General features: G+C 43.3%; 2 protein-coding genes across 3 annotated transcripts in view; both read left to right on the top strand.

Moving 5' to 3' along the window:
• The window catches only part of SYN2 (synapsin II), a 215,388-nt gene extending 200,967 nt beyond the window's left edge, over positions 1-14,421 (top strand). The window contains exons 12-13 of the mRNA XM_069967083.1: positions 5,803-6,028; positions 12,209-14,421. Coding sequence (XP_069823184.1) covers positions 5,803-6,028; positions 12,209-12,347 — 365 coding nt within the window. The 3' untranslated portion in view covers positions 12,348-14,421. The remainder of the gene's footprint in view (positions 1-5,802; positions 6,029-12,208) is intronic.
• A 43,602-nt stretch (positions 14,422-58,023) lies between these two features.
• Positions 58,024-117,666, top strand: PPARG (peroxisome proliferator activated receptor gamma). Of its 2 annotated transcripts, XM_069967085.1 has the most exons (7): positions 58,024-58,309; positions 91,902-92,151; positions 98,178-98,347; positions 100,707-100,845; positions 112,760-112,959; positions 113,919-114,372; positions 116,920-117,666. In XM_069967085.1, the coding sequence occupies exons 2-7, from the start codon at positions 91,917-91,919 to the stop codon at positions 117,165-117,167; spliced, it is 1,446 nt and encodes a 481-aa protein (XP_069823186.1). In that variant the 5' UTR covers positions 58,024-58,309; positions 91,902-91,916; the 3' UTR covers positions 117,168-117,666. The 2 variants fall into 2 exon arrangements, with proteins under 2 accessions (XP_069823186.1, XP_069823187.1); XM_069967086.1 differs by lacking the exon at positions 58,024-58,309 and having other exon boundaries at positions 92,008-92,122.
• Positions 117,667-144,179: the final 26,513 nt, after the last annotated feature.

Here is a 144,179-nt window from a genome sequence, read left to right on the forward strand (position 1 = left end):
TGCAAGGACATCGTTACCGATGTCCTTGCAGCCCTTGCATAACTATATACATTACCCATCCACGTTCCAGGGCTGCTGCTGCGGTCTTCTTCTCCCCGGGTCCCGTGCGCTCTTACGTCAGAGTGGCCTGTCAGCTGACGGGCCACTCAGTCAATCACAGGCCAGGACCGCCGCGGCCTGTGATTGGCCGGACGGCCTGTCAGCTGACAGGCCACTCTGACGTTACAGCGCGCGGGACCCGGGAAGAAGAAGACCGCAGCAGCAGCCCTGGAACGTGGATGGGTAATGTATATCATTAGTCGCCGCCTGCGCACCGCTATTACACGTAGCGGTACGCGGTCGGCGCCCGACAAAGATAGGTCATAACCTATATCAACGATCAACCGATGATCGTTGTCATCGGCTGATCATTGTATTTATTACATGGAACAATAATCGCGCGAATTGGGCCGATTAGCGTTCCGTGTAATAGTACCCTAAATTGCCACATAACAAACAGCATTGTCTCTGGGTAAGCTGCAGAGCGGATAATACAATTAGCAAAAGTTAATAATATAATTATGGTCCTTTTACACAGATGAATTATCATTCAAATTTTCGCAATAACGATCGCATTTGAGCGATAATCAGCTCGTGTAAACACAGCTAATGATCAAGCTATGAGCGAGAGAGTGTTCTCAAATCATTGCTGGTCGTTCGCTGATAATTCGCAGATTGCTTTGTCTAAACAGTCTTTGAAAGAGTCATCCTAGTGTGTGAGATGGCCTTAAACGATCTTAAAGCGATCATAATAACGATTTTTAGAACGATTTATCTCTACATCTAAATGTTGATCGGCATAAAAAAAAAATAATTACTTTGAAATCGTTAAATGATCGATTGAGCGAATTATTGCTCCTTGTAAAAGGACCGTAAGTCTAAGTTATCTGCTCTCAGTTGATATATAACCTACATGATGAACAGGTGACTGGGACTTCCTGTGCTTGGTCTCTTTTTTTTTTTTTAGCAGAGAAAAGACGAGCATTGGCCACAGTTTTCCTTATGTATAACGTTGATCTAAACAGAAAACTTGGGCAATTCGGCACCACCACCACATAGAATGTACTGATGTGCTGCTTAGTAAAACCTAAGGTTCGATTCCTGAGCTATTGGCAATACTGCTAATATGCTTTTGAGCTTCTCTGGTACACTGGAGGTGCTCAACAGCCCCAGGCACCACTTTTCCTGTTCTCTCATGAATATTCTAGATACGTCTCCAAATTCCATGCAGCCTCAGTGATTTAGTGAACACTCTATCTCAGTGTTTCTCAACCTTTTCAAGCCAAGTACCCCCATGTGACGAGATGCTCCAGCCAAGTACCCCCAAGGATGCAATCCATTAATAACATTGCTTCAGGGTAGATTCACACGTACGCTTCACAGCTAAATACACTGTGATACTCTGTACTGTTATGGCCTATGGCTCTGCATGCTCACAGAGGATTTTCATTCTGCTGCAAGAATGTGGCCACAGCCTATTTACCTAATTAGCCGCCGGCCCTTAACAGATCATACTTACCTGCCTGCACTCCCACCTGCTTCTCTGGCATCCGGCTCACTGACAGCCGCTCATCCAATCAGTGGCTGCGGTGAGACAGTGCACTGATTGGCCAGAGAAACAGGTGGGAGCGCAGGCAGGTAAGCATGGTATGTCCCTTTCAGTTAGGTATGCCCCTGGAGCCAGATACACCCTTTCCAAACACATATACCTCTTTTGGCTAGGTATGCCTCTTGCAGCCAGGTATGTCCCATGGAGCCATAAGTGCCCCCTGGAATCAGATATGCCCCTTACTGCCAGATATGCTGTCTGTAAATAAGAATGTCCTTTGCAGCCAGATACCTCCCCCTCATGTAGTCAGGATGCCTCCTTCTATGTAGCCAGATACCTCCTCCCCATATGTAGCCAGATATCTCCTCCCCATACGTAGCCAGATACCTCCCCCCCCATACGTAGCCAGATACCTCATCCCCAGGTGATGGGGGGACAGAGGAGCTGCTGTGCTCCCATAGTAATGCACCCTGCCCTGCCCCCATAGTAATTCATTCTGCCCTGCTGTGCTCTCATAGTAATGCTCCCTACCCTTCCCCCATAGTAATACTCCCTGCCCTGCTGTGCCCTCATAATACTGCCCCCTGCCCCCATAGTAATGCCCACCATTCTACTTCCCCCTCCTGCCCCAACACAACAAAAAAAACTTTATACTTACCCAATCTGGGCATGGAGCGGGTCTTCCTCTATTCTCCAGCCTCTGAGCCACGAGCAGATTATGGGGAGAGTAAGGTATGAGGGGGAAAAGAAGGAAAGAGGAAGATAGAGGAGGTAAGGGGGGAGAGAGGAGGTGATGGGGGGAGAGAGGAGGTGAAGGGGGAGAGGAAGAGAGAGGAGGTGATGGTGGGAGAGAGATGCTGATGGGGGACAGAGGAGGTGATGGTGGGAGAGAGATGCTGATGGGGGACAGAGATGCTGATGGGGGACAGAGGAGGTGATGGGGGACAGAGGAGGTGATGGGGGACAGAGGAGGTGATGGGGGACAGAGAAGGTGATGGGGGACAGAGGAGGTGATGGGGGACAGAGGAGGTGATGGGGGACAGAGGAGGTGATGGGGGACAGAGATGCTGATGGGGGACAGAGGGGGTGATGGGGGACAGAGGGGGTGATGGGGGACAGAGATGCTGATGGGGGACAGAGGAGGTGATGGGGGACAGAGGAGGTGATGGGGGACAGAGGAGGTGATGGGGGACAGAGATGCTGATGGGGGACAGAGGGGGTGATGGGGGACAGAGATGCTGATGGGGGACAGAGATGCTGATGGGGGACAGAGATGCTGATGGGGACAGAGGAGGTGATGGGGGACAGAGATGCTGATGGGGGACAGAGATGCTGATGGGAGACAGAGATGCTAATGGGGGACAGAGATGCTGATGGGGGTGGGAGAAGATGATGGGGGTGGGAGAAGATGATGGGGGTGAGAGGAGATGATGGGGTGAGAGGAGGAGATGATGGGGGTGAGAGAGGAGATGATGGAGGTGAGAGGAGATGATGGGGATGAGGGGAGGAGATGATTGGGGTGAGAGGAAGAGATGATGGGGGGTGAGAGGAGATGATGGGGGGTGAGAGGAAGAGATGATGGGGGTGAGAGGAGATGATGGGGGGTGAGAGGAAGAGATGATGGGGGTGAGAGAGGAGATGATGGGGGTGAGAGGAAGAGATGATGGGGTAAGAGAGGAGATGATGGGGGTGAGAGAGGAGATGATGGAGGTGAGAGGAGATGATGGGGATGAGGGGAGGAGATGATTGGGGTGAGAGGAAGAGATGATGGGGGTAAGAGGAGAAGATGATTGGGGTGAGAGGAGATGATGGGGGGTGAGAGGAAGAGATGATGGGGGTGAGAGGAGATGATGGGGGGTGAGAGGAGGAGATGATGGGGGTGAGAGAGGAGATGATGGGGGTGAGAGGAAGAGATGATGGGGTAAGAGAGGAGATGATGGGGGTGAGAGGAAGAGATGATGGGGGTGAGAGGAAGAGATGATGGGGGTAAGAGAGGAGATGATGGGGGTGAGAGGAGATGATTGGGGTGAGAGGAAGAGATGTTGGGGGTGAGAGGAGATGATGGGGGTAAGAGAGGAGATGATGGGGGTGAGAGGAAGAGATGATGGGGGTAAGATAGGAGATGATTGGGGTGAGAGGAAGACATGATGGGGGTAAGAGAGGAGATGATGGGGGTGAGAGGAAGAGATGATGGGGGTAAGATAGGAGATGATTGGGGTGAGAGGAAGACATGATGGGGGTGAGAGGAGATGATTGGGGTGAGAGGAAGAGATGATGGGGTAAGAGAGGAGATGACGGGGGTGAGAGGAGATGATTGGGGTGAGAGGAAGAGATGATGAGGGGGGGTTAGGAGGAGATGATTGGGGTGAGAGGAAGAGATGATGGGGGTGAGAGGAGATGATGGGGGGTGAGAGGAGATGATGATGATGGGGGTGAGAGAGGAGATGATGGGGGTGAGAGGAGATGATGATGGGGGTGAGAGGAGATGATTGGGGTGAGAGGAGATGATGGGGGGTGAGAGGAAGAGATGATGGGGATGAGAGAGGAGATGATGGGGGTGAGAGGAGATGATGATGGGGGTGAGAGAGGAGATGATGGGGGTGAGAGGAGATGATGATGGGGGTGAGAGGAGATGATTGGGGTAAGAGAGGAGATGATGGGGGTGAGAGTAAGTGATGGGGGGACAGAGGGGGTGATAGATGCTGATGGGGTGGATTTTGTGTTGTGGGCACAATCGGGGTGGGAAGGTGCTATTAGGAGCTGAGAGGGGTCCGGGGAGCTCCAGGTCAGAGAACCGGGGGGAAAGGGGGTTGTGGTGCGCGCAACTATCCCACCTGGGGCTCTGGCAGGAGTTGTATGTGGATCGGGAGATGGGGCCTCCCCCACATTTACCAGGGTCCAGGACCACCTCCAGGGCAGGCCGGAGGAGGCGAGCCCTCGGCCAGGGACAAGCGGCAGCGGCGGGCCATCGACGTGGGGGCTGCCCCATCTTCTGGTCCACATACACCTCCTGCCAGAGCCCCGGGAGGTATAGCCCCGCCCACCACGATCAGTCGCCGGCCCTGTTCTCTGACCTGGAGCTGGCCGGAGTCCTCTCAACTGCTAATAGCTCCCTCCCGCCCCGATGCCAAATCCATCCCCCTTACCTCTTCTCTTTCCCCATCACCTTCACGCCGCTCCCGGATCCAGGAGCCGCAGGGGGACAGCGTGCACCAGACGCTGCATCCCTGACTGTCTCCATGCTTCCTCCAGCAACATCTCCCGTCCCCCACAGAACGCTGCTGAGATGCTGCTGGGGGAATGAAGGAGAGAGCTGCTGCTGCGCTTGGCGCCGGGACATTGCTCAGTGATAGCAATGTCCCGGCACCCAGAGCCAAAGTTTGTTTGTTTCCCCCCACCTCCCGCGTACCCCCTCAACCTGCGGCGCGTACCCCCTGGGGTACGCGGCGTACCGCAGGTTGAGAAACACTGCTCTATCTGAAAGAGATAATTACCCCTATAGTAACCTCCTCAGCTCCTCCTAGTGGTGGCACATGCAGATAGAGTTTTACCATGTAAGTTCATGCAGATTTGGAGCTCGGTATCAGATAATAGAGCTCCCAGCAACAATATGATCATTATTTTTTACCCATTGGGTGTGATTGTTTGATAAATCTTCCCATGTCACTTTCTTTACTTGGACTCTGACCTCTTTCATCAGTGGACAATTTCATCTTTGTTTTTTTACTGCCCTTTACAACATAGAGAACTATATTTATTATACTTGGGCAATAACCATTGCCGAGAGCCATATGAATCGATCCTTTATAGGGCTGACATTACATATTCTGTGCTTGCAGGAGGTTACATGTTATGTCTTCTGTAGGCATACCAGAGATTATAGCACGGTTTTCATATCTTTTCTATTGTATTACCTTTGTGCAGTTGCTGGTTAGTGACAGCAGGAAGACCAGTAAATTATTGTGTGACGCTGTGCCAGGAAATTGCACCATCGGGACAGTACCAATAGCTCTATTGTATTCTTATCACAGACTAATATTGGGCACAATCTGAAATAAAAGGACTATTTTGGCTGTATGTCCATAGGGATTGCATTATGTTAGCATACTTATCATTTACCATTGCCAGAATATAAACCTACAGGAAGAGATAACATTGATTGTGATTCCCATTAATGCTTTAACAATGTGAAGTTTTTCTTGTACTAAACTTAGGGGGCCCAGGGCAACCCCAAGGATTAGAATCTGATAATCCTCCTTATCAGCAAAAGCTTCCTGGTCAAGATCTGCTTCTACAGAATGAACCACCGGGACCATCAGCCACTATGGGTCAGCGGCCATCATCTGTAGGACAGACAACGTCTTCTGTCAGCAATGAGGAGTCCCTACCCAGCCAACAGAAGGAAAAGCCTAAAAAAACTCAACCCCATCCACAGTTGAAGTAAGACCATAGAGAATTTATAAACCATAAGATAAAAATAAACAATATAAAGCTCTGTTCACATCTGTATAAGCCGCAGTGTTGCAGATTTTGTTATATTTAAAGGAGAAGTCTGTCAATTTATAAAATCCGGGAGGGAAATTGATTACAAGTACAGACTTGCCGCTCCCCATGCCCGCAGTGAGCGGCAGGACCTGCCTCGGGACCGGGATCTCTGTTTGGTTTTGCCACCAAACTCAATTGGCAATGACCTCCAGCAGATAGGCAAAAATATTATTCAATCCAACAATGGGCACTTTTGTTTTAAAAAAAAGCTTTTGATATCTTGTTGATTTTTATCACCTGGGGTGTTAAGGTCCTAATATACTTTATACTTTTACAGACGGCAAGTTTGGCCACCAGTATATAGTATATGAGGCCTCCTGAGCCTCCACTGACAGAATTTTAATGCCTGACATTTTTGTTCTAGGAGAGATATGCCACTGCCAGAGCTCTGGTTGAAGTAAACCCTTTCCTATAGAGAGCACAGGAAAATGTGACCATTGTTTGTGTGTATGGGGAGGATAGGAGAAACAGTTATTGAAGGTGTATGACCATGCATGTGTTCAGACCCTGACCATGAGACTGACTGCTGAGAGCTACTGACAGCTGAGCATATTCTTTCTTAGCCAGAAGAAACTCATAATGTAAAACTATAGGACTGTCCTGGCCTCATCAACATAGAACAGGGAGAGGAAGGCATGGCTGGATCGAGCATTTGAAAGCTAAGTGATCCTTCTCTACCCCAACATGTATGAGGGGAAAGTCAGGAGGCCTGCGTACAATCCACAGGTTCGGATGATCTTTTCTAATATCTGTGAGGACCTTTACTGTTAGTTGTGTATTGAAAGCAACCCATTGCTTGTGACTGTAGATGACCTTCCTTTATAAGGGTTGTCCGTAAAGCAATTGGGGCAACAACCATTTTTGGTGGACCTCTTGTACCGTTAGTACTTATCGGACATTACCAGCATATGACCAATTGCTAAATTACTATGGTGGCACCCAGCTATCAATGTATACATGCATTTCCAGGAGGAATAACAGAGGATCGGCACAACTCTGAGTTCTAAGAAAAGATAATTTTATGAATTTGGAGATTCTCGTTAGGAGACCTTCTTAGGACAGCAAAGAGTTGTCTGGACCCCACAATCCAATTGAACCTTTGCAAGATTTATTCCAATAATATCCCTGATATTACTTCTGCATCAGTTTGCAGATTCAGCATTAGCCGTCTCCAGATAGATTGCAGCACTTCATGGCGTTCCTTATTTAGCAGTCATCTTTGTCTCTTATACCTGATGGCCCATTATGTAACAGTACAGAAAGATCTTTCCTCATTTCACAATCGGCATTTAGCCCTTGTATTATTAGAAACACATCTTATCACGTGAGGTCAGTATGGTGATAAGTGGGAGGTGTCACCCAGAGAGAAGGAAATCCTTGTGCGATTAGTCACGTTCCTCCCACATTCATACTGTACGCTGCTGTCTCTCCCGGCTTGTAATAACTGAGATAATAATCTCTTACTCTCATCACCGATCTGATATAAGGGACGTGCCTTAACTCTCTTCACCTTCCCTATAAAAAAAAAAAATATTTCTATTTTTATAATTTCAAGTGATTCTTATAAAATAGCTTTTATTATTAAATATACTCTTTTATTATTATTACCTTTTATTTTCCCTGTTAGAATATAAGATCTGTTAGGGCCAATGCACGCTGCAAAGTCAACTTCACAAATGTCAGAAGTCCAATGCTGAGACTCCACCAATCACGAAAACCAAGGGGCAGTGCAGTCTTTAAGAGCACCATGATTAGTAGGGGGGGAAAAAAGAAAAGAAAAGAATTTTTTTACCTTAGATGTCCTGATCACAATGGTGTTTTTACTGTTTTGCTGCTCTTCCTGTTCCCAAGATATAGGGGTTTTACTATAGGGCCCTTGGAGGCCCAAAATCGTCTTTAACCCCAAGAATAATAAAGATATAATAATTACATTTGGCCAAACAGTTCCATATTTAGTGAGAATCAGGAACCCCTTATAACACGGCACTCCTTAAAGGGATTATTCAGCATTTTTTATATTGTACAACAGCTATAGGAAAAATAGCAAAGAGCACATGCTTACCTCTCCGCACTCTCCCAATGTCATTCCACGTTGCCTCTGGTGTGCCCCACTGGTTGCAACCACCACCACCAAGTGAGAGCCTGCTTAGCCAATTGTTGACTGAGCCATGGCCAATAATTGGCTGTGCAGATTGTCACTCCCAAGATGAGTTAGTCTTTGAATTGGCAGCAGCTGCAACCAGTGGAGGACACCAGAGACACTGTAGAAGGACATCGGGGGATCACAGAGAAGTAAGCATCAGTTCTTTGTTATTTTCACTATATCTGCAGCACATTATCAAAAATTTTTACACCCGAGAAATACTTCAAAGCAAAACTATCAGCAGGTTAGACGACTCTAACCTGCTGACAGTCCCCTAATGCGCATGGGGCGCCGAGGAGAAAGGTATCTCTCTTACCTTCCTCCTCTGCGCTATTCTTGTGCAGTTAGTAGTTGAATCCGCAGCCTGGAGCACCTGTTAGGAGTACTGCCCCGCCCCCTTTGTGCTAACCGACCCACCCTTTCCATTGGTATCATTAATCATTAGAAAGAGAGGGCCAGTTAGGCGAGATGGGGGCGGGTCAGTGCGCCTAACGGTGCTCCGGGTCGTCGATTCAACTACTATCTGCACACAGGAACAGTGCCAAGGAGGAAGGTAAGAGACATACCATCCTCTACGGAGCCTATGCGCATTAGGGGGCTATTGGTGGGTTAAATTAATCTAACCCGCTGATAGTTCCCCTTTAAGCTAGCATGGCCATCTTGACAGCCATGTTTGCTTCAGTCATGTAATCAGAAGGTGCTTCCCATGTCTCACTATACTGTGCAAGAACTTGTCTTCACTGTGTGCACCTGTTGGAGAACAGGATGCTTTAAGCCTTGTTGAATTTGTAAAGCAACTTAAAGTCAGAAAGCCACCACTAAAGCCGTCTATACAAAACTAGTAAAGAAACTGGAAACTACAGGAATATTGTTGGAGATACATAGTAAAGGCTAAAAATGCTGCAACAAATGACGCCAAACGTTGGAGGCATTGTTGTCTTCTCCAAGATATTCTTTACACAAATTGTCTCAGCAGATTTGGACATCGAAAGAGCTGAAAAGAAATCTCATCATGCCTAGCGAATAACTGCAATACATTTAACTGTAAAAGTCCAACTTCTGTAGGTTATCGAGAACTGCTGGCATCTATTAAAAGCAATGACCACCCATTGACTGTCATAGGACCCATTATTATTCTTTCTTTTTCTGCAGGCCAAATGGGAGAGGGAATTGTGATACCCAGCAGCATTTATCCGTAGACATGCACAGATAGCACACTTAAATTTCTTGGTCAAAACAATGACTCTTCAATTCTTATCAGACACAAATGATATATCTGACTTGTGTAATTGTTACCAAATGTATGGCAACGTCTAGTTCTCCTGCCTTGTGCATCCCTCTTGGAAATGGTAAACCATTCCTATAATTATTAATAGAGTTGGAAATCACTACACGGCTACATTGCATGCTGTTTTGGATATTGACCCCATACTTTTTTTTTTCTTATTTTTCACATTCCTCATTTACTGACGTTAATTCAGACCATTACTATACATGGGATCTAAGTCAGCGACATTGTAGAATATTGATTTTTTTTACCTGTCAAACATTTTCATGTAGCTTCTGAGCTGCTTTGTAAGGTCATTGTCCTACATTGTCGCAAACTTTCTGCCAGCATGTCCTAAAGCATTACCGCCAGATTTAGCCTTATATTGGGTGGTCCTCTGCATGGTACTTTCTGTTGGTCCCCCATATGGTCTACTGTTATACAATGATCCATTATCTGTCACATACAGGCCCACGTTTACTAAGACTGAAGTTCGTTGTTACATTTAGAACTGACTTACAGTCAGAAACCCAATTCCATGCCCGCTATGAGCATTTGTGCCAGATTTGTTTTTGGAGAATATAGTCGAACCAGCTATCACATTTGCAAACAATTGCCAATTCAGATTCATACAGGAGCAGAACGCACAGACTGACAAATGTTTATGCGACAATACATTCAGTGCTGAACTCACTCAATATGAGTGGCAAGGAATACAGTGTATGGCTTGCCACTCAGTGTACAAGAGCAGGGACTCCTATCATTGATAGGAGTCCCTGTTGCTATATTCTAATTTTCTGAAAAGAATTCCCAAAAATGTATTTTGACAAATCTAAACATTGGAAGAAAATTCAGAGAGAAATCAATTTAAAAGAATTAGTAAAATGTAACCAAAGTCTCGTGGATCATTCTTATGTAAAAAAAAAAAAAACATGCCAGACTGAACTAAACCTACAGTGAGCCTGTGCACAGTGGCAGATGGTTGATTGACCTTGGCTGATTGTGCCAAATCCTGTTTTGTTTCAGACATAATTAGCCAAAAAAATGGCAGATCAGGCTATTGGCACACACAAGTCTGTCAGCCATCACATGCAATTAGAGATGAGCGAACCTCGAGCATGCTCGAGTCCATCCGAACCCGAACTTTTGCATTTGATTAGCGGTGGCTGCTGAACTTGGATAAAGCCCTAAGGCTATGTGGAAAACATGGATATAGTCATTGGCTGTATCCATGTTTTCCAGACAACCTTAGAGCTTTATCCAACTTCAGCAGCCCCACCTAATCAAATACCGAACGTTCAGGTTCAGATGGACTCAAACCCGAACCCTGTTCGCTCATCTCTACATGCAATTCTTCGTGGGTAATTTATAGATGTCGGTTGCCAAAACTGCTAAAATCGGCAATTGCAGCTCTTATCTTTTGTGCATGGCTAGCCCTAAGGCACTCATACACCTTCAATAACTGACAGGTATGTCGCCCGCCCACAGGGACGTGTGACGGAGCCTGCGATGTTCTCTATGGGTAGGAGTAAGCTTTCACTGCAGCTAATCTCTTTCATAACAAAGGGGTCGGCCATGATGGAAAATCACCACCAACATCATCCATTGGTAGTCTATTTGCCCCATACAGCCAAATACGCTGCGAGTGGCGGGTTCAGCCTGCATAGGTCTAAGATGTATGGCCATCTTTAGACTAATCCCATAACCACATGAGGGGCAGTAAGTAAAAGATTGCGGGGACCCCCTGGCATTGCTAGATGATGTGTCCATTGCTGCTACTTTTATTGTCTATGGGGGCTTTTGTAGATATTTAAGCACTCTTGTGAATAGAAGAAATAGGAGAAACTTTCTTCTATTCACAAGTGTACTGCGGCATTCTAACGTGCTTAAGAAAGGAGCACCCCCAACGTGTATCGGCTACAGTCCCCAGCACGCCCGACTGTTCCCCTACGCCACACTAAGGAGTAGTGCCGGTGAACTCTCCTACACATTCCTATTTAAGCACTCTATTACCCATAGAGAATAAATGGGGCAGCAGTACTCAGACATGATTACCATTCCTTGAGATCATTCTTGAGTTCATTCACTAGTGATAAATCTTAATGGCTAGACCATCCCTTCAAAAGACTTTTCTAGGATTTTACAAACATGCCTGCTCTCTTCCCAAAATAGCACCACACTTTCCATGCCTTGTGTTTAGTATCGTAGTTCCACTAAAGTGAATGGGTAAACATTGTAATACCACCCACAAACAAGTGGGGGCATTGTCACAAAAAAGCAGTCATGTTTGTTTAACACAATCAAGCCTTTAAGCTGTTGGAGGCTTGGGTTATCAATCTTCCTGTCCTGAACAGCTGTATGATGTGACCCTATAATTGTGTCTATGCTTATAGCCAGAGATAGACTCGTATTACAATAATCAGATTTAAAACAAGGAGTCAGAGATAAGTTTTTTCCGATAGTTGTTTAATGTTCATTGGAATAAATTGTTAGCGGTGTCATAGAAGGCACCCAAATAGTAACCAATAACTCACAATCACATACTTCTTCAGGTCTCTCCAGCACCAAAATGGCCGCCTTGTATTTGTTTGTCTTCATGCTCTTTGAGTCTATGAATAGCAAATTGCTTCCTAAACTAAATGTATTTTTATTTTACTTTAACCAGCAAGTCCCAGTCTCTGACCAATGCTTTCAACTTCAGCCAGTCATCATTTTTCCGCTCATCAACTACCGACGATGAAGCTAAAGCGGACACCATCCGGAACCTGAGGAAGTCCTTCGCCAGTCTCTTCTCTGACTCTTAAAACCGATTGTAAAGGATAATCCTTAAAACTATGAGGTGTAAAAAATAACCTAAACAGAATAGTCAAGAGATGAACTGTAGCTTCTTACTTCTGTGCAAGTTTATTAGCCATAGGCGTCTTAGCCATAATACTTGGAGCATATGTGTCTGTCGCTGGTGTATACCGTTTGTAAGAGCAATATTGCTTTATTGTATGGAGACTGAGCCATAACCACCAACGTTATCAGCGATTGCTATAGCTATGGTTAGTTGTTTATATTGTTTTTATGTTATGTATATTTGATTAGTTATTTTATCCCCAGTGACTATGTTTGTAGTGTTTTCTGGAAAAATGGTATTCTTAGTGAGATTTGAGATGTTTTTATCATTTTTGTGCCTGTGTCTACTCATTCTTTTCTCATTTTCCTCGGAACTCTTACAGTTCTAGCTAGATGGGATTATTGTGCCAATATATTACTCAGTCCATGTTCTAATTTCTATGTCAAAGCAGAGCTCAAGTAAGAGATGGCCCTCTAAGATGTTAAAAGCATCAATGCAAAGCCCCATACTGACTGCTGGGGACATATCTCAGAATAGGGAACTAGAGAAACTGTTTTGGAATCTTTACTAGTTTGTGGTCTATAAAAGGACCATATAGGGACCAATTTGCCTAAAGCTGGCCATACACAATAGAATATTCTTGGCCAACCCTGCCGATTGGGGTGGCACCATGTTATGTGTATGGTTGGCTCCTGACTCTCCCCTAACGGATAATATTGGGGCAAGAATCTGGATTTTTCAGTAGAATAAAGCTATCACCAGAGGGCCCTGACAATGACTCATCCACTCTCTCCATTAAAAATGTATGCACAATTGGAGAGCACATGCGTATGGGAGGATAGGGTTGGGAGTTCAGCTAACTAACATGCATAGCCAGCTTGAAGGAATTCTCTAATTCCTTACATTGACAACCTATCATTAGGATAGGCCATCAATATCTGATGGAGTTCCAACACCAGGCTCTCTGCTTGTCAGTTGTTCAGCACAGCCCCCTTGGCCAGACGTGAGCTGTAAAAGAAACCAAAAGAAGACAGCACTTCATACTGGCTATTCTGGTGTTGCTGCATTGCATTAGGTAGGCCCGGAGACTGACTCAATTGCCTGTGAGAACCAAATTAGAGTCTTAATGAATTTTCCCTTGGATGCGGGCCAGCTTGGGAGAGAGAAACACAGACACTGACGATGGGCCATCAATATGTGGAATTGGCAAAGCTTTGTAATGCCTTATGCAGAAGAGCATATTAGAATATTAAATTATGAATGTATCCTTTATATAACATATACAGAGTAATACAGCACTCCATTATGTGGTTGGGTGTTCCTTTATAGAGCATCTGTATTCAAGATGCAGGTGCATCCATCCTCTCTAGCCACCAGGATTTAAATGACGGTTTCGGGGAACCAAACTGCAATTTCACTCATCTCTAATTTTAAGAGGAGAAGTTTGGATTGACAGGGTCGTGTAGGAGTGCCTTCCTTTTGTGTACAGATTTGACATGCTTAGTGTGACATTGAGAGTAAAATACAGAAGACTTACATACATATAAAAGTGAGAAGGGCGTAGACCAGGAAAGTGATTGTGTACATTAGGATTATGTGAGTGATCACAGAGAGATCTTCACACCTCCAGGATGACAGACTATAGTTTTGTATCGTAGGAAGAACAGCTCTGGAGCACAAACAGGTAAAATACTGTATAGCTTAAGATGAAAGCAACATTCAGAGTTTTTATTATTTGGGCAGAGGAAGGGGATTAAACTATATCTGGAGAAACCTTCTTGATAGTAGTTGTACATTTTATGCCGTATAATAAAACAATCCTCTTGGAGACCAAGAGCTGTGGTACTAGTGAAATAAGACTATTGTAAATCGCTTTATAGTGCTGTGTAAATATCATTTTGTTTCATAACTTTGCTATTTCCTTCCTTGTAATTTTTTCGCTTTTACCCTCCCAGTCTTCATACAGCTCAATGCAAAATGCTGTTGCCAATGTAGCAGCCCTTGGCGTCATAGAGTATATTGAAGTTCATTTAAGCAGGAGAAATACTATGTATATAATATATACCATGCAAATAAAGAGACCGGTCCACGATTTATGGGTTATTTGTTTCTTTATCATTTATTTGATTCTGGCAATTCTTTTCTGGTAACCCTGACCATAGGCTATTTGCAATGAAAAAATTAAGATGGTTCCTTCTTTGTTCCACCCAGAGATAAACACGTCCATTGGTGTCTACAAGCTTCTTCTATTCTTCCTATGGCAGTAAACCTGCACACTTAACCACTACATTTATTCCCGTCTGACCACCAGATTTCTTCCCGTCTGACCACAGATTTCTTCCCGTCTGACCACCAGATTTCTTTACGTCAACCGTGTTTCTTATAGGGTCCCATAGACTAAGCGATTTTTAATGATAAACAATCTCATTTGCGATCCTGAAATTGTTCACCATATTACACAGAATGATAGTCGTTAGTAACGATTGTAACTCCATCCGATCCCAACAAAAGAATCAACGATGGGCAATTACACTGAACAATTAGTGAACGATTAACAATGATTTTAAGGTCAGGTCTTAATGAACGATCAACGACACACAAGCCATTTTTTTTATCATTGCCTGCAATTACACGGAATGATTATTGTTTGAATTTGAACAATATAACGATAATCGTCCTGTGTAATAGGGCCTATAGTGTTTGTGTAGGGCTAGATGGAACTGGGTAATAGAGACCCCTTGCACTCCCTATGTTTTAGTACTGAATGTACCAAGGTCTCTCTCCATTTACAGAAATAAGGTGTGTATGTATAGACATGGATTGGGCTGTTGGAGGGCAACAACCCATGAAATTCATTAATTAAGATCTAGGATGTGGTCTTTTGGTGTTGCTTTTATTTATTATTTTAATATATATATATATATATATATATATATACACTAACTCACAAAAAGCATACAAAACAAAATACAAATTAAAACAAATATATTTCCTATTGACGGAGCTATAGGTATCACCTCGCTTGGGATCTCCCAACAGGAGGAGCAGCCAGCATAATGCACACACAAAAAAGTATACGGACTATGATACCATTCTTGTACCTGTTTGCAGTTTAATCTACCACACCGTCATTGAGATAATTCCAGTGTATTGTACATATCTCTATACTGTTGTTGGGTGTGTGTGGGCATGTTGGAGCATAAACACAGAAAAATAGTATGATCACTTTCTACTAATACATGCTTATATATTTCCAGTAATGGCTCGTTCACATATCTCCACCATGCGGCATGCAGGAAACACATAAAAAGAAATGCTGCATGCAAATCCGACAAATGTTGCGTCCGTTGGTACTATGGACGATCCTGGATCGACAGGCAAATGTAAACCAAGCCTTAGGGACAACAGCTGAGCTACTCATACTACTCATAAATTAATCATCTATACAGTCTACTTCTTCCACCATAGAAGTTGGCCTGAAGCCCACTGGAAAATGTGGTTGCTCTTTTGTATTGTCCATTCTTTCAGCAGAGTGCCGCAGAGAGCGAAGGCGCCCTGTACTTAAAATTGAGACACTGAGGCAGACGGAATTCCTCAATTGCTGTCTATTTTCCTTAGTGTGCATTCACCCTTGGTTAGAAATATTTTTTTCATATTGCTTCTGATCTTTCCTCCAACTAACCTTTTTTTTTTTTTTTTTAATAGTTATGCCCAACTACCACTATACTGTATGTATATATATATATATATATATATATATATATATATATATATATATCTCCAAACTCGCTACATTTCTGGCACTTACACATCACTGTGGAGCTGGCATCGCGGCATCTATACAATAGAAGCCAGTCTCTAACTTTTCACAGCCACATTAGTGGTGACCCCGCCCAGCTCCGCCCACTTTTAACCACGCGGCTGCTGTATGAGGCTCTGGGAGCCTGCTTGTACATCCACAGCTGTAAGCACGGCTCTCACCCCGATAACAGCCATTTGGTGTCAATATACTGGCTCCCTGAGCCCTGCCGTCCATTCTACCACCCGCATGAACTGCATGTACCAATTTCTGAATGGTTTTTATCTAATAGTTTTATCTTTATATGAATTTTACTCATCAATTGAATGTTTAGTGTTTTTTAACTTTGTTTCATCTTTTCATTGATTATGTTACTGACACTCTGTCATTTGACTCCCCCTCCCTCCCCCTGGTGGGCGGGATTAGCGGGCTTTTCCGGTTTTAAACTCTGGCTGTTCCATCCACATGCATGCACGCTGTTCTGAGGAAGGGAGAGTGTCTCCCGAAACATGTTAACCTCGTGCTTTTCTGAATAAAGTGCAATCTGTTCTCCTACACGTTGGTGCAATTGTCTGCAAACAGTGGCAGCGCTGGATCTTCGTACCCGATTTTTCTCTCCTCTCTCCAAGCAACACTGTCACTACGGGCCCCCAATCCGGGAGTATCCCGTCCGTGGGTTCATCTAGCTTTGGCAGCCACTGTTTGCTTTCACCACTTTCTCCAGCCGTAAGGTGCAACGTATCCAGTACCCCTAAGTAGGGTGATACGCTTCAAGCCCAAGTGGCTACTAGGTGAGCGCATTACCTCTCTCACTCTCTCATCCACCCTCTGGTATCACACCAGGCGCCGGTGCCTTGTCCTTTTTTTTCTTTTTCAGCTCCAACTAACCTAACATGGTGCTCTCTGCTGCCACCCCTGTCCATGTCAGGAACTGTCCAGAGTAGTAGCAAATCTCCATCGAAAACCTCTCCTGCTCTGGACAGTTCCTGTAATGGACAGAGGTGGCAGCAGAGAGCACTGCGGCAGATTGGCAGACTTCCTGTAGGACATACAACAGCTGATAAGTACTGGAATACTTGAGTTTTTCAAATACACTAATTTACAAATCTGTATAACTTTCTACCACCAGAAAATAACCATTGTGTCTCATTCTATCCGGTAGAGTTACGTAACTAAGGTGCAGCTGCATCTGTTTCACACACTCGTCCATTCCACATCACTTATGTCATAATCTAGGGAGGGGTAAGGAATTCTGGGAGTGTAGAGTATAGTATCCACTATACAAAGCTAATAGATCACACTATATATACAAAGTGTAGGTTGAGTTGTACAAGTCCTGGCAGAGATCATGTATGTAATAAATGACTTGTGTGTAGAAGATCCCATTCAAAAGGAAACAACATAACAGACAATGTAAAGCCACTTAAAGGAAACAGTCAGTGATAGCGTTACGGTTAAATGTAAGGAAACTGGGGGATATCTTCCAGTGAAAACAATTCATTTCCTTTTTTCGTCAAATATTGACAACCTAGTTTGCATCAGAGATAAAATTAGGTTTGGGATGGGATAAGCCTTGGTCTATAGGGAACTTGGTAAGATAAAAATAGACTAAGGAATGGGATCAGAGCCAACAAAAAAGGACAAAATGGCTAAAATTGAAACCATGTGGTTAATATTTCATCCTGATTTGCACTTAAAGGAATCCAATGCTATGAGAAGTGACGAAAGAAGAAGAAGAACGGCATATGGGTGACACACTATATAGTGGCTAATGCAAGAATAATGCACACAGAAAGGTGACAATAACTCCAGATACAATTGCACCCTTTGCTCACGGTATAGTAACACCTGTGTGATGCTTGGCCTATCTTAAAGGCTATGGACACATTTGAATTTTTTTTTTATTGTTTATTTGTTTCCTGAATGAAAAATTAATTAACTTTTCCAAATAGTTGAATAATTAATTTGTATATTTTTGACCAATGGGGAACTCAGAGCCTTTAGGTTGGTGACCATGTCAAGTAGTATTGAACTCTCTAAATAGTCTTTATCAGAGACTTGCCTACCACTCAGAGAAAGATAAGATAACTTTTTTCCTTTGTTAGGGCCCTATTACACGGAGGGATAAACTGGCGAAACAGGCCAATTGAACACATTAATAAAGACGAATCAGCCAAAGAAACAATCATCAGCTGATCATTGTCATTTAAACTTTCTTAAAAATCATTGCCCGCCGCCAGCGCATCGCTGTGTGTACTTATGTACAGCTGACAACACTGTAAAAATAATACCCACCTGTTCTCCCGTGGTGTCCTGCAGCCTTTTGCCTGTGTTCCCTGTTCACCTTGACACTTCTGACCCCATCTCTGCAATTACAGGTCGCTCAACCAATCAGTGGCCGGAGGCTGTTTTTCTCGTTCAGTGATTGGCTGAGAAGCATGTCACTGAAGAGACAGCACCAGAAGCGTCAGCAGTAAGCAAGGAACACAGCCAGAATGCTGCAGGACATGGGTGGAGAAAGCATAGGTAAGTATAACCTGGAAAACTGGTAATTGGTTCTAAATCCCCCAAAATGAGAAAAGAAAAGGAAAATTTAAAGGAAAAGAGCAGATAATTAATATGGATATAGCAAGTACTTACATACAACATTCAGAAAGAGTTACAAGAAAATCTAAATTTCTTTCTATGTAGAGGACTGGAGCGTTTTTTAGGTACTGTACAGGTCACGCAGGGTCCCAGAAAAATGAAATGAAGTTGCCCTCACCTGGTGCCCAAAGGAGCAACTCATCCTGGCACAGATAAAAAAGCAGTACAGGACATGTAGTATCACACTGTACTGTAGAGAGGAGATACTAGACACACACAGCAGCAGTACAGGACATGTAGTATCACACTGTACTGTAGAGAGGAGATACTAGACACTTACAGCAGTACAGGACATGTAGTATCACACTGTACTGTAGGTAGGAGATACCAGACACACACAGCAGTACAGGACATGTAGTATCACACTGTACTGTAGGTAGGAGATACCAGACACACACAGCAGTACAGGACATGTAGTATCACACTGTACTGTAGAGAGGAGATACTAGACACACACAGCAGTACAGGACATGTAGTATCACACTGTATTGTAGAGAGGAGATACTAGACACACAGCGGTACAGGACATGTAGTATCACACTATACTGTAGAGAGGAGATACCAGACACACACAGAAGTACAGGACATGTAGTATCACACTGTACTATATAGAGGAGATACTAGACACACAGCAGTACAGGACATGTAGTATCACACTATACTGTAGGGAGGAGATACTAGACACACACAGCAGTACAGGACATGTAGTATCACACTGTACTTTAGGGAGGAGATACCAGACACACACAGCAGTACAGGACATGTAGTATCACACTGTACTGTAGAGAGGAGATACTAGGCACACAGCAGCACAGGACATGTAGTATCACACTATACTGTAGAAAGGAGATACTAGACACTTACAGCAGTACAGGACATGTAGTATCACACTGTACTGTAGAGAGGAGATACTAGACACTTACAGCAGTACAGGACATGTAGTATCACACTGTACTGTAGGTAGGAGATACCAGACACACACAGCAGTACAGGACATGTAGTATCACACTGTACTGTAGGTAGGAGATACCAGACACACACAGCAGTACAGGACATGTAGTATCACACTATACTGTAGAGAGGAGATACCAGACAGGCCAACCAGTGCATGCAATTCATTAATACTGAGATTTTACCAGTAAAATGGCCACTTTCCTTGGTTGATCAGCTAGTTTCTCTACATGTTCCACAGATCTGGACTGTCTAGAGCACTAGATGTTGAGTCTGGTCTCAAGTTACGATAGTCCAGAAAGGAACTTTGTATGTTAAAAATATTGTATCTTGCGGCCATTGTAAGTTAAGGGATTACTGTATATATATATATATATATATATATATATATATATATATATATACATCCCTTGCTGCTCAATAATCGATAAACCGCATTTGGGATCGGTAAGCGAGTGCCGATTAAGCAGCATCGTGGGGGCATTTTGTACGCCTGGCGCTAAAGTGGCGGACTTAAATGTCCCCCTAAGTGTCCATATCATTAGGTGGCCCAGAGCTAAATTCTGCATCTCACTAAGGCAATGTTCCCTACTACTCCCGTCTTTGCAGTTTTACAACTGGAGAGCCACAGGTGGGGGAATTGTATTGTCTACATTTCTATGTTGAAGTAACTTTTATTGATAAGCCGCATCCTCCCCTGATAATATGGAAGCTGCTGCTTGCACTCAGTTCACCTTAAGTGTTAACTATTTGTCAGTCATTTTTTTCTTGACGTGAAATGAGGCTGAATGATTGCAGTTTAACAGTGAGGTCTGGAACGGTGCTCTCCAGTGATCAGCATGATTCAGCACTTCTCTGCAGAACATTCTTCCTTTCTCTTTAACGTTGAGTAATGAGTAACCAAACTAGCCTATCAAGGTGTTCAGCCACTCTCTCTTCACGTGCTACTGCTTACTGAGCCTTTAACCTCTTCAGCTCTGTGTGGTTCCCCTCGACGTGACATGTAGCGGGGCTGGATGCAGTAACAGGGTTATTAAACTGCTGGGTCCTGAAAGTCATTGGAACTGTACAAAGAGCTGATAAGAGGAACCTGGTTCAGATGTTCCCAAATGTTTATCTCTGTTTGATGTTTTCTTTGCTCCATCCAATTGCTCAACAATTTGTAAACGGTTTATTAGACTGTCCGGGTATTAAAGAGCAATGGCTCTGCGATCCTACAACCCAGTCTCATGGCCCCAGTCATTTCACACCATCAGGCTATGTTCCACAATGAGAACATGATGGACGTCTTTCTAGGCAGCTGTCAATTTAAAGCCAAAAGACGGCTGGCAAATGTTCATGATCATTATTTGTGGACATCATTATCAATAGATAACCATCTTTTGGCACCAAAATGACAGCCATCATTTGCCCGTTGTGAGAACATAGCCTAAAAATTGACTTAAGAGGAGGAGGACTTTCTGCACATGGGTTATGGGTCTATACAAGCCCCATGTTACACAGCTCCATGCCAGGCTTACACAGCAATTTTTGCTGCCACAAGGGTCAGGTGACCAAAAAGGCGGCTGTGACTATGACCTGAGAGTTGCAGATGGTCCATCTAGTATTTAGAATTTCGTGTGCCTTTTGGTTGCAGTCATGGACACAATGTGGCCCCATTCACCGACCTTAGTTTTGATCCCAAAAAGGCATGCTGCAGCGATACCAAGAGAAAAAAAATGCTGAAAGAAAAAGGGTGCACACATTTTGCATGACATTTTTTGGCCTAATAAAAAGGGGCAAAATGGAAAGTTTTTTTAGTGGTTTCTTTTTCTTCCCCAATTTAATGTGCATTAGTATAGGTATTTTTTTCATTATTTCATCAGGTGAATTATCGCGTGATTTATACTGAAGAATTGAGGGGGAAAAGCTCCAACAGGTGTACACACATTTTTCCCACCTGTAGAAGCCATAGCATGCTGCAATTTTGGAAAACTGCCACTGAGCCAAAATAAAAGAATAAAAAAAACACCAAAAAGTGCTAAAAAAAAATGTCATGAACAAAAATATAATTTTTTCAAGAACAAAAATATCATCATCGTTTTGATTTTACTTTCTTCTAGACAGAGGCTACAGAAGTTGGATGCAGCCCTAGGCAGTCCTGGAAAACATGGATACAGCCTATGCCCTATTTTCCAGGAAGTCTTAGGGCCGCATCCAACTTCTTCAACCACCAGTAATCAAATGCTATACGCTCGGTTTGGACAAAACTGAGCATGCTCAAGGCTCACTCATCTCTAATTATAGGGCAAGAATAAGGCTATATTATGTTGCTGTACAAAGACCCCAAACACAGGTACATGGAGGTCCTACAGCTCAGAGCCATGTGCATGAGGCGTAAGGGTTTATTTAAAGGGGTAGTGCGGCGCTAAAAAATTATTCACAGAATAACAGACATTACAAAGTTATACAACTTTGTAATGTATGTTATGTCTGTGAATCGCCCCCTTCCCTGTGTCCCCCCACCCCCGCACGTGTACCCGGAAGTGTGGTGCATTATACATTACCTGATCCGTGTCGAGGGCCGTCCGCCATTTTGTGCCAAACGTCATCTTCGGACGGACGGCCAAATCCTTGCCGCCGCCCCCCCTCCGCCGCATCACAACTGTGCTCAGCTGCGATTGGCTGAGCACAGTTATGCTCAGCCAATCGCGGCTGTGCGGCTGATGACATAACTGTTGTATAACTTTGTAATGTCTGTTATTCTGTGAATAATATTTTAGCGCCGCACGACCCCTTTTAGTGTTGGGTTGGTTGTGTTTTTAGTTTGTCTTAGTCATTTTTTTTTTAGTTTTGTTTTTTTATGCTTGGAATCCAGGACAGGACAAAAAGCCATTTTTTAAGACTCCCTAGGGATGCATCCAACTTCTTCAGCCACCATCAAATTCCGAACAATCAGAATTGCGTTGTGGAGTTGCGCTCATCTGTTCTCCATGCTGAATCTTATTTACTACAAAGATTTTCCAATTATCAATGTGTTCAGGTTCAGCCAGTAAACTATAAACTTCGTACATTGCATAGTTTGGTGTAATTGCAGAAACGCCATTGTTTATAGTGATGAATGATGTAGAGGAGTTTTGCGCATACATTTGTATTCTGTTGTTCTATCTTTTATGTTTTTTTACGAGTACAAAGTGTCATTTCTTGACAAGTTCTACCTGCTTTTTCAAAATATTTTATCCCAAGGCTATAGCAGGTTGAGAATATTTGCACTGTGATCTAAGCAAAGTGTCTGGTTGGTCCTGTTATTACATACCCTCAGGTCACCAAGGTTATCGTATAGCTATTTCATCCTATACTATCATAGAGTGCTTCTCTCCACTAGGGGGAAGTCACAATATACGATCTGTTATGTTCCCGCAGCTAATAATAATATTCTGCACCACTGATGTAAGAGACTGAGGACTTTGGATTTTAAAAGTAACTTAGTGGAAGCAACCAGAGACTTTGGCTACCAATCAGGAGACTGAGGGACATTGCTGAAGAAACTGATATTCAGAAATGTCTAGTCATGCCCAGTGATAAAATAATAAAAACACATAACAAGGTGAGATATAAAGAGGAGCAATGTACAGTAAGGTAGGTCTTCCCCTTTACATACAGAATATGGAAATTATAGAGGTGGTCCAACACTTGGACTGCCTTTCAATGGCTTGAACAAAAAAACGCAAACAAGTAGGCCTGAGGCCTCACGGTATAGGTTGATCCTTCTATAGAAGAGGCCGAGGGATTGGAGGCTGAGGAGGCATTTATGGATTTTAGAAAGGAGAGGAGCAAAGGATTGTGGTGGAGCAGATAGTGGGAAGTGATGTTATTGCTACCACCTCCGATCTTTGAAGGTCTGGCCATGGAGGATGGTGGCTTATAGTGGTCTATGTGGGCCATCACCAAGTGTACTGACAGCCTGGAGTGGTTGGGGCTGTGGAGGTGAAATCTGTCGAGAATGGGAAAACAGCAGAAGACGAGCAGAGGTGTCCTCAAACCCAGGGGAAACTCTACTTAGGTCCTGATCGGGGTTGAGGAGAAGTAACAGATTCAAGGTGTACATCTTTGCTCTTATGTCAAAATGGAAGAATGCGCCATGTTATTAGACAAGACTCCCGAGCAAGAAGAGATCCCTGAGAAAGACGCCTTATAGGAAGACTATCCATTTGTAAATGGTTGATTGTCTCTTTAAATGGGCACTAGGCATCTGAGAGACTGCTCACATATACTTTTGGTTTTTTTTTCTGCCTTTGCATTGTATACAGTATATGAACCTGTGACAGTGTCCAAGGAGCCTGAGTACATTTTGTACATGGGCCACATTATATGATGGTGGTGCTTCTGGATAGATATCACAGAACATACATATTTTGCCTGTGTCTGCATTTTTATTTTCATAAAATAGTGTCATGGAGGAGGGACCTATCACCCCCAGGGTCCTAGGACCGCTAAGCCTCACTGTACTGTATGCACTGCAAAGGGGGAGGCATAAAATACAGTGGGCCATAGTGGTGCTACAGCCTAGGGAATGATAGGTTCCACTGACTTGACATTATTCATAATTAGAGATGAGCAAACCGGGTTCGGGTTTGAGTCGATCCGAACCCGAAAGTTCTGCATTTAATTAGCTGGGGCTGCTGAACTTGGATAAAGCTCTAAGGTTGTCTGGAAAACATGGATACAGCCAATGACTATATCCATGATTTCCACATAGCCTTAGGGCTTTATCCAACTTCAGCAGCCACCACTAATCAAATGCCGAAAGTTCGGGTTCGGATCGACTTGAGCATGCTCGAGGTTCGCTCATCTCTGTTCATAATCCAAACAAAGGCGTTTTGTATGAAAATAAAAATGCTGCCACAGGCAACAAACATATGTACTGAAATTATATGTAATGAACTGAATCTATCCAGCTTGGTAGGTGGTCGGGGGATTTGCAGCTATCCTATATATCTATCTGGGGGCCATATTCTTTTAGTCAGTGATGTATAGCATGTATCCCACCCTTTACTAATATTACGATACTGTAAACTGTTTCAGGTCACAGCTAGTTGAACGCCAGGAAGTTTTCACTGTGTTTTTCTTTTAAAGTTACTCTGTATCCACCAACTTACCCCACCAAACATCTAGTATCATCCTTTGATTTGAGTAAATCCTTACTGGCCAACTTTGATACCTTGGTTTATCTGCAGCACTGTGTTAAACTGGTGTGGTCTAGAGCAGGGGTACTCAACAACTTTTAGTGAAGGTCCACTTACCGGGGTCTATTGTCAGGTGAAGGTCCGAGCTGAACATCAGTAGGAAACGTGTTTTGTTACTTTTCACAAACGTTCAACTATTTACATACAGAATTGCTGCTTATTAGCGGGAAAACTGGCATATTTTCTCTCTCACCAGCCCTTTGATGTTAGGTACAAAGGGGGTGAGTGCCCTGGTAGTATATAGCCCCCCTGTTGCTCCCCCAGTGGTGTATAGCCCCCCTTTGCGCTCTCCCCCAGTAGTATATAGCCCCCTGTTGCTCCCCCAGTAGTATATAGCCCCACTGTGCGCTCACCCCCTGTAGTATATAGCCCCCTGTGTGCTGTCCCCCAGTAGTATATAGCCCCCTGTGAGATCCCCCCAGTAGTATATAGCCCCCATGTTCTCTTCCCCTGTAGTATATAGCCCCCCTGTGAGCTCCCCCCAGTAGTATATAGCCCCCCTGTGAGCTCCCACCAGTAATATATAGCTCCCTGTGCTCTCCCTCTGTAGTTTATAGCCCCCCTGTGAGCTTCCCCCAGTAGTATATAGCCCCCCTGTGCTCTCCCCCTGTAGTATATAGCCCCCTGTGCTCTCCCCCTGTAGTATATAGCCCCCTGTAAGCTCCCCCCAGTAGTATATAGCCCCCCCAGTAGTATATAGCCCCCTATGAGTTCCCCCCAGTAGTATATAGTCCCCCTGTGTGCTCTCCCCTTATAGATGGCCCCCAGACGAAAAAACAAACAAACAAACAAACCACAACTCACCTAGCACCTCGCTCTCCGCTGCGGCTGTCTTCTTCTCTTCTCCTGTCGGGAGGCATTGCGGTGGGAAGTGGGACCTCTTAACCGCCCTGGATCCGTCCAGGGGCGGTTAGGAGGTTTGACCAGGGGTCCGGACAGCTGGCCAGTTGAGGACCCCTGGTCTAGAGTGTCTGTGCCCTAGGCCTACAATGCCTCTCTTTTCTTCCTCCCCACCCTCCTCATCCTTAGGGACATAGCCAGGTATGATTTCTATTCATCGTATATCTAAACAGTGCTCCTGTGTCACTAAGGCACATATGCAATTTGTAGACAAGTGATGAATAGGAGAAATCCTACTGGGGAGTGTTCCTAATGATGAGGAGGGAGGGGAGGAAGAAAGTAGAGGCGTTGCAGGCCTAGGGCACAGATACTCTAGACCACACCAGTTTAACACAGTGCTGCAGATTAAAAGTTCTTTTTTTTTCTAACCAAGGCACCAGGCGCATTTTAAAAAAACACGTCAAAAGTTTTTTTTTTATGTAATAGACACACTTTGATTTTGGTAGTCACAAGATCTAGTACAAGGGAGGCTGTGTATTGTATAGATAGTGAACAGACAGAACAGGTTTTATTATATGTATATTGGTGTGGATGTGGTTGTGGCCAATTAAAAAGATACAGGAGCATGTGAGACTGCAATTTGTGGTGTGCCCACCATCTCAGACATGAGAGATGGCGATCCAAGAGGGTAAGTAACCCCCAGTTTGTCACTATACATATATAAATATATAGACTCTTGTAAACTAACCCCAGATTTCCACAGATAGACACATAACAATAAAGACTTTGCCACCGTGATAAGAAAAGTGACTTTTGACCGGAGCTAAATCGAGCGCTCTAGTATTCAGTTTTTATCTCTAGCAGTGAAATATTTATCTTTGATGAGAAATATACAGCGTAGATTACAGTCCCGTATCTAACCTGTTCTATCTTGATATGGAGACACCTTACAAACCTCAGAAGTCAGTGAGAAAATACGTTTTCCAAGATGGCGGTCCAAAGTTCAGCTGAAATAAATACTTTCTTAGAAAACTTCTACTCTATAACAGTATTACCTAGAATTTAGAGGCAATGGGACATGGTTTGCAGGCACAGCCCTAACAATGTATACTGTCACAGTACAAGCCTATAGGAGCACTGAATCCTGATAAACTAGGAAAACTGTATTGATTCTTGAGATTCTACAAACGTAAGCAAACATAAGGAGAGAGATATATATAAGGAAATACAAACAGTGTAATGTGATATACTAGTGCAATGAAAAGTACACCAACAAAGTTTTCCTTGGGCTTTATAGGTAACTAGCAGAATTACCTGGCTTCACACTATATTGTTTAACCCTTTAAGGACCCTGGAAATTTACATTTTTGCATCTTCATTTTTCCTGTTTTTCATACCTCTTAGTTTTTTTTATCTACAAAGCTATAAACAGGCTTGATTTTCGTGAGGCCAAATACACTTTGTAATAACGCCCTTAATTTTACCATAAATTAGACCCAATAGGTATAGTTTATTTTATGGTTTTTTACTTAATAAAATTCTGTCCCTTATAGCTTTTTAAATTTGTCATCTATGGAGCTATATTCAAATACAGCTCCATAGATGAAAAATATAAAAAGCTATAAGGTAAAAAGATTATTTATTTATTTTTTTATGTCTTTTTGTTGCACCATTGTCTGCAGTTTTTTGTGTACCATGTGCATCGTTTGGACCTTTAGATCACTTTTTATTCCATTTTTGAGAGATGCCATTTTCTGGCATTTAGTATTTTTTCTTATATTTATGCCATTCACCATGCACTTTTGATAACATTATTGGTGATACCAAACATGTTTATGTTCTTTTTTCCCCACTTTTTATTTGTAATATAGGAAAAGAGACGATTTAAACTTTTATTATAGGATACTGTACATTTATTTAACAAAACATTTTTTCCCCATACACTTTCGTTCTCCTAGGGGACTTAGATGAGGAATAACATGACTGCTCATAGGGATCAATGCAGTACTTATATACTGCATTGATCCATCATCTCAGGGTTACATTGTTTCCACGATGGATCAGGTAAAAATCTTTATGTCTCTGTACCTGGCAATAAAACTACCGATGTTGTTTATCAACTATGACTGTCATACAGTCCTATGAATCCATCTCCTACCAGTTTGGCTGTTAGGTATTTATGAGAGTAAAATAAATAAGCAGTGTGTATATAGGGCTTAAAAAAAGAGGAATATAAAAATCATCATACATATATCATCCATAAACACTCAATGCAGACTTTTTTCTTGACATTAACCCCTAGACGACCTAGGGCGTACAGGTATGCCCTGGCTGCCTGTCACGAGATGACCCAGGATGTACCCATATGCCCTGGGTGCCAACTGTGCTATAAAGCACACTCAGGAGTGGAGCACGCTTCATAGCAGGTGAGGGACGGCTGCAATCAACAGCGGGGCCATCACCTTTATTGGCAGGCTACACTGATCACACTGCAGCCTGTCATTACCACTTAAACCCCCCTTAAAGCAACTCTGACCTTCGGATAGCTGCTTTTAATCCAAGATCTTTCCTGGGGTCCGTTCGGCAGGTGATGCAGTTATTGTCCTAAAAAACAACTTTTAAACTTGCAGCCCTGTTTCAAACTGGCATGGCCTAGAGTGTCTGTGCATTAGGCTGGCTCAACTTCTCCATCTCTCCTCCCCATCCTCCCTATCATTAGAAATGCTCCAGCGAGGTATTCTCCTATTCATCAGCTGTGAGAACACGTCACATGGGCTGGATCGTTAAGGCACCTGTGCAGAGTTCACTGCAGAGGAATAGGAAACATCCTGCCAGTGGCATTCCTAATCATAAAGAGGGTAGGGAAGAAGGGATGGAGGGTTGGTGCAAATTTAGGGTACAGATACTCTAGGCCATGCCAGTTTGGCACAGGGCTGCAAGTTTAAAAGTTGTTTTTTAGGACAATAACTGCATCACCTGCCGAACGGACCCTGGGACAGATCTTGGATTAAAAGCAGCTATCCAAAGGTACAAGCGATTTGGGGTGGGAAGATTGTGGGTACAGAGTCACTTAAAAAACGTTTAAGTGTAAGTGACAGGAGCATCTCCTGTCTCTTACCAGTCAGGACTGTGGGGGTCCCGATCACTTTAAGGCTATATTCACACTACGTAATTCTTCAGTAAAGAACGGATGCTGATTGCAATGGAATCAGCGTCTGTTCTTTACTGCAGGGGCAGCATTGCATAGAATGGGCGTTAAAATAATATACCTGCCTATTATTTCCACATGCTGTTCAATGAACAGCGTCCAGAAATAATAGCTGTTCACACAATGAAAAGTGTGGCGGCGGCCGCACATTACATTGAAGTGAAAGGCTAATTGATTTGCGGGCAAACCCGACGGTGCCTGAAAAACAATAGTGAAAAAAAACGTTCCTGAAGCCGATACAGAGGTATGGGCTGCAGGAACTCCTAAATGTAGCGGCCGGTAGTTTAAAAGCGTCTGTTGCTATATAGTGTGAACAAAGCCTCACAGAACACCAGAGGTCTCCTACCTTCCTCCGTGCAGTCCGATCGGCGTTCTGCTTGTAGAGTCTGCCACAGGCTATGGGAAGAACGCTGTTAACATTGTTCAATAGCATTGAACAGTGTATGCAATCTATTGTCCCCCAGTCCCCCAGTGGTAAAAAGTAAAAATGTTTTTCAAAATACCCCAAAGCCATTATATAAATAAAACATATAAAAATAAATAACTAAACATTTTATATACTGTGGTGTGTGTAATTTTCTGATCTAATAAAATATAACTGTTCCTGTATAGTGAAGGGCATAAATGAAAAGATTTTTTTGTTACATTATATTAAAAAATAAAAATAAAAAGTGATCAAAACGTCCGATCCACACAAATATGTTATTAATTTAAACTAGAGATCATGGCGCAAAAAATTACACCCCCATATAGCCCATATTGCTAATAATAATTGCAAAAAAGAAGCCCTGCATATGGTTGTGTTCACACTGACCTGTAGAATAACAGCGTCATGTTGATTTTACCATAAAGTGCATTATGTAGACACAGGAACTTCCCAAAGTTTTAAATATTGCATTTTTTTTTTCTAATTTCAGTAATTTATGTTTTCATAAATTATATTTTGGGGGTTCCAAAGTACACATATTTCTGAAAAAAATAAGCCCCTTCAAAAATGAAAGTGCTAGAGCTCTTAGAAAGGGAGGTGGAAAAAATGCAAAGTTGAAAAGTCGCCTGGTCATATGGGTCATTTTGGGCCGTGTCATGAAGGGGTTAAAAAACTTTTTGATGATGGTACTGGAACCTTCTTTCCAAAAAGTTTCAGTACATTAAATACTAAACTGTTAATATATATGTATTATGATTATTACAAAATTAAATACCTCATATATCTTGGCTGCAATTCATCCTCAAGTGAACATAATGCATCTCTTCATCATTTCTGGTCACAGTGAAAATGTCATCAGTAACAAACCCATAAATCTGCTGTAACATCGCTTACATGGTGGAATGTACTGGAAGAATGCTGGAAATCAGGAAGAGTAAGTAAAGGCTCATAAAGGCCAGGTCAGGTTGTCAACTACTACAGACATGATATAAAATTTAGACTGGTGCAAAATTAGACTGGTGTAAAATTTAGACTGGTGCAAACTGCCCACAGCAACCAATCACAGCTCAGCTTTAGGCAGTGCTGAAAGGAAAGCTGAGCTGTGATTGGTTGCTGTGGGCAGTTTGCACCAGTCTACATTTTACACCCTTTGATAAATCTCCCCATATATGTTCAAAACAGGTGGTAAATAATAACCACATTTTTTATTGTAATTATTTATGTTTATTATTTGGACATTCTTAATAATTTATGGACATTATTCTACGGTGTGCACTGCATCTATTGACTTCAACATGGCCATATTTTTTACCTCATAATTACAGCTGTATCTTGGTATTGTGTATTTATAGCAGGTTCACAGCATACACCATATATTTCTGATGGGGGAATCAGGTTACATGACTCCTGTTTGACAAAGCAATTAGTGACTCCATATAGAACCTATAAACATGATAACAATAAATTTAACAAGAATTTTTTCTTATCACCTAAACTTTTACTAGGTTATAGGAAAGGCAGAATAAGCAATTTTATAAATGCTATTGTCTTATTCAAATTGCTTAGTTTCCCCTTGATGGCCCCTTTCTCTCTCCTTATGGTTGGCAGCTTGATGCCTAGGTTCCCAACCACCGCTCTCTGTTCTGTGAGCGGTGGCCAGGCTGTGATGTCACTCGGGTGTCACTCAGGTGGTCAAGACCTCAGGAGCAGTTTTCTGCCCTTCTGTGTCTCCCTTTGAGGTCACACACATCTCCGGGTCTTGTGGTTTGTCCCTGGAGGCATGTGTAATCTCAGATTCACCTAACCATTGCCGGCTCCCTGTTTCCCTGCACCCCCTTCGTCCGCTAAACCAGGAACTGAGAGGGGACGCAGCGCTGCTGAGCTGAAATGCTTTAATACAAAGCTATACTTACTTGTTTCCAGGTCCAGTCTCCTGTAGGCAGCTTTTTAGCCTCGTGCTGATTGGAAAAAGAGACTCAGATGTTTAGTCTCTTTTTTTTTAACCAGCATAAGGCTAAAAATCTGCCTTCAGGAAACAGGACCTGGATTTCAGGTAAGTATATTTTCCACTTGACCCCTTTTGATATATTTCTACTATTATTTGTCAGGAAAGTCATAGGTGGGGGATTTATAAAAAATTTAGGCACCATTTTTGGAGGGGAAAATTTCCCAACTTTTTTTTACCAGACTGGTTATGAAAATGACGGGGGTCCTGCGGGTTGTTTTTTTTTTTAAGTAAAATAATTTTAAAAGATCCCCCTCTTTTCCATAACCAGCCAGGTTAAAAAGCAAACAGCAGCAGCCTAGTAGTACCAGGGTGGGAATGACCATTTATTTTGGCCTTCCCAAACCTAATAATACCAGCCTGCTACCGCCCAGTCCTGGAGCGCCATTCTTTGACACTACAGGACAACTAGTTCCTGACCCCTCCCAGCACCCTTGTGATGTTGGGTACTGGGGTAATAATGGAAGGGGGGGGTTAGTGTTGGCCATTTACCGACTAACACTAAGCCCAGACTTTGTAAAAGACGCCACCTATTAAACAGCTTCCACTACTAAGCCTGTAAATAATTAAAAAAAACACAATACACCAAGAATTTTTATTTTTATTCAAATAAGAACACCCCCACACCCCTCACCATTTTATTTAACATTAAACAGAAAATAGACCAGACTTATGCCTGAAAGTAAATTGCACTTTCAATAGACCAGTCTCTTCTTGCCATAGCAGAAATAGATCACACACACAGAAAAAAACCCTTGTTGATAAATCTCCCCCTTTGAGTTTTCCTGATGGGACCTTGTGTACAGGTGTAGGTTATACATCGCTACAGGAAATGTTCACAGCCAAGATTATTAAAAGTTCTTTGCTCTGTAACTTTCTGTCCACATTTGTCACTGTGACTTCTGTAAATGTATTCACGTCTAATAACCTATAATATGATCTGTATCAATGACTGATTCTATGACTATTATCAGCCACCTAAAATATATCTATATGTATAGAAATAAGTGACCTTTAACCAGACTAACCCATATCCATCCAGTGCCAAAGGAAGTTCAGGTTCCGCTATTGGCAGTGATAGGGAAGGCTTGTATTCCCAAGGTGCTCGTTCAATGTAAGTGTATTGTTATTGAAGTAAACTGATTCCTATCAGTCAGGAAGAATTAGTGTCCAGCATTGTGCGCTGTTTGTCAAAACTCAGATTTATGGGATTTCTGTTTCTACTGGAACACGCCAGCTGTCATTTTATATAACAATGGTTTGCAATGTCTGAAGCATTATACCGTTTAGCATAGGGATCGTCGATCCCTACTGGAGTTGTTCGGCAAAAGACAATGGTGGAGACAGGTAAAAGTCCAGAAGTGTTATTACCAGATTTTTAGAAAAGAAAAGTAAAAGAAAAGAATTGAGTTGTGTGCCGTGCTTGACAAGGGGTGTGGCTTAGCGGCATGTGGGCATGATTTTGTCAATGGGGCGTGGCCCAAATGTAAAAAAGCCGAGTAGCAAAAATGTACCAAATGTACCCCACATCTTTGCCTTAAAAAGAGAAAATTTAAAAATGTTAGACCGTCTAGTCTAAAGGCTGAATTACAGGGTGCAGGCCGCTGTGTAAATGAGGACCAATCTGAGATCAGTGTTTGTAAACCGAGCTGTAACATGGCTTGGTAATTGTGCAACTTCGATCAGTTGAACATCCCAGATTACACAAGGAGACGTAAGGCCGACGGGCCATGATTTTTTAATGGGTCAAAATGGCTTAATGAATGACCTGAGAGCATTTCAGCTGGGCTTAAAATATAAAATAAAATGCACTTAAAGGGGTACTCCAGAAAAAAAATGTTTTCTTTTAAAACAACTGGTGCCAGAAAGTGCCAGAGATTTGTAATCTACTTCTATCAAACAATCTCACGTCTTCTAGTACTTATCAGCTGCTGTAAGTCCTGCAGGAAGTGGTGTATTCTTTACAGTCTGTAGAGCAGGAGTGGTTTCTATGGGAATTTGCTGCTGCTCTAGACAGTTTCTGACATGGACAGAGGTGGCAGCAGAGAACACTGTGTCAGACTGTAAAGAACACATCACTTCATGCAGGACATACAGCAGCTGATAAGTACAGAAAAAAAATTATAAAAATAATTACAAATCTCTGGAATTTTTTGATTATAATTTTTTTGCTGGAGTACCCCTTTAACTAATTTTCCATCACATTCATCTCACAGTTGCTGATCCCAGGTAGGCAGCACTTCCTGCTTTCCTTTTGACACATAGAAAGTGCCTGCTCAGCCAATCTTTGCCCTTTAGGTATTTAAGTAGTCATCTATTAAGGCTATTAAAAAGTATTATATTCAAATATATAGTCAGTATTGTGTGACTGTTTTAGCCAGGTGCGAAGAATTCTGCACAGTAAAAAAGCTGGCCGTCTTGTAATATAAACAGCCACAAATAATAATCATGATCATTATTAGCAGCCATCTATATTACGAGACGGACATCTTTTCCCAGCTATGTTCCTGGGAAATATTCACAGTCATGGAATTATGGCAAAATATCTGCCCACTGCATGGTAGAATTGAGAGTATTATTTGATAAGTTCTTTATTGTCTAAAGGTTCTGTCCTGTGATGAACAGTAAAGGAGATGAGTGGATCATTGCTGGGCCCCCACACTTACTAGAATATGTGTCCTGGACCCTCAATTCTCTCCAATCACATAGTTTCCTTCCCACCACATACAGTAGTTGCACTAAGGGGGAGCGGACATGGAGTTGTGGTTGAGCAAGGGCTCTGCTATTACATTTATTGTATATGGCGCCAATAGTAACAGATGACCAATGTACTAGTTGCGCTAGTGGTCTTTATGGGGTTATCCAGCGTTAGAAAAACATGGCCACTTTACTCCAGAGCACGACTCTTGTTTCCAGTCCAGGTGTGGTTTGCAATTAAGCTCCATTGACTTCAATGGAACAAAGTTGCAAAACCTGCACCCAAACTGGAGACAAGAGTGGTGCTGTCTCTGAAAGAAAGTGGCCATAATAATAGAATAATAGAAAGTGGCCATGTTTCTCCAATGCGTGATAACCCCCTTTAAAACCAGCAACTTATCCACAGAGCCATGGTCCTGTACCAATGATCCAATGGGCAGTAGAACTTTAGGTGCCAAGACCACAATACACTAAGTCAACAGAGAACACAGACTGGACCATCAAAACTACTACAATTAGTGCATTAACCATTGGATTTGGAAGATAAATACCTACTAGACAAACCACGCCAATAGGCACAGGGAGTGGGGGCAATGTCATTCAACTTTCTCATGGTCATTAAATATGCTTATGCCGCCATTGTTTGGCACTTTAACACCAGGGTGGAAATATCTATAATGGTGAACTTTAGACATTAAACAATGATTAAACAATCAGTAAATTACCCTACAGTAAACCTGTCCATGTATGAGACATTACATTTCTAATACTTTACATTGGCTATGTCACAGTTCCTTGACCTTTTAACTTTTCTAATTCATGGAATTAAAGGGGTACTTTGGTGAAAAAAAAAAAGTTTTCAGGTCAACTTTATTATTTAAAAATCTCAGGCCTTCCATTACTTATCAGTAGCTGTATGCCCTGCAGGAAGTGGTGTATTCTTTCCAATCTGACATAGTGCTCTCTGCTGCCACCTCTGTCTGTGTCAGGAACGGTCCGGAGCAACGTCCCCACTTACAATAATGGTGACCCCATAGCCTCTGGGGCATGGGTGTGTAATTTTGGAAGAATGCAATAAAGTATCAGACATGTAATGCTTCAATATGTAAAATGTATCTGACTTGGTTGTTGTTTCGAGCAGTCTTAATAGAAGATAACTAAATCTGTTAATCACATTGACATTTACATACTGCAGCCTTGGAGGAGACATTTTCGCAGTGTATATTGCCTCTTTTTATACTTTGTTATATATGTCCTTGAAGGCCAAGGTTAGCCCAGATAATGCAATTAAAAACCACGTTACATTCATGTTAGTTATTATTTAACAAATGATGAGATTACAAAGTACATGACAGCGAGGCTGCGGAGCGACAGGAAGACAAGACATTATGTCTGAAATAACCAACAGCCACAATGATTCCGCTCTGCAGATACCAGTATATTCCAAAGACGTAGCCGATGTGGAGGCTGGAGACGTTTGAAGTCCTTGTTACAATAAAATAAATATACAGTACTTAGACCTTATCAAAGGTTATTTCAGGTCCAAGAGGCGAACAAGTCAAGGAAGGAATATCTACATGTGTAATGTATAAGGAGATATGTGTATGATTGGATAACATGCCCTTCACCATGAGGAGGAACGCCAGACACAGGAAGATCCTCCATGATTTGTGTAAAAAATTTAGAGAAAGGTTTGTTGTAAAGGGGAAAAAAATGTTGTCAAATCAACTGGTGTCAGAAAGTTATTTAGATTTGTCAATTCTATTTTTTTTAAATAGAATTTAAAAGTACATATCAGCTGCTGTATGTCATGCAGGAAGTGGCGTATTCTTTCCAGTCTGACACAGTGCTCTCTGTTGCCACCTGTTCAGAGCAGGAGAGGTTTTCTATGGGGATTTACTACTACTCTGGACAGTTCTTGACTGGGATAGAGATGGCAGCAGAGAGTACCATGTCAGACAGGAAAGAATATCCCACTTCCTGCAGGACATACAGCAGCTGATAAGTGTCAGAAGGCTTGATCATTTTAAATCATAACTTGAATATGGGAAAAAAAATTAATCGCACTGAAAGCCTTCAGGCTAAGTCACTCACTATTGGGTCTCCACTGACCCTCCAATACCAATATCAGAAAAAATTAGTGAGAGTATATACATGTAACAAAGGTACCTGAGTGTCCTAGGATAGTAATCCTCTTGTTGAGCGGGATACCCGTGTAGAAAAGAATCCAAACACTGGTGCTGCAATCCAATTTGCTGCTTTATTTTTTAGCAATATACTCGGTACACTTCAGCTCACCGGCTGATCCACACACCCAAGCGTCCACCTGGTGTCCTGCGGACGTTTCGGAGGACACCAGGTGGACGCTTGGGTGTGTGGATCAGCCGGTGAGCTGAAGTGTACCGAGTATATTGCTAAAAAATAAAGCAGCAAATTGGATTGCAGCACCAGTGTTTGGATTCTTTTCTACACGGGTATCCCGCTCAACAAGAGGATTACTATCCTAGGACACTCAGGTACCTTCGTTACATGTATATACTCTCACTAATTTTTTCTGACATTTAAAATCATAGTCATTTACTAACTAATCTGTATAACTTTCTGACACCAGTTGATTTAAAGTTACTCTGTACCCACAATCTGACCCCCCAAACCACTTGTACCTTCGGATAGCTGCTTTTAATCCTAGATCTGTCCTGCGGTCCGTTTAACAGGTGATGCAGTTATTGTCCTAAAAAACAACTTTTAAACTGGCAGCCCCGTGCCCTACGGGATTATCTGTGCCCTAACTTTGCACCACACCTCCGTGCCTTCTCCCCACCCTCTTCATCATTAGGAATGCCACTGGAACATTTTCTCCATACTGAACATTTGCACAGGTGTCTTAACGATCTAGCCCGTGTGCCGTCCTCTCACAGCTGACGAATAGGAGACAATCTGCCTGGAGCACTCCTAATGATGAGAAGGACGGGGAGGAGGGACAGGTTGTGCCAGCCTAACGCATACACAATCTAGGCCACTCCCGTAGGGCTGCCAGTTTAACCCCTAGGCGACCTAGGACGTACCGGTACGTCCTGGAAGTCTGTCCCCAGACGACCCTGGACGTACCGGTACGTCTTGAGCTATGAAGCGCGCTCCGAAGCGGAGCGCGCTTCATAGCAGGTGGGGGCCAGCTGCAATCAGCAGCCGGGACCTCATCAGTAATGACACGCTGCAGCGATCGCGCTGCCGCGTGTCATTAACCCCTTAAACGCGGCCGCGACGTTTACGTGTGAGTGACAGGGGGAGTCCCCTCGGTCCCGATCGGTAAAACGGACCGCCGGAGGTCTCTCACCTTCCTCCCTGCAGTCCGATCGGCGATCTGCTGCACTGCACAGGCAGGCTCAATGAGCAGATCGCCGATAACACTGATCAATGCTGTGCCTATGGCATAGCAATCATCAGTGTCTAAAATAAAAGTAGTGTATGTAGAAGTCCCCCCCCAAAAAAAAGTTAAAAACACCAACACACAACCCCAAAACCCCTCCCCCAATAAAAGTTTAAATCACCCCCCATTTGCCATTATACAAATAAAACATATAAAAATAAATAAATAAATAAACATATAATATACCGTAGCGTGCATAATTGTCCAATCTATTAAACTATAACAAGCGTCATTGCGAACGGCGAACGGCGTACATGGAAGGAGGGAAAAAATTGCGCGGATTACCGATTTTATGTTACATTATATAAAAAAAAAATAATAAAAAGTGATCAAAACGTCCGATCTTCACAAATATGGTATTATTAAAAACTAGAGACACCCCATACAGCCCCATAGGTAAAAAAAATAAAACCATTATAAGCGTCACAATAGGCCCATTTTATTAATATTTAATTGCCAAAAAAAAAGGATTTCATAAAAAAAAAAATATATAACATTAGAAAATCTGTGTAAACCTGCATATGGTTGTGTTCGGACTGACCTATAGAGTAATAGTATCATGTCGCTTTTACCATATAGTGCAGGGGTGGGGAACCTCCGGCCCGCGGGCCGCATCCGGCCCCTGAGACCTCCCGATGCGGCCCGCAGCTCCCCTGTGATGCGCGCCGCTCTGGAGGAGGAAGGAGCCGGCATACACAGCATCCTGTGACAGCTGCCGGAAACAGGATGATGCTGTCTATGCCGGCTTCTTCCCCAGCAGAGCGGCGCGTGTCTTCAGTCTCCTGCGGGCCGCGCGCGATGACGTCATTTCATCGCGCGTCGCCTGCAGGAGAAAGACCGGCACAGAGGACCTGGGACAGAAGAGAACATGGGCAGCGTGGGAGCGGAGGTAAGGTGAGTGGGATGTTTATTTTTTTTATTTGGAGGTTAGCTAGGCCACCAGGGACATGCCTGATGGGGGTTAACTAGGCTACCAGGGATATGCCTGATGGGGGTTAACTAGGCCACCAGGGACATGCCTGATGGAGGATTAAATAGGCCACCAGGGACATGACTGATGGGGGTTAACTAGGCCACCAGGGATATGCCTGATGGAGGGTTAAATAGGCCACCAGGGATATGCCTGATGGAGGGTTAAATAGGCCACCAGGGACATGCCTGATGGAGGATTAAATAGGCCACCAGGGACATGCCTGATGGGGGTTAACTGGGCCACCAGGGACATGCCTGATGGGGGTTAACTAGGCCACCAGGGACATGCCTGATGGGGGTTAACTAGGCCACCAGGGACATGCCTGATGGGGGTTAACTAGGCCACCAGGGACATGACTGATGGGGGTTAACTAGGCCACCAGGGACATGACTGATGGGGGTTAACTAGGCCACCAGGGACATGCCTGATGGGGGTTAACTAGGCCACCTGGGACATGACTGATGGGGGTTAACTAGGCCACCAGGGACATGACTGATGGGGGTTAACTAGGCTACCAGGGACATGACTGATGGGGGTTAACTAGGCCACCAGGGACATGCCTGATGGGGGTTAACTAGGCTACCAGGGACATGACTGATGGGGGTTAACTAGGCCTACCAGAGGCATCACTGGGGGGGTTAACTAGGCTACCAGGGACATGACTTGGGGGTTAACTAGACCAGTGATTTTCAACCAGTGTGCCGTGGCACACTAGTGTGCCGCGACACATGGTCGGGTGTGCCGCGGGGAAAGTTCTCCAAACTATGGTGCCCCTGTGAAACAGGAGAAAACAATGGGGGAGAGAAACCTGGGGATGGGGGAGAAACGGGAGAGAAGCAGGGGGGAGAGAAGTTTGGTGGAGAGAAGCACAGGAGAGAAGCACGGGGGAGAGAAGCACAGGAGAGAAGCATGGGGGAAAAGTATGGTGGAGAGAAGCACAGGAGAGAAGTAGGGGGGGAGAAGTATGGTGGAGAGAAGCACAGGAGAGAAGTAGGGGGGGAGAAGTATGGTGGAGAGAAGCATGGGGGAGAGAAGCACATGAGAGAAGCAGGGGGGAGAAGTATGGTGGAGAGAAGCACAGGAGAGAAGCAGGGGGGAGAAATATGGTGGAGAGAAGCACAGGAGAGAAGCAGGGGGGAGAAGTATGGTGGAGAGAAGCACAGGAGAGAAGTAGGGGGAGAAGTATGGTGGAGAGAAGCACAGGGGGGAGAAGAAAACAGGCCCAGGTTTCACACTGAGTTAGTATAAATACATTTAGAATCTATATTATTAACTATATGTATAATATGTACTGTTTTAGTGTAATTTTGTGCCATTTTGGTTGGTGGTGTGCCCCTGGATTTTTTAAGTATAAAAAGTGTGCCGCGGCTCAAAAAAGGTTGAAAATCACTGAACTAGACTACAAGGGGCATCACTGGGGGGGGTTAACTACAATAGCAGGGCATCACTGGGGGTTAACTACAATAGCAGGGGAACTAGGGGAACAATACTTTGCCTTGCCCCGGGTGCTGCTAACCCCCGCTACTAACTGCCGCACACGGTATGCGGCCCTCGAATGATTTTATTAATGCCTGACCGGCCCTCGACATGGAAAAGGTTCCCCACCCCTGATATAGTGCATTACGTAGACACAGGAACCCCCCAAACGTTACCATATTGCATTCTTTTTTACGATTTCACCTATTTATATCTTCATAAATAATATATTTGGGATTCCGTCATACATGTTATGGTAAAATGAAAGACGCCATTACAAAGTACAACTATTCCTGTAACAAATAAGCCATTATAGGGCCTTGTAGATAGAAAACTGAGAGTGCTAGAGCTCTTAGAAGGGGAGGAGGGAAAAATAAAAGCGCAAAGATCAAAATTTGCGCGGTCCACTGGGTCATTTTGGGCCTGGTCCTCAAAGGGTTAAAAGTTGTTTTTTAAGACAATTACTGCATCACCTGCCGAATGGAAAAGCAGCTATCTGAAGGTACAAGCGGTTTGGGGAGGGGGGGTCAGATTGTGGGTACAGAGTCGTTTTAAATAAAATCCTTGGAGTACCCCTTTAACTCTAATATTTGTATGTATTTTCTGCACTCTAACCTACAGTAGTTATGGTCAGTAGTTTGTTGTATTGGAAAGATTGGGTGCTTCAGATAGGTTAGCAGAGTCTGATTTAGGTTAATGCCTTTGGATTCCACTACTGCAAGGCTTCTCAGTTACAGTCCTTATGGCCCGCCAAAAGGTCATGTTTTGAGGATATCCCATATAATATATTTATATTACCTGTGAAATAGTAAGTAAACCCTCAAAACACGACCTGATGGTGGCTATGGGGACTGGAGTTGAGAAGCGCTGGTCCACTGGCAAGATCAACCTCAACCTATAGAATCCTCGTGATAATTATACTTACTGGATACAAACCCTGTCTGGTTGCATGTTGGCTTAGATGAAGAGACAGTATAGAGTTACCAGAGAAAACTATAAGTAAAAAAAATACCCTTATGGCCTTCCAGGCATACTATAGGCATATTATAGGGAAACCAACTTGAGAAAACTTTCAAGCTTCATCACATTCCTCCATTGTAACCATCAAGAAAGTTTATGTGGAGAAGTATGTGGCATCTACTGTAGGTATCTACTGTATCTATCTCCTATCTATCTATCTATCTATCTATCTATCTATCTATCTATAAATATATCTATCTATATATACATATATCTTCATGGCTGTACATCCTTGATGGACTATTTTAAAGGGCCAAACGTCTCCACTACCATGTTTCCCCCAAAATATATATATTAATTTTTACTCCCAAAGACGCACTATGGGGGAGATTAATCAAACTGGTGTAAAGTAGAAGTGTCTTAGTTGCCCCTAGCAACCAATCAGATTCCACCTTTCATTTTTCAAAGAATCTGTGAGGAATGGAAAGTGGAATCTGATTGGTTGCTAAGGGCAACTAAGGCAATTCTACTTTACACCAGTTTGATAAATCTCCCCCTATGTTTTATATTCAGGGGATTTTTTATTTTTCCAGGAAGAAGAATATTCACAAGTCCTGAGTCCTCGGTAGGTGCTTGCTGAAGCGGTACCTCTGGTGTGCTTTGGGACGTTCAGCGAGACATGACCTCAAGCATGTGGCATGACGTTCGACGGGATGTGCGGCAGGATGTGACCTCGGGCTTGTGGCCGGACATCACCTCAGGCGTGCGCAGGACATGGGGGCCATGGACCACCGATATGCCTGCGGAGGGGCTGATGGTGAAGGGTAGCAGAGGGTAGTATCATGGGGGTGGAGGGTGGCAGCGGTCTTACTTTCGAGGTATGCCTTATTTTTAAGTGATGCCTTATTTTCAGGGGGGATGCCTAATTTTAAGCTATCCTGTAAATGCCTTATTTTTGGAGGATATCCTATTTTCGGGGAAACACACCAATATTTTTAGACATCATTGTTCACGAACTTGTAGTTGGAAATGAAGCAATGACCAGCAATGGCACGATTTTCAATTTCAGAAGGGCGACCCCCCAAAAAAATTTATAACAAACATACACTTTGTTATAAAGCAAGTATCCATTGTTATTTAGGGCCGGCTAAGGCAATCATCACGGACAACAACTGTGGCTGTTCAGTCCCCTATCCAGCAGCCTATCCTGGGAGAATACACAGGGTAAATATATACACATGTACTATATACAGTATGTATAAGACAATCTCATTTATGTTATATTAAATTCTCTAATACTATAAATAGAGGAAATTTCTTACAGGTCGGAAAAATATTGTCACCTATCTCCTCTGTACATTCTGCACATTCCAGCTGTGAATATGTTAAGTATTTTGTTTCATGAGGCAGCAAATTACTGAACACTTGTACGTGCAAAAACCACATGCAATGTTCATGGAAATCATAGAATGCACCTACAGTGAATATACACAGCGTTCTAAGATGGTGTACGTGACAAAAAACAAACTGGCCTGATTAGTTAGTGACATATAGGAAAGGCTAGGACTGTATTAGTCTGAATTACAATGTGAATGGCGAACTCCTACATTGGTTTACTAAACCTATCACAAGGCTCAGAATTGGGCAGCCAGGGCTGTACAAACAATCAGTGGATTGTTTATGCTTCCATTTACTTCTGCACATACCGTATAACAGAGGGCTATGAGAGGCAAATAAATTATGATACATAATCCTGTCAAAACCCTGTGATCAGTTGGTGAATGAAGATTTGCTTGTTTGTTGGCTGATCACTGGGCCTATTATACAGAGCGATTATTATTACACATTGGCTCAAGCAATATCTAAATGTGTTGGGACCAGGGCTTCTGAAGCTCTGCAGTTCCCAACATAGCTACTGGTGGCACCAGAGGGCCGCTTCTGTTGACGGTCAATAAAAACATTTAGAGAAAAATAAAAAAGGCATTCCAAATGTATTCATTTTACTTTGTTTCCCCAAGTTTTTCTCTTCTGCCCGTTATAATAGGCCAAACCTCATGTTGTCCGGGTAGACAAATGTGAGACATATCCGTGACCTGACTATTCTAGTAGGCAGGGGTCATAAGAAATATTTCACCAAACAATAATGGCCGTTTGCCAGACACAAAGCGTACCCAAAGATAACGGTTGATTGTTAGAGCTGTATTTTGCCAGCTGTCACAGAACATAAAGTGTATTTCCTGAAAAACGACATAAAATCTATGTCCAAAAATAAATGTTCTTTTTTGCAGCTTTACAATTTTTATAACATTGTTTATCTAAATTGCCAGATATGACGAGAATAATAGCAATCTGGTCTGTCGTGTTACATAGTAGTCTGTTAGACACCGCGCTCTTCCTGCATCAGTTTAATGGAAGTTTTATAGCTGTATTATATATTGCATGGGGACTACTCATAATGCAAATTCTGAGACTATGGCTTCCTCCTGGCCTTAGCTTACCTTTTCCGATCACGGCCATAACATGGGGCTATGTCCTCAACACAGGTCACTACCTCCTACATTAACTAAGAAACAAAATAATGTAGGGTCCTATCTGATGAAGTATGGGTGGGACCAGTAGCGGATTATAATAGGTCCATTTTGGGCGGTAGCCCGGGGCCCTGAGCTCCTGAGGGGCCCTTGGCCACCCAAGCAGACTTATACTTTCAGTGGTGTATTATCTCCAGACTACAGTTCAGCCATAATTTGCATAAAAATTGCTGCTTTTTACCGCAATTTTGCACAAATCAGGGTGAAACTGCAGCCAGGAGACAATGCAGTAACATTAGGGAATATATTGAAGGACCTTATCATGTGACAATGATGTCACCACAGGTCCTTTACAGGCTGCACTATGGAGGAAAAAGACTTGTTAGTGCCGCTATAGTTACAATGGGTTGTGGGGGCCCAAGCTTGGTGAACAGCCTGGGCCCATAGTGAAGTTAATCCGCCCCTGGGTGGAACCCCCAAATCCTAGTCAACCAACTGCTGGAAATAAAGGAGGGGTTTGCATCCTGCACAATGTTTTTTTGTATGGACTTATTCATATTATAGGTACTGAATTGTTATAGGCATATTATATTGATATTATAGGCACTGAATTATTAGATTACATTGATCTTATAGGCGCTAAATTGTTATATTATAAGCATATTATATTGATATTATAGGCTCTGAATTGTTATATTATAGGCATATTATATTGACATTATAGGCATTAATTATGGTCTTATATAGGTTATTATAAATAGCAGGAATCATCCTGCTATTCTGTTTTATCCTGTCTATTAATGTGTTTGTTCCAGTTGCCAGTTGCAACTTTTGTCTAGAAAAAAAAAATTGTGTTAATAAAAAAAAATTGTGTCTATCAATAAGGAATGTAATTTGTTTGTTTTTTATGGAGGCAAAGCGTCTCCATGAAATATTGGGACATCCAGTCCAAAATATCCAACGACTTTGCCAAAAGTGACATACAATATTGTAACATATGACATAAGATATGAAAACCAGTTTGATAGGAGGTTTACATTACTCTGATGTAATTTAGTATCTATAGCAATTGCACAGGTGTGGCTAATTGCTGTGGCTTTGGTATCTCTAATCCCCAGTTAAAGGGGAAATCCGGATTAGAAAAACTTGTTTTCTATTAACAGTACATTAAAAGTTATATAGATGTGTCTATACAATGTATTACCGTATCTGTATGGTTCTGCCACACTGGAATCTGATAGAAATCCAGGAAGTGAAAAAATATGGCCTTTGTGCTATCCCCCCTTAGGAGACAAATATTCCATGTCTCTGTCTCACATTGTGTCCGTCTGCTAGACACAGGCTGATGATGCAGAGAGGGGGCAGAGCGTGATTCACCATCTCTGACCGGCCAGAAACAGGTGTTTCAGCTCCGCTGATTATGCAAAAGTCTACAGAGAAATTAGGGCTGTGTTCACACATGTTGGAGTGTCATTGCAGTACTGCAGCATCTGCACAAAAATGATGCAGTAACAAAAATAGATAATGCTAAACAGCAGAGAGGACAAGAGCCAGCACTGCCAATCCCACCTGCACAAAAAACAAGGCATAAACAGTATATCTCATGTAAGATAATATTGGATAAAGTCCTTTTTGCGGGAATCAACTTCAAAGATAAAAGATGCTTGATCATAATATGTGTGTGGAAAGGAAAGAAAGCTCAACCAGGAAATACAGAAACACAAAACAGAACAAAGCCCCCCAAACAAATGGATTTTTGGTAGTTTCAAAACTGACATACATAGGTAAGTAATGCGTTATGCTTCTGCAGTAGTTTCATTTTTTTTTTTTTACCTCTTACGGAGTTCCCCTTTAACAATTACTATGGCCAGGAGAACCAAAGTCAGACGCACATTTGCAGTGGCTAAAATACTTGACCCCTGTAGCATTTGGACTGGGTTGTTATGGTTAAAATAACACGTTGAAGACCTGCATTCACCGCCCCCTATTAACCACATGAAACATCAGCTACAGAGAGCAAGTCTTGCCCTGGAGGATCCAGCATGTTCATGCATCACGCTGACAGCTAATTGACTCAAGGTTCACTTCATCCTTTAGGACCAACTAATAAACTACTTTTTACTCCTGAGAAAGTATGAATACATTGTCAAAGGGGTGTGTCCATACAGTCTGGCATTGGCACTGATTGGACATTGTCAGAGTATGCAAGGACACGCCCCCAATTGGTGTCAATTTATGCATGGTATGTGTCTAGGATTCAGGTGAATAAACATCTATGGAAAAGAAACTAAAGATGTGTTATACATCCTGTACACCTTCCAATTGACCTCCATAGACTGCGCTAGTGACATTATAATCACTGTGTGACATCATAAACATGTGCTATATTTGTACGTTTGCAGAGATAACAATACATTCACAACGTGAACTTGCTGTAGTCCCGGCATACTTCTGCAGTGTTATACACGGACGTTCCTATAGGTTCTGTGCTCTGATTCCAGCGGTGCAAAGTCTGAGCCATCTGCTGATACACAGGGCGATAAAAGAACTGGTCCAAGGTGACATAGAGTCAATGAACTGGTTCTAAACTCAGATGCCCTTATAATAAGATCTACGCTCAGCAGAGCTTCCTCCAATGTCAAGTAATTCTTTGCTTTCTTGGCAATTACAAACAATCCTGAGCTCTCTGCCCCTAGGGCTGCGGTGTCACATGAACTTTGTTTTAAAGGGGTAGTTCACGCAAAAAAAATTCTTTCAAATCAACTGGTGTCAGAAAGTGGCAGAGATTTGTAATTTACTTCTATTAAAAAATTTCCAGTATCTCTAAGCTGCTGTACGTCCTACAGTAAGTGGTATTCTTCACAGTCTGAGGCTAGGTTCACACTACGTAAGTTTCCGGCCGTAGCGCGCTCCGTGAATAAGTGGCCGGAGATTTACGTAGTTTGCGTACAATGGAAAGTATACGATCTACGGCTGCACAGTTCACACTACGTAAGAACTTAGGCCCGGATCGTATGCAGCGCCGTAAAAAATTAACCAGACCATTGTTTCGGGACGGAAATGCTGTAACTTACGAACGTAGCGTAACATGCGGTCCCGTACGGAGTGGTGATATCTTCATTTTTACACTTTGATTTGCCGATCCAAAAGGTTCTGTGGGGTGTCCGGGGCTAGCCGAAGATATCCAAGTAAAAGACCGCTGGCAGATCGCTACATACGCCGCTCGGGAAGCGTACATACATTACGGGGGTAAGTTCGCGGACCGTACGTAGCCGGCCGCAACTTACGGAAATCCCGGCCGGAGTTTTACACGTATATGTCCGGTGGCGAAAAATATGTGGCCGGACATATACGTAGTGTGAACATAGCCTGAAGAGTAGGAAAGGTTTTCTAAGGGAATTTGCTTCTGCTCTGGACAGTTCCTGCCATGGACAGAGGTGGCAGCAGAGAGCACTGTGTCAGACTGGAAAGAATACACAACGTTCCTACGAGACATACAGCAGCTGTTAAGTACTGAAAGACTTAAAATTTTTAAATAGAAGTAAATTAAAAATCTCTGTCTGGGACCAGTTGATTTGAAAAAATTTTTTGGATGAACTACCCCTTTTTAAGGAGTTTTATCAAAGGGATTGTAATTGTATATGGAGAAACCAGCACAGATGGAGGGAACCGAGTGGCGTTTTGAAAAGAAAAAAAAATGGATCTACGCGCCGTGGCCAACGAGGTTTTATAACAAATTTATTTTTATTATGCTAGGTAGTACATTTGCTTTAAGATTATCCTTCAAATATAAATAAATATATAATTATATATATATACACAAAGGGGAAAAGTTATCAAACAAAAAAGTTGTATTTTTTGGCGTAAAATGGCCAGATGCAAATTTATTTTTTCGCAAATGGCCGTTTTGCGAATAAAATATGTGCATCTGGCCATTTTACGCCACCCTCGCCAGTGGGGTGGGAAGGGGGTGTGGAGGGGGTGGAAAGGGGGACGCAGACTCTGGGTCCGCTTCATTTATCATTTTTCGTTACGAAAAATGATACTAAAACCTACGTGCTCCGTGCGATCGTGATTTATGTAGAGGGAATGCGCCTCTACATAAATCCCCTGAGCTCCGCATCTGTAGGGACATTTGTAAGCCCGGCGTAAAAAACGCCAGACTTCATAAATGTCCCCCATAGTCCTTATATTGTACTTTTAGCAATTTATGTATGAAAGACTTTGTATTTGTTAGAACACTATTAATTAGTCGGGTCTGTGTCCACTCCTCCTTCTCTGGAAGTGAGGTGTGAGGGAAAGAGGGATGTCACATGTCTACATGTGTGTATATAAGTTTATAACTGTGAGTGAATACCCCTGCTTCAATGTAGATCTTCTGTGATCGAAAAGCATCAGATGTCGGAATTTTTTTTTTTTATGTGGAATTTTAATAAGTTCCTTGGATCTACTCCGATGTGCCGGATCTTCATACTAACTAAACCCTTCCCCACTTTCTATGTTCCTTCTTGGTGTGTCTCATCCCAGACAGAATTTCTCTAACAACAAGCAATGGACAGCAATTTGCAGGGAAGGGAGACACCTAGTGGCCATGACTTTACAGTTGTTTTTCTGGGGTAAGGCATCATTTTTGGGAAAATGGAGTAATTTGCAAATATGTTAGAAATCACACAGTCACAGTCACAGTCACATGGAAGGAAGTTGTTTTAAACAACATTGACCCTTTACAAGATCGTATGACGACTTCATATTTAACTGCATAAATTTAAAAAAATTTCATCTGTATAGTATTACAAAATATAATATCTATACACTAAGCTATAGACTGGGAATTGGATGACAACATTTAATAATACACAGGAGAAAGTGCTCTACAAGTTAATGCTTCCTTTAGTGGAAAGATCCTGAACAGTAGTATAGCTATAGAGGTCACAGAGGTCGCAGTTCCCGCCATAGATAGTAGAAAGTGTTCAATTCTTATAGTTAATCTTTTCTTTCGTGGAAATATCCAGGATATGCATAGAAGTTATTCTCTTGTCTCATGAGACTCAAAAGATCACAAGACAAGTTCAGAGTATACAAGGAAAGTATTGAGTAATGGACAGTAATCCTTAACTACTGTTTTGTTATATAATTTACCAGGTGTAAAAAAATATATGAATGGAATAGCTGTTTTATATGGGAAAGCATCAGTAAAAGTTCTGTGCAGGACAGAATATCATTCGGATACAACTACCACTAATTGAATGTGCATTAGTTCTTATATGAGAGAACATCCATTGGTATAGATGGGATTACTCTACTTCTGGAAACAACTCATTCCCTGGCTAACGTAGTGCGACCATGGAGCAAGGTGTCTATATACACAGAATAAGATCAGATACTGTGATTTTATCTAGAATACAAGAGACGTTGTATTGTGCAGAGTCCAGTTATAGAATAAGGGCAGATACTTGTAGCAGTAGTGGATTATCATATGTCTGGCTTAGGTGGCTGCCTGGGGCCCTGGGTGGGTCCAAATTGGCAAAACCAGGCATAGGCATGGCTTGGCATCCTGCAAGAATCCCCATTTTCATATCCATATTACAGAATAAAGGACAACATTGATAATGTAATGTAATGACACCTTTGGCCACTAGGGTCTGCAGATAACCAACTGCTCTGGATTTATAGAGGCAGCTTGTCTCCACCTGCTACTGCCATCTTTCTATCCAGAGCCACCTGCACCTATTTAAACCAGCTCCACCTGGCCTCCTTGCTTTTTAGCAAATGTAGAGTATTTGTGTGCTCTTTATTCTATATTCCCATGTTTCCTGACCTGTGCCACTTGGATTATGCTTTCTCCCTTACCCTTGTCTGTACCACCTGCCTCTCCCTTTGTGACCTGGTGTCCTCTAGTAGCAGAAGTCCAGTTTCCCCATCAAGAAGCAGGATAAAGGGTGAAGACCTAGAGGGCACTTAAACTCAGCTCCTTGGTGTGGCCCAAAGCCAAACCGGTTGAGAAGCACAGCAGGTCGACAATCGCTGTCTATTACACACTTATCCCTCTGTGGTCACAATTTCACCTCAGTATAACTACCAGGATCAGAGGTTTAAGGGGACCAATAAAAGAGGTTTATCATATCAGATACAAAATAACAAACAGCAACATGTAAACTATTAAAGAGATACGTATCTTGACCACAATGGACTATTAACACCATCATCACTATAATACCCAATGGTCGTCTGGTCATCACACATTCTACCCCTGAGGTGTGGGCTAAATCTACGCTGATTGACATATGCCTTGTTCCAATTTTTCCTCAATGTCAACTATATTTTTTCTTTTATGATTAGAGTCAGATGCCGACAATAACCCAGCACCACCAGAATACAATGTTCGGAGTAGTGGCCTTTGTGGAACCATGTTAAAAGTCCACTATAGCTTGGTGACAATTGGAACACATTCCAGGTCATCAACTCAACCTGGTTCCAACTAAGAGAAAAAGAAAGTAGTTAAGATATATTTGGGGATAAGTTACACAAGGGCCCATTTAAGAGACTAGGACCTAACTGGGCTTCTGGTCAGGTCTAGTATGACACTAGGACCTAACCAGGCTTCTGGTCAGGTCTAGTACAGTGTAGTTGCCAGGTCATAAACCTTCAAGACCTGCACCCTGTTGTTGGAAACTGCAGCACCAGCTGTGAGTAAAGACTTTCAGCTGAATTTCTCTAGAAAACCCCTTTAAATGTAGAATTAAAATTGTGAGCCCTATTGGGTACAGTGACTGACCACAAAATTTGTAAAGTGCTTCAACATATGCCAGCACTGTATAATTAAAAAAGGTTATTGTTCCTCTTCTTCTTCTTATAATTATTATAAAAACAAAGATTAGCTTTTTTATGTATTACTCTACATACATATTGTTTTCTGCCATTTTATAGGGGTGTTGTACTTTGTTTGCAGGTGAATAAGAACAGCTACATTGAGTTATATGATGTGAATGTAGTCCAATATAAATACATTTAGTAAGTATACGGTATATAGTATATATATATATATATATATATATATATATATACATATACTATATGATTCTATATATATTTATATATATATATATATATATACATATATATATATGTGTGTGTGTGTGTGTGTGTGTGTTTTTACACTGTTGCATTTAGATAACTGAAAATCCTTTTCGCAAAGAAAAAAAAATCCCTTGCTTATTGAATAACCAAACTGCTCTATATACAGTATATTTGGCACTGACCACTAAACTTTACCTGTTATTGAGAAAACTGAAGTTGAAACTAATTCCTGGGGTGTTTTTAGGACATTGCATGTTTGTTCCCCAATACCGTTATTTTCGTATGTGTTTGCAACCCTGCAAAATGACATACATCCCCATTTTAACAGGATGATTTCAAAAGTGGTTTGTGGATGTTCATCTACGTCTCTAGGATGACAAATGTAAAAAAAAAATTGTGCAATACTGAATGTGCTGTCTTAGCATAGCCTGTATCCAGGATACAGAACAGTTGTGATCTGTGTTGATGGCGAGCAGTGTGCCTTTATCTTACAGTGTCACCTGCCTATAAGTGGCCAATCCTGACTGCACCAAGGTGAACGGAAAATTTTAGATGTAATGTAGTTACAAAATATTAAAGGGGGTGTCTGATCAAAGGGATTCTGTCACCATGATGCACCCCTCTGATCTAGTTTTATATGTTAATAACTGAGAAAACACAGACCCCAAGGATTTATGTCTCATCTGTGTACTCACTATTATTGCACTGCAAGCCTACAAATAGTCAGGATATTAACCTCGAGGCCGGGGCCACAGGGCTTAAATTTGCTGCAAATAATTTTGCAACAAACTCAACTAATAATCCTGGAAAATTGCAACAAAATTGCATCATAACTTTAGTATAGAAATGTAAAGGAAAACAAATAAAAAAAAAAAAGAAAAAAGTATACTGTACCTGGTACACAGATCAAGCAGATAACCTGGAAGGCATCCAATGACTGCTAAGTAAATCTGCTAAAGCCCATGGGTACAGCCCAGATGCTGGGTTACAACTATAGTGTAATGTAACTAGTCTAGTCTAATTTTTATTTATGTATTTATTGGAGGGGGGATGGGGTGATTGCAGAGAAATCAATTAATATACTATAGCAATTAAATGGTTATTGTCATTATCAATAAATAATTAAATTAAAGTCTGCAGCAGAGGTGATATACTAAATCTTTGCAATTTACCTTATTGTTTTTTTTGTTGACAGTTTTCTATATGAAATGAAATGCTATAAAATCAGCCACTAGGTGTCTGGAAAACTGCAGCCGAGGCTCCTTCACTAAGGCCATTTGTTCTTTTGTAACAAAAGAAAAAGAGACCAAATGCAGAAAGTGGTGTCAGTTGTCCCTCTGTTTTGCACAGGTTGGCCCAGAGAAGATGAATGCTGGTTGGCCAGCAGCTGTACACGCCCCCTGTACACGCCCCTGAGCACTGCTGCAGCTGAGTAAACTAACTGATCTAAGGGTCATGCGCCAGCTCAGAGTGAAATGCAGAAGGATGAGAAGCACAATGAGCACTAAACAGAGAACTGGAGCTGCGAAATTAAAATTAAAACTTACAGCACACATAAGGCAGGCATTAACTATATAAGTGCTAAGGGTTTTTTATTTTTTTATGTCATGACATGTACACTTTTTGCAATCCCTAACAACCCCAAACTACCACAGCTCAATATAAATTAGAACAGTAACAAATTCACTTTATTATATTAAAACAAATTGCAATAAAAAGTTATTAAACTAAGCAAATAAAGTTCAGCTATGATAAAACAGAAGGTAAAGAATACATCTCCATTCCCTTTAGCTGTTGTTAGAATAAATTGTGCCAAAAGTATATACAGCCAAAGCACAAAATAATTACATATTTCCGCTAAAGATCTGCCATGCATTCTAGGCTTGTTGGCACAGAACACAGTTTACAGTATTTTCCTGTTTTATCAGGATACCTGTCTAAAGCTGGTCACATACCTTACATTAATGTCAGCCAAACCCATTGACCTTGGCAGGACCAGTTGACCTTCTAATGTGTCTAGGGTCTCCTTACTGTCGTCCAGTGTCAGATGGACCATGCAGTTTAATTAATTTTTTTTGTGGGGTTTGCGGTCACTGACAGGCATAGTGCCGTTTAGTGTAGGGACTCGTGAATAAGAAGACCTGCACGTGGTACATGAGGCAATATGGTTTGATCAAATTATATACTAACTTCTGATTTTGGTTTTTAACCTCTTAAGGACATAGGACGTACCGGTACGTCCTATGTCCTCACTTGCACTTCAAAGCGGGGCCGCGCGGCGGCCCCGCTTTGAAGTGCCGCGATCCCGGGTGCCGCGTGTAGCCCGGGACCGCCGCTATTAGCGGGCACGGTCTGATCGCCGTGCCCGCTAATTAGCTAATCGGAGGCAGCTGTCAAAGTTGACAGCTGCCTCCGATTACCGGAGGCAACGTTTCCCTGGTGTCTAGTGGGGGAGATCGCTCCTCCGGGACCTTGTCCCGGAGGAGCGATCTCCGTTACTGATGCCGGCCGGGGACGCGTCCAAGATGGCGCCGTCCTCGGCTCGGCACTCGTTCGTTTTCGGCTGCAGCAGCCGAAAGCAAACGAGTGCCGATCTCATGGATCTCTGCAGCATATCTATGCTGCAGAGATCTCAATGAGAGATCCAAGTGTATATACTAGAAGTCCCCCAGGGGGGCTTCTAGTATATGTGTAAAAAAAAAAAAAAGTGTTGTTAATAGTAAAAAGCCCCCTCCCCTAATAAAAGTCTGAATCACCCCCCTTTTCCCAGGTTTTAAATAAAAGTAAACAAATAAATAAATAAATAAACATGTTTGCTATCGCCGCGTGCGTAATCGCCCGAACTATTAATTAATCACATTCCTGATCTCGTACGGTAAACGGCGTCAGCGCAAAAAAATCCCAAACTGCAAAATTGCGCATTTTTGGTCGCATCAAATCCAGAAAAAATGTAATAAAAAGCGATCAAAAAGACGTATATGGGCAATCAAGGTACCGATAGAAAGATCACATCATGGCGCAAAAAATGACACCTCGCACAGCCCCATAGACCAAAGGATAAAAGCGCTATAAGCCTGGGAATGGAGCGATTTTAAGGAACGTATATTGGTTAACAACGGTTTGAATTTTTTACAGGCCATCAGATACAATATAAGTTATACATGTTATATATCGTTTTAATCGTAACGACTTGAGGAACATGCATAACAAGTCAGTTTTACCCCAGGGCGAATGGCATAAAAACACAGTTCCCCCAAATAAAAGAAATGCGTTTTTTTTTTCAATTTCACCACACTTTGAATTTTTTTCTGGTTTCGCAGTGTACTTTATGCAAAAATTCAGCCTGTAATTGCAAAGTACAATTAGTGACGCAAAAAATAAGGGGTCATGTGGGTTTCTAGGTGGAAAAATGCAAGTGCTATAACCTTTTAAACACAAGGAGGAAAAACCGAAAACGTAAAAACGAAAATGGGCCATGTCCTTAAAGGGTTAATGTAGCTGAACAGGCTTTCCTACCAACCATGGGTGCGATGTGCAGCCATTTCTGTCCTTTAGGCTTGTGCATATTAAAGTTATAATGTATTAGTGTATCATGTCCTAGAGACCTAGGTTATGATAGAGCCAAGAGAAGTGCTTGGCTGGATGCTTCACTCTCTAACTCTTTGCCTTCATCTTTCTGAAGGAAATGGTCACATTGAGTTAGGGAGAACTTTGCTGAGTGCTTCTTCTGGCTCTGTCTAAGGGCTGTATTACATGGCCTGATATGCCGAATAAGTGAGCTAATATTTGCTAGATTGGTGCTCCCTTACAGAGCCTATAAGATGGCTTAATTATTGTGTGGCAAGGGCAGCTAGGATAACAACATCTGAGCAGCTCTTGCTTTATATAAAAAATAATAAATTTTCATACTTACCTGTCCATGCTCCCCCTGTGTTCTGCTCCCTTTTCCCCTTAACCCATCTTTGAAGTGACAGGCAGCTCAATCAATCACTGGCTAAGGCGCTGTCCCTTCTTGGCCAGTTGTTAGCTGAGCGACCTGTCACTTCAGAGACTGGTTGGAAAGTGTCAACAGTGGCTCCAGCCAGCGGGGAAAAGCATGGACAGGTAAGTATACATGATTATGATTTTCAATACACCGAGTACCCCTCTCATCAGCCGATGATTTTAAAACATGTTAAAAGACAACAATCAGCTAATGATCATCTCCTTGGCTGATCGTTGTCTATATTACACGAGGTGATATCTGCCCAAATCTACCTGATTTGGCAGTGAATTGCCCATGAAACAGGGCAGTACGGATTGATGGGAGTCTTAACACCCAGACCCCCATTGATATAAACCTACGTTCTTGCATGAAGTGTAATGTAACCCTATCTATCATATGCCCTGGTGTCCTCTTATGTGGCAGTAGGACCTTTAGGGTACTATTGGACTGGCCAATGGGGGCCCAATAATAAATGTAAACGAGCGCCGATCTTTTAGATCGGTGCCCGTTTACTGGGCCAATTACGCGTCCCGATAATCATTTAACAAGGGCTGCAGGGACATCATTACCGATGTCCTTGCAGCCCTTGTTTAAACGTTATACATTACCTGTCCAGGTTGCAGGGCTCCTCTTTCTCTGTGCTTCTCCCCGGGTCCGCGCGCTCCAGCTTCAGAGTGGCAGCGGTCCCGGCCAGTGATTGAGCTGAGATAGGCCACTCTGAAGCTGGGACGCGGGGGACCCGGGGAGAAGTACAGAGGAAGAGGACCCCTGCAGCCTGGATAGGTAATGTATATCGTCAGTCGCCGCTATTACACGTAACGGTGCGCGGTCGGCGCCTGATAATTATAGGTCAGAACCTATATCAACGATCAGCAGATCAGCAGATGACAGCGATCATTGGCTGATCGTTGTCTTTATTACACAGAACGATAATCGGCCGAATCGGCCGATTCGGCCGATTATCGTTCCGTGTAATAGTACCCTTAGGCTCCCTCAGGCCACAGAGCCCATAGCGTCCCCTATGCCAATACACATCTGTAATAGATATCCCTCACCCTGCCTCTGACTCCAGTCTCCTGCTGGTGGCTGTAGTGCAGTACATTGGCCAGGAGTGTATTTGGGGAGGGGGGTGTTATGGAAATGTTGAAGCTCTGCAGCACTGAGATAAGACCAGTGATGGCCTATACTGAATGTCCGAAAGGGAAACTTTCACTGTTGATAATGTATTAGAGCAAGTAAGCAAGTTTCCTTTTGCTGGAGACCTGTGTGGCTCTACACATTAAGATCTGTAAGAGACATCCCTGGGGATCATGGTAGGGACCAATAGATTTCACATATCGCTCAAATACAATATTTCTACAACTATGTAAATTGTTAAGTCCAAAAGAAGTTCAGTAGATAAAAGTACAGGACAAGCCATATTCATCACTATGGTATAAATCGATAGTAATCACAAGGGAAAAAAAGTCAGGTTAATATAAAAGCAATGTACATCCATAAATAGGAATATAAACAGATAGGACCTTTATTATGTCAGTCAATGCACACAAATAAAAGATTCTGTATATAGTAAAACAAAGGAGTGTATCCCAATGAGCCACATCCTGGTGCATGAAGGGGTTTGTAAGAAAAGTGCATCACTGCAAATGCAATGGCTAATACAGTGGTGCCTTGGATTACGAGCATAATTCGTTCCGGGATGGTGCTTGTAATCCAAATCCTCTCTTAAACCAAAGCAAATTTTCCCATAAGAAATCATGGAAATGCAGACAATTGGTTCCACACCCCAAAAATAATGATTTATTATTCTGTATTCTGTATCTAAAACAGATGAAACAAACATTCAGAGGCAGCAGAATATGTGATATTATAAGTTACTGTACAGTAATGGAGAGGATGGGAAACACAAGGGCTGACAGAGACTGCAGGGAGCATGAAGGAATGAGCAGGGCAGATGTAGGCACAGTATAGCAGCGCTCTCTGTCCGGGGAGAGAGGGGTTACAGCTATGAAGAGATTACCTCCACAGTCCTGTCCCCTGATGTAAGCCCCAGCCTAAAGTGGATCTGCTATGATTTGGAAGGTGGGGGAGACTTCCTGGGTGCTGTAGACCCCCACTATGCAGACCATGCCCCTCTTCCACTCACGATCCCACCCAGTAACAGGGCGCTCTTAAACCAAAGCAATGCTCTTACACCAAGTCACAATTTTGAAAAACTGTGAGCTCTTAAACCAAAACGCTCTTAAACCAGGTTACTCTTAAACCAAGGTACCACTGTACATAGCATACAATGCAATAAGAAATCTAAATAAAGAGTCAAAGCATACAGATTTTATAAGTTATTAGGGAGAGATAGTATATATATATATATATATATATATATATATATATATATATAGATATATATATATATATATATATATAAAAATAGCGCACACAGGAGGTATGCATGCAGTGGTGATATGAGCAGACCTGCACCCTGCCCCATGCTGCCCATACACCAGCCTCACCAGGGCTCCTTGTATACTGGTTATTATATGCAGTTAGAACATTGCTTTCTCAGTAATAAAGGATTTATCTGCTGTTATGCAATACACTGATGTATCAAGAGTCGTGTTTGGTTGATGTAGCAGAGCTGAATTTGCTTCGATAGCTTAGACTGTCTGTCCATCAGTCTACTTGCCTACCTACCATCCACTGTATGTATCATCTATCTATGACTGTATGTCTAGCTACCTACCTATCATCTATCCATTCATATCTACCTACCTATCATCTATTTTTACATATATTTACTTATCTATCTATCTATCTTCTATCCATATACTTACCTATCATATGCCTTCCTGGTATTTATCCAATATCATCTATCTTATTATTATTATTATTATTATTATTATTATTATTATTATTATTATTATTATCTATCCACCTATCAACTATTTATCAACCTATGATCCATTTATCTACCTATCACCTACCTATTATCAATCTGTCTCCTATCTATCTATCTATCTATCTATCTATCTATCTATCTTTTATTTTGTATACTTACCTATTAGCTACCTATGTAAGTATCATATACTTACCTTTTGTCTATCTAATATATATAAATAAATATATATATATATATATATATATATATATATATATATATAATCTATCTATCTATCTATCTATCTATCTATCTATCTATCTATCTATCTATCTTCTAGTAGATCTCAGCTTAGCATAAGGTACCTAACTTTGAGGACAGATGTATCTGATCGGCCAGTAGGTGGCAGCAGCATCACCTTCATCAGGTTTATAAGAACTATTATTTGGAGACTATAAGATCCCCCACCAAGCCTAGAGATGAGACACTCAGGGGCTGCTTGTCAGTGGAGACAGGGCAGCTAGTAATGTGCTCTCCACAGTCTATGAGGGATTGGGGTGGAGAGAGGGAGGACCTCAGAGAGGAAAGGGGAGTGACAGGCACCAGTCAGTTTGACACTATAGTACAGGCAGGACCTGATGAGAGGGAAGAGTGACAGAGAATAGTAAGTGCCCTCACTTCATGTGACAGCTGCAGCTTTAAGTGGACACTATCATATCTTGCCTGGACTCTTCCCCCCAGCTTATGGCTGACTACTACTGAGCTGCAAGATAACAAGTGGCTATCAAGAGCACAGCCTGCCCTACTGACTGATCCCCATTGCAGGTCAGTGATCTTCATGTTAGTAACTTGTCTTCCATACATGTGCACTGCAATTCCCTTGTGTTTCATATTGTATGAGAGGGGGATACCTGTTATTAAAGGGGGTCCATTCAATAACCTGAGCTGTCAGAAGATTTGTATTGATGGTGGTCTAGAAAATGTGATCTCCTCTAATGTTCTAAACAAACCTATGCCTGCATTGATCAGTGCCTGTACCTGCTTATTGTAGGGGGTTTAGGGGGTCCCCTGCTGATGTGACCCTATTTGCAGCTGAACTCCATCTGCACCATGTCATTTATATTATTCACCATATACAGGCTTGGTTACAATGTTGCATTTCAATATTTTATTTTGAATTGTTCGTTTGTAATATTTATTACTTGTTCCTGATCAGTGAATGACATCTATGCCAGTGTTCTCCAAGCTGCTGCTGCACAACTACATCTCCTATCATCAGCATTGCCATGATGGGAGTTGTAGTTTTGCAGCAGCTGCAAAGCATCAGGTTGGAGAACACTGTTCTATGATGGAAATTGAGGTTTTTCAAGAACTGGACAGACTGGGGAACACTGTACTATGGAGGGCAGAGAGGTTAGTTATGGTATTACCAGGGACAGAATGCTGTATACTGAGGCTGATGGGGTTTGCACTGTGTCCAGGTTACATCATACTTTGCTTTCATAGATCAGATGACTTATTTAGTAATATAGTAATTTCTCAGATTACTCCGGGTAATGTACTTGTAACGATGGATTAGCCAGATAATCTAGAGCGAACACAGATTAAAGTTCTCAGTTATGTAACTTGCAGATCATTTTACCTCTATTCTTTATACTACCGTATTCTTTACAGCTATGTCAGGATAGACAGTAATGTTCACCCTGACACATTGCGCTACTAACCCAAGGGACATATACTGATTATAGTAAAAATCATTGTACATGCAATATCTGCATTGTGAGTTCTTGTAATACGGTATAAGAACTAGAATAGTTTGGGGATAAATAAAAAATGTGTAGCTTCTGGGCCCCAATGCAAAATCTGTACCAGGGCCCCATGTCTACCATGCTTTGGGGCCACTTAGACACTAGGACCCCAGAGCAACTGCTGCCTCTGCTATCCCTATAGCAGGGGTAGGGAACCTTGGCTATCCAGCTGTTGCAAAACTACAACTCCCATCATTCATGGACAGCCAAAGTTTTGCAACAGCTAAAGCTTTGGCTGTCCAGGCATGATGGGAGTTGTAGTTTTGTTACAGCTAATGCGTTGGCTGTCCAGGCATGATGAGAGTTGTAGTTTTGCAACAGCTGGAGAGCCAAGGTTCCCTACCCCTGACCTATAGTAATGCTATTGGAAATGGGAAAGTCATAGGATATTCATTGATCTCATATAGAAAGTAACCAGACACAACGGCATAAACCAAAGCCTGACATCACCAATCCCATTCTTCTCGTGAATCAGCAGGAACACTTTGCCGATATTTCCTTTGCTGGGTCACATGATATAGAGAGATTTAGGAAGTGATTTTTTTCGGGAACCCACGTGTGATTGTAAGTGATTCAGAATGGATGCTGACACGTCCTGTGTGGGGAATGGGGCAAGAAAATGCTATAAATCAAGAAATGAGTGGATGATTGAGATTAATTAAAATAAGATGTTTTGTAATATTATGTTGTGTGCATAACATTTCCTGTAGTTGCTTTCTTATTATATCCAGGCTTTTATAATAGTCAGGTAAAGTGTCATTAGTGTTATTCTATATCTAGTCTATATAGAGCAGGTATGGGGAACCTTCGGCCCTCCAGCTGTTGCAAAACTACAATTCCCATCATGCCTGGACAGCCAAAGCGAAGCTTTGGCTGTCCAGGCATGATGGGAATTGTAGTTTTGCAACAGCTGGAGGGCTGAAGGTTCCCCATCCCTGATATAGAGGGTCCAATTTCTATATAGTACAGAATGTACAGAACCCATGTTCTTGTATCTATGGACCTGTTATCAGTATCAGGACTCCTGTGAGCACTACACGTCCTCTGCTATAAGAGTCCTACCCATACAACCTGTTTGAACCTTGTCAGCAGTTCAGGTCACACAAGTGCATGTTCTGCCCTATGAGTTACAATAGGTCATCACGTCAGGTTACATGTTACTGAGTGTAAAGTAAAAGCTTCTGCTCTGTGCACTCAACGTACTAAGGAAAACTTGTCTACCTTGTTGACCGCTGGTGGTGTCACATTCCTTCTGTCTATGAATGATGATGATGTTAGGCTGGGTTTTTCCTTGACAGTCAGGTTCCTATTTGTTCTCGATGCACAGAATAAACAGGTGGACACTGGCTAACAGCTAAACTCCTCTCAGCCTTTATTCTAGGAATCTCTGACACGTCTTCAGACACTCTCATCCGTCTTAAGTTGCACAAGTCTCTAATGTAGCGATAGATCAGGTACTTCTAGCAATATGTGAGTTTCCTGTTAATTATAGGGCATGAACATTAACTACAGTATGTTATAAAGACTCAAAGCTCAGTCTGTACGACGTCAAGTCCTTATACTTAGATGTAATGTAAATGGCAGCTGTTCCACCTCTTTGCATCCATCTATAACCCCATTATAAACAGTGCATTTAAAGGGATTATCTAGAATTCATTCATTCATTCAAGAAACAGCGCCACTCTTGTAACTCAGTTTGTGTGTGGTATTGCAGCTTGGCTCCATGAAAAGGGTTTTGCGACCTAAAAAAACTCTCTATATTGGATCCTGTTAGGATGGGAAGTACTTATATTTACCTCCTGGGCACCAGACCTGGTAGACGGCGTAATATAGGGAGCGTTTATAGGTCGGAAAATCCTGTCTAAAGTGAAAAGGTTCTTTGGGACCCTCCATTGCCATACAAGCACTAGGTCTGACCTCCATCTCCTTTTATTCTTATTTGTTTAGGTCACTGATATAAATGCATTGCTATGTTTTGTACTATTTTTCTTGCATTATAGGATGACAATGACCCTAATGGATTCTAGAACTTGGATTTAGGGAGGTAATGGGTTCAGTGGCCTCTGTGGGTGATATGTGAACAGGACAAGGGGACTCGAGATCAGGCTGCTCCTCTTCTCTTTCTACATGGACTGTGATAAAGTATTCAAAATATTTAGAGAACAGCCTTAGGCTATGTTCACACTACGTAAAACTACGGCCGTTATTTTCAACGGCCGTTATTTGGAGGCCAAAATAACAGCCGTAGAATTCTGACCGTACAGGCTAGTCGTGATTTAATTTTGATTCCTAGCATGTTTATAAACGGGATGAAACAGGTCATTTACTTTAAATACTGCGCCCAGCCCGAGAAACCACTCAGAATTTTTTTTACATCAAAATCAAGTTTAATTCGGCAGATATAAGTTTTACGTTCGCGGCCGCATTGAAATCCACGGCCGTTGTTGCAGTATTACCGGCCGGAAAAAATAGACATGTTCATTTTTCACGGGGCCGTATAAACAACGGCCTTAATCTTATACGTAGTGTGAATTCAACGGCCGTAGTTACATTGCATTGCAGTTGTTATAGGGAACCTCAAAACAACGGCCGTAGTTTTGCGGCACGGACTACGGCCGTAGTTTTACGTAGTGTGAACATAGCCTTAAAGGGGTCATCCGGCATTTAAACATTTGTTTTATATATTACTGCATTCTTGGTAAACATAATGAACATGTTATACATACTGTTTAGCACTCCCCCGTGTCCCAATGTGGCCTCTCCAGTGGCCCTCACTGACTGCAGCTCCGCTATTACCAAAACAAAATTGTCTCCAGAGTGATAGCCTGCTCAGCCAATCACTGGCCACAGTGAGGTCCCACCTCCGCCAAGGATTGGCTGAGCGGGCTGTCACTCCCGAGACAAGTTTGTCTTGGAAATAGCAGAGTTGCAGTCAGCGGTGGACACCAGCGACACCACATCTGGACACTGGGGGAGCGCAGAGTAAGCATGTTTATTATGTTTACCAACAGGGCAGCTATATATATAAAAAAAATTCTAAATGCCGGATAACCTGTTTAAACCACTTTCCTGTGATATATGGAGGAGGAAAAAAACAAGCATGGCCCTGTAAAGATACATTTTTATGGGTTCACACTACGTATATTTCAGTCAGTATTGTGGTCCTCATATTGCAACCAAAACCAGGAGTGGATTAAAAACACAGAAAGGCTCTGTTCACACAATGTTGAAATTGAGTGGATGGCCGCCATTTAATGGCAAATATTTGCTGTTATTTTAAAACAACGGCTGTTATATTGAAATAATGGCCGTTATTTACTGTTATATGGCGGCCATCCACTCAATTTCACCATTGTGTGAACAGAGCCTTTCTGTGTTTTTAATCCACTCCTGGTTTTGGTTGCAATATGAGGACCACAATACTGACTGAAATATACGGAGTGTGAACCCAGCCCTGGGCCACAAGGCATTTCAGCACCAAAATCCTCAAAAGAAAATCTGCACTAATGTGTGTAGATCTAGGTTCACATTTGTTGGACATTTCGGTGCGGATTATAATATTGTTGTAGTAGAAATTAGCAGTTGTGGATTTTGCTGCACCTATGTAGTGTATCTACACACACACACACATCAGTATTGTTTTTTTCTGTCTGGATCAGTCATCGGCAATTTTTTGTCCACATTCCACAAAAAGTCATCCGCAAAAAGAGAGGAAAGGCAGGCGATGCATCTATAAATTATGGAGGTTTATAGACGGCCATCTGTAAGCTTTCCACAATTTGCATGGACCCATTGATTTCTATGAGTGCTGTGCTGCAGGGTGGTGCTATAAAATAGGCACAACTCTATGAAGGGCTCATAGTGTTAAACACCACAGCTGGACAGGGAACACCAAGGAGATGTAGAACTTGAGGAGAAAGACCCACGCGGGACCAACGGACTGGGAAATCCCTCTTCAAACCAGCACAGGTGGATAGATCATTGGAACCGTACATATACAATACAGGCGTGCCCTATGAGTAACGTCACAGGGGCAAAATCTTCATAATCCTTTAGTTTATTATGCAACGTGTTTCGACCAATTCATATACATTAAGATTTTGCCCCTGTGATATTACTTATACTGCATGGTTGTATATATACAGTTCCAATGATCTATCCACCTGCGCTGGTTTCATGAGGGATTTCCCAGTCCGTTGGTCCTGCAAGGATCTTTCTCCTGCATGTTTCAGAAAGGATATTCGGCTAATTTACAGTTTCACTTCTATCATTTAAGCAGAAGTAGAATATCCTTTAAGTCTATAGATTGTCAGGTTAACATTACATTTATAGGCCTGTATGGCCTCTGTCATCACTCTGGGAAACGGCCCATCTGAGGTGAGCGCTGCTGATATCAGTTCAAGGAAGTGAAGCTATATGTACTGGACATTTTTTTCCACCCCACTGATATGTGGAGGACCATCCATTAACAGTTTCCTCTCAGCTTCTGAAAGAGGCTAGACCTGATGCTGGTATTTATTATATTGGACAGATTTGCCCGTATGTAGCAATATATAAGGGGTCTACTCATAGTGTTATATCCTAGGCAATGTCCCACCCTTCATATATACTGGACTTACACTCCTCCGCATTTGTTATTATCATTGGACATGTCATCAGTATTATACAAGGCATTGCTTCCTAACCTCTGGTTCCTCCACTTGTTGCTCAACTACTATTCCCGCCATGGGAATTATAGTTTTACACCCGAGGGAGAGCCACAGGTTGGATACCATTGATCTAAGGGCGTGATCACACTGTTTTTTTTTTTCATATTGTTAGATATTCCATGCCGAATATATATCCTCCAAGGCAATAGATGACAAGTCACTTATTTTGGGAGGGAAAGATAAGGATTAGCACCATTGAATGACAAGACTAATCCTTGTGAGAATCTTCTGCGGATCTGCAAAACATCCGCAGCAAAAATCTGAAGCTCGAAATCGAATTACACGTTGAATTTGATTCTATAGCCGGATAGGATTCTATAGTGGAAAAGTCCGCTTGTAACGCCCGGAGTAGTGGATCCACTGGACCGGCACCAGCGATGGCACAAACCTCACCAGGGAGCGGAGTCTAAGGGGCCGCTGGTTTTCACCAGAGCCCGCCGCAAGGCGGGATGGACTTGCTGCGGCAGGCGACCCCCAGGTCGCTACCCCTGGCTTGGTTGCTGGTGTCGGCAGGCGAGGCGTGGCAGGAGCAGTAGGCAGGAGATGGCACTGGCAATGGTCTGCAGGTGAGAGCGCACGTGACAGGCTGAACGCAGGAACAGATGGAGTGACAGGGAAACAGGAACCAGGAACAGGGACTAGGGACCGGGTAACGGACAGGACTCAGGAACAGGGACTTGGGACCAGGTAACGGACAGGACACAGGAACAACAGGGAGCTGGGCCAAACGCTATGGGAAGCATGTAGAGGCTCCAACACTAAGGACAGGGCATGCTGGGATTTATAGGGGAGTGATTGGTGACACTAACCAATTAGGAGCGCACTGCCCCTTTAAATCTGAGACAGCCGGCGCGCGCGCGCCCTAGGAGGCGGGGACGCGCGCGCCCGCCGGCACAGACCGCACGGAGGAAAGGTGAGGCGCCCCAGGGGCCGAAGCAGCAGCAGCGCCGGGTCCCTACACAAGGACCCCGGCGGCTGCACGGGACAGGAGGCGGTCGCGGCGGCAACCCGGAACGCGGGAAGCCGCCGCGGCCGTGACAGTACCCCCCCCTTTGGCCTCCCCCTCTTTCTTGCCTGCAAATGGCACAGGAAGCCACAAAGTCTTTGACATCTTGGGATAGGCTGGGCCACCAGTAGTGGCGAGAGATCCGTTGGCCGGTCTTACGGACTCCAGGGTGCCCGGCCTCCAACGAGGAATGTCCCCACTTCAAAATACCTCTTCGAAGCGCAGGGTGAACATGAGTCTTTCCGGGGGGTACTCTCTGAAGAGTGGAGGTGACGACTGGTACTAGGCGATCAGGCGGTATAACGTGGCAAGGGACTGTGGGTCTGTGGACGAGGACCTTCTGTAAGTTCTTCCGGTGGTGAGAGGACACGACCTTAGTCTTGGGTACGGGGAGAGGGTACACCTCGTCAGAGAAGGCATCCGCCGAGTCTTGGTCTTCTGCCGGTAGGCCGGATAGAGGCTTGGCCGGGACAGGAAATGACATAATACACTTGGTCTGAGGTGACTTGAGACACTGGTGGGAACAGTCCTGACCCCAACTGAGAATCTCCCTGGTTCTCCAGTCCAGCTGAGGGGCATGTTCTTGTAGCCACGGGAGTCCCAGGAGGACCGCGGGGGAAGAATGGGGCAGGACGTAGAAGGATATCTCTTCTTGATGTAAAGGACCCACCTGGAGGACTAAAGATGCGGTCTGGTAGTACACACGGTCGGTAAGAATTTCGCCCGTGACCGAGGAGATAGTCAGGGGCCTGGCTAGTCGGGTCACTGGTAGCCGCCATCTTTGGACCAATGTTGCCGCAATAAAACTGCCTGCTGAGCCAGAATCGAGGAAGGCAGTAGTCTGATGATTTTGTCCTGAGGGAGTCCGGATGGAAACTGGCATAGACAGACTTGGAATGGTGGCATTCGCACCTAGGGACACCTGTCCCACCGGACCTAGGTGCGAGCATCCTCCGGATGTTTGGGGACGTAGGGGACATCCCAGCCGGAAGTGATCGGAACCACCGCAATAGAGACAGAGATTCTGCTCCAGGCGCCGGATTCTTTCATCAGGCGTCAGGTGAGCCCGTTCCACCTGCATAGGAATCTCAGGAGAGGGTTGGGACATCGAAAGGTCAGGATTCTGGAAAACCGGCGCCAGCTGGGGATGGCGACGGGAATGGGTTAGTAAATGTTCATGCCGAACCTCCTCCTCCCTCTCCGAAAAACGAGTATCAACTCGGGTGGCCAGTAGAATGAGTTCGTTCAGGGAGGTAGGCAGGTCTCGGGCAGCGAGCACGTCTCTCACTCGACTAGACAGGCCCTTCTTGAAGGTGGCCAATAGGGCGGCCTCGTTCCAGTCCAATTCAGCTGCCAGGGTGCGGAACTGGATGGCGTAGTCACCAACAGAGGAGCTGCCTTGAGAGAGGTTGAGGAGAGCAGTCTCGGCTGAAGAAGCACGGGCAGGTTCCTCAAAGACGGAGCGAAACTCGAATAGGAAGGCCCGGAGATTGGCAGCAACAGGATCATCACGGTCCCACAGTGGCGTGGCCCAGGCCAGGGCTCTACCTTCTAATAGGCTGATGATGAAAGCCACTTTAGAGCGCTCGGTGGAAAACTGACTACTCAAAAGTTCAATGTGCATGGTGCACTGAGTCAGGAATCCTCTGCACAACTTAGAGTCCCCAGAGTACTTGCTTGGGAGGGCCAGTCGGAGTGAAGAAGCAGCGTCAGGAGATGGTGTGCGCTGGGCAGTAGTCTGCTGCTGTAAGGCGGCAGTGAGTTGCTGGATCTGCTGTGACTGTTTCTGGATTTGTTGAGCCTGTTGCGCGACCACTCTGGCGACGTCACGGAGATCTGGCACCTCGCCGGGATCCATGGTTGGAGCCTACTGTAACGCCCGGAGTAGTGGATCCACTGGACCGGCACCAGCGATGGCACAAACCTCACCAGGGAGCGGAGTCTAAGGGGCCGCTGGTTTTCACCAGAGCCCGCCGCAAGGCGGGATGGACTTGCTGCGGCAGGCGACCCCCAGGTCGCTACCCCTGGCTTGGTTGCTGGTGTCGGCAGGCGAGGCGTGGCAGGAGCAGTAGGCAGGAGATGGCACTGGCAATGGTCTGCAGGTGAGAGCGCACGTGACAGGCTGAACGCAGGAACAGATGGAGTGACAGGGAAACAGGAACCAGGAACAGGGACTAGGGACCGGGTAACGGACAGGACTCAGGAACAGGGACTTGGGACCAGGTAACGGACAGGACACAGGAACAACAGGGAGCTGGGCCAAACGCTATGGGAAGCATGTAGAGGCTCCAACACTAAGGACAGGGCATGCTGGGATTTATAGGGGAGTGATTGGTGACACTAACCAATTAGGAGCGCACTGCCCCTTTAAATCTGAGACAGCCGGCGCGCGCGCGCCCTAGGAGGCGGGGACGCGCGCGCCGGCCGGCACAGACCGCACGGAGGAAAGGTGAGGCGCCCCAGGGGCCGAAGCAGCAGCAGCGCCGGGTCCCTACACAAGGACCCCGGCGGCTGCACGGGACAGGAGGCGGTCGCGGCGGCAACCCGGAACGCGGGAAGCCGCCGCGGCCGTGACACCGCTTTACAGAAGGGTTATTTTTGGCTTGACTTTTCAGGTCCCTTATTGTGTAGGAGCCTTGGTCAAGTTGAGGTTCCTTTGGCCGATACAAAAGGGACAGAATTACATTCACAAGTATGACCGCATAAGGGAATAAGGTGACAAAATCACAAGTTTATTATATGTAGTTTGACCACAGGTTACCACATTGTTTCTTAGAAAAAAAAAAGAAAATAAAAAAATAAACTTTTTCATATTTTACCTGCATCTTTACCTGCATATGTGGCCCTTTTGTGTAATATAATTTAATTATTTCATGTCATACATAGTGGGAAATTTTTGGCAACAGATTAGAAAAATCTTTAATTTCATTAGCTACAAAATTACATTCCAAGTCTTTAGAATGACTTGTGTTTGTGATTTGCCAGTTTATTTTATTTTATTTTTATTTTATTTATTTATTTATATTTTGTTCTAGTGAATCAACATTTTTTTCTATCTACAAATGATGTTGATGGTTTAAGTAATGAACCTGATGGGATGGTAATTAGATAATTATAGTCTCATTCAGTTCTATGGGATTCAAATTATATTAGAGATATGGATATTTCTCTGAATACTCATTAGGGCTGCAATACAGAAATTCTCTGTATAAAGAGATGCCCAGGATGTACAGCTCAGTACTAAGGCGTCATACAGCCCCCTTGCACTGCCTCCGTGCTGATGTGCATGAACCCTAAGTCACCAGAGCCAACATTTATCTAGGTCATTGTTTTGATATAGCGTCATATTATAATTTTATAGGATGACACATCAGAACAGTCCCCTGTAATAAAAAAAATATAAAAAAAACTTCTGACTTGTCAGAAGTTATTGATCACAGCAGATTTCACTGCTGAGACCTGCTGGGATCAGGAGATATAACTGGAGAGAGTCTATGGCGGTAGCAGGATCCAGGTGAGGTGAGTACACTGCAGTTAGTTATCTTACAGCCCTCACAGGCTGCAGTTTATTTTTCAAATACATAACAATATCTCTTTAACATTTAATTAACATTATAATGAATCTATCAGCTCTACCATGTTCAAATCAAGGAGGCGGTCTCGACCCAAGCATGCATGCCTCCTGGATAGTGTTTTTTCTAACAACCCCATAACATGAACTCCATATTTGTTTGTTTTCTTCTGAATTATCCAAAGTCTGATCCACAGTGGTTATACAGTATATGGTAACTATTGTTTGCATCTTTATTGTCACTAGCATAAGGAAACTATTTGGGTCGATTTGCTTATTAACATGAATTTGTAGGCATCATTGTACAACTATGAGTTTTATAAGAAAGTTACTAGTGAAAGCACAAAGATTGTGGCATCCAGCAAGTCTTGAATTGACCTGAACAGACTTGGCAGGCTAGTCTGACCCTAAATCCACACATTGTATATGGATCCTCTGTATATGGATAAAGGTATAAGAAACAATGCATCTGCCCCATAGTCTTTCCAAATAGCACTCTGGGCATTACATGAGCTTATATAGATAGAAGGTGTAATATTTAATGCATTTATTTTTCGATTTTTACATTTAGGCCTATTGCATCCTTGGCCATTTTTACAGCCAGGAAACTCTGATTAGGAATCCTTTCAGGAGCCTTCAGGAAACCATCAGTGTTTTCTGGCCATAAAACAATGTATATTTTCGTAAAAGTACGGCAACAACGGCCATACTTATTACGAAAATATATGTTGCTTTGCCTTCTATGAAATCCCGTCCGGAGCGTATACACATAGTATACGCTCCGGCCGGGATCTCTCGCAGTGCCGTAGAAAACTGACATATCAGTTTTCTGTGGCCGCTATTCATTGAATAGCGGCCGCAGAAAACCCTGTCAGTGCACACTATGAAGCGAGCGGCTCCGTCCGCACGCTCCATAGTGAGCAGTGGGGAGTTCTAATGCGGGCGCACACGGGACTAAAGACCATCAGGCCGGGGTGATCTTTTCTGAAACCGGCCGGTCGGCTCACGGAACGGCCAGTCTCGTATGTAGTATGAACATGGCCTCATTCTGCATATTCACAAGTGATGTCACTCATACACCACAATGCACACAGTTAAATTGACCTGGGCCACCATGCAATGCATCCAGAATTCCAGACGGATTCCAGATGTGCATCCAGAGCTGTCCAGAATTCTGGATGCCCCCATAGAGTTCCATGGGGTATCCGTGCTGGAATTCCAGACAAATATAGCATATGTCCTATATGTTACGGAGCTATTTTCCTGCCAGAAAAAATACAATCCAATCAAATGGGTCCAGAAATGTACCCAGATTTCCTGATAAGAACTACATTACTATATTGTACGATAAATTCAGGATATGTTTTTGTAAGACTTGTTCTGGAACTGGTCACAGCTGATATTTAGCAAAGTTTGCATGTGGTGTGTATGACCAGTTGCATGTGACTTCCAGTGAGTGTCTATTGCATCACAGTGTTATAGAGATTTTTATGCTTACTGGATGTATGACTTTTCGCATGAAAAGGAAAGTCTTACAATTAACACAAAAAAAAGTTATTAGGATTTTTGCCTGTACATGATTTATTTCTTTTTTTGCTACATTGTCTATGTAAAAATAGATAACATGCCCGGGGATGGCATAATCTGTTGCAAGCAGCAAATGCATGGGGGGAGGGTAGTTAGTTGCAGAGTACACGGGCCTTTTACATGAGCCGATTATTGTGCAAAAAATCATTAAATTGTTTAAATTAAAGAGATCATCTTCTGGTGTAAACGCGGCATTGATCAAACTACGAACGGAAAATCGTTCGTATGTCATCGATCGCATCTTTTGAGCTGACCTCAAAATCACTGTTAATGGTTCTCAAGTCTTTCAGTGTAATAACTCATTGTTAACGGTATATAGATACAAACACAATTACAAATATTTACAGTATATGGCTATGTTCACACTACGGAAGAGACCGGCCGTTCCGTGACCCCGTTCCGTGGCCAGATGATCTTTCCGGCCGCAGAGCTCTGATGTGGGCGCATCAGCACGCGCCTGCATCAGAGCTTCCAATAGCACACAGTGAAGCGAGCGGCCAGAGCCGCTTGCTTCACTATATGAACTGACAGGGTTTCCTACGGCCGCAATTTATTGAATTGCGGCCGCAGAAAACTGACATGTCAGTTCTTTGTGGCGCCGCACATCGTATACGCTCCGGCCGGGAGCCCATAAAGAAACAGGCAATGAACACAGGCGCATAAAGTATGGCCGTTGTTGCCGGTGCCGGTGAACATAGCCTATATACGTATAGGCTATGAACAGAGAACAGGTCAGAAAGGAAAGACTGAAATTTCTCCTCTTTTCAAATCCATTCCTAAGTTTGGCTGCAAAAATCTGTCAAATAAATCTCTCTGCGTAAATGGACCATAAGACAGAGGTAGAGAGAGACACACAAAGTCAAGGTGATGCTATAAGCTCTGGTGTTATATCCCATCCCAATACTGCTCTATAATATATCCCACCCCAATACTGCTCAATACTGCTCTATAATATATCCCATCCCAATACTGCTCCATACTGCTCTATAATATATCCCATCCCAATACTGCTCAATACTGCTCTATAATATATCCCATCCCAATACTGCTCTATAATATATCCCATCCCAATACTGCTCAATACTGCTCTATAATATATCCCATCCCAATACTGCTCAATACTGCTCTATAATATATCCCATCCCAATACTGCTCCATACTGCTCTATAATATATCCCATCCCAATACTGCTCTATAATATATCCCATCCCAATACTGCTCAATACTGCTCTATAATATATCCCACCCAGTACTTCTCAATCCTGCTCTATAATATATCCCACCCAGTACTTCTCAATCCTTCTCTATAATATATCCCACCCCAGTACTTCTCAATCCTGCTCTATAATATATCCCACCCCAATACTGCTCAATACTGCTCTATAATTCTATTGAGGGTATGCTACAGAGATACAGGGGGCCAGGATTTCCTCATCTCTGTGTACAGTATATAGTAGACATCATAGCTGGTGTGCACCCCCAGCTCAGGGACAACGGAAAACTAAAGATGGAGTCTGCAAATGAAACTAAATGAAAACTGGTAAAAAAATTCAATATGCAAGTTATATGATGTCACACACACACAACAGCTTATCCTGAAAAGTTTATTAACCATTTTAAGTGAATTTTTAAGCTGCAATTTAGGTTTCAAACTGCTGACATTGAGATACAGTAGATACATGGTACCTTTCATATATATGTCTGTGCTTCCAGAATGTGGAGAAATGATTTTATTCTCCAAGTGTCAAAGAGGCTTTTCCAAGTCATAGAGCTCCTGATGTGCTGAGATCTGTAATACTTCTTTGACCCTCCTTCCATGGAAGCTGAGCCCTGATGGACAATCATGCCGGGCCAGGAAGGGAAAGGGGAGTGAGCCCTCAGCAATTCAGGAGCTTGGGAATATCTCTATGACTTGGGAACACCAATTGTCACTTTGTACTGGAGAATAAATGCGTTTGTATCCTGGAAGCACAGACAGATATATGAAAGGTACCACGTGTCTCCTTGACAATCTAACAGTGTCAGCAGTTTGAGACCTGAAAACTCTTTTACACGGTCACCAATCACATATCACATATAAAGGGTTACACCAGGGATTATTTTTATAGTTAGATGTACTCAGGCTGTAGTTAGTAAACTTAAAGATAAACTTGCCCGGCCAGTGATTAATAACATAGATGACTAGTCCCTGGAATCCCTCTTTAATCTATATGGTACTATGCTAACATACTGAAGTTAGAATTTAAGTGGAATGCTTGATAAAATATTAGCTTTCAATGAAGCTGACAAGTGATAAAGATTTACACACAGAATACCCTGATGACTTTTATGACTTAACAAACCGCATCATCCGTCATCTGCTTCTGCCCACGTTTTTAATGTCTCATTCGTCATCTGTGAATTGTGAAACTCACAGGTCTCGGATACTTCTGTTTTATACTCTCTGAGTCCTTTCTACCAAACTTTAGGAAGTTACATCAACCACATCACATTGACCCTGTCATTAAAGGGCATACATTTATGACATCGCTGGATTGTGTAGGTGGCTTACATTACAAACTATGGATAAATCCAATGACATGTAGGGGAAAGGGGAATGAAGAATATTAAAGTTATATGAGTCTGAGATTAAAGAAAATAAATTCTTTCAAATCAACTGGTGCCAGAGATTTGTAATTTACATCTATTTATAAAGTTCCAGGCTTCCAGTATTAATCAGCTGCTGTATGTCCTGCAGGAAGTGGTGTATTCTTTAAAGTCTGTAGCACAGGAGATGTTTTCCATGAGGATTTGCTACTGCTGTGGACAGTTCCTGACATGGACAGAGGTGGCAGCAGAGAGCACTGTGTCAGACTGGAATAAATACACCACTTTTTGCAGGACATACAGCAGCTGATAAGTACTGAAAGACTGGAGTTTTTAATTAGATGTAAATTACAAATCTCTGGAACTTTCTGACACCAGTTGATTTGAAAGAAAAAACATTTCGCCGCTGTAATAGGTTATGCAGGGAGCAAGGTCCGTAGAGTTGACATACAAAAGTCACATAAGCTGCAATATCTAAGATCCTGGGCTAATAGTACAAGTACCAACAGGCCCAGAAATCCAGCCTGGTTGACATAGTATATTACATTATATATCTTTTATATATCTCCTCATAGTTAACAGTCCAAGACAGGAAATGAATCAAAGCTATGTAAAGGATGTTGGGAAAGACTTGTAAATCTTCTGAGGAAGACCGACAAAACAGATGGAGGTTATCTAAATTGGACAATCTCCTTAAAGGGGTTATCCCAGGATTACCATTTATCACATATCAACAAGTCAGGTAATAAGTATCTGATCAGTCCGCCTGCTGGGCTCTCAGGGTCCGTACCTATCACCTATTTCAGTGAGTATACAACAGATGCAGAGATGGGTCTATATTATGCTAACATTAAACTGGAGCTATAGAGGGGGAAGAAGGAACAATTGTACCTGAACCCTGAAGCCCAAAATGTCCCTCTGCCCCCTAAAAGCAGAATTTTAAATATGTCACATAATAAGTAGGGATCCCGGTACAAACTGAGCCCTGGAGCCGAGGTGTCAGCGGACATTCATAATACACAGTGGGTATATAGTGTAGTCACAACACCAAGATGTGCCCCGAGGGTGGTATTAGGTTGTGGCTACACTGCAGGGATGCTGCTTTATACATTAGAATACCCTTTATGGTTATATTCCACCATATTATCACCATGTACAGCCAAAACGCAATGTGATGCCCCACCCCCACTTCTCTGTCCATTCTTAATTATATCATATATTATATGTAACAAAATGTGTCTTTGCTATTTTGTTCGTCTTAAAGGGGCTATCCAAGATTAGAAAAAGCACGGCTACTTTCTTGCATAAACAGTACCACCCCTGTCCTCAGGTTCTGCACGGTATTACAATTCAGCTCCATTCACTTAAATGGAACTGAGATGCGGTACCACAACCACAGTAAGGACTGAAGTAGTGCGGGATCTAGAAGAAAGGGCCGTGTTTTTCTAAGCCTCGACTACCCCTATGCAGAGCATAGAGAATTCTGAGGCACTAAACATATCAATAGTCCATCATTTTATGGTCTGAATAGATGAAGTATATATATATATATATATATATATATATATATATATATATATATATAGATGAAGTGTTAAGAAGCAGAACTGTGCAAGACATTGGCTTTCTGTGAACTCGAGACATTTTAAGGCCGTGACTAAACTGAGCTGTGACAAAGTCAGCACTAGGTTATAGCCATGAGCTGTGTTCCTATTGCTCTCTGGCTAGTGCTCCTTTCTCCTATAGAATGGGACAGTAATAAGGAGTATAAGCTTTGTGGGATACAAAGTACATCACATGATATAGTTATATAAGGCAGACAGGGGCATAGCTAGGATTCATGGGGCCCTGTACAGTTTTTTTTCTACGGTGCCCCATGAATCCCGTACAGGCACCCATACACAAACACACACTGGCCTGGCCCAGTGCAGTACCCCAGCATTCCTTTTATCTTCCAGCTCCCAGCATATGAGACATCACCAGAGGCGGATTAACTTCACTATAGGCCCCGGGCTGTTCACGAAACCTGGGCCCCCCTACCCCATTGTAACTATGGGGGCAGAAGCGTTGTGTTTATAGTACAGGATAAATAATGTCATAATACCCTAATTTGTGCAAAATCACAGAAAAAAGCAGCAATTTTTTTGCAAATCATGGCAGAACTGTAGCCAGGAGACAATACATCCCTAAAGTACAAGTCTGTTTGGGTGTCCATGGGCCCCCCAGGAGCTCAGGGCCCCGGGCTACCACCCAAAACGGACCTATTATAATCTGCTACTGGCTATCACTTGTGCACCGGGGAGCTGGGAGAATGTACGTCAGGGGACTGCGCCGGGCCAGGTAAATATGTGTATGGAGATATATATATATATATATATATATATATATATATATATATATATATATATATATATATATGGAGATTTATCAAACATGGTGTAAAGTAACACTGGTTCAGTTGCCCCTAGCAACCAATCAAATTCCACTTTTCATTGCTCACAGACTCTTTGGAATATGAAAGATGGAATCTGATTGGTTGCTAGGGGCAACTGAGCCAGTTTAACTTTACACCATGTTTGATAAATCTCCCCCACAGTGTTGGACTGGGGTATCTGGGGCCCACCAGAGAAAATGATCCTCGGGGCCCACCAATAAGAACCAGTGAGAAACGACATGTCAGGCAGCATTAGTGCAGATTCTAAAGCTGGGGGCTCTGGTCCTCAGGTGGGCCAGTCCAACACCGTATATATATATATATATATATATATATATATATAAACATAGCCTTACCCTCTGACTGTTCACATGTAAATCTCTTTAGAGTCTAACATTTCAGTAGATATATAAGGTTTCCATCTCTCGAACGCTTCTCGCCGCTATGTAATAAAAAGTTATTGGTGAGTTAATGATTCTTTTCTTACTTAAAATCTCTTCACCTGCAGATTCTTATTCCACAGACTTCCAGCCTCCGCCAAACACAGGAAGCTATCCCAATCCTACCCACGGGGAGGTTAATGTATAACCCAAAGAAATGATTCTATAAAAAGAGAACATTAATACAAAGCATTATAACTCCTGGCAAGCAAAAAAAAAAAAAAAAAAAAGGCCTCGATAAAGATATCTAACTGGTTAGTGCCGCAGATTTTATGGTTGAGGAACTGGATAATAGGTGTGTCCAGGGCAGCAAATCACAAGCCAGTGAAATTGTAATGGCCCGTACAGATCATTATCAAGTCCAATACAAGTTCACACGCAAGAAGCGGTCCTGCCCTGTGCAAACAGCGTGTGTGTGTGTGTGTGTGTGTGTGTGTGTGTGTGTGTGTGTGTGTGTGTGTGATCGGAGCTGAGGTTTCCAGTCTCACACCTCTCAGGGGAAACCAGAACAAAGACACAAATATGAAGCAGATAAATGCACTTTGCAAGAACTGGTGGTAAAAGCGAGAAGTAAAACACCTTTCCTTTATGCTTAGTAATTCATGACTCTGCAAGAATTACAGAACCACAAGTACTAGCATGCTTCTTGCTTTCTTTGACATGCATTTATATTAGCCAACACCAGAGGGTGATTTCGGACCATGTTGGTGATAGTAAGCCTTAGAGACTAAGAGTCCTATTCCACAGAGCGATTCAGCCGATTATCACTCCGTGGAATAGAGACAACGATCAGCCGATGATCGTGTCATCGGCTGATTGTTTATTTAGGTTCAAACCTAAAATCATCGGGCACTCACTGCGCATTACTACGTGGAATAGCGATGCGCGGGGGACGAACAACGATTTCTCAAGCACCATGCTATACCTAAACAATGTCCCTGCAGCCCTCGCTAAACGATTATCGAGCCGTGTAATAAGCCTAGTAACCAAGCGCCGATCTATTGGCACTCGTTTACGTTATTGATCAGGCCCCCATCGGCCCGTGGAATAGGACCCTTAGGGTCAATTTACACAGAAAGATTGTCTGACAGATTATCTGCCAAAGATTTGGAGCCAAAGCCAAAAATGAATTTGAAAAGAGGAGAGATCTTAGTCTTTACTTTATGACCTAATCTCTGTTTATAGTCTGTTCTGGGCTTTGGCTTCAAATCTTTGGCAGATAATCTGTCGGATAATCTTTCTGCTGCATCTCAAATCCAGTATTTATCAGCTGCTGTATGTCCTGCAGGAAGTGGTGTGTTTTCTTTCCAGTCTGACACACTGTTCTCTGTTGCCATCTCTGTCCCTGACAGGAGCAGTTCAGAGCACAAGAGAACACACCACTTCCTGTAGGACGTACAGCAGCTGATAAGTACTGGAAAGCTTGACATTTTCGAAAAGAAGTCATTTATAAATCTATATAAGGGTGGGTTCATACTGAGGAATTCTCGCGGATAATATCCGCGGAATTCCGTCGGCTGTCCGCGCGCCTTTTTTCGCCGGCTCTATAGACACCATTCTATGGGCCGGCGTATTCCCCTGACTTGCCATAGAGACATGTCCAAAGTTTGGATGATTAGACTCTCTTCAATTGCAAGAAGAAAGTGTGAGCACCAGCAGACAGGCCTGCACATTTTCTATACAAGTCTGTTCTTCCAGTTGTATCTAATAATGGGTGGGGGTCTCCGCACTGGGGGCCTCACCGATCAAAGCTTTTAAAATGTCTTGATTATGTCAGACATTTTAATTCTGGAATATTAAGGATTCAAAACAATGCTGTTTTTTTTTGTTTGTTTACCAGTATAATTTGCTAGTAACAATTATGTAAAACTTTTTTATTTATTTTTTTTCTATTTATTTTGAATGGAACAGTAGTGATTGACTATATTTATGATGTCTCTGTAAGAGGCGGTGGGTAAGAGCACGTCTGCTCAGGTCATTGCTCTTTCCATCACTGGGGCTCATTCTCACAAGGTTTTTGCTGTTTTTCAAATTATTTCTATCTTTCCTGCTGAGGTTGGGGTCGGGGGCCCCCAAGATGCTCACAGGTCCTGTAAACGTTCTCACACAGAAAGAGGAATGAAAATAACCACTGTATCTGGTGCTGATCCTTGGCCAGTAACTTCCATTTTGAGCTTCCTGTTGTAAGTCCGTTCAAGTCTCAGTTCAAGGACACTGGAGAAACGTGGGTGAAAATAGCAAAGTCAAAAAACATCCACGTCTGTGGGAATTGTAGACTATGATGTCAATGAAGATTTATTATTTATAATGTATATTTCTATCCATTATATATTATCTATCTATCTATCTATCTATCTATTCATTCATCTATCTAATATCTATTTATCTATCCATCATCTATCTATTAATCTATAATTTATATAGTAGCTGTCATTATTATTATTATTATATTTGTTATTATTATTAATAATAATATTTATTTGTATAGCGCCAACAGATTCTGCAGCACTTTCTGATACTATCTATACATTTCTATCTTTCTCTATCATCTATAATTCTGCCAATCTATTTTTCTATTTCTCTATCATTAGGCTACGTTCACAGATAGCATTTCATGTGCATTTAATTAGGGTTATTTTGCCACAATTTACAATAAAATGTAAAAATGTTTTGCCACAATTCAGTCAAAATCATGGCAAAATTCAATCTATCTATCTATCTATCTATCTATCTATCTATCTCCTATATATCTATCTATCTATTTATCTATCTCCTATATATCTATCTATCTATTTATCTATCTCCTATCTCTATCTATCTCCTATCTATCTATCTATCTATCTATCTATCTATCTATCTATCTATCTATCTCCTATATATCTATCTATCTATTTATCTATCTCCTATATATCTATCTATCTATTTATCTATCTCCTATCTCTATCTATCTCCTATCTATCTATCTATCTATCTATCTATCTATCTATCTATCTATCTCATCTATCTATCTATCTATCTCATCTATTTATCTATCTATCTATCATCTATCTATCTATCTGTCTATCTATCTATCTATTATCTATATTCTATCTATCTCCTATCTATCTATCTATCTATCTATCTATCTATCTATCTATCTATATTCTTTCTATCTATCTATCTATCTATCTATCTATTATCTATATTCTATCTATCTATCTATCTATCTATCCATATCTATCTATCTCTCTCTCTCTCTCTATCTCCTATCTATCTATCTATCTATCTATCTTCTATCTATCTATCTATCTATCTATCTAATCTTTCTCTCCTCTCTATCCGCCCCTTTTCCCGTATTTTCACACTATCTGATCATTTGCCTATTTGAGGTCCTGTTTTAGAGTCATCTCAGTGATCCGTTGCCGTATTCCTTCACATAGAGGAAGTTCACCATCTCCCTTTGGGACAATTACGTGTACGCTGGATACTAAAATAGGAAAAGTGAGGGAAAGGTTATATCCTAATACACTGTACACATCGAGCTTCTCATGAAGCTTGAAATAATTCCTGAAAACATTATTGAGTAGGAGTAACAGCAGGGACTCCAGTCCTGGACGTCTTATTGTCTGTGCACATGTGAAATGCTGGAATCGAGTGAACAGGATTCTGTTTGTTATCAAATGTGTAACAGGCTTCAGGGAAATGACCGCCACTTTCTCAGGTTCAGTTCCCATTAGTATCTGGATGCTGTTAATCATCTATCATTTTCTGAGGTGCAACATGATGGTACTGGACCTTAATGCAGAACTGTAGACGGTCTCTTCACCTTATGTAATAGGGGGGTAAAGTACAAACCAGACTCTAGTCACTATTTTTTACAACTTGATAATATATCTTATTAGAGAAAAATGCTTCTTTTCAACTTCTGGCAAATTTCCTCCTTACTCCTACCTGCTAAACTCATCAAGTCCACTCCAAGACCTATCAGTTCATTAAAGTATCAGATCTTGGGCTGTCCATGGAAGTCTGTGAATAGTGGCTGAAGTAGCTAGAGAAAAACAAAGGCAGACAGAGACACAGAGAGAGGCTGCAGGAACTTGTGTTAACCCTTTAAGGACGTGGCCCATTTTCGTTTTTACGTTTTCGTTTTTTCCTCCTTGTGTTTAAAAGGTCATAGCACTTGCATTTTTCCACCTAGAAACCCACATGAGCCCTTATTTTTTGCGTCACTAATTGTACTTTGCAATTACAGGCTGAATTTTTGCATAAAGTACACTGCGAAACCAGAAAAAAATTCAAAGTGTGGTGAAATTGAAAAAAAAAACGCATTTATTTTATTTGGGGGAAATGTGTTTTTACGCCATTCGCCCTGGGGTAAAACTGACTTGTTATGCATGTTCCTCAAGTTGTTATGATTAAAACGATATATAACATGTACAACTTATATTGTATCTGATGGCCTGTAAAAAATTCAAACCGTTGTTAACCAATATACGTTCCTTAAAATCGCTCCATTCCTAGGCTTATAGCGCTTTTATCCTTTGGTCTATGGGGCTGTGCGAGGTGTAATTTTTTGCGCCATGATGTGATCTTTCTATCGGTACCTTGATTGCCCATATACGTCTTTTTGATCGCTTTTTATTACATTTTTTCTGGATTTGATGCGACCAAAAATGCGCAATTTTGCACTTTGGGATTTTTTTTGCGCTGACGCCGTTTACCGTACGAGATCAGGAATGTGATTAATTAATAGTTCGGGCGATTACGCACGCGGCGATACCAAACATGTTTATTTATTTATTTATTTGTTTACTTTTATTTAAAACCTGGGAAAAGTGGGGTGATTCAGACTTTTATTAGGGGAGGGGGCTTTTTACTATTAACAACACTTTATTTTTTTTTTTTACACATATACTAGAAGCCCCCCTGGGGGACTTCTAGTATATACACTTGGATCTCTCATTGAGATCTCTGCAGCATAGATATGCTGCAGAGATCCATGAGATCGGCACTCGTTTGCTTTCGGCTGCTGCAGCCGAAAACGAACGAGTGCCGAGCCGAGGACGGCGCCATCTTGGACGCGTCCCCGGCCGGCATCAGTAACGGAGATCGCTCCTCCGGGACAAGGTCCCGGAGGAGCGATCTCCCCCACTAGACACCAGGGAAACGTTGCCTCCGGTAATTAGCTAATTAGCGGGCACGGCGATCAGACCGTGCCCGCTAATAGCAGCGGTCCCGGGCTACTCGCAGCACCCGGGATCGCGGCACTTCAAAGCGGGGCCGCCGCGCGGCCCCGCTTTGAAGTGCAAGTGCGGACATATGACGTACCGGTACGTCATATGTCCTTAAGAGGTTAAGTGTTAGGTATCTCACTCCAGTACTTGATTCACATTTTACACAGCTCAGTACTGCTCTATAATGTTCTCCATGCTGCTGCTTTGGAGGAAGTGCAATACTTATAGGGAGCAGGATTGACTTGTTTGTGTGTGCAATGTATGGGAGACATCAAGGAGGCTAGTCTTTTACCACTAGCCCAGGGACAAATGAAAATTAGAAGTGAAGCCTGCAGAGGGAAAAACTAGTGTGAAATCCCTATATAAATTATATGATTGACAGAAGTAGTGCTGCTCCCTATGTACACAGATGACAGAAGTATACTCCTTTTTATGAATGGACAGCATTTTTATGACCATATGGTACTATCCAAATCTCTATCTAAGAAGGAGTGCAGCACAGCTCTGTATTGTAGCTGCTTTGCCTAATATATATATTATATATATATTTATATACAATATATATATATATATATATATATATATATATATATATATATGTATATGGGCCTGACACAGTTACAGGACAGACCTGTTATGATCATGACTGCACTCTTTAGTGGACTTTGCTTGGGAATCAATAAACCAATAAATGAGCACTTGCTGAACACGTGGATAGTGGGTAAAGTCAGAAAATGTTACTTTAGTGCACAGACCTGCTAAACCATAAGTTCACTAATGTGGGTAGCTCAAAACACAAGTGTTATTTTACAGGTACCTTGCACCAATTCTTGTTAATATCCAAGCTGCATTAACAATATTGCATACTCTACAGCTGAAATCTCTGTGTGTGCAATTTTTATTCTGGCACCAAATAGTGTAGAATAAGGTAATACCTCAGTGTTCAAACGCTTCTGAACTCAAAGGGGGAGATTTATCAAAGGTTGTAAAATTTAGACTGGTGCAAACTGCCCACAGCAACCAATCACAGCTCAGCTTTCCTTTCAGTACTGCCTAAAGCTGAGCTGTGATTGGTTGCTGTGGGTAGTTTGCACCAGTCTAAATTTTACACCCTTTGATAAATCTCCCCCAAACTGTTCTGTATTTGAACAAAAATTTACCTGGAACTAGTGTTCGAAACACAAACTTTGCTCGGTATTCAAACTATTTTGTGGCATGGCAGGTGGGTTGTACCTGGTAAGTTTAGCACTAGAGAGGCTTCACATACAGTACAGTACTATATAAGACTGCTGGAGGGCATATACAGTACAGTAGTAGTACAGTCAGCGCGCCACCATCTCCCATCCTCTACAGTGCTGGTGGGGTACGACTATATAGTAAAGGATGAATGAGGAGTTGGTGACTTCTGTGCTATAATCGCTGGTTTTGTTGAACATTTGTTGAAAGGTACTATACAGTATAAGTCACACATCGTATGACACCGGCCGTTCTGTGACCCGGCCGTGTAACAGAACACCTGGTGTCAGTGAAGGCCATCCTGGCCGGTACTGAAGATCTTCATTTCTGTTGAATTTGGATGCGGGCGCACACCAATTCACGCCGCATCCCAATTAACCATTGCACACAATGAAGCGTGCGGCCGGAGCCACACTCTCTATTGTGTGGACTGACATTTTGGTGCGGCCGCTATTCAATGAAAAGCGGCAGCACAAATCTGACATAAAACTCACCCTATGTGTATACGCTCCGGCCAGGAATCCCTTCATTCAAATACGAAGTATCTTTTTCATACATCACGGCCGCTGTCGCAAATTTATGCAAAAGATACGTTGTGTGAACATGGCCTAATAGTGTTCTGTATTGCACTTTTCAATGTACTACAGAGATACTATACTATAGTTAATTATTGGTGGGTGCTGGAACCAATGAAACACATTTACATTATTTCCTATGAGAAAACACTGCTCAGTTCTCAGACTGCCTTCCTGAACCAATTAAGTATCACTGTAATCTGATATAGGAAAAGTTTTTATTTCACTGCATTATAGGAAATTAGCTCCTTTTAAATAATAGCCAGCAAAATTATGATTGCTGCTCCGGACTATAATTTATAAACTAGTATGGCATTTTTACCTTGGAAGTTATTAAACTTTTTCATGCAGGTTTATTTTATAAATAATTTTGTAAAACGTGAAAAAACAACTAGTAAACAAGGCTGCAATGGTAGCTGCAACTAAATAGAGCCCTTTGGGGTAATAAATAATCTGGGTTATTAGACTGGCACATGAATGAACACGTATACAGTACACATCTGAGAAATCTGCCAGGTTGATGTTCACTTATTGTTTACCGCTATATTTCTAGGCAATGTGCCAAAAATTAAATGGCAAGAAGCGCAAGTTATATATTAACAGTGATAGCGGACAGTATGTGAATTATGCAGCCTGCAGTTTATTTTAAGGCTCTGCCGGCTGCAAATACATTGCATTGTTGACATCATGATGCTGACGAAAGGGAAGTCATCCGAAGCCAGAAAAGAAACTTGTTCTCTTGTTCAACAAATAAATGGTTTCAGGAATCAGCAAGAAACTGGGATCATGTGTGGAGGGTGACACAATGTGACTTTGTGGTTGTGAGGTTCGCAGGCTCAACACGCAGCATGTGTACTTGTCCTATGGGTAAAACTTTGATGTAATAACCTCCTCTTTATTCATTATGTATGGGGCTGTTGTAAATGGCCAAGTATCAAGGTTGCCACCAAAGACCTGGGACATCATCATATGTATACATAAGGAGAAGCACTATTTATAGATAACATGTATACTGCATTTCCCCCCAGTCTTTCCATCTGCAGGTCCTGTCTCTAATTGTTAGTTGCCGCTGAGCTATTTATTATTATTATTATTATTTATTTATTTATAAAGCGCCCTTAATTCCAGAGCGCTATACAATAGATAGGCAACAGGCAGGAACAATACAAGATCAGAAAACATTTCATGAAGGCAAAAGACAGACTGGTACATGGGGGAAGAGGACCCTGCCCCCGAGGGCTTACAATCTATAGGGTATAGGGAGAGAAACAGGAGGTAAAGTCCATTCAAGTGTGATGCAGAGTTATTGTAGGTTGTAGCCTTGTTTGAAGAGATGGGTTTTCAGGTTACTTTTGAAGGACTTGATGGTGGATGAGAGACGGATGTGTCAGGGTAGCGAGTTCCAGAGTATGGTTGAGTATGGATTAAGTTAGGCTTGGTTCACACACAGTTTTTGCAATCTGTTCAGAGTATCCGTTTTTAATTGGTTACTTTTAACAGGCAGAAAAACGTAGTCAATGCTATTTTCAGTTTCAGACAATGGCAGGATTGTCACTATGCCACTTTCCAAAAGGTCATATGATGTTTAAGGCTGGGTTCACACACAGCATAATTCAGTCAGTATTTGGTCAGTATTTTGCAACCAAAACCAGGAGTGGATTGAAAACACAGAAAGGATCTGTTCACACACTGTTGAAATTGAGTGGATGGTCAAAATGACAAATATTTGCTGTTATTTTAAAACAACGGCTGTTGTATTGAAATAATGGCCGTTATTTACTGTTATATGGCGGCCATCCACTCAATTTCGACATTGTGTGATCATAGCCTTTATGTGTTTTCAATCCACTCCTGGTTTTGGATGCAAAATACTGACCAAATACTGACTGAAATATACTGTGTGTGAACCCAGCCTTAGGCTATGTTCACACAATGTATGAGACCGACCGTTCCGTGACCCGGCCGGGTCACAGAATGGTCGGTCTCTGAAAAGATCATCAGGGCCGGTACTGCAGTAGCGGCCGGATGATCTTAATGGCCGCAGAGTTCTGATGCAGGCGCATCTATGCGCCTCCGCATCAAACTCTCCACTGCACTCTATGGAGCGAGCGGCTCCGGCCGGTCTCTCCATAGTGTGCACTGACAGGGTTTTCTACGGTCACTATTCAATGAATAGCGGCAGCAGAAAACTGACATGTCAGTTGTTTGTTGCGCCGCTAGGGATCCCGTCCAGAGCGTATACCATGTGTATACGCTCCGGCCGGGATCCCATAGATAGCAAGGTAACGTATATTTTCTTAATAATCACGGCCATTGTACAACGTTCCTTGTGTGAACATAGCCCCATACTGTATCTATACATTGGCTAGCTGATACAGTGCTAAAATAATATATATATATATATATATATATATATATATATATATATTTATTTATTTTTTTATTTATTTTTTTTTAAGATGTCTGAAAGACTCACAATAATAAATGTCATGTAATACATTGTCCGCCACGTCTCTATAAAATGCAGGTAAATAAACTTTAGAAGAATTTTGACATTCGCAGAACATATTCTCTCCACTGTATAATTATAGTTGTCTATAGTCGCTGAGGTCAAAAGTTTGCTGCAGGTATCGAGGAGCCGCACATCCTGTCACACTGAACTTTCTAAAGCTGGTGGCTTGACTTTTCTGTGCATCGCGTTGCATTAACCACAACAAGGGAAAATAACGTAATGAATGAGAAAGAACATCTCCAGTATGTCAGCTTACCACTGTAAATCTCATGTTCTGATCTTAAGGCTGAAAATACAATTTGTAGTGTCCCATAACAGTCCATTGAAATGCACTGACAGTCCTATGTACATGTGTTGTTGGGTTTTTTTAACTATTGTGGGATGAGCAAATTTTCACTCAAATTTTGCAAACGACAAAGGTTTATGGTTTACATCCATGGCTAAAACAGGAAGGCCCTGGTTAATCTGTTTGGTATATCTAGGGATGAGCAAATTTACAGTAATAGCAAAGCGCTTCTCTAGGTTCGGCGGTAGGCTTGTCAGCTATCTGCTTTTGAACTCTGTGCGGCTCTGTGCTGCTCCTCTCTGGGTGCCTGGAAAAGCTGGATACAGTCCTGGGGAACTAGGAGAAGTTTCCCAGTACTGGATCCAGCTTTTCCAGGCATCGGGAATAGAGCAGCACAGAGTTCAAGGGAGCCGTACTGTAAATTCACTCATCCCTCATTATATCTCTTTAAGAATAATAATATGTAATAATATAATACTTTTGAGGATGGAGGTGAGTTCTAGTCTTTTCCTACGTCCATTGAGATATACATGTATATGTTATCTATTCATTTTCAGTAATGTTAATGGTTTGGAATATTATCAGAACTATGGCAGTGGGGAGGATTCACTCATTGAATACCATGTGGCATCTATGTAAAGTCCAATTAAATGTGATTTAAAAGGATTTTCCAGAATGAAAAAAAAAACAAAAAAAAACACAGCAATTCTTTTGCAAAAACAGCACCACCCCTATCACCATGTTTTTTATATTACAGTTCAGCCCTATTTATTTCAGTGGATTTTAAACCCACAGCTGGAGCTGTAAACCCACAACCAAACTGAGTAATGCTGTTTCTGGAAGAAAGCGATCTTTCCTCTTTTATTTCCCCAACGCACTATCCACCATTTAGTCATTTTATAGCTTACCCTGCGACTGGCATTTCATGTTCTTAATGGGACAAAAGTCAACTGGTATCTGGAGTAATCTCACCATCATCAGTCATTAGACTGACCGCCACACAAACACTTACTCATCCATGCTTGCTTCCTATACCAGTCACGCTGCTTTTGATGATGATGATACATTCCAATGGTTTGAGGGTCTAAAATTAGATTTAACTTTCTAATTGGGACAGAGGTCGAGATAAAGACCACAGCTGTTTATCAGTATATTCTAGAAAAATGAAAGAATTGAATGCCAGTTTTGGTGAGTCATTGGGTTGAAGAACAAGTTGGTTGTTTCTTCTCAAGAAGAATTCTAGGGAGTAGCTCCTGGATCATACTTCGAGAATTCCCGGAAGAGTTTTGTGGCAAGACTTTTCATAGATGAATGATTGCCAAATATACTGAAAAAATACATCATGTCCTAAGTCACACGGCCTATTGGCAACTCAACCACCTCAGGGACCATTGGGGCCTTCACCACCTACTCTCCCCGATTTGTGCACGGTGATGCACATGTGGCATCATTAAAAAATAATTACAGTTCTTGGGTACGAAAGTCTTACACTTCATGAACCTAATGTAACTTTCCTTTATGGGGGAAGGTGGGGTCTAGGCACTTAACATTGAAGGTCCGTCCACAGGATGGAAACAGAAGATTGTCATCAGGGTTCAGTTTCTTACGCATCAGTGTCTGCTATGAGTCATCAGTGTGGCAACTTTTGGCAACCCTGCATATCAGCTGTTCAGCAGAGCCGTAGTTTCAGCATTCATATAATGAATGGTCCTGGAAGCAGTTGCCGTCATGGTGGCATCAAGTTTTTGAAGTGAATTGGAGCTGTGCTACAAAAGCCAGTGCCACCTCTACAAGGAACAGAGCCAAGTTTTCCGGCCACCTACTATATATGCGCCAGAGCCAAATGGCTGATAAGTGGGGTGCCAGGTATTGTTCCCTCATCGATCAGGCATTAATGCTATATGCCCTAAAACCCCTTTAACTCCAAGAATAAAAGAATATTAGGGCCAGCTTCAACTTCCATCTGTAGTCCCCCACCATATTGTCTATGGTCATACAGTGCAGACATGACCCTAAACTGCAAATATGATACACTGTACAGTTACTAAGTAGTGGTGCCACATAATGCCTAAATAAATGCTACCATAAAGTTGTCAAATAATACCACTAAATAAATCTTGCTGGAAATTATTTACTCCTTTGTGGTTGTTGGAGACTAGCTGGAGGTTGCTTGTCGATCAGGCGTGGAGTGAAGGTGCCTGGTGCTGACTCTTTTTCCCACTGTTGTTGCCCATACAATGAGCAGATAACAGTTCCATATGTGAAATGGTTTAATAACAGTGCTGTGTAGTATCTAAATAATACAAGTAATTCTGATATTCATGGTGGTCACAAGCCTCAGGTGCCAGGCCATCTATGGTGCCCACTTTATGTGCGAGAACAAGCCTAATCAGCCTGTACACAGACGTGATTGTTAAAGAGTCACTGTTGTTGGGAAAAAAAACTTTTGACATCTTATAGAGAAATCTCAAAAATGTTGATGGGTCCAGTACCAATCGTGATACAGCTCAGTGTCACGTGATGAGTTGCTCTTCTAATGTAAGTCTATGGGGCCTGGCTCTTTCACTGACACAGAACAGGGAGCCGGCCACGCTGCAGTGCAGATCTCTCCTGGCTTGTTCTCATGTACAGGTCTGAACACTCAGACACAGAATGATCAAAAGTTTTGACATGTCTTTATGATATGATGATATTTTTTTCCTTTTTTTTCTATGTCTTTATGATATGTCAAAGTTTTTTTCCAAAGGACAGTGAAACGTTAAGATTCATAACATTGCCCATTGTCCCGGCTGCGGCGGCGTCCCGTGCTCCGGGCCGCCGCCGCAACTTCCCTCTGCCTCATGCAGCCGCCGGGGTCCATGTGCAGGGACCCGGCACTGCTACTAGTTCGGCCCCGGGGGGCGCCTTACCTCGCCCCGCTCCTGTCTCCGTCTGTCCCGGCCGGCGCGCGCGTCCCCGCCTCCTAGGGCGCGCGCGCGCCGTCTGCCTCAGATTTAAAGGGCCAGTCCGCCCTTAATTGGTAGTTGCACCAACCACTCCCTATTTAATCCCAGCATGCCCCACCACAGGTGTTGGAGCCTCTACATGCTTCCCATAGCGTTTGGCCCATCTCCCTGTTGTTCCTGACCTCACTCCTAGTTCCTTGTTCCTGTCCGCTGTCCTTGTCCCTAGTCCCTGTCCGCTGCCTTCCTATTGTTCCTGAGTGCTGTCCGCCACCTGCGATTATGCCTACAGACCTCTGCCTGCACCATCTCCTGCCTACTGCTCCTGCCACGTCTCGCCTGCCGTCACTAGCAACTAAGCCAGGGGTAGCGACCTGGGGGTCGCCTGCCGCAGCAAGTCCATCCCGCCTTGCGGTGGGCTCTGGTGAAAACCAGCGGCCCCTTAGACTCCTCTCCCTGGTGAGGTTAGTGCCATCGCTAGTGACGGTTCAGTGGATCCACGACTCCAGGCGTTACACCCATAAGCATACCTTTTTAAATCAAACTGCAGCTATTTCTCCCAACCCGGCCATATACTTGTCCAGAAGGCATGGCTGAGCATGCATGTCTTTCAGAACAGAGAGAGGGGAGTAAGCTGCTGCCAGACACTCCAGCCACTAGCATATTGCCTCACACTTAGACCCAAAGACCGTACACTTTCTCGGGTTATATTGGAAATAGGTTTCAGACATGAAGTTAGTTACTATTCCATTGTATCTTATTCTGTAGTGGAAATTTATGAATATCAGAAAACCCAGTTTTCAGACAGTGGTGGATAAATGACGCTTAGCTGAGGGTCAGCTGATCTGCTCTCACTTCCTTGAGAAAACTGTGAAAATCTCAAGTGATCTGGGTAATATTACATAATCACTTGGCCGTGACAGCTCAGTGAACTTATATGCAGTTGTCTCTATAAGTCTAAATTCATGTAAGAATCTGGACATTGTTGTTCTGTTCATTTATTATAGTGGCATTTACCAATATAACCATATACAATTGTTCTGGCGTATAAGGGTGATTTGTATTCTTGCTTATAGTCTACTTATATATTTGAAGGCGACTGTCAAGCGTTAAAAGATTAGCGTCATTTGCCAGGCTTCAGGAGTGGGTAACCCTTGTGACCTTATGTTTTTTTTTTACATGTTACACTTGTCTTTTGTGCTCCTTCTGTGCCAATGTTCTTTGGGACATACTGTATGGTGATGCCACAGTTTCCTGGCTGTCAGTTTGCAGGAAGAGGTGGCAATGCTTGACAGTGACATAGAGGCAGCATTACAATGCCGTAGTATTGCTGTATAGAGAGGGGCCAATAGGAGAGCATATTAGGCAGAAGGGGGAAGTGAGGAGCAGTGCCGCAATGATCGCATGTAGTGGTTTGCAGCCACCATGAGAACAGCCACCACAAAGACTGAACTCTGATTAGTGCGAGCTTAGAGTAGACTTCCCAGGGACAAACGGAGAAGTAGAAAGAATGTCTAAGAGCCCTATGACACGGAAAGATTATCGTACGAAAAATCGTTATATCATTCAAATTAAAGTGATAAATTTTCTGTGCGTATGCAAGAAATGATCAAATGACTAGCTAAAATTCATTTGAATGTCGTTAATCGGATCTGTTGAGCTAACCGTAAAATAATTGTAAATTGTTTGATAATTGTTCACAAATCTTTTGGTGCATGTACACATTGTCATTATGATAGTTCGTATACTAGAGTGTACAAACTATGGTAATCGTGATCGTAATTGCACTTGTAACTAGATAATCGTTCCATTATGGTGAACAATTTCAGGTCATTTGCACAGGTGCTTATTTGCAATCGTTTACCGTTAATTGGAGCAAATGAAAAATCGTTTAGTCTAATAGGACCCTAACTCTCCTGGAGGCAACAACATTTATATATATTTATAGGGAGATTTATCAAACATGGTGTAAATTGAAACTGGCTCAGTCGCCCCTAGCAACCAATCAGATTCTGATTGGTTGCTAGGGGCAACTGAGCCAGTTTCACTTTACACCATGTTTGATAAATTCCCTATGTGTGTATTACTGCTAAGCTGTGATCTCACATGAGTCCCTAACATGGAGGGGACTCTCAGGGGCCTAATAACAATATTGAGAGCACTAAAATTACATTTTGAGCATTCTTAAAGGAAATAAAAAAAATCAACTGGTGTGAGAGAAGTCACAAAGATTTGTAAAATAATTCCTTAAAAAAAAAAAAAAAAAAACCGGAAGCCTTCCAGTACTTACCAGCTGCTGTATGTCCTAAAGGAAGTGGTGTATTCTTTCCAGTCTGACACAGTGCTCTATGCTGCCACCTCTGTCCGTGACAGGAACTGTCCAGAACAGTAGTACATCCTTTCCACTGCTATGGACAGTTCCTGTCACAGACAAAGGTGTCAGCAGAAAGTACTGGAATTTTTTTTTTTTTTTTTTAATAGAAGTAATTTACAAATCTAGATAAATTTCTGACACCAGTTGATTTAAAAAAAAAAAAAAAAAATACCCCTCCGGAGTACCACTTTAAAGGTTAACCTAATAAAACCATGCAATTTTTTAGCTTGAAGCCCATTCTGAAAGATAGTGTCGCTTTTTTGTATAACTACTTGTTCATCTGACACTTCTTTGTTGCCCGTGGGGCATAATGCTTACATGCTGGCTAAACACATCATCTCTATGTCTATTATCATAGACTCAAAACTGGCATGATCTGCTGGCAAATGTCTCATGTCTGTGACCAGTTGTAGGGTGGAGATGGAAAACATGTGCCAATATGCTACCCCTGCCAGTCATGGAAGGGCGCTGCTGTCTGATGAGGCTAATTGTTCCCACCGCCTCGTGGTTATGCAATACACCATGTATATGTGGCATATATTCCACGCTTCTTTGTATTTTTCTCTATATTTGGATACATTTTGTATTTGTGCTTTCGGAGTAACGTCATGTTTGTTCTACTCTTTGACTCGTTTCATTCGTTGCATCATTGCTGTCACTGTGATCAATGGTGGTTCGTGCCATACCGGCCCCAGCAGGCATGTTGGCAGGTTGTGCCACTTTGTGTCCCGATACCCTTTCACTATACAAGGTGTAATAATATTAGCCACTGGCACTTTTATGTAATCGGCGTTCCAGTGCTTATCAGGTGACACATATACTACATATTCAGCACAAAGGAAGGAAGTGGTGGGTATTAAGAAATGTGTTGACTGTCCTGTCACTGTGTACCCACCCTTGACAAACATACTGTAATACAATTCGATATATCCTCAGGTAAACTAACACCATGACATCACACTCTTCCCTGCAATAGTCATTATTATAGAGATTACAATTACTGGAAAGCTGGTAAAGTATGTGGGATGGGCGCGCTACACAAGAGCTTCTGAAATCTCAGCACGATAACTCGGTATATTTAGCCACTAAATACCATTACTTTTTATGGCCTCTTAATACGATGTTTCATCTTTTCTAGGAGACAGCGGCAACCATGGTAGACACAGAGATGCCCTTCTGGGGGATGAATTTTGGCATGAACACGGTGGACCTGTCTGGCATCGAAAGCCATTCCCATGACTTTGACATTAAGCCATTTGCGACAGTGGACTTTACAAGCATTTCTTCCGGACATTACGAAGACATTCTAGAAGATAAGAACTACTTGTATCGAAATGACCAGATGGACGCTGATTATAAGTATGACCTGAAACTACAAGACTGCCAAAGTATGCAGACTTATTCCATGGTTATCATTGTTCTTTGCAGTCTTGTATAATTACCTTCATGTAATGCAAAGTAATCGCCCAATGATATACAGGATATTTACACAGATACAATGAATATACAGCCGTCTGGTGGAGGGCCAGGCAGTGCCATCACTTTTTGTCTTTCTTGTTGGATTGAATATACAGCATTGTTACTCAGAGGTGGCTTACATGTCCTACTGGGCTGAAGGTCCCATAAGTATGGCCCCTAAAGAACCATCCATGTTGCAGGTTAAAGAGAACCCATCACCATAAAAATGCTACCTAAGCTATTGGCATCATGTTATAGAGCAGGAGGAGCTGAACAGATTGATATATATATATATATATATATATATATATATATATATATCTTTATGGGAAAACTTGTATAACTTGTAATTTATTGATTGAAATCTCTGATGTTTCCATACTAAAGAGTCCAGTGTATTGAGTGACACCACCCACTGGACTCAGGGGCGTAGCTAATGTCTCCTGGGCCCTGGTGCGAGAGGCCAACTTGGGCCCCCCCCCCCCTCCTTTCACGACCAAGTGATGCTATTGTTGTGTGTGTGTGTATATATATATATTATATATATACACAGTGGTGCCTTGGATTATGAGCATAATTCGTTCCAGGACCGTGCTTGTAATCCAAATCCACTCTTAAACCAAAGCAAATTTTCCTATAAGAAATCATGTAAATGCAGACAATTGGTTCCACACCCCAAATATATTTATTATTCTGTACTGTACAGTAATGAAGAGGATGGGAAACACAAGGGTGGACAGAGACTGCAGGGAGTATGAAGGAATGAGCAGGGCAGATGTGGGCACATACATGCAGCACTCTCTGTCCGGGGAGAGAGGGGTTACAGCTATGGAGAGATTACCTCCACAGTCCTGTCCCCTGATGTAAGCCCCAGCCTGAAGGGGATCTGCTATGATTTGGAAGGTGTTTAGAGTACAGTGCTGTAGACCCCGCTATGCAGGCCATGCCCCTTCTCCACTCGCGCTCCCACCCAATACAGGAAGTTCTTAAACCAAAGCAATGCTCTTAAACCAAGTCACAATTTTGAAACACTGTGAGCTCTTCAACCAAAACGCTCTTAAACGAAGTTACTCTTAAACCAAGGTACCACTGTATATATATATATATATATATATATATATATATATATATATATATACATATATACACATACACACACACACACACACACACACCAAGACAGATATTACCTATTACTGCCATACTGTTACCGACCAAATCCTGTATACTGAGACCAATATTACCAGTAATACCAGTATATAGGGAGGAAACATTACCGCCACACCACAACCACTACCATCACCACCATATTGTTACTGACCAAATTCAGTATACTAAATCACCTCATCCAGTCATATAGAGGTGGCCCCAGCTCTACACAGGCTCTATACACCATATACATTACACTGCAGTTATATCAGGTGACTCACAGGAGACGTCTTTTCTGATCGGAGTTCTTTCCTTTTCATCATCTTCTCCATCCGTCCTGGGCCGTTATGAGAACTTCTCCGAGCCACGAATCCACAGAATCTGCCAGACAGACATATTAGTCTCCTCACTCTGGCACCATCCTCATCTATATACACACTGCACATCTGTATTGTCCCCTTTACACCCTCATTTAGTGGGTAGCCCTGACTCTATGTGACCTCCTAATAATATATGCCCCCCTCTGTGTATTCCCTCTCCCCCTATGTTGCCCCCCCAAATAGATGGCCTCCTCTACCCCCTCCCTTATAGATGGCCCCCTCTACCCCCTCCCTTATAGATGGCCCCCTCTACCCCCTCCCTTATAGATGGCCCCCTCTCTCCTCACCCTCCCTTATGGATGGTCCCCTCTCCCCCCACCCTCCCTTATGAATGGCCCCCTCTCCCCCCACCCTCCCTTATAGATGGTCCCCTTCCCCCCCCCCCTCCCTTATAGATGGTCCCCTTCCCCCCCCCTCCCTTATAGATGGTCCCCTTCCCCCCCCCCCTCCCTTATAGATGGTCCCCTTTCCCCCCCTCCCTTATAGATGGTCCCCTTCCTCCCTCCCTTTATAGATGGTCCCCTTCCTCCCTCCCTTTATAGATGGTCCCCTTCCTCCCTCCCTTATAGATGGTCCCCTTTCCCCCCCCCCCCCACCCTCATAGATGGCCCCCTCCTTTCCCCCCACCCTCATAAATGCCCCCCTCCTTCCCCCCCACCCTCATAGATGGCCCCCTCCTTTCCCCCCACCCTCATAGATGGCCCCCTCCTTTCCCCCCACCCTCATAGATGGCCCCCTCCTTTCCCCCCACCCTCATAGATGGCCCCCTCCTTTCCCCCCACCCTCATAGATGGCCCCCTCCTTTCCCCCCACCCTCATAGATGGCCCCCCCCTTTCCCCCCACCCTCATAGATGGCCCCCTCCTTTCCCCCCACCCTCATAGATGGCCCCCTCCTTTCCCCCCACCCTCATAGATGGCCCCCTCCTTTCCCCCCACCCTCATAGATGGCCCCCCTCCTTTCCCCCCACCCTCATAGATGGCCCCCTCCTTTCCCCCCACCCTCATAGATGGCCCCCTCCTTTCCCCCCACCCTCATAGATGGCCCCCTCCTTTCCCCCCACCCTCATAGATGTCCCCCTCTTTCCCCCCACCCTCATAGATGTCCCCCTCTTTCCCCCCACCCTCATAGATGGCCCCCTCCTTTCCCCCCACCCTCATAGATGGCCCCCTCCTTTCCCCCCACCCTCATAGATGGCCCCCTCCTTTCCCCCCACCCTCATAGATGCCCCCCTCCTTTCCCCCCACCCTCATAGATGGCCCCCTCCTTTCCCCCCACCCTCATAGATGTCCCCCTCTTTCCCCCCACCCTCATAGATGCCCCCCTCCTTTCCCCCCACCCTCATAGATGCCCCCCTCCTTTCCCCCCACCCTCATAGATGTCCCCCTCTTTCCCCCCACCCGTACAGGCTGATAAAAAAACAAAACTTAACTCACCTGACATCGCGCTCCCACGTTGATCCTCACTCCTTCGCCTTCGGTCTGTCCCCGACTGCTGCGCGGCTGCCGGGGGTGTCGCGTCTTATCCCCGGCAGCGCGCGCATCCCAGAACTCCCTGCGCGCCGGAAACCGGAAGTCAGGGCCCAAGGCGCGCAGGGAGTTCTGGGATGCGCGCGCTGCCGGGGGTAAGACGCGACACCCCCGGCAGCCGCGCAGAAGCCGGGGAAAGACGGAGCCGGACTCTTGTGACCGCAAGCAAAACAATGCTTGCGGTCACAAGAGTGATTGATCGGGGGGCCCCGCGGGCCCCCCTTGTGGCGGGCCCGGTCGCGGCGGCGACCCCCGCGACCACGGTGGCTACGCCACTGACTGGACTCCTTATCACACAATGAGCATGGGTTTTAATCAACAAGTTACAAGTTATACTGAATTGTGTCCCACAAAGTTTTATATAAATCTGCTCATTTCATCTTGCTCTATAACATCGTGGTGATAGATTCAATAGCATTGTCTAGGTCAGTGCTTCTCAAACTGTGAGGCGGGCCTCACCAGTGAGGCGCCCCCTAGTTGTTGGTGAGGCCCGGCTGGGGAGCCAGTTTTTACAAAAGTAACTATGATCTGCACAGTCCTTTTTCTGTTTGCAAAAATTTCCATTTTAACAACATTATTAATTTATTGTGTACTTGCTTTATTAGCATATAGAGCTTAGGAGATGGGTGAAAGGTAACCCTAGCATTATTTTCAGCTTTTAAATGGATTTTCACCACAGATGGTGAGGCCCAGGCGCCCTCTTGGTCAGTCTGGTGAGGCCCAGGCATTGCCTTGGTCTGTTGGGTGAGGCTACAGTAGAAAAAGCTTGAGAAGCACTGGTCTAGGTGATAGGTTCCCTTTAACCCCTCGACGACCCAGGAAGCATCCGTACTTCTTGGGTCGGGTAAGGGAGTTCAGAGAAGGAGGAAAAAATGAAAGCACAAATACAAACATTGGCCGTGCCATCAAAGGGTTAAATAACTGACAATCTCAGATCTCATAGGCAGGGAAGGATGCACAAATGATCAATAGATCATACACGCCACCCATTGCTGCCCTTAACCATCTGCCAATGATTTTTTCATGGTTCAACATGGTTAAAATAGTTGACAAACAAGTGTTTGCTCATTAGTTGACTAGTTGCTTCCTTCACCATAAGGGTCCATTTACACAGAAAGATTATCTGCCAAAGATTTGAAGCCAAAGCCAGGAATGTATTTGAAAAGAGGAAAAATCTCAGGCTTTCCTTTATGGCCTCATCTCTGTTTATAGTCTGTTTCTGGCTTTGGCTTCAAATCTTTGGCAGATAATCTTTCTGTGTAAATGGACCATTAAACAGGGCAATATTGTCTCGTTCAGACGATAATTATCTCATCCAAGGAGGCTCTAAGCAATTAACAGGGAAGAATGTGGAAACTGAATGGTCATTGTGGTTCATGAAAGCACATATCTAGACGGGATTGTTTTGTTGATCAAGTCTTTGTTAAAAACAACATATAATATTTAGTTTTCAGTTCCGAATATAAATTCTCATTTATATAATATTTTAGGCTCCATTGCTTGTTTACGTCATAATATCGGCAAAAATGTTCATATTTCCATACTCAAGGTCAGCCTATTAACTTTAATAGACCCAGTAATATTAAAACCCAGTCTTCCAGTCTACTATTTATTGTAGAGTCCCACAAAAAAGTGGTTGTCTAGGAAACAGACCAATTGTTGGCCCAAGAAGACGATGGTTAGTCCATTAATGTCACGGGGTCCACGGAGGTCCAAAAACTAGATGAGACCCAAAACTAGATGTGATTATTCTTTCCTTTATAATATATCTAGTAAAATTGCTGCATTTTCATTGTCTACCTAAATAATACCTGTGTCGCCCCAAACCATTGTTAGTTTGGTTAAAGCCATCTTCTTTGCATAGTGCCACAAGTATCATAAGTGTTAGCGCCATACTTAATAGCCCCCATACAAATTAGTGAAAAGTTGTCTTACACCACCAGTTTTAGTAGCACCTGCCAAAAGGGGCCACCTTGTTGTTTCCCTATTTATGTTCCAATACTCGGAACCAAGTGGGACTTAGGGGCTATCTATCAGGGTGGTGTGGTGCTCTCTCCCTATCATGGAGGCACCCCGTAGCAAGAGGCTAGAGATATCTGGCTATCCCGTGTTTTGAGACTCGCAACCGAGGCTCCACGGACTCATGTTTTGCACCTGCCAATAGTCTAATATGTATAGAGGTCGTCTGACTTTTATCTGTCAGGGGAGAGAAGGATTGGACATTTTGGGTTTCATCTACCCAACAATAAGCTGTCTCCAGAGTCCAGGCAAGCCGACCATTCATATGTAGGGGTGTACAGGGAGGATAGCTGTTGACTGAACTAATTTTATTTCGTCTGGGACAGCATAGTGTTTATCTGCTGGATACCACCTGGATTCTTTTCCCATAATCGGTAACTGATACTTTTACATGTGTTTTGTCTATTACGTTATATATTACGTTAATTGTAATTTTTATAGTATTATCATTAGTTATTTACATACAAACATTACCTGTGAAGGTGAGGAAAGTCACCTTGTATTGTTCTCTACTAGAGATGAGTGAACCGGGTTCGGGTTCGAGTCGATCCGAACCCGAACGTTCGGTATTTGATTAGCTGGGGCTGCTGAACTTGGATAAAGCTCTAAGGTTGTCTGGAAAACATGGATACAGCCAATGACTATATCCATGTTTTCCACATAGCCTTAGGACTTTATTCAAGTTCAGCAGCCACCGCTAATCAAATGCCGAAAGTTCGGGTTCGGATGGACTCGAGCATGCTCAAGGTTCGCTCATCTCTACCTTCTCATGTACACCATCCCACAAAATGGTTGTTCTTGTAAACAAATATATCTTATAGAGTGTGAAATTATACATGGTTTATTTTTTAATTATTTTTGTTTTTGTTTTTCACCTCAGACACAATAAAATTAGAGCCGCCATCTCCGCCTTACTATTCAGACAAGTCACATTCATTTAACAAATCTCAGGACGAAGCCTCCAACTCCTTCATTGCCATCGAGTGCCGAGTGTGTGGCGACAAAGCCTCGGGATTTCACTATGGGGTCCACGCATGTGAGGGCTGTAAGGTAATATGTTTGTGTTTTTTGTATTGTGATACTATTAGATGATTATATTATTAGAATTTTATTAGAAGCAGTATGCCAAAGTGCTGGTGTATTTATGATGAACAGCATCATGACTTAGGCCGTGCCCCCTTTTTGCATATGACATGCCCCTTTTCTGATAAGCTACACCCCTTGTTGGGTTATTTGCAGTTTTATGTTCTTTTAGGTGCACCTTGGTTAAAAAATGTGCACACCACAATTCTGCATTGAGGGAAAGAAATATGCAGCCTTAGTAATTCAGGACCAATGTATCAATTTTCCCTGGAGTCTCCCTTTAAATGTAGTGAAACACTACGTGTCTCTGGGATTGTTGACATGTAGTCACGTAATAATATTCTGTACCGTATTATTCAGCACTTTTTATTTACTACAGTCTCCTAATTTCATCTTCTTCCAATAACAAAGCTTAAGCTTGGGTGGTCCCAGTCCGGTGACCTCCTGTAATTCACCAAGGTTTTCTATTGTAAACAGTAGGAAAATTAAATGCGGCTCTATTACAGTGTTGATTGTGTCAGACAATGGCTGTGGGCAAGAAGGAGCACATAAAATACAGGAGAAATTCATCATATCCAATCTCTATATAGGCAGGACATATTAGCTAGTAAAATAGTGTGAGCTGTGTGAATGGCCATAATACAGGTTTGTGAGTTATATTATAAGGTATGGATGGACTAATAGGGAACACTAAAAGAATTTGAAGTTATATATACACAGCTATAAAAAAAACATTATTAATGCATAGACCACTAAAATTTTGGAGTCACCAAACAGGCCCTGTAGTAGTAGAGAACTATGCTGCTAGCAACTGGTTACTCTGTCTATGTTCTATCTTATGCCTCTATTATATATTCTGCATTCTGTTTGTTCTGTCCAAAATTCCTAAAATTTCTGTCGCTACATGGAAACTACCAAAAAGTCACTGTTGACACATTAGTTATTCTTAGTCTTTGAGTGTATTGAGATGTGTTGTTTTGTATGGATTATTACTTGGATTACTAGAGATGGGAGCAATTCAAGCAACTCGAGTTTATGAGCATAGTAAAGTATAAACTGTAGGGAACCTTATTCACTTTTTTGGGAGAATTTTCTAGACATGCTTTGTGACCTGTGCAGAGAAATGGCTGAGCTCTGAACATCACTTATTGTCAACTTCCCCATCCCATCATATAAGTGAACTGTACAGAACAGGAAGAGATGGCTTATTATAAAGCTTATGGGTCAGAATCATAAGACCCCATTTGGTAATACATTGCATCCCAAAACCACCACAATTCACAGTGAAACCTATGCGGCTTTGCTGTGCGGTATTTGGCTTTGTAGCACACTTCATGTGAACCTGATCTAATACGTAATCGTGTATACACATTTATACCTAACAAAAGTAGCATGTATCCATATGTTAGGCGATACTAATATTACAAAGTTTGTCTTGATATGATAGTCACAGGTTCACTTTAAGTTGATCTATCTCAGCTATTCACACAAGCAAAAATAAGATAAAGCTACAGCAACAATAAGACCTGTCAGCAGCAGTTAGCCTCTATGTTGACAGTTTCCATATAGCAGCAGGTATGCCCAAAACTAAAACCAAACTATAAAATAACTAAGGCTATGTTCACACTGTGTATGAGTCCGGACACATTTCGTATGCCGCCGTACATGTGCGGCTGAAACTACGGGCATGGGAAAAATCGACATGCGGCCGGATGCGTACAAACCGCGAACATACGCCCGTAGTACAGTTATGCTTCCCTAGCTTGCTTCGAAGCGATCTAAGGCAGGTCATTTACTTGGAAATCTTCGCCCTGCCCAATAAAACTCACAGAACCTTTTGGATCGAAAAATCAAGTTCAATTTGGCTGAAATACTGTAAGTACTTCGTACGGGACCGCATGGAAATCCACGGCCGTGAGTTGGAACATTTCCGTCCTCAAACAATGGTCTTGTTCATTTTTCACGGCGCCGCATACGATCCTGCCATAACTCATACGTAGTGTGCACTGTGCGGGCGTATATCGTATACTTTCAAGCGAACGCATCAACCTCAAAACGACGTGCGTATATTTGCGGTTCGCACTACGGCCGGACTCATACGCAGTGTGAACATATTAGGCTGAGTGTTCAAAAATAAAAAGCTCCCGGATTTTATATTTAGAGATGATTTAGTAGTAGAATTAAAATCTTACCTTCCTATTTCTCCTTCTGTCATATTATCGAGAGAAAAAAAAAAAAATTTGGATGAGAAACTTTTGTTACTTTTGTTTTGTTTTTGACACCAGAAACTGAAATAAGAAGACAATTTATCATTTTGTCTCTACAGGGATTTTTTAGAAGAACAATAAGATTGAAGTTAATTTATGAACGATGTGAACTCAATTGTCGCATTCACAAGAAAAGCCGGAACAAATGTCAGTACTGCAGGTTCCAGAAGTGTCTGTCGGTCGGGATGTCTCATAATGGTGAGTTTGGTGGTTTGATCCTCAGTAGGTTTTAGGGAGGGATGACACAAAGCTATATTCATTGTGTAATGGGAACAAAAGTACAAAAATTGTGTTCTTTTGGTAAGAATTGATAGTGGTCAGGGAATGAATGGCTCAGAAACAAACATAGCGCCCTTCCTGTTGGTGCTCTTTCTTAGGCTGGGTTCACACTACATTTTTGCATTCCACTTTTTTTTCAAAAACGGATCCATACAGATCAGGTTTTTTTTAACGTATACAAAAACATAATCAACCTCATTTTCGCCCATTAAAAGATATGGATCAGTTTTCTTTTATTATGAAAGTCAATGGAAACACTGATCAAAACGGATGCACCCAAATGCATCTGTTTTTTTCATCCGTTTTTCTGTAAAAAAAAATGGATGAAGAAAACGGATTGCAAAAATGCAGTGTGAACCCAGCCTTACCAGGTTGGCTGATTTATCCATAAATTAAAGTGTCCATCTTCGGAAAAAAAAATTGACGTTGCAGAGACACGTCAAAAGTTTTAATCGATTGGGGTCTTGATGCTCAGACCTCCATGATCATTAGATCGATCGCCTAGCTTGCTTTCATTTCCATCTCACTACACTATCCCATCACCATTATAAGTCTATGGACAGGGATGGCAGTGATCTAGGGAGTAAAGCGTTTGGTGGAGGTCTAAGCATCCAGACACCGACCAATTAAAACTTTTGCAACTTGTCCAAACTTTTTTCTATAGCCAGGGCCCCTTAGGTTTCCTTTCTCTTATATAACACAAATGCCTTGGTAGTTTTACATAATTTTGTCTCAGATTTTCACCTTGAACTTTTTCGCCTGCCGCCCAGGGAATTTTCTCTCCTTGCTTTAACTATTTCTAAAGGGACTCGTTTCTGCTCGAACGCAGAGAATGTGCTCAGAACAGAATGCGTCCGTGACAATACTTGCTAAGGCGTAAAAAACAGAGCCATTATGAAAGAGCCCACACCAGAATGGCCTGCTCCAAAAGAAGGAGACTGGCAGGAATTACCTCATTCCTTCATCTCATCGCTATGACAAGAAGGGAAACCGGTTGGGCCGCTCCACTGGACAATGCTTTTAAAATATAATTTAAGAGTTAATAGGAATATGTCGCAGACCTAGCAAGGATTGATGCTGTCACTATATCCCCTCCGAGCTGCTGACAGCACCAGATCAAGACTATTCCTTATCTGGTGAAAAACGATTAGCTATTACTCGATAGACAAGTTTACCGGCAATTATTCTGTCAGTGTCGATACCAGTCAGCACCTGCATTTCTCTCCCCATTGTCCCCACGTCTTACTTTTCATTCTTTGCCACAATTACATTAGGTCTCATGGATAAACCCTTTCAGGCTCCACCTATATTGGGCCTTAAGGATTTTTCAACTTATCATTATTCAAGAGTCATAAGAATATTTTTGTTTATTGATGTAGCTGAAAAGGGACTTGTTTTGTTTTTTTTGTAATTTTTTTTCTTTTTTACTTGCATTCTGCATTGGCAATATGTGAGGTACATACAAGTTCGATTTTATTAAAGTGCCTCTGTTGCTTAAAATTAAAAATTGGCATGTCACAAAGACATGTCAAATGTTTGGATCAGTTGGGGTCTGGGTGTTTAAATCAGGAGAAGCACTCGGTTACGTGCTTCAATTGCTGTCTTTTTTAGCGCTCTGCAGGAGACAGGCTCCATTGTAAGGGTGAACACCACGGAATACACACGGAGACTTCAAGCGGACTCTGCCGTGCGGCCTCCTTTTGAAGTCTTGCCCACCCCATAGACTCAATATTGGCGTATGATGGTTTATTTTTTCTATTTTTTTTTTTTTTGTAGTTTAGGCATTTTTGTGTGTACCAAGATGGCTGAACTTCCTTTTCCTCTGCCATCACATGATCTAGTTGCTGGACAAAGAGGGTACAAAAATGCCAGGAAAAGTCATACACACAGCAATGGCATTTTTGAGACATCCTGAATATTCTCATAGACGTCTATGGGAGAAAAACGCTACATTTTTCCACAAAAATGCCAAATCCTCAGCATGCTGCGTTTTGGAAAAAATGCCAAAGAGCCTCAAAAACGCCACCCCAAAAAAGTGTCATGTGTGTACGACAGATCACAAACTCCCATTGACCTCCAGATAACACTTGACCGCTGGTGTTTTTGTAAAAAAACAAACAAACAAAAAAAAGCCATGGCAAATTTTAAGGCAGTATACAACCAGCTTTAATGTTTTTTGTTTTTTTTCTTGTATTACCTCTAGAAAAAAAATAAATAAAACACTTTTTTAAAAAATATAATATTCTCTGGATAAGTATAGGCCATAACAAATGTGCATAAATTTCCCTTTAACATTTTATTACTTTTGCACAGCAAGATATATTTTATGGAAAAAAATATTGTTGTTAGGGTACTATTACACAGAACGATAATAGGCCGAACTGTCCCGATTCGGCCGATTATCGTTCTGTGTAATAAAGACAACGATCGGCCCATGATCGTTGTCATCAGCTGATCGTTGATATAGGTTCTGACATCTAATTGTCGGGCGCCGACCGCGCACCGCCGCGGCCAGTGATTGGCGGAGCGCCTGCCAGCTGAGACAGGCCACTCAGAAGCTGGAGCGTGTGGACCCAGGGAGAAGCACAGAGGAAGAGGAGCCCTGTAACCTGGAAAGGTAATGTATAACGTTTAAGCAAGGGCTGCAAGGACATCGGTAACGATGTCCCTGCAGCCCTTGTTAAACGATTATCGGGCCGTGTAATAGGCCCAGTAAACGAGCGCTGATCGTTATCGGGCCCCCATCGGCCCGTCTAATACCACCCTTTAGGCCCCATGCTGCCAGATCTCCTTCCAGAGAAGGGGCCCCTCCCCCTGCCAAACCTCTTAGATGCTATGGTCACTATTGGTCACTGTGGAATCTAAAGGGTTAAAATATAGACACCTGAGTGATCTCCAATCCTGGGAGTATGCTGCTGATCTGGTGAATAAAGGCCACATGGTCAGAAGCCTCTAATAGTAAGGTGTAGATCCTGTTCATAGAAATGAATAGGATCCATCTAAAGATCCTTTTCTTTATGTAAAAAAATAAACATCTGTGTGAACACAGCTCTATAGGCACGTGGTTGGTTTCAGGAGCCTAAGTCCATAGCTCCATATGCATTTCTTTCTTCGGCAGCTTGCTCACTTTTGTCATTGTGAAAAGCTTTGAAGTAGTAAGATAAATGATCTTCTTCTTCTATAGAGGGCAGCAGCCCATTGTCCTTATAGAACAGGGAGCCCATGAATCACAGTACAGCCCATATGTATGTGTTTGGACTGAAAGAATTCATTCACTTAGTAAATACTACAATCATTTCATCTCTAGAAATACATAGACAAACCTTGTGTAAATTATGGAGCAATATAGCAGAACTCTATGTACTTCTATATATGTCTACATACAGTATATACATTGTATTTATATACAATATATACTGTATTGGGAAAATGCGTTATTTATTAGGAACTCTGAACAATTTACTTTATAGGTAAAACTATGGGAGAAAAATGAGTCCTGTTTATTAGGCATCAGAAAAATATATGAGCTGTTTTCTTTCAGTGGACTATTTGAGGGGATTTTCTTGGCAGACTTTGTGAGACTTTTACTTAATGCCTTTAAAGGGGTACTCCAGCAAAGAATTTTTATCCTTTTAAATAAACTTGTGCCAGAAAGTGCTGGAAACTTGTAATTTACTTCTATGAAAAAATCTTCAGTCTTTCAGTACTTATCAGCTGCTGTATGTTCTGCAGAAAGTGGTTTATTCTCTCCAGTCTGGAAAGCAGGAGAAGTTTTCTATGGGAATTTGCTACTGCTCTGGATACTTCCTGTCACCGACAGAGGTGGCAGCAGAGAGCATTGTGTCAGACTGGAAGGAATACACCATGTCCTGCAGGACTTACAGCAGCCGATAAATACTGGAAGACTTAAATTTTTTTTAGTAGTACCGTATTTTCCGGCATATAAGACGACTTTTTAACCCTGAATAATCTTCTAGAAGTCAGGGGTGGTCTTATACGCCGGGTATGGTCACCCCATATGGTGGGGAAGCTCAAAAATGGCAGCATCCCCACCGTATGGAGCGACCTCTATAAAAAAAACAAATAGTTAACTCACCTGGGGCCCGTTTCCGGCCTCCGCACTCCTTTTGGCCCATTCCTGGCGCAGGCAGTGTGACGTACACTGACTGCGCCGGGGACCCCCAGGTGAGTTTTTTTTTAATTTAGTGGCAGTTAACCCCTGTCTGACCACAGCAGGTAACAATTGAGAGACTGAGATTCCTCATCTTTTCAAATCCATTCCTGGCTTTGGCTTACAAAAATCTGTCAGATAATCTGTTGGTGTAATAGGTCCCTTACTCTTGCCTTATGGTAAGGAGGTTGTTGAAAGATATGGTGCGTTTACACAGATTTATCTGACAGATTTTTTAAGCCAAAGCCAGGAACAGACTATAAACAGGGAACAGGTCATAAAGGAAAGGCTGAGATTTCTCCTCTTTTCAAATCCATTCCTGGCTTTGGTTTCCAAAATCTGTCAGATAAATCTTCCTGTGTAAACGCACCATTAGGCATGACATTTAAAGGAATGTTCTGCCTGTATTGGATGGGTATATAAATGTACATATATGCATGTATGTATTATGTGTATGTATGTATTTGAGTGGTTTTTTTTTGTATGTGCATGTACAGAAGTAATTGCATAAGTGTGAATCTCTCATCCTTAAAGAGGTTGTCTGTTAGGATAAGTTTTTATTAAAAGGGTTTAATATTAGCATTACTCACCGATCCCCCGCCACCATGTTCTGATGCCCACTGGGTCTTCCACTTCCTGGATTCATCTTGACACACAGGAATTGACAGAAAGTTTTCGTTCAGCCAATCAATAGCTGAGGCAAGTCACTGCCATGTCCTGTAATTGGCTGAGCAGGAATTTCCTGTATCAAGATTGGACCAAGAAGTAAAGATCAATGGGTGAGCTTCAGAACGGCAATAGTATGGCATTGGTAAGGTGAGTACTGTTTATTTATTTATTTTTTACTTTTTAAGGACAACTGCTTATTAGTGATGAGCGAATACTGTTTAATTGAATAGTAAGGTATTCGATAGTATAGAATATTATCGAATAGTATGCCGAATGTTCGATAAATATTCGATAATCCCCTTTCCCTAACCCTGAGGTGTCATTGTGGACTTGGTGACCTCCAAGTGGTCAAATAGATGTTTTTCAATAATCTAATACTTTTTCCCATAGACTTTAATGGGATCAAATATTCGATTGAATAGTCGAATATCAGGGAGATATTCGTACGAATATTGGAATATTTCACTATTCGCTCATCACTACTGCTTATAAAACAAGGTTTTTAAAAGGTCCATTCACATGTACAGAATTTACTGCAGATTTGATGTAGCAGGTGTCAATTAAACTAAATGATGAAACACAGCATCAAATCAACAACATCAAACATGTTGCAGGTCCTGTACGTATGAATGGTCCGTTAAAAGGGTTTTCCAATTAAAACTTACTTGTCCCCTATCCACAGGATAGGGGACAAGTAAGAGATTTCAGGGGTCTTACCTGTTCAAATATATGCAACCCATGAATGCGCTAGATTGTGGGGGACTGTTACTGAGTAACACTCAATTCCTGCACAAAGTGGGGGGTCCCAAGTAGGAGGCCATCATCTATGACACTAATATGCCCTAATTGTACACACAGACATGTTGTTATGATGGGAGACCCCTTATAATGGGAGTCCACGTATCCACTTATCATATATTACCATCCTCCTACTGCTAATAAGATCAGGTTTTGTACAACCCTATGAGGAAATGCTGAATGATGTATTTCTCCAGCAAACAAGGTGTGGACTTTATAAATGATTTTTTAGTTATGAATATTTTCTGTTTGCTTTTCCTCTAATTTTAGCGGGAATGAAGTGGTTGTGTCCCTATCAGTGTGAACAGCCCAGAAGGAATGTGCTGATAGCTGAACCTGTAATTCAGTGTTAATCGCTTAGTACATTGCACATTAGCATCATGCCAGGAGCAGAAATGGCCTCAGATAAAGGGGGATACCTTCAGCCGTCCTTTGTACCTGCAAAGATTCCAGCAGACTTTATGGAAAGAATATTAGGGTTTTTTTGTGGGTGCAGTTAAGTATATTATTATAGACAGGAGCATAAATGGCCATATAAGATTGTTCTACACTGACTGGTCTGCCATATATGATTGCTTTGTAAATGGGCAGAAAATTGTGATTTTTCAGGTTTTGCTAAAAATGTTTTTTAAAAAATGAAAAGAATCTATTATATCCCACAACACTAAACATATTGTCACCCCTGTCCCTATCCCCTGCTGGGTCCATAATCTAATATCCTTATTCCAAATATACAAAAGACATACAAACTCCATGTAGATGGAGCCCTGAGCCAGGATGTGCTGTGCTTTATTGCTACATACTGCCGATTGCATGGAGAAAGCCCACCCAATTCTTGGGCAATTACAACATTTCATTCTATCACTACCCTCTCCCCTGTACCTTCCTTTTCCCCCCACCCCCTTCTTTCCCCCCTCTCTCTTTTCACCTCCTGCTCTCTCTCTCCTTCTCACCCTCTCTTTCTGTCTTTTCCCATCTCTCTCTCTCTCTCCTCCCTCCTCCACACTCTCTCTCTCCTCCATACTCTCTCCCCTCCCCTCCCCTTCTCTTTCTCTCTCTCTCCTCCATTCTCTCTTCTCCCCCTCTTCCATTCTCTCTCTCTCCCTCTCTCTCTCCCCTGTATACTCTCTCTCCTTCTCTCTCTCTCTCTCTCTCTCTCTCCTCCATACTTTCTCCCCTCCCCTTCTCTCTCTCTCTCTCTCTCTCACACTCTCTCTCTCTCCTTCATTCTCTCTTCTTCCCCTCTCCCATTCTCTCTTTCCCCTTCCTTCTTTCTTTCTCTACTCCACTCTCTCTTCCTTCTCCCATTCTCTCTCTCTCCCCTTCTCTCTCTCCCCTCACCCATTTCTCTCTCTCTTGCCTTCTCATTATAAGTCTGCCCCTCTCCCCCCTGTCTCTCTCTGCTTCTCACCTTCCCTTCTCTCTCCCTGGCCTCACCCCCCCCCCCCTCCCCTCGTTCTCCATCTCTTTCTCCCTCCTACCCTTCACTCTCTTTCTTTCTTTCTCTGTCTAAAAAACAGAGAGGAACCACAGCAATCCAAGGTGATATAGGTGTATATTTACCCATGTGATAATAGTTTTAGCTGTACTTTTCCACCAATGACATATACTCAGTAACTCATATACTCATATACATAGCACCTGTGATCATTACAATAATCAATTCAAGCGAGTGCTGCCCTCCTGGGCTTTTATCTATCTAACATCCATCTATTCCATCTTTCTAAAAGCCAGATTACATCAGCCGATTATCGGTCATAAAAAACGATAATCGTTCGGTGTAAAAGCTCCTGTTAAAAGGCAACGATCAGCATGTCGGATGATATTTGTCTTTTAACATGTTGGAAAAAAACTAGAAAGATAGCGACAATATCGGCAATTGGCTCCCTGAACATTCTAAAGATTGTTTGGGGAGCCCCTCCTGCAGCTCCCCGCGGGCCCTGCGCTCTTAACCGCTCACTGTTGGCACGTGTAATAGCACCAGCAGCAAGCAGGGGTACAAGGAGCAAGCGAGTGCTGATCTGACAGAATGGCGCTCGCTTGCTCCTTCAGATTTCCCATGTCCCATGTAATAGGGACATTTCATTACATGATTACACTGCATTGTGCATGGTTATAAAAGACTGCCATCCTGAATGTTAGTAACTTTCCAGGTCCCTGTGGAAAAGATTAACAGATAGATAGATAGATAGATAGATAGATAGATAGATAGATAGACAGACAGACAGACAGACAGACAGACAGACAGACAGACAGATAGATAGATAGATAGATAGATAGATAGATAGATAGATTGATAGATTGATTCACCTTAGTGAATAAATCAAGGTCACTTTATGCTTTTCACATTATTAGAAGAAAAATACGATTTCACCACTAGGGGGCTCTGATAAACTTTTTGTCTGTTTCGCTTGCATATGATATTAGAAAAAAAAAATCTGTATACTATCTTAGGTAACATGGCAGCATTTCTGTAGTTAAACAAATGTAGAGGCAAGTCCCAATTAAATCTTTATGCATTTTGGAGCAGAATACACTAAAGGGGTATTTCTGCTAATAATATTTATTTCTTTTTTAACTTTAACTTTATAACTTAATGTAATTTATAATATAATAACTTTATAATATAATGTAATTTATTTATATACAGCTTTATATTAGTATGGGTTGATGACTATGTTGGGACCTGCGAGGCTGCACATGCCCTGGTCCTGACACAGATAGATAGCACTGCTGCATTCAGATCCTGAGCCTCCTCTGCTGTCTGTTCTAATGAATATCAGCATTAGAATAGATATTAGCATTGGGGGAAGCTGTCTGTGTCAGAAGTGCTGCAGTTGTGCAGTTATCCCACTCGCTCTGCTTCACCTGCAGTGCTACTGACACAAACAGCTTTCCCAATACTAATCCTAACTGTATTGATCCTGGGACAGCTTGCTAGATCAAATACACAGAGGCTTTGGGGGATTGGCATAGAAGAGGCTGGTGCAGCCACATGAATAATACCATGGTGGAGAAGGCTGTGGTAGGGGGTAACACTTCTTTTATCTATAGCAGCACAATTGGTTGGGCAAGAGCTGGGGAGCAAACTGACCTCTTGGAGGATTTGTGGTCGGGCTTACAGTCCTCCAGGGCCCAAGGAGCAAATCCTGCAGGTGTTCATCTGTTGAATATGCAGGTTTCTACTAAGTGTAAATATAACCACTAAGTTTGTTTCACCCTAAAAGTGACAGTAACCCCTAAGTTCATATGTCTATGTGGGAGTAGAATACTTGTTTTGCCCCAGTAAGTATCCCTGGCAGGTGCAGATTAGAAGGAGCCTTCTGTGCATCCTATATGACAATGCTGGGTAACATGTTGTGTATGTGCGGTTCCCGTTCCGGTATTGGGTTTTGTGTGGCATTTTGTTTATTACATGCCGCAGATCATGCCACGACCCATACAAGAGACGTCTCTGGCAGCGGTCCTGAGCTGTAAGAAAATAATCTTGTTTTCTACTGCGGCTATTGCAACAACATTGTCAAATGACCGATAAATCATAAGACACTTGTGGAGATCACATTTTTCGGGCTGGCAGTTCATATTGTCTTTAAAGGAAACGTTTCCTGTTTGTTTAAGAGCTCTTGGCGAGGTCATTCATATCATTCCAGGTTACCAAATGTCATATTACTAAAACAATAGGATGCAGTTCTATCAGTTTTATGGCAGCTGCTCTCACAAATATAGCGGTCCGCGGTGACAACAATTCTCAGGGTATTTCTAAGCGTTAGCAGCCCGAGCCAATAAGGTCTCTGCTTAGATTTTCTAAACTAACCGGCTTCCTGGCTTTATGCAGCACCGTTATTATTTAGCTTTATAAGTCATCTCTAATTTTTTTGTTTTAATTTTTTTCAAATCTTTTAAATCCTTTTTTTTTTAACCATTTTTGTTAATCAAGTCACCCTGAGTAGTTGTTGCCCATTTGCCACCACATCCACCTATTTGTGTGTCTAAAGTTCACTAGATATATAGGCTTCTGCAAAAGCAAATGGTAGACTAACACCGACCATATTATTTATTTCTGATCCAGCTTATCATATATATATATATATATATATATATATATATTATATATATATATATATATTTATTTATTTATTTATTTTTTTATTTTTTATTTACCTATTATTACTTGTATGTTCTTTATTTAATAAGCTGTAATACAAGAGGCAACACCAATATATCTTATTCTACTAGTCAGCAAAATGTAACACTGAACATAAAACCAACATAATATAGCTAACTATAAGTATATAAGGAAAGAACATACCAAAAACTGACAGTGCTTTCTAAATCTCCAGCAACAGCGCCCTCTAGTGGCCCAAGACTATAATTTAACGCATAACGTTAGACAATAGTACTTACTTCTATATGTCAATCATCAACATGTTGTTGTGCTAGTAGATAGTTGTCATTTTTTCAAGTCAAAGTCATAAAAATATACCCAAGTAATGCTGAGCAAATCATAAAATGTGTGAAAAACATGGTGGATTAAGTCATAAAACACCAAAATACACCTGTACGTCCTTAGGGCAATTATCATCCAAATTACTGGCAGCATAAAAATATTTCAAACAAAGGTTGAATGTCTGATTTTCTTTTTTATTTATTTTTCACTTTTTATGGAAAATACCTTCTTTTTTTTTTTTTTTTTTTTTTTAAAGAGGTCAGCATTGAAAATACATTTACAATAATGCCCAATTGAGAACTACTAAAGAAATATGTACAGTGCAATAAATAGTTAAAATTTCTATACATTTAGAAAACACTGCCCACTATCATTCCTAAATACCTGACACTTCCAACCTGCCCCTATAGCATAAAGTACGATATTGATGTGAAACATTTTTTATGCAATGGTTGCAGGGAGTTGCGGCACAGTGAGTGCTCATTCACATGAATGGGTTGTCTGGGTAATTCAGCATAGGACAGGTCCTCCAGAGTAATAAATACTTATATTAGAATTGTGGAGAAGCGACCCTTCCTCCAGCCCCATTTACTTAGATTTGTGTAATAGGGTGTATGATACTGGGTCTTCCAAATGGATAACCCCTTTAAGGAGAAAATGGATTTTCTAAGGTGACGAGTCTGGTGATACTGGAATGGTAAACACCATTACATGAGACATAAGAAGCCAGTGAACTCGTGTCATGGACCCTCTTTTTTGGATGGATTTATTATGTATACTTTTTATACCAGTATCTACTTACACAATAATATCCCAAAGGATTTCACCAACTGGTTACACTTAAAGGGGCATCCTGGTCTATTAGGGGGATTGCATATAGCTAGGATATGGACCACTTGATGACCAGTGTGGGTCCAGCCTTTGGGAGCTGAGAGTAAAGAGGCCACAGTGCTGGTTCAGTCTCTTCATTGTCTTTACCTTTGCTTACTTGCACAGCAGCACTCCTGACCACCTTGCTTTGCAGAGAATTGCAACTAACCCCATGCACTTCAATGGAACTCTGCTGTTGTGCAGGTAAAGAGAGTCCGAAATGTGCCATCATTTCAGGAGAATACACCCCTACGGCATAGGTAATAAGTGTCTAATAAGTGGGGATTAGGGATGACCACAACTTGAACATGTCATAGGCTGTATCCATGTTTTTACGGACTCCTTAGGGCTGCATCCAACTTCTTCAGCCACCGGAATTCAAATGCAAACTGCACTCATCTCTATTGGGGATCCACCTGCTAGGTCTCCCACCAATCACTGCTCATGCTCACTGCCACTCCATTGACTCTATGGACAAAAGTCCTTTGTTCTCATAATCATTGGGGGATACCAGTGGTTGGACCCCCACATATCAGCTAGTTATCACCTATTTTATAGCTAAAATTTAATCTTGGGATAATCCCAATGTATTGTATTCTACCATTTCTATTTTATGAAACTGATCAGATTTCTCTTTTATCAGCTATCTATACCTATAATAAAGGAAAACCTATAAAATGTAAAGATGGAAGCCAACTAAGTTCAATAAATTTATGTTCTGCATGAGATATTGCGCAACCCAACACACCTTAGAATGTGCTGCGCCACATATATTGCATGTTTTATGACACCACAGTCTTGTTTTACCACCATATGGTGACTCTCCATAATGTTAATAATAATCTCAGTCCCACTAACACAAAAAAATCTGTTTTCAGCTATCAGGTTTGGACGGATGCCCCAGGCTGAGAAGGAGAAGCTTTTGGCTGAAATTTCCAGTGACATCGACCAGCTAAATCCAGAATGCGCCGATCAACGAGTCCTGGCCAAGCACTTGTATGACTCATATCTCAAGTCCTTCCCTTTAACAAAAGCTAAGGCCAGAGCCATACTGACGGGAAGGACGACAGACAAATCAGTGAGTAGGAGTTATGAGTGTAAATGATTTACTATGATTGTATCCTCTACTGTTGTAAGATTTGTCCGGAATCTTTTTCGGAAGGTTATTTTCCTTTTTATATAACAATTACAGTACGTGTTTGGGATATTCATGTGCAGGAAAAAATACAGCATATATTCTTGGATAAGGCCATGTATTATCTGGGGCTTATAGTTTAAAGGAAAAATCTGGTGAAAATAAAAAATCCAGTGCAGGCAATGCAGGGGGAAACATAATAAATAAAGTATACTTACCCATCTCCATACCCCCACAGTGCTGTATTGCTGCCCCCAGACCCCCGCAATGTTCTACCTCCTGCAACGTCACGACCTGGCTGATGAATTGCCCTGTCAGTGATGGGACAGGACACTGCAACCCATCAGCCGGTCATGATGTACCTGGAAGCCTGGGGGAATTGAGATCCGGTGGGTGTCAAGACTTCCCCTCTTCCAACACCAACTAAATAAAAATTAAGAAAAAACATCAGACAGCAGTGAGATCTGAGAGGCAGAGAAGGAGGTACAGTAATACCCGTAGGATACAAGGGTGGCCTGACGGGTGAAAGAGGTGTGTTTTTCTGGGTACAGCGACGCTCTATCTTATCTCTTTTTTCCATTCCCCGTACGCAGCTTGTTCTGCTCCTCATATGGTTGCCGCATACAGCAGGGATGCGACCGTTTTTTTATCTCCCCCACCGTATATGGCGACCGCGATTCCAAAGTTTTTCAGCACCCACCCTATAAAACGACAACCAGCATATAAGACAACCCCTGACTTTTGAAAGGATTTTCCTGAATTAAAAACTAGTCCTATATGCAAGAAAATACTGTAAGTCAAGTAAAAACATATTTATTAGGACATTTATATATCTAAATAGATAAAGAAGAAGCGCTCTGTGGACATATGAATAACGCATCCTCTCTGTCTTCTTCTTCTAGCCTGTGGTCATCTACGATATGAACTCATTGATGATGGGAGAGGATCAAATCAAGTCCCATTACTTGACTTCACCGTATATAGAGCAAAACAAGGAAGTTGCAATTCGCATTTTCCAGAGATGTCAGTCCCGGTCGGTGGAAGCTGTTCGGGAGATCACCGAATTTGCCAAAAGCATTCCAGGATTTGTCAGTCTTGACCTAAATGACCAAGTAACTCTCCTGAAGTACGGTGTCCATGAGATCATATTTACAATGCTGGCCTCTCTCATGAATAAAGATGGTGTTCTCATCGCTGAAGGACAAGGATTCATGACCCGGGAGTTTCTGAAGAGCTTGAGAAAACCATTTGGTGATTTTATGGAGCCCAAGTTTGAATTTGCTGTAAGATTTAATGCACTAGAATTGGATGACAGTGACCTCGCCATCTTCATAGCTGTTATCATACTTAGTGGAGGTAAGATATGTTCTGTGCCAGCAGGTGTTTTTTTCTGGGTAGTTATAGCGTGGCATCATGCCCAGCTATACTTGGGTAATGGGTAGATTTTATGAGGTATGACTTCAGTGCTGGGCACAGAGAGAGAATTTGTTAAAGTGTAACCATCCAGTAAACGTCAGATGAAAGCAATGTCATTTCAGGATAAGTTTGCTAGGTGTACTTCTGTGCAGGTGTAGAGAGTACTAGAGCAGCAAGTTCAAACCGGGCTCCTTTATGGAGAATTAGATAGTGAAGGATATGGGTGTTTTCAAATTATAGTCTATAAAATATTCTCATTTTATTATGTATCATAATATTGGAAGCACATTTCATTAGTTTGAAAGGGTATTTCCATCTGAAGACATTAACGTGGGAATCCCAGTGCATAAACTCTACTGATCCCACCAATGTTCAGGGGTCCCCTTGAGAATGAACAGAGGAGTGACCAGGCAAGTGTGCTGCACCTGGTGGGGGTCCCAGTGCTCTAACAAACCCCATTGGTCAGCTTCATATTCCTTATCCTATGGATAAGAATAACTTCTTCAGATGGGAATACCCTTCAAATTGGAACAAATTTGAAGATGTCCGCAACCGTTTGCAGGTGATAAAATGCTACCATTACTGAATATAATGTAAAGCCAAGTACTGCAAAGAGCGTAGAGTCACTATTTATACTTTAATTAGAAAATAATATTATATAATATATCTATTAATATAACTTGAACAGTAGTGTAAGTAGCCTATGTCAAGTTTCTCATCATAGTACCATGTTGTAATAATGCTGTGACATCCCTGGGGCCACTAATGCACAATAGTATTTACAACTGGCAAACACCTTGAATGGGCCCTGAGCGCCACATGTGGCTCCACAGTCCTTGGTTGAGGAATATTGGTTTAGGTCATGGTTACCTTGGTGTATGGCTGGACTATTACTTTTTACAGAATTAGGCTATGTTCACACTGCGTACGAGTCCGGCCGCATTTTGTACGCCGCCGTACATGTGCGGCTGAAACTACGGGAGTGGAAAAAATAGACATGCGGCCGGATGCGTACGAACCGCGAACATACGCCAGTAGTACAGTTATGCTTCCTAGCTTGTTTCGAAGCTATCTCAGGCAGGTCATTTACTTGGAAATCTTCGCCCAGCCCCGTAAACCACACAGAACCTTTTGGATCAAAAAATCAAGTTCAATTTGGCTGAAATAAGTACTCGGGTCGTGAGTTTTAACATTTCCGTCCTCAAACAATGGTCGTGTTCATTTTTCACGGCGCCGTATACGATCCGGCCGTAAGCTCATACGTAGTGTGCATTGTGCGGGCGTATATCATATACTTTCAAGTGAACGCATCAACCTCAAAACGGCGTGCGTATATTCGCGGTTCGCACTACGGCCGGAAACATATGCAGTGTGAAGATAGCCTTAAAGTGGATTAGCAAGTATATATAATAGCCTGTGCTTGTTTAAGGGCCGTATTAGACTACCTGATCACTTGAGTAAATAAACGCCAATCTGCTAAATCAGCGCTAATTTACTGAGCCTTTTACACGACTCGATTATCGTGCAGCAAGGGCTGTATATATATTGTTAGCAATGCCCGTGCAGTCGTTGCAGTACAAATTAAATAATAAAGTTTACTTTATTTACAAATGCGTCTATGCATCGATGGCCCGCTCAGCCCATAACTGGCCGTGGCGCTGTCACATCTCGGCCAGTGATTGGCTGCAGTGAACAGGGACCAGAGAAACAAGCCAGGAGGACACCAGGGAGTGTGGACAGGCAAGGATCATCTTTATTATTTTCTTTACACTTTCATGAGCTGTTGGCCGTGCATCACTATTACACTTAGCAGCTGCCGGCCAGCTAATGATTTTATAAAATGTCCGATTATCGCGCTCCTCGGTGGATCTTTGTCTTTATTAGCCTGAGCAATATCTTTCTGATTCTGCCTGATTTGGCAAATTATCACCCTGTTTATTAGGGCTATAATATTCCTGTGTATGGGGATGATAGGAGAGATAACTGTTGGCTGAACGATCATTGGGCAATTATTAAAAGTGTATAGACAGCTTTTTACGGAACCCATTGTCTCTGAAATGTGAGGAGGGTGAGCACAGGTGGACATGGATCATATGTAGAGATGAGCGAACCTGGAGCATGCTCGAGTCGATCGGAACCCGAACTTTCGGCATTTGATTAGTGGTGGCTGCTGAAGTTGGATAAAGCGCTAAGGCTATGTGTAAAACATGGATATAGTCATTGGCTGTATCCATGTTTTCCAGACAACCTTAGAGCTTTATCCAACTTCAGCAGCCCCAGCTACTCAAATACCGAAAGTTCGGGTTCGGATGGACTCGAACCCGAACGTGGTTCGCTCATCTCTAATCATGTCATTAGATTTATCATTTTCTATTGCATTTATTTTTATTGCTCTTACAGTACACTATAATGACTTTTATGGCCATCAATATCAGTATCAGACCAATTGCTTTGGACTAATTGCCATTCATCTCCTTCTTCTTCCAGATCGGCCCGGATTATTGAATGTGAAGCCAATAGAAGATATTCAGGACACTATGCTACAGGCCCTTGAACTACAACTTAAAATGAACCACCCGGACTCTGCTCAGCTCTTTGCTAAACTTCTCCAAAAGATGACGGACCTTAGACAAGTTGTCACAGAGCATGTCCAGTATTTGCAACTTCTAAGGAAAACAGAGGCGGAAATGAGCCTCCATCCACTCCTGCAAGAGATCTACAAGGACTTATATTAACATTTCATCCAAAGCGGAAATAGATGTTCCAGGACTTCATCAAATACTATCTGCAAGGACTTGTTTCCGCACAAGTCTCCGAGCAGTTGATAAGGATAGATGCGCCCACTGCACCTACATTATTACCCTATATTCATCCACCACTAAAAGACTTGTGCGGAATCTCCACCCACATCTCCAAGAGATCTACAAGGACTTGTCCTGGCCGCCAATCACACCTGCCACTCATCTACAACCACAAGTATTCTGGGAACCTCGGCCCGTACTGAACCACCACCACTCCTGCAAGAGATCTACAGGGTCCTGTACTGAACTAACCTTTTCTAATTATGTATTTTTACAATTTGCACTATTTTATGAGGGAAACAGTAACAGCAGATACATTACTGTGATAAAGCCTTAAAAAGACGCAAAGCTTTCATATAACTGGTCTATTTTATGCAACTGGTTTATAAAGCACATGTACAATTACTTTTAATATTAAAATATTTTACGAAAATGTGGATACTTGTTATTTTTGCCATCTAGCATCACAGTATAGACCTATGATAGCTATCTTTTATGCTTGTGATAGCTTACCTTTTTCCTAGTGCATAAATGCTTAGCCAAACGTTCATGTTTATGGACAAGAGATGAGCGGACCCGGGTTTGTACAAACCCCAACCATCGGGATTTGAATCCTGCTCTCTTGCAAATCTGTGGGGAAGGTGAAGACAGACCAATCCCCGCTTGGAAAACAGGGATACAGCCTATGACCAGACTATGACCTTGACCTGGTTCACTCATCTCTAGTATGGACAGAAGAAAGTGTAACAGTCCACCAAGAGCTGTTAAAGATATATATATTATATATATATATATATATATATATATATATATAGGCCCTTTTAAAAGGTCCATATAAAACAAACAGATCCCAAAGTGACTATGATAATCTAGGGGAAACCTGGCAGTAAGTGTGCAACTTCCCTCCAGCTCCCCCTCAAGGGAAACTAGGCATTACACAGTGATATTTCTTTATAACCCCTCTATATTCCTGTGACTAGATAAGGATTCTCAAAAGAAGACCATTATTAAATCAAAATAATAATAATAATTTTATTTGTATAGTACTATTTTAGGCCTAGCTTCACAACGCTAGAAAGTCCACCTTCATTAATAGGAGAGTATCCTGGTAAGAAGACCAGCAATTTTTTTTTTTAATAAAGTATTGTATTGCCCCCCCCAAAAGTTATATAAATCACCAATATACACTTATTTCGGGAAATACACATAAAGTGCTTTTTTCCCTGCACTTACTACTGCATCAAGGCTTCACTTCCTGGATAAAATGGTGATGTCACTTCCTGGATAACATGGTGATGTCACTTCCTGGATAACATGGTGATGTCACGACCCGACTCCCAGAGCTGTGCGGGCTGTGACTCTTGGAGAGGATGATGACAGAGGGATTCTTAGTGTCCCTTCAGTGCCCTGTTTCCCTCAGTGTCCTCCTGCCATCATCTTCTCCCGCAGCCACAGCCAGCACAGATCTGGGATTTGGGTCGTGACATCACCATGTTATCCGGGAAGTGACATCACCATTTTATCCAGGAAGTGACATCACCATGTAATGACATCCCCATTTTATCCAGGAAGTGAAGCCTTGATGCAGTAGTAAGTGCAGGGAAAAAAAGCACTTTATAAGCATTTCCCGTAATAAGTGTATATTGGTGATTTGTATAACTTTTGGGGGACAATACAATAATTTAATTTAAAAAATTTCACCACTAAATAGGCTCATAAGGCCTAGGGTTAGTTGTAATTTGACCTTTTATAACCACTACATTTCTTATAATTCTAGTAAGGAACAAACTAAATTTCTGTGAAGACCAGACATTGCTTTAGATAGTCATTGGATAATTCAGTAATTAGTTCTATAATATACACATTATTAGATAGATTATTGGTGATATCATTTAGAACAGTGCTTCTCAAACTTTTTCTACTGGAGCCTCATTCAACAGACCAAGGCAATGCCTGGGCCTCACCAGACTGACTAAGAGGGTACCTGGGCCTCACCATATGTGGTCAAAGTGCATTTAAGGCTGAAAATAATGCTAGGACTAGCTTTGACCCGTCTCCCAAGCTCTATGTACTAATAAAGCAAGTACTAAATAAATGAATAACGTTGTTAAAATGGAAATTTTTGGAAACAGCAAAAGGACTGTGTAGATTATAGTTCCTTTGGTAAAAACTGGCTACTCAGCTGGGCCTCACCAACAACTAGGGGGAGCCTCACTGGTGAGGCCCGTCTCACAGTTTGAGAAGCACTGATTTAGAAGATACATCCAGCAAAATCTTATCTTCTGAATTGTTATAATCTTGGACTTTTACCAATTTTCTAACAGCAGTTTAGACGAATCTAACCTGCTGATTTGTTCCCATTGCACAGGAGACGCCAAGGAAGAAGGTATGCCTCTTACCTTCCTCCTCTGCGCCGTTCCAGTTTAGTTAGTTCCCCACGGTCTGGTAAGACTGTCAGGAGCACTGGGGGGCCATTAGGAACACTGCCTGCCCCATAGAGTCGGTTCGGCCATTGGGTCAGTGCTATAGTGGCAGGCAATGCTCCTAACGGTCTCAGTGGACCATGGAGAAAAGACTAAGGGGCCTATTCCAGGGAGAGATAATCGTCCGAATCGTCCCGATACGGCCAATTATCCCTCCGTGGAATAAATACAATGATCAGCGGATGACAACGATCATCGGCTAATCGTTGATAAAGGTTTGAACCTATAATTATAGGGCGCCGACCGTGCATTGCTACGTTTAATAGCAGTCCGCAGCCGGCAACTGACAATTTACATTATCTATCCAGGCTGCAGGGCTCCTCTTGCGGCCAGTGATTGGCTGAGCAGCCTGTCAGCTCAGACAGGCCGCTCTGAAGCTGGGGCGAAAGATTTGAAGAGAAGAAGACCTCAAGTTTAAGCAAGGGCTTCAAGGACATCGGTAACAATGTCAATGCAGCCCTTGTCAAACGATAATCGGGCCATGGAATAGGCACAGTAAACGAGCGCCGATCTAGCAGATCGGCCCGTGTAATAACACCATAACTGCACCAGAACGGCACCGAGGAGGAAGGTAAAAGACATACTTTCCTACTCTGTGTCTCCTGTGCAATAGGGACATAGCAGGTTAGATTCGTCTAATCTGCTGATAGTTCCCCTTTAACAAAGGCGTCGTGTTGCTCTGTGGATGTTCTAGAATCTAGATCCTCTTATTGTCTTGTATCAGAGTACGACTTCTTCTTTTGGGGTATTGGTGACGTTCCAAACCCACAGACCTCTCCTGATGTTATTTACTTACATATCAGTATGAAGGCTCTGAGATTTGGCACTGTCACTAGGCCTTATATTTGACAGGACAAAAGATATTTATTTACTAGAATCTATTCTGTATTTCATGCGTGCGCAGATGTTTATTTTCGACAAAGCTGCAGTGATGCAAAACTTGCACTTTCATGCAGAGTACATTTTCTGCTAGTCATATATATATATACTGTGAATATAGAGGTAATGGTAAACCCCCCTGTAAGTTGCAAGGGAAAATAATATTTGTTTTCTAAATCTCAAATGGTAAGCAGAATAAAGCTTTTGATCAAAGTCCCATCTCCAGTCACCTGGTACAGATACCTCCCTATATTACGTTCAAGCTTCTGTTGAATTAATATAATGAATCAGCTATTCTAATGTTCCCTGGCATAGAGCTCCTGAATTCCACCAGTCTATAAAGAAAACCTTTGCCTTTCCTGAGCTGTTTGTTTTAGAAAATAACATGAAATAATTCTGGGCCATCTTTTGTTATAACTCTATGCAGTCTAGTCTTATGTAATTCTTACTAGAACAATATGACTAAATAGCCAACTGGGTGTTACCAACTGGGGCTACAGCCTGACATCGTCAACTCTTATTGGATTGTCTAACACAATGTAGGGACACGCCCCCAACTGGTAACACCCAGTTGGCTTATGACTCTTCATATTTCCAGTAAGAATAATCAAGGTGTCGGGCAAGTAATAGCTGCAAATGATCCAGAAATGGTATTTTATAGGAAATATAGGGTAAATGTAATCCTTATAGCAGTGATGCACAACCTGTAGCCATCAAGCTACTGAATAATTACAATTCCTATCAAGCCTGGATACCTTTTGACTGCAACAGCTGGAGGGCTGTGGGTTGTGCTTTACTATGTAAACATTTATATGCCATAGGTGACTATGTTTTGGGCTTGGTTATATCCACCAGAAATATGTATTCAGAATCAGTTCAGCTACGCAGAATATTAGGGATTCTCCGGTGATAGCCTGTATCCTGGGGTGGATTAACTTTATCATAGGCCCCGGGCTGTTCACCAAGCCTGGGCCCCCTCACCCCACTGTAACTATGACAGCACTAGCCTGGCGTTCATAGTACAGGACAGATAATGTCATGATGTCCAGATTTGTGCAAAATTGCCGTAAAAAAGTGATTTTTTTTTTGCAAAACATGGCGGAAGTGTAGCCAGGAGGCAGTACACCACTGAAAGTATAAGTCTTTTTGGGCCCATGTTGTCCCTTCAATGCTGGTATATAACGTATACATATATACATATTTTTTTTTTTATGAAGTTTAGATAAGTGATTGTTCAGATGAGCGATTCGCTCATCTCTACTGGCAGCACTAGTGTGGTATGGTAATATGGGATACATAATGTCATATTTACTGTGAACCTGGAATGTTTTTATGAAGAATGATTATCAGGCAGCTCTGGGCTCAATCATCATTTTTTAAAGTACTTCCATTTTTCCCATTTAAAATTTGGTCCCTAAGTACCTTAACGGAGGCGCCGTTGTCTCCGCTCCCTGCTGTCTGTACCTGAGGAGGCGCCGTTGTCTCCGCTCCCTGCTGTCTGTACCTGAGGAGGCGCCGTTGTCTCTGCTCCCTGCTGTCTGTACCTGAGGAGGCGCCGTTGTCACCGCTCCCTGCTGTCTGTACCTGAGGAGATGCCGTTGTCTCCGCTCCCTGCTGTCTGTACCTGTGGAGCCGCCCTTGTCTCCGCTCCCTGCTGTCTGTACCTGTGGAGCCACCCTTGTCTCCGCTCCCTGCTGTCTGTACCTGAGGAGGCGCCATTGTCTCCGCTTCCTGCTGTCTGTACCTGTGAATTAGAAGCTTCCCGATCTATCTCCAGTGTGACACCCATTGTAATGTAATTCTATGGTGCCGCCTCCTAGAGTTGATGGAACCTTGGGAAATCCTAGGTTCGATTGAACTCGAATATTCGATCGAACCTAGGATTTCCTGAGGTTCCATCAACTCCACTCAGCAGCGGAGACAACAGCAGCAGCAATATCTCCAGTAAGGTATTCCATCACCAAATTCAAAATAGAAATAATTTAGAAAAATTACTCTTGTATCATGGTTGCTGTATATACAGATACAGGTGCTTTATAGATTGGCGTAGGGAACCTTGGCTCTCCAGCTTTTGCAAAACTACAACTCCCATCATACATGGACAGTCAAAGCTAAAACTTTGTCTGTCCAGACATGATGGGAGTTGTAGTTCTGCAACAACTGGAGAGCCAAGGTTCCCTACCTTTGCAGCTAGTAGGTGAGGTTTATATAAATGTGATATATATTTGGAGAGGGCAGTTATTAAGGGGTTAAGTATATAATAATGTACAACCAGACCAGACCCCTAAATAGACACTGGACACTCTCTTGTGTGTCTCCCCCCATCCCAGACTAGAGTCACCCTGTACCCCCGGCCCCCCTCCCCACTGGGCACCCTTCACCCCCCTCCCCGGACTGGGCACCCCTAACCCCCCTTCCCAGACTATGCACCTCTTATTGTCCTCCCCTTCCCACACACCTGTATTTTCTTTCTTCCTCCTTCATAGTGCAATGTACATACAGGACCTGCGGTGACATCATAGTCACATGTCCAGGTCCTTCACCATCTACAGTTACTTTGCTGTACTGTCTCCTGGCTGCTGTTTAGCCCTGATTTGCGCAAAATCGCTGCATTTTTACCGAGATTTTGCACAAATCAGGGCTAAACAGCAGCCAGGAGACAGTACAGCAAAGTTACTGTAGATGGTGAAGGACCTGGACATGTGACTATGATGTCACCGCAGGTCCTGTTTTTAGCTAAACAGCAGCCAGGAGACAATACAGTATGGGAAATACCTCTGCTGATCAAGTTAAAATTGTGTCCTGTCTCCCCACACTGACAGAGGGCAGAACGCTTTCAGGCTGCCTCATCCACCGTGATCTTCTCTCTCTGCTCCCTGTGATGCCCCCCCCCCCCCCCCCCTGGTCTCTGCGCCCGGGGCAGCTCCCCCCCCCCCCTCCCTATGGCCCTGCTATTATAATCCACTACTGCCTGTATCCATGTTTTCCAGGCATCACTTGTTCTATGACACAGTTCTGTTGCTGGTGGGAGACCAAGGAAGGTGAGTATAGAATTTTTCCTGTTTTTGCCATCTCCCTTTCTTCTAATTTTGTAAGAACCAAATAAATTCCATCTATAAAAATTAAATACAAAGCAGGTGTCTTGCTTCTTATCAACTTGATCCACAAAAGTAATAGATGATTGTTTTTTGTCAGAGTATATTCAGGTAAAAAGAGTCACCTTACCACTGCTTCTACAATGCATATTTATCGATGGCAGTAAAAAAAACTCCATAAACTTCCTGAAAAAGACCCCAACCTACAGGAAGCTGCTTTTTGATAAAAAAAAACAAGAAGAAAACCCCCACAAAATATGTGATGTTTTTACTGAAAATGATATGTAGGACACCAGCCTTAAAGAAGTTCTAGGAAATGTTCCTCGAAATGTTCTATTAGAAAGGTAACACCTACTGGATTCCTTTACTAGCTGCTTATGTATATAATGCCGGGGGCGATCATGACTCTTAAAGGGAGGGACAGAGTTAGGTAACTGATGTAGAAGCACGCATGGCCGCTGTCTGACTGTTATTGTCTGAAAACGTACTTCAAATTCTGTTAAAAAAACAAACAGTAAGACATATATGAGCCAAATGTCTAGAACATTGTGGTGGGCTTGAGTTGGGCACATGGTTATGATAAACTTATGTTTTTTTTCAGAGGTATAATCTAAATCAAATATCGCCATAGAAAGGATCCGTTTGAAATAAAAGGCCCATAACAAGTGTCTATGGCAGAACAGGCAATAAAATTAAGTATAGGAGTTTGGGGGTGACGTCCTAACTATTTACAACTTCTGTTTGTGTCATTTTCTCAAGGACGGAACACAAGTCTGAATATACTGCAAATATCCTAAATATTTTATAATGCATGACCGTTCTCCTTGGCTTCAGATCCCTCTTACTTCCCATGTTTCTCATGTTGCAGGAGCGGCAGCGTACACCTGCGATAAGGAATACTGTTACTCACTTCATTTCACATATAAAATATTTTGACCATAAACATTTTTATGAGAAAACTGTTTTACAGCAGAATAATTGTGGCTCCATGTCATGAAATGCCAACTGCATATTGCGGCTATAACTGCTCCTGACTTTACTACTGTCTGTGTGCACAGCAAACCACTAAAATAGCATTGCTCGCCCTTGATCTGAACAACTGACTTTGCAAAAAATCCCTGTTCTCAAGTCGCTGATCTGCACACAAAAAAAAAAAAAAAAAAAGTTTTATAAGTTTGGGAAAAGTACACAGTAATGTAATGATGACCAGTCCCAAGACTGGTTCATGTTGTGCTTGTAACCATGAGATGTCTTTGTAATGTTTACATATATAAATGGATTGGATATGTTTTAGAGGGGTTTTCCAACTTCTTTAAAAACCTCCCAGCATAACATCCATATTGTTAAACATAACAAATCAATCACCTCCAAACCAATCTCTCGATTTGTATTGCAGCAGAAAGGGTCCAGAAACCGCCTATAACAATGGTGGAAGGCCTTAAAGTGTTTGCTCACCAATTTTTTTCTTCTTTCAAATCGACTGATGCCAGAACGTGCCAGAGATTTGTAATTTACTTCTATTAAAAAAAATCTCAAGTCTTCCAGTACTTATCAGCTGCTGTGTGTCCTGCAGACAGTGGTGTATTCTCTCCAGTCTGACACAGTACTCTCTGCTGCCACCTCTGTCTATTTCAGGAACTTTCCAGAGCAGTAGCAAATCCTCACAGTAAACATCTCCTCCTCTCCAGATTGGAAAGGATACACCACTTCCTGCAGGACATACAGGAGCTGATAAGTACTAGAAGGCGTGAGATTTTCTAACAGAAGTATGTTACAAATCTCTGGAACTTCCTGGCACCAGTTGATTTGAAAGATAGTTTAGTATTTTTTTTTTTGCTGGATTACCCCTTTAAAGTTCTTAGGATCTAATCTAAAATCTGTAACAGAGGCCTAAACTACCAATACTGATGCCTCCTTATGTGGCAAAGCTGTGTTTAACCCCCTGCGTATCAGGGTCGAGGTGTCAATGTTACGCCTGGATGCCTTTTAGTCTCATTCCTGAATACATCAATAAAACAGTCATCTAATGGTGTGATGCAAGTAGCAGGCACTGTCTAAGGCTGGGTTCACACTGCGTTTTTGCAATCCGTTTTTTGCAAAAAATGGATGAAAAACGGATGGAAAAAAGGATGCGTTAGTGTGCATCCGTTTTGATCCGTTTTTCCATTGACTTTCATTGTAAAAAAAAGGATCAAAACGGACACAAAAGTAGTGTCAGCTACGTTTTTGCGTCTGTCAAAAAGAACAAATCCGTTTTGATCCTTTTTTTTACAATGGAAGTCAATGGAAAAACGGATCGAAACGGATGGACACAAATGCATCTGTTTTTTTCATCCATTTTTTGCAAAAAACTGATGAAAAAAAACGATTGCAAAAACGCAGTGTGAACCCAGCCTTAACCTTGCCTATAACTCCACAATTTTCCTGATGCTAGCAAACAGAAAGTATGACTCACTTCATTTTATGAACACCGCCATTGATGAGATGGGGTGAGCTAGGAAGACACGCGTCTAAAATTCTTATTTTTATATCATTTTATATCCTCCGGTGCCCTGATTCCAATATTGTTCGTCTTTCATGACTACACCTCCTTGTTCCTAAAATATAGGGACAGACAGTAAAAACACATTTGAAATCAGGGAACCTTAGGCTAAAAAATAAATAAAAATTAATAAATAAAAAAGAAAACTTCTCTTTTAGACTGAACGAAGGTCCCTCTTAAGATAAAAAAACAAACAAAAAACCTTGCATACCTTCCTATCCACCTCCCCCTTTGCTAATGTTCTGATATTCATCGGGCCCACATGATTACCACTTCCTGGTCCCATGTCAACACCCAGGAAATGGCTGGTGATGCCTGCTCAGCCAATCACTGGGGGAGGCGGGACAGAATAGATGGACCAAGTGGTGTTTTTCTGTCGACAATCTTCTATGAAACCTGTGATTTGCTGAGAGAGGGTCTCTTGTGTACAGAGAGGATTACTTAATGGGGACCCAGTTGTCATCTTAACAGCCAAACAGCCATTCAACTGAAGCCCCATTCTGGGGATTGATGAAGGGTCCTGACAGTCAGACCCACAGTGATCAGCCTCTGGATAGGGTATTCCCATCTAAGGCCATGTTCACATCTCGTTTTCAGCCTCACACCGGGCTACTTATCAGGAATCAGTGAAAAAAGGATGCTGACGTGCAGCCTGTCATGCGGCCGATGGCCACATTGACTTAATGAGCAGGACGGAGTCATTTTGTAACTAAGTTCTGCCCCTTTGCTGGACGTATACCACTTTTGTGCAGGACTCAAAAGCGTGGTCTTCCATGCTTTTGAGCCCTGCACAAAAGCAGTATACGTCCGGCAAATTACCAGAACGTAGTCACAAAATGACTCAGTCCTGCTCATTCAGCATCCTTTTTTCAATGATACCCGATGTGTAGCCCGGCATGAGGCTGAAAATAAGATGTGAACATAGCCTAAGATGGGAATACCCCTTTAAGTCTTAAGGATATTAGAAAATAAACTTACGTGTCATGTCTGTTCTTGGAGGAAGGTTGGCAGCTAAAGTAGTGCCATTATTTTGCTGCTTCTATGGGGCCCTACCTTAGTGCACACACCTGATTATCATGGAATATTAAATAATAGTAAATTTATATGGATTGAGTAAATAAGACATTAAAATCACCCCCTCCTGCCGATTGCATTGCTACCTTACTTGACTTGTCTGCTATTTTTAAGCTGACCCGGGCAAACCACAAAATGCCCCTTATTTCAGTGTTTGCTTTATAACTTAGGAAAACATGGAAATATTCCGGATCATTATTCTTTTCAAACCAAAATCCCTTCGGGAGTTTCACAATAGGGAAGGTTGTCGTCAACTGAAGTGAAACCTAAATACATTGGGTACACGAGGAGAATTCAGCCATTGCCGTCGTAAAAATGAATGGAATTAATCTAGGAGAGACATAGTTTTCAGATTCCATTGTTGAATTTGGCAAGTGGAAGAGAGCAGTGGTGAACCGCTGAGAAGATCTATGTCATTCCTGTGTGTGTGGGAATTTGTAGCCACCGCAGAGTGCAGGGGACTTTGGAGGGGGCCGCGTCACAAGTCCCCATAGACTACAAATGTCTGGCAGATAGCCCCCTTCCTTTCACATCCACTCACATTAAAACCCCTGACATCCACATTATATCTATGTAGGGTTTGTAGGGCTATAATTTAGGGTAGGTATGCTTGTCCTTGTCAGCAGTGATGAGATCAGGTTCTGTTAAAGTGGCGCTGAGCTCCAGACATGGGGTAAACCAAAAACACAGCTATAGAGATCACAGGCGTCTTAGATGGAGCTCATAAATGGGTGGAACCTGGAGTTTTTCCTCACCAAGTGCTAAAATGAAAACTGGTTGTGTCCCCTAAGGGTTAAAAAAATTAGTTACATATAATTACATATAGTTATGGCCATGACAAGATTAACCTAGCTCCTAGACCTTCATCCCCAGGCCTGCACAAGTACCAGGGGTCCCTACTGATTGTGCCTGAGCCTAACCTCTTACAGAAGCTTATCTTATCATGAAAGAAGAAGATGTATATGGATTTATTGGTAACAGGTAGGGATGGTCCGAACCTGCTGAGGTTCGGGTTCGGATGAACCCGAACGCTCGGCATCAGATTCCCGCTGTCTGCCCGCTCCGTGCAGCGGGTGGATACAGCGGGAGGACCGCCTGGAAAACTGGGATACAGCCTATGGTTATGGCTGTATCCCAGTTTTCCAGGCAGTCCTCCCGCTGTATCCACCCTCTCCACGGAGAGGGCAGAAAGCGGGAATCATTTCCCTAGTAACAGGATATCTATAAGACCAAACCAATCGTTAACATTGGGATCCGTGAACCTTTTGCTACGCCCAAGGATCACACCCAAAGTCATGATGTAGCCAAAGCCTAGTTCTTCTTGCTTTATTTGCTTTGTATAGCTCTGCGTGCATTGGTGCCAATTTTATAAATAGCAAATGGAGAGAGAAAAATAAATAAATAAAACTCTGTATATAGAAGGCACATTTGTTCTGCTTAAAGGAGGAGTCCAGCATTTTCTAATCGCCGGCAGCCTGCAGGGGGAGGGAGGAAATTGATTTCAAATAACAACTTACCCCTCCCCATACCAACGGTGAGCATCAGGAGTAGCCGTGGGACCCCCACCGGGCTCCGGGATCTCGGGGGTGGCCACGTCACGATCCGGCTAATGGATTGTCTGCTCAGCTAGTTAGTGACTGCGGCGAGATGCTACTCCATAACTGATCACCAGAGACAGTTGTCACAGACGTAATAACAACTCGAAATCTATTTCCCCCCCTCCTTCTGCAGGCTGCCGCCTTTTAGAAAACACAGGACTTTAACCTTTAACCACACTTCTGCTTAACCAAACTTAAAGGAAAATTCTGGTGAATTTAATAACGACAGTATGGGCAGGGGGTGGAGGAACATATTAAAAAAACACTTCCCCATGCCCTCGCAGCACCAGGCTCCCGGACCCTGCCGGATCTCATTTTTTCTTTCATGTTATCCTTTTCTTGATACATCACAACCGGGAAATAGCCCGCTCAGCCAATCAGTGACTGGAGTGGGGCATCCATCAGCCATCCTGTGACATAGCAGAGGGGAGAGATGGAGAATCCTGGCAGGGATAGGTAACGGCACAGGGATAGGTAACTATAGGTTCTTTATTATATTCTTCCCACCCCCTGCCCATAATAAATATTTTTTATTTCCCCAGGCTTCCCCTTTAAGTCACCATAGATCTAAGCACCGTCAGCTCGGCGTATTGCTCGATAGGTGTTGGACTATTGACAAAGGCTACATATAAGAACAACTCTTCTGAGCAATCCATTGACTACATACCGTACATTTATTTTATATCCCAGTTATCACAAACAGGGTAACAATTGGATGAGAAAAAGCTTAATAAGTTTTGTATAGAATGTAATGGATTTTTTTTATACAGGATTTTTTATTCACGTGTCAAAAAAAAATAATTTTTTTTTTTCAGCAGGCAGTAAATAGTCATCTGACCTGCATAGGGTTGAAAGGACAACATTATCTATACGACATCTGAAAGAGATGGTGTAAAATATCTATTTCTACATCTACTATAATAAGGGGGCATTTACACATTCCACAATTACGTTCCGCGAAACCATCCCAGCCATTACATACAACGTCATACTACATTTTCTGGTGGTTGTAGACACTGGATTTGTGGTTGTGGTAACTCATTCCCTGTAAGGACATCCATGCCCCTAGCAACCAATCAGATTCCACCTTTTATTTCACAAAGAGTCTGTGAGGAATGAAAGGTGGAATCTGATTGGTTGCTAGGGGCAACTGAGCCAGTGTCACTTTACACCATGTTTGATAAATTTCCCCCACAATTTTTATAATGGATTTTTATAATGAAAGTCAATAGATAATGGGTCCAAATGGATGGCTGTTTTTGCATCCATTTTGTTCTATAAAACCTATACCATAAGCGCACCGCAAAAACACAGTGTGAACCTAGCCTTAAACCCCTATTCCACAAGGCGACTATGAGGAGCAAACGAGCGCTGTCAGTGCTCGTTTTCTCCTCGTTCCCGCTTGCTGCCACCGCTATTCCACGCGGCAGCAGTGAGCGAGTGAGTCGGGGGGGGGGCGAAGGCCGTGGGGAGCTGCGGGCAGCCCATAGCATACAGCAGGGGTCTGCAGCCGCCGCTCCTATTCCACGGAGCGATGGCAGCAGACCGTTGCTGTATGACTTGTTTGTTTTTCAACATGTTGAGAAACAAACGATTGCAACGATCAGCCGACATGAACAATGTCGGCTGATCATTGCCTTCTATTCCACGGGACAATTCCATGGAATAGGGCCTTTAGCCGCAGCCTATGTCTTATCTCTCTGAAAACAAAGACAGATGAGACAGATAAATTGGCCGGGCGTGCTGGAAAATCACTGCCGGATCCATTGTGAGTGAAGGGTACGGGCAACAAAAATATAAAGTGTATGAGTACCTTCAGAGTGACAGAAAGTGGCCGAACAGAGGATTAACTCTTGGTGCTGTCTGCACCCCATGGATAATAATTGCAGCATAGTTAATGTGTAAAATATTGACAGCATTATATTTGTGAGTTAAAGGGGTTCTCCAAGACATTAAAGGGGTTCTCCAGGACATCAAGGACCCCACTGCTCATTAGTATGGGGGGCTCTGTGTGTTCAATAAAGTGAATGAGGCAGGGGTATATTACCAAACACAACAAGGGCATCTCACATGACCAGCAGGAGTCCCAGGGCTCGGACCCCCGCAAGTCAAACATTGATGGTCTCTACTAAGTCTACATCATCAGTGTTTTAGTCCTCAAAAAATCTCTTTCATAGAGTTCAGTTGAGGATGTGAGGCCCCAGGCTACCTGCCCAGTTTGCCCTCTCAGTATTCTGTCCTTGCTCTGGCCAAATGTCTGAATGGTCAGCCCGCTCCTTAGTGTTACTGTAGAAACACAATCACAAAGCAGCAACACATTAATGTTTTTACCTCAAGAGCTTTCTCAATATTGAGTCTGGATCAGCCTTCCAACGTCTTTAGCTCTGTTAATGAAAGGCAGCCTTATCTTGTCAATTAAACTACAATGCAATATGTCAACATGAGTATAGGAGCCCCCCGGAGAATAAGGAAATAGTAATAAATGATTGTTTTGTAATAAGTCTCGCAGGGCTAGTATTACAAGTTTATGATAGAACAATGGCCCAAACTGTCTGGAACATGTAAGTCCTCTGAGGTGCGACCTCTCCATGGTATTGTAAGACTCAGCAAATTATGAAATGACTGAAATATCAGCGTGGCAAGGTCTTTACATCTGAACATTGGTAGCATGAAATCCTAGGCAGCATGGGCTCATCCAATGCCAATTGAATTAGTTGTTCGAGTGAGGTATACTATATACTGTGTATGTACATTATGTGTCGTAATCCATTGAAATTCAAAGAATGCAAAGGGTCACAAATATTTGAGCAAACTAGGTCGTTTGGGATTTTTTATTTTTTTACTTTTTGATGGCGCACAACCCTTTTAAAGTGTCCAATGCCCACTGTCATTTATAAAAGGTTAGTAAAACGTCTACGCTTTTTATAACACTATGCCTATAATAAACACCATTGCCCCGAATTCTGTATTATGAAAAGAGCCACGGGTATGGCACATTACCCGTAGCTCTCTTCATTCCTATGGAGTGACAGAAAAAAACGAGTACTCCAGAAGAGCGATGTTCTCAGCTCTTTCTGTAGGCCCCATAGGAATGAATAGAGCTGACTGGTCTGGGCTGAAGGGCCCTCTGTTGGTATTTTGCAGTTCTATAATGTGGCAGCCAGAAGGCCCAGCCTGAAACCCTAAAAGGTCCTAGAGGTACTAGGGGGGCTTCTAACTCTTGTCTTTGTCCCTCCACTTGTAACCTCTCAGAAAGCACTATAAGCAAGTGGTCCCATTTTGCCAAGGTCTAACTAATGCAAGGAGAAAGCAAAGAGGGGGCTGGGCCACAGTCAGCTCCTCCCGCTATCTAGAGTGTTCTTTAAAGGGGTTATCCAGCGCTACAAAAACATGGCCACTTTTCGCCCTACTGTTGTCTCCAGTTCAGGTGCAGTTTGCAATTAAGCTCCATTTACTTCAATGGAACTGAGTTGCAAAACTCCACCCAAACTGGAGACAACAGTAGGGGGAAAGTGGCCATGTTTTTGCAGCACTGGATAACCCCTTTAATGAAGTGCAATGGGCTAATGCAAGTGAATGAACTTCCACTCTCACAGTCAGTCAAACAGAATGCATTACAGCATAGTTACATAGGACTAATACAAAACAGTGCAACAACATTGGAACCCAGCAGAAATAAAGACAAATGTGGGATACTGGAGACACATTTTCTGAATGCTTGGCATCACTGTTATCAACTGTTATGGTACCAAAACAGCAACACATATTTAGCGTTCACCATTTGTTAGGACAACCACTGATTTATTAGAAATACAGAACTTTTGGATACATTTCATAAGATGATGAGAGAGAAGATACACCTTGCGGCCAGTGTCGTCAGCAGCGTGCCATATAATAGTTTTATCTGCTTGTTATTTTCCCAATAAACCAGAATGGGTTCAAACCATTGAGATTGAAGGCAATTCCTGCAGTGTCTATATAAGTTATTTAACTTTATAGTTTTATGTGTTTTCAGGCAGTTTTAACAGGTCTTGTTAGTTTTACAAGAATTGCTACCGGGCTACATGGAGTCCATAATAAAACCTCATAAGCCTATAAAATATTCTGTCGATGAGCGCGCTATAATACTGAATGCATCACGTAGTCTTCTGCTGGGAGGATCCATAAGAGGTCTTAGGAAGGTCATGGGGTTCGACTTGGCACAATTCAGTAACACAGTGAAAGTAGTGAAATAATAAAACAATATTAAAGATCATCAGCCAGTATAAAGAAGCTCATAACACGGCTCAAAATAATTCCTTAAAAATGTAGTCAATAAGCTACTATATGCTACATTTCATATTTTATACCCTGTAAATGCTTCTTAAAGGGGTACTCCAAAGAACCAAATCAAGTAATTGAGTAAATCAAATGATTCAGAATTCTAAATGACTAATATTTAAAAATGTCAAGCCTTCCAATACTTATCAGCTGCTGTATGTCATGCAGGAAGTAGTGTATTCTTTTCAGTCTGACACAGTGCTCTCTCCTGCCACTTCTGTCCGTGACAGGAACTGTGCAGAGCAGTAGGAATAGGAAATCTCCATAGAAAACCTCTACTGCTCTGGGCAGTAGAGAACACTCCAGAGAGAGTGCGCTTTACCTGGCTTTATCTAGCGATCAGTGGGGGTCTCACTTTTCACATGTCTCTGTGCATATGTGAAAAGATTATTTCAATGACAATAACACTTTAAGCATCAATGACTTGTATACAGTGGTAACTACATCCGTCACCTCTACTGGCCCCCCATGTATCTTTAGTATACCAGAACCCTTTAATAATAGAGTATTAGGCTATGTTCACACTACGTGAGAGACGGGCCGTTCCGTGATATTTCCGGCCGCAGTGTTCTCAGGCCTGTATTTAGAGTTCATGCTGCCCTAGGCACCTTGCTTGCTGAGGCGCCCCCCCCCCCCCGGCACTGGCTGGTTACATGCATGGTATATACCCTGGCACTTGTGTGCCGCTCTGCTTGATGCCCGCTATTCTCATCAAACAGACGTGATGGAGGAAGGAAGGAGGCCGGGGACGTCTTAGTTCGGGGGCCACTTCTGTCCAGTGTGGGACTGGGGCACCTGGGGCCCACCAATATAGAACCAGTGAGACACGACATGCTGACCCCGCTCCTTTCCTGAATTCATCTGTATCTGTGACAAATCCCTACATTTATACAGCTCTCCGGCTATGCTGGGAGTTGTAGTCTCTGAGAGGACAACCCTGTAATAAATCACTGTGTGCTGAGACTCCTGGAGGCTGCAATCTGTGGGTGACAACCATCAGCCCTGAAGGTCCAGCAATACATCTGCCTACGCTGTACTACAACTCCCAGCATATCCTGAGGGCTGCAGACTGTCAGCATATGCTGGGAGTTCTAGTTCCTGTAGCTGTTGTAGTTGGGTCCTATACACTGGATGCTTTGTGGGAGATCAGAATACAGAGATCTGTGGGGGCTCAGTGCAGAGAAGTGACCCCAGAACATCACTAAGATATAGGGGGAGATGTTTTTGTTCTATCCCCTATTAGTGATGTTCTGGGGTCACTTCCCTGCACTGAACCCCCACAGATCTATGTATTCTTATATGCCACAAAGCATCCAGTGTATGATGCACCTAGGACCCAACTACAACAGCTGCAGGCACTACAACTCCCAGCATATGCTGAGGGCTGCAGACTGTCGGTACATGCTGGGAGTTATAGTGCCTGCAGCTGTTGTAGTTGGGTCCTAGGTGCATTATACACTGGATGCTGTGTGGCATATAATAATACAGAGATCTGTGGGGGCTCAGTGCAGGGAAGTGACCCCAGAATATCACTAATATGGTAGGGGGAGATGTTTTTGTTCTATCCCCAATTAGTGATGTTCTGGGGTCACTTCCCTGCACTGAGCCCCCACAGATCTTTGTATTCTTATATGCCACCTAGGGCCCAACTACAACAGCTGCAGGCACTACAACTCCCAGCATGTACTGACAGTCTGCAGCCCTCAGCATATGCTGGGAGTTGTAGTGCCTGCAGCTGTTGTAGTTTGATTCTAGTTTAAAAGTTTGCGCTAGTGTACTGTAGTGTACGCGGGGCTGTGTCAGTACACTACCGCAAACCATACACTGACCCATTTAGACCCCAATGGTACACAGGCTCTGCACACTATAGAATTGTTTACAGTGCAGTTACTTATGACTCACAGGTGACGTCTTCTCCCATTGCCGTTGCTCACTTTTTGCTTTCTTCTCCATCTGGCGCAACCATCATGAAGACTTCTCTGACCACAACTCGTCTGCAGGCGGGCAGCTGGGGGGGGCTGAGGAAGGGAGGCAGCTGGGGGTGACTGGGGAAGGGAGGCAGCTGGGGGGGGGGCTGAGGAAGGGAGGCAGCTGGGGGGGGGGCTGAGGAAGGGAGGCAGCTGGGGGTGACTGGGGAAGGGAGGCAGATGGGGGTGACTGGGGAAGGGAGGCAGCTGGGGGTGACTGGGGAAGGGAGGCAGATGGGGGTGACTGGGGAAGGGAGGCAGCTGGGGGGGGGGGCTGAGGAAGGGAGGCAGCTGGGGGTGACTGGGGAAGGGAGGCAGATGGGGGTGACTGGGGAAGGGAGGCAGCTGGGGGTGACTGGGGAAGGGAGGCAGCTGGGGGTGACAGGGGAAGGGAGGCAGCTGGGGGTGACTGGGGAAGGGAGGCAGCTGGGGGGGGCTGAGGAAGGGAGGCAGCTGGGGGTGACTGGGGAAGGGAGGCAGATGGGGGTGACTGGGGAAGGGAGGCAGCTGGGGGTGACTGGGGAAGGGAGGCAGCTGGGGGTGACAGGGGAAGGGAGGCAGCTGGGGGTGACTGGGGAAGGGAGGCAGCTGGGGGGCTGAGGAAGGGAGGCAGCTGGGGGGGACTGGGGAAGGGAGGCAGCTGGGGGTGACTAGGAAAGGGAGGCAGCTGGGGTGGGCTGAGGAAGGGAGGCAGCTGGGGGTGACTGGGGAAGGGAGGCAGCTGGGGGTGACAGGGGAAGGGAGGCAGCTGGGGGGGGGGGCTGAGGAAGGGAGGTAGCTGGGGGGCTGAGGAAGGAAGGCAGCTGGGGGGCTGAGGAAGGAAGGCAGCTGGGGGGGGACTGGGGAAGGGAGGCAGCTGGGGGTGACTGGGGAAGGGAGGCAGCTGGGGGGGGCTGAGGAAGGGAGGCAGCTGGGGGTGACTGGGGAAGGGAGGCAGATGGGGGTGACTGGGGAAGGGAGGCAGCTGGGGGTGACTGGGGAAGGGAGTCAGCTGGGGGTGACAGGGGAAGGGAGGCAGCTGGGGGTGACTGGGGAAGGGAGGCAGTTGGGGGGGGGCTGAAGAAGGGAGGCAGCTGGGGGTGACTGGGGAAGGGAGGCAGATGGGGGTGACTGGGGAAGGGAGGCAGCTGGGGGTGACTGGGGAAGGGAGGCAGCTGGGGGTGACAGGGGAAGGGAGGCAGCTGGGGGTGACTGGGGAAGGGAGGCAGCTGGGGGGGCTGAGGAAGGGAGGCAGCTGGGGGGACTGGGGAAGGGAGGCAGCTGGGGGTGACTAGGAAAGGGAGGCAGCTGGGGTGGGCTGAGGAAGGGAGGCAGCTGGGGGTGACAGGGGAAGGGAGGCAGCTGGGGGTGACTGGGGAAGGGAGTCAGCTGGGGGTGACAGGGGAAGGGAGGCAGCTGGGGGGGGGCTGAGGAAGGGAGGCAGCTGGGGGGCTGAGGAAGGAAGGCAGATGGGGGGGGCTGAGGAAGGGAGGCAGCTGGGGGGCTGAGGAAGGAAGGCAGCTGGGGGGCTGAGGAAGGAAGGCAGCTGGGGGGGGACTGGGGAAGGGAGGCAGCTGGGGGTGACTGGGGAAGGGAGGCATCTGGGGGGGGGACTGGGGAAGGGAGGCAGCTGGGGGAGACAGGGGGGAAAAGCTGGGGTGACAGGGGGGGAGCAGCTGGGGTGACGGAAAGGGGAGCAGCTGGGGTGACGGAAAGGGGAGCAGCTGGGGGTGGCAGGGGCAGGGCGAGAATCTGGGGAGGCAGGGGGAGCATCTGAGGGGGCAGGGGGAGCCGCTGGGGTGGCAGGGAGAGGATGGGGGCAGCTGGGGTGGCAGGGGAGAAGCTGGGGGGACAAGGGGAGAAGAGGGAGCAACTGGGAAGCAGAGGAGCAGCTGGGGGCACAGGCAGGGGGAGCAGATGGGGGGCACAGGCAAAGGGGGCAGATGAGGGCAGGGGGGGCAGATGGGGGCACAGGCAGGGGGAGCAGATTGGGGCAGGGGGAGCAGATGGGGGGCACAGGCAGGGGGAGCAGATGGGGCAGGGGGGGCACAGGCAGGGGGAGCAGATGGGGGCAGGGGGAGCAGATGGGGGGCACAGGCAGGGGGAGCAGATGGGGGCAGGGGGGGCACAGGCAGGGGGAGCAGATGGGGGCAGGGGGAGCAGATGGGGGGCACAGGCAGGGGGAGCAGATGGGGGCACAAGCAGGGGGAGCAGATGGGGGCACAGGCAGGGGGAGGAGCTGTGGGGGGGAAGAGGGAACAGCCGGGGGCAGAGGCAGACCGGTCAGGTCCCCCCAAAGCAGCTTCGTGGCGTCCGGGGTGAGCTCCTTCCGGCACACGCTGCTTCTATCTCAGGCCGGCAGCTCACCCCTGCAGCCCCGCAGTGCCCGAACTTCTTCCTGCTGCAGCGCTCGTGACGTCATCGCGCCGAGCAGGAAGAAGTTCGGGCACTGCGGGGCTGCAGGGGTGAGCTGCCGGCCTGAGATAGAAGCAGCGTGTGCCGGAAGGAGCTCACCCCGGATGCCCCGGGGCTGCACAACGGTGGCGGCGGTGGCGGCAGCGGCGGTGTGCCCCCCCCCCCCCGGCCACGGACAAGGCACCCGCGGTCCGGTACCTAGGGCGGCGGGGGTTAAAAATATTTTTTTTATTAAAAAAAAATATATTTTGATCCCTGTAGGTGCCGTCCCCTGCAGGGCGCCGCCCTAGGCACCGGACCACGGGTGCCTAGTGGCAAATACGGCCCTGAGTGTTCTGATGAGGGCGCATCAGCGCGAGCCCGCATCAGAACTTCACACAGAACACAATGAAGCTTGCGGCCGAAGCTGCTCGCTTTATTGTGTAAACTGACAGGTCTTTCTAACATGCCAGTTCTTTGCGGCGCCGTATGGGATCCCGGTTGGAGCGTATAATATGTGTATGCGCTCCAGCCGGCATCCCATAGCAGATAAGGCAGTGTTTCACACCGTACAAAGTACGGCCGTTATTGCCGACGGCAACAACGGTCGTACTTTTACGTAGTGTGAACATAGCCTTAATGTAAAAAATACCAATGTGACATTACCCTTACTCTATTGTATTAGATAAAGATAACATTTGTTGCATTGACCCATAGCCTATATACAAGATGTACTATCATGTAATCGCCCCTGTTTTCGTTTTTACAAGCTTACTGGAAAACGGGGTGTGCAGGGATTGTCCCAGTCTATTTAATTCCATCTGGAAACAGAGGTGATCAGATAAATGCTAAATAAGTGACCCCCGGAGATTTCTGTCTTTGGGGACATTCGCTCTCAGGATTTCCAAGTCATTGAGACTTCGGAGGAAGACATCTTCAGCCAAAAGCTGAGGGACGGAGGTTCAGCCTTATTACAATGAGATCCGGAGACTAATATTACTCCAGGAGATAAGATTTATTATATTGCAGGAAGAGAAGTACAGGAAATCGTGTACAGGAACTGACTTTATTCTTGGTGGTTTCTTACAAAACATGAAGCATTGACACATCTGTGTGAATTACGTGCAGGGGCAGATTAACTTTACCATAGGCCCCGGGCTGTTCACCAAGTCTGGGCCCCCCACCCCACTGTAACTATGGCAGCATTAGTGTGGTGTTCATTGTAAAGGATAGATAATGTCATGGATTGTAACGCCTGGAGTAGTGGATCCACTGGGCCGTCACCAGCGATGGCACTAACATCACCAGGGAGCGGAGTCTAAGGGGCCGCTGGTTTTCACCAGAGCCCGCCGCAAGGCAGGATGGACTTGCTGCGGCAGGCGACCCACAGGTCGCTACCCCTGGCTTGGTTGCTAGTGACGGCAGGCGATGCGTGGCAGGAGCAGTAGGCAGAGGATAGTAGACGTGCTCGCAGGTGGCGGACAGGACTCAGGAACAATGGGAAGGCAGCGGGCAAGGACTAAGGACAAGGACTGAAGACAGGAACAAGGGACAAGGACTAAGGTCAGGAACAACAGGGAGCTGGGCCAAACGCTATGGGAAGCATATAGAGGCTCCAACACCTGTAGTGGGGCAGGGTAGGAATTTATAGGGAGTGGTTGAGTGCAGCACCAATTAGGGGCGGACTGGCCCTTTAAATCTGAGACAGCCGGCGCGCACGGGCCCTAGGAGGCGGGGAAGCGCGCCGGCCGGCACAGACGGAGACAGGAGCGGGGCCAGGTAAGGCGCCCCCCGGGGCCGAACATGTAGCAGCGCCGGGTCCCTGCACAAGGACCCCGGCAGCTGCATGGGACAGAGGGAGGTCGCGGCGGCGGCCCGGAGCACGGGACGCCGCCGCGGCCGTGACATGGATGTCCTGATTTGGGCAAAAGTGCTGTAAAAAAGCAGTGATTTTTTTGCAAATCATAGCAGAATTGTAGTCAGGAGAAAATACACCACTGAAAGTGTTTTTGGATGGCCATGGGCCCCCCCAGGAGCTCAGGGCCCCAGGCTACCGCCCGAAATGGACCTATTGTAATCCGCTACTGATTACGTGTTATCTGGAGAGAGATTGGCCCCGGAAGAAATGGAATACATAGACAATGGCCTGTCATGCCTAATACATGTGACTGCTACAAATAAAAGAACTGTGCTTGCAGAATTCCATGAGTGTGGATTATTCCATTATTATTGGAATTGTTCCCTTCACAAGATTTGGTAATAGAGCTGGGCAAGCTGGTTAGCAGAGGAATCCCCGACCGCATGCTCTTAGTTTTAGGCTATGTTCACACAACGTATTTTTCAAATTAATCACGGATGTTGCTGCAATTTGCAACAGTGGCCGTGAACAATTTAAAAAAAATACTTTCAATTGAAAATGAATGGGATCCCAGCCAGAGTGTATACACATAATATACACTCCGGCTGGGATCCCTAGCGGCTGCAGCGAAAACTGACATGTCAGTTTTGTGCAGCCGCTATTCATTGAATAGCGGACGCACAGAACCAACAGTTCACACAATGGAGGGTGCGGCTCTGGCCACACTCCCCATTGTGTGCAATGGCGAATTGGAATCCCAATTTACCAGAAAATAAGTTTATTCCAGCTGGTACTTCACTGACACTGGCCGTTCTGTTACACAGCCCGGTCACAGAACGGCCGGTGTGTTACAATGTGTGAACCTGGCCTTACTCTAGCATGTATTGTATGTTATTGACATTCTCAATTCCAAGTAGAACCATGTCTAAATTTTAAATGAGGAGACTGTTCGACGGGTAAGTCTTGACCAAGCCAACAAGGAGCCTGCCCAGTTAGGGACAAGTGCCCAACTGAATGAGAATTCCTAAGCAGTGAAATTGTAAAGTAGCCACCACAAGACTGTGTAGACGATGGATAAATGGATGGATGGATAGATAGATGCCCAGAACAAATGCCAACAAGGCTTAAAGCAAATGTACCAATTCCCTGACTGACTTTTTTTTCACACTACCAGGTCACCACCGGCGCATACATTGCATACATCATGGTGACATGATCCATTTTTCAAAACATTCAATCGCATGTGCCCGCTCTATGCAGTGGAGATGGGCCCAGCCCCCTTAGTGCAATGATATCCCCTCGGTGACGTGGCCATACTTGATTTTGATGGAGGGGAGGGCAGTGGCGTAACTACCAGGGTCGCAGCAGTCGCCGCTGCGACCCGGCCCGCCACAAGGGGGGGCCCGCGGGGCCCGCTGGGCCCCTGAGCCCCCCCCTCATCAATCACTCTTGTGACCGCAAGCATTGTGTTGCTTGCGGTCACAAGAGGCCGCCTCCGTCTGCCCTGGATCATGCGCTGCTGCCGGGGGTGTTGCGTCCTATCCCCGGCAGCGCGCGCATCATAGAGTTCACTGCTCCGGCACAGGGAGCGCACATTAGAGACGCTCCCTGTGCTGGAGGTCCCAGCACAGGGAACTCTATGATGCGCGCGCTGCCGGGGATAGGACGCGACACCCCCGGCAGCAGCGCATGATCCGGGGCAGACGGAGGCTGAAGAAGAAGAGGATCGCCGGGGGAGCGCGTTGTTAGGTGAGTTGTGTGTGTTTTTTTTATTTATTTTTATTTGTTTTAATAAAGGAAAGAGGGGGCTATCTATAGGAGGGAAGGGGCCATTTATAAAGGAGGGGGAGAGGTGGCCATCTATAAAGGGGGGAAGGGGCCATCTATAGGAGAGGGGGCCATCTATAGGAGGGTGGGAGAGGGGGCTATCTATAAGGGGGCAATATATAAGGGGGGGAAGGGGCCATCTATAAGGGGGGCATCTATAAGGGGGGCAACATAGGGGGAGAGGGGGCTTTCTATAAGAGGGGATATACAGAGGGGGCATCTATAAGGAGGCTACATAGTAGGAGGCATATACTATAAGGGGGAATACACAGAGGGGGCATCTATAAGGAGGCTACATAGTAGGAGGCATATACTATAAGGGGGGAAACACAGAGTGGGGACCATCTATAAGGAGGCTACATACAGGGCATACACTATAAGGAGGTCACATAGTGTCAGGGTTACCCACTAAATGAGGCCAATACAAATGTGCAGTTTGTAGAGAGATTACGATGGTGTCAGAGTGAGGAGTCTAATATGTCTGTCTGGCAGATTCTGTGGATTCGTGGCTCGGAGAAGTTCTCATAATGGCCGAGAGCAGATGGAGAAGAAGATGAAGAGGGAAGAACTCCGATCAGAGAAGACGTCCCCTGTGAGTCACCTGATGTAACTGCACTGTAATGTATATGGTGTCTAGAGCCTGTGTGGAGCTGCGTCCACCTCTATATGACTGGATGCGGTGATACGTGTACAGTGGATGTTATTCAGTAGCAGCGGTGGTGTTAGTAGGTGGTGGTGTTAGTAGCAGCGTTGGTGTTAGTCAGTATGTGGTGGTGTTAGTCAGTATGTGGTGGTGTTAGTCAGTAGCAGCGGAGGTGTTAGTCAGTATGTGGTGGTGTTAGTCAGTATGTGGTGGTGTTAGTCAGTAGCAGTGGTGGTGTTAGTCAGTATGTGGTGGAATTATTTGTTACTTGCTATCTGGTACGTATGGTATGTTTTATTGGTCTTAGTATACAGGATTTGGTCAGTAACAATATGGCGGTAATATGTGTGGTGATAATATTTTCTCTTCCTATCTTAAGATCGTTATTCGTAATATCTGTCTTGGTGTATATATATATATATATATATATATATATATATATATATTATACACATATACCAATAGCATCACTTGGTCGAGGAAGGGGGGGGGGGGCCCAAGTTGACCTCTCGCACCAGGGCCCAGGAGTCATTAGCTACGCCCCTGGGGGAGGGGTATCATCACACTGGGCATAGTCCAGTGCATAGAGCAGGCAGAAGTGCACATGAAGAAACCGTTTGAAAAATGGATCCTACCACCATGGTGTACACTGCCACTAACCAAGTAGTATAAGAAAAATTGGTGCATTAGCTTTAGGGGTAAAGGTTACATATAAAAAGATAAAAATAATGGGGGAGATTTATCAAAGGGTGTAAAATTTAGACTGGTGCAAACTACCCACAACAACCAATCACAGCTCAGCTTTAGGCAGTGCTGAAAGGAAGAAGGAGCTGTGATTGGTTACTGTGGGCAGTTTGCACCAGTCTAAATTTTACACCCTTTGATAAAGCTCCCCCAATGTGTCTGACTTTGCAGTTGTACTACTGTGTTGTAGTTAAAGTGAGGATTTGTTGACTGTGTTGACTAGTCTGTGGTCTTTGATCATACTCTTGTTCTGCTGACCACGTTTGCAGCTGTGAGTGGTCGGCACTCCATGGAGTCACCCAAACCAGGCAAAGTGACTGCATATGAAACACATTGTAGGGAAAGCTGTGGGATAAGCATGTCCTCTACTTCCTGGTGCTAAATTCCACTTTTCCTATGTCTGGGAAGTATATCTTCTGACATGAGAAGGAACGGGTGTAAGGGCCCTATTCCACAGGAGGATTATTGTTTGAAAAATCACCAGATCGTTCGCAATTGAACAATAATTGTTTCGTGTAATAGCAGTTAACATTTAAACGACCAACTAGAAATTATTGGTCAATTGATAGAATTTGGACTTATTTTTATCATTGATCGTTTGCAAACTGTTCGCGCATCTTTCGGTGTAATAAGACATTGGTCAGCCGTTTGCAGTAGTGATGACAGGACGACCGCAAGAACGATCATAAGTAACGATCATTGTTCCGTGTAGTTAGGTAAACAATTTCAGGTTGTTCGCCATAGAGGTCGTTTGAGATCATTTATCGTTAATCGCTTTGTGGAATAGGACCCTAAAAGTTCCAATAATCGCATGCAGGCAAACGCACATCTACAACGTGACCAATGTCGCTAACGTGGCATCATCATGCAGCTATTGGTCATGGGGTGTGGGCACGTTTTTGTCCACACATGATAATTCGGACTTGATACCCATCATTTCTCACCTCAGAAAGTAGACTTTAGAGACCTGTAAGAGTGGAAGTAAATTCCATGGATCAGAAGACACAAACTAATATCTGTTTTCTGTACAACCCCTTTAAAACACCCTAATCACCATTAAAGTAATTATAGTAATAGCAGTCTTCAGTCTTTAGAATTATAACTATATTTTACCCAATAATAAACTATATATCTAAACAATAAAACAATAGTTTCACTATGTAAAACTCCATCTACATAATCATCAAGTCCATACAGCGATATTTTGTAACAACCCCTCCATATGGTGAATATATAAAGTTGTTTTATCATTGGTTTCTTGGCTGGCGGAGAGCGCTATCGCTCATTGCACTCTCTCTAGCGTTGCCCAACAAGACCCAATAACTACATAACCCCCAGAGACATGGGAGGGAAATGAAAGAGACCAGACTATTGGTTCTCATTTTGGGAAGAGCTGGCAGCCTACAACTGGATCTTGTCCTATTTGTTGCAGTGGTGATTAAATCAATCTGTGGTGTCAGCAGAATATCCTTAATTTGTTAGTGTGAAATCTCAGCCGCCTCCATCCTGCCAGGTTTGGAATCAGATGTTTCCAAGCGTAGCA

This window comes from Dendropsophus ebraccatus, chromosome 4, assembly GCF_027789765.1.
Source record: "Dendropsophus ebraccatus isolate aDenEbr1 chromosome 4, aDenEbr1.pat, whole genome shotgun sequence".
NCBI lineage: Eukaryota > Metazoa > Chordata > Amphibia > Anura > Hylidae > Dendropsophus > Dendropsophus ebraccatus.

Coding starts and splice junctions, on each gene's coding strand:
- PPARG (XM_069967085.1), top strand. CDS start 91,917: ATGGTAGACACAGAGATGCCCTTCTGGGGGATGAATTTTGGCATGAAC. Junction 92,152..98,177: donor GAAACTACAAGACTGCCAAA/GTATGCAGACTT, acceptor TTTTCACCTCAG/ACACAATAAAATTAGAGCCG. Junction 98,348..100,706: donor ACGCATGTGAGGGCTGTAAG/GTAATATGTTTG, acceptor TTGTCTCTACAG/GGATTTTTTAGAAGAACAAT.